The following is a 144,179-nucleotide window of genomic DNA, read 5'->3' as shown; positions in this document are numbered from 1 at the left end:
GTTGCTGGGAGTGTGGGATAGTGGTTGCGGAACCTCGTGGGTGGGGCTTTCTGGGTCTAGTATGACTACAATGATAGATATTGTAATAGGTACTGATGGTATGACAATATCAAGACGACTGAGATTGTAATGAGAGCAGTAGGGCGGGTGGGGGGGTAATGGGGGTTGGTACCTTTATTCTTTGTCTGCAACCATACTATCTGCAACTGTCTTATTGTCTGCATACTATTAATGATATGACTACATGATATGCAGATTGACTACTGTGCTATGATTTATCAAACAAAAAAATATATATATATTTTAAACTGTCATGCAGTCATTGTATCTCCATACTCATACAGTAGACCATAATAAACATTGGAAGACCAGTCTCCCTTTACGTCATCTAAATGAAGCAATCTCTCATCCTCATAAAACTTATTGAGTTTAGATAGTGTAATTCTCTTCTCCGGAGTTACTGAAGCACTCAAACCTGCAATCAATAAAATACTCACAATCACACATACTATTGCTAAACTATTGCATGCATTTTTACATTTGCTATGTTTACCCTCTTCTGGGTTCATGGCTTCTGTAGAACCAGAGACAAAAAAGAAAAAGGAAAAGTTTAAAGCAAAGCAAACAAAATAAAAAAATTAAGCAGTCTTTTAAAAGTCTCTGCACTTATTTGGAACAATTTTTGATCTTCTAGAAAAATCAGCAATTCCCAACTAAACAAAATCTCAAATGAGAATGTCCAACACTAAGACATTTCCTTGGTGGGGGCGAGGGGGGTGGAGGGAGTCCTTGCACTGCTCCACAATGTCTTAAACAGACAACTGGGTAACTGGCTGGCTGTATGCTTACTGGGACTTTTTGACAGGCCTTCTCAAAAAGGTGGGGAACAGGTTCGCTGACCTGGCATTGATGTTGACACGCAGGAGATGGCTAGGAAAAATAAACATGGGACTAGGCTGGATACATGGGTAGCGGAGGTCACACACTGGGCGAGGGCAGAGGAAAGGTCGCTACAGAGAGAGGAAATGAGGGGACTGAGGCGACTACCAATAGCACCCATGTGGGCAGAGGTGGCAGACACATGGGAGACTTTAGATGCTGTCACAGATGTCACCTTTGATGGGGCACCTGACCAACATGGGCTAGTCGCGGATGAGCACTAACCCTCGGTTCACTCCTACCGACATGCGTACCAGGCAGAGACTTCCCCCCTGCACGGCCTCCCTTGCAGTCTCCCCTCCTGACCCTTGACACTGATAGGTGGAAGGGCCTGCAGAGATGCGCACTGTGCGATGATCTGGCAATTGCAACCACGCAGATGTACTAACCATGTTTAGGCAAGTTAATTTGTTACCTGGTTATTTAGTTATTTTTCTTTGTATTTCTTTATTGGCTTATGCTCTAAGGGAGGGCTGTTATACAGGCTCGCAGAGATGCAATCAATGGAAACGGACTCCCTGTCTCACAAACACGCCACTGGGAAACTGTGGCACCTTAGACGCCTACACTGCGATTTAATAAACTGGGATATAAGGTTGCAATAAAAGTTACCTTGAGTTAGTGGTATTATAATGCATAAAACAGCTACTTAAGGACAATACGGTAAATCTGTATAACATGTTATGGCTATGTGAATAATGATATGTATTATTTGAAATGCTAATAAATAAAACTGTTAAAATAAATCTCAAAGTTTTAAAGGTTTGTCTTTAGTAAATCACAGTCTGATGATCACTGATTATCACTTCCAGTGTGTAGTGTCTCTGTTGATCAATTGGCAAGGTTATTTCAAAACTCAGTTCAAATGCGATTTCAAGTTCCAGAATGTTTAATTAAATTCTCACGCTCAAAACCAAAGGCCATAAACTTGTTCTCCCATTCATTTGCAAAAAAGGTAGATCTATTTAGGTGACGAGTATTTGCGGTTCGGCACTCATTTTCTTTTTGTTCTCCTTACAGCATAAATGTCACCTTCACTTTGATTCGATTCTTCAGATGCTGCTGTTATATTTGGGAGCATATCAGTAACTGGGTCAGCTGGGGTGCGGGCCATTGGTCTCCTCTTTTCATACTCTTTTCAGGTGCAATTGGATTCTCGACATTTGCTGTGTTGGCAGGGGTCAGCTGGCTTTGACTAGACTGTCCTGCACCTTTGTTTGCATTTGGGACGCTTGCATTTTCATCATTTTGCACAAGCTCCGCTTCAGCCACTTGTCCAGTCCTCACAGCTTGGCTGACCTGAACCCCTCACTTTCTCAATTCACTCTTAGGGGATCAAACTCTGTGACTTCAAGAGGACATGGAACTTTCCATGTCGGGCTTGCATTTATCCAGTTTGGAAAACAGCAAACTTCACAGCTGTTGTAGTCACAAAGATGATCTGATAAGGTCCTTTCCACCTAGGTTCTAGGCAAGTCTTCCTCACATGTTTCTTGACGAGCACCCATCACCATCCTTCAGGCTGTGACACTGCTCTTGGGTTGTTTGAACTGTTGCTGCTTCACCTGATAAGACAAAGAGCGAACCACATCAGCAAGACCTTTGCAATAATACAGCACTAAGTCATCTGTTATGCTCACAAATGCACTGGCAGACACTGCTAGCAATCTCATTGCACGTCCCATAACGATTTCATGTGGCAACAGTCCTGTCTTCTTGTCAGGGGTGCTACGCATGCTCATCAGGACAAGTGGTAATGCAGCAGGCCATTTCAACATTGTAGAGACACAAACCTTTGCCAATTGAGCTTTCAGTGTTCCATTCATTTGCTCCACCAATCCAGATGCCTCTGGTCTGTAACTGCAGTGCAATTTTTGCTCAATGTTCAGTGCTGCTGCAACAATTTTATGATCTCATTGTTAAAGTGAGATCCTGATTCCAGAGAAGTCGAGAAGCCGAACCTAGGTATCAGCTCCCTGAGCATCAGCTTTGCTACAGTAAGACTATCATTCCTGTGTGTTGGGTATGCTTCTATCCAATGTGAAAACACACACACAATCACCAACACATACTTCAATCCATTGCAGGCAGGCATTTCAATAAAATCAAGTTGCATCCTGTTAAATGGACCTCCCGATCTGCCTAAATGGCTCAAATTAACCACAGTGCGTTTTCCCACATTCATTTGCTGACATGTCACACATCTGTGACACACTGCTTCTGCAACTAACCTAAATATGGGGTTGTACCATGTCAGTTTAAACATGTGAATCATAGCATCTCTGCCTAGATGAACTTGGCCATGGTAATATCTAGCTGAAGATGTCAACAAACAATTTGGCAGCACTACTTTCCCTTCATTTGAAATCCAGATATCATCTTCCTCTCTCTGTACACAACCTGCCCAACTCCAACTTTTGCATTCTTCCTCCCGTCTCCTCTTCCTGCAATCTTTTAACCTCATCTCATCCCAGGTATCAACTACTGACATTAGAAAACTTTGATGTGTCTCACTGGTGCCACTCTTCATTGAAAGTGATGCAATGGAGTGCACAATATCTGGCAATTTGATTAGCATAGGCATTGTCGAACGAGATATAATAATTTGATTTCTGGTGTGCTGCACATTTCACAACTTCAATTTTCTCATGCCACTGTAATGCATTTAATAAATTATGCATTCTTTCACCATTTTGCATTGGTGATTCTGAAGAGGTTATAAAACCTCTCTGGTACCTCAACTGCCCAAAGTTATGTACCACACCAAACCCATATTGGCTATCTGTAAAGATTGTCACTGTGAGCTGCTACACAGCACACTCTTGTAAGAGCAACCAATTCAGCTACTTGGGCAGAAAGGACTTCCTAAAGCTTCAACTAGTCCTACGACAAACTGCATAACCAACTCTCAGTGTTTCTTCATTGTCTCTTAAACAGGAGCCATCGACAAACACAACTTGATCATTCTCCTCTAAAGGAGTATCCTGAATAACAGGTCTGGGTTTGGTGCATAGTTCAGTGACATCAAGGTAGTTATGTTCCACTTCATTTACATCATTTGGATTATCAACATTAACAGGCAACAGAGTAGCGGGGTTCAAAGCTGAACCCCTTTTGATGGACACATTGGGAGAATTGAGAATTAATAACTTATAATGGGTGTTAGACTTTTCATCCTTGGCGTGGTCTCCCTTAACTTTTTGCCTCTGTTCCCCAGGTTGTTGATGTGTGCTGGACTCTGATTTTGCTGTTTTTGTTACTCTGGGCACTTTACCACTGCTAACCAGTGCTAAAGTGCAAGTGCTCCTGTTTAAATTGTATGTAAGTGGTTCATCCATGATTGGCATATTTGAATTACTAGTAAGTCCCTAGTAATGTGCACTAGAGGTGCCAGGGCCTGTAAATCAAATGCTACTAGTGGGCCTGCAGCACTGGTTGTGCCACCCACATAAGTAGCTCTGTAATCATGTCTCAGACCTGCCCCTGCAGTGTCTGGATGTGTATTTTTACACTGTAAATTCGACTTGGCAAGTGTACCCACTTGCCAGGCCTAAACCTTCCCTTTCCTTACATGTAAGGCGCCCCTAAGGTAGGCCCTAGGTAGCCCCAAGGGCAGGGTGCAGTGTATGGATAAGGTAGGACATATAGTAATGTGGTTTATATGTCCTGACAGTGAAATACTGCCAATTTCGTTTTCACTGTTGCAAGGTCTGTCTCTCTCTCATAGGATAATATGGGGGCTACCTTTAAATATGATTAAAGTGTAGATTCCCCTAGAGAAGAGATGGACAGGTGGAGTTTGGGATCCCTGAACTCACAATTTAAAAATGCATCTTTTAGTAAAGTTGATTTTGAGATTGTGCGTTTGAAAATGCCACTTTTAGAAAGTGAGCATTTTCTTGCTTAAACCATTCTGTGACTCTGCCTTGTTTGTGGATTCCCTGTCTGGGTCAGTTGACAGTTGGGTTGTTTTTCACCTCACACCAGACAGTGACACAAAGGGAGCTGGGGTGTGATCTGCATTCCTGATTAGCCATCTCTGCTAGGAGGGAGGGGTGGAGTGGTCACTCTCATCTGAAAGGACTGTGCCTGCCTCTGACAATGCTGTCTCCAGCCCCCTGGTGTGTGTCTGAGGCCTTGCCTGGGCAAGGCAGGATTTCACAAGAAGGTGTGAGTCCCCTTTGAAGGAAGGTGACTTCAAAGACTAAAATGGGTATAAGAAGGGCACCCAAACTTACAAACTTTAGAAACACTTCTGGAATCAAGGGGAACCTCTGCCTGGAGAAGAGCTGATCGCTGAGGAACAAGTGCTGCCCTGCCTGTGACTGTGCTTTGTGGAGCTTTCCTGCAGTGCTGCTTCTGCCAGAGTAAGAGGGCAAAGACTGGACTTTGTGTGCCTTCCATCTTGAAGAAGAAATCTCCAAGGGCTTGATGTAGAGCTTGCCTCCTGTTGTTGAAGTCTCAGGGATAGCAAAGACTTCTTCCTGCCAGCACCTGGAGTCTCTGGAGAGACCCCTACTCTGCTCTGTGGTGCCCTTCCAGTTCCTGGGACCCTGAAAGGAGAGGCTGGCAGCCTAAGGACAAAAATACACGCACCGAGCGCCGTGCGGAGAAAAGATCGACGCAAATCCGATCGCGGCTGAGAAAACGACGCGACGCCGGCTCCGCAGCTGAGAAACGACGCCGCAGGAAACGCGACCGGAGAATCGACGCCCGGAGCAGGAGAAACGACGCGCAGCATCGCTGACGGAGGCTGAGAGATCGCACCCTGCGCCGCGGGTCTTTCGGATCGTCGTGTGGCTGGCTTTTTCAACGCGCACCGCCGTGCCGAGTTGTTTTCGACGCACACAGCCGTGCAGGGTTACTTTCGACGCACACCGCCCGTGCGGGGTTATTTTTGACGCAAACCAGGTACATTTTACACGCTAGCAGCGCTAGTGTGTTGTTACAACTACCTAAAGACTCTTTTTATTTTAAACCTTTAAAAAATCATAACTTGACTTGTGTATGTTGGATTTTTGTCGTTTTGGTCTTGTTTTGTCTAGATAAATATTTCCTATTTTTCTAAACTGGTGTTGTGTCATTTTGTAGTGTTTTCATTAAGTTACTGTGTGTGTTGGTACAAATACTTTACGCCCAGCACTCTGAGGTTAAGCCTACTGCTCTGCCAAGCTACCAAGGGGGTAAGCAGGGGTTAGCTGAGGGTGATTCTCTTTTATCCTAACTAGAGTGAGGGTCCTTGCTTGAACAGGGGGTAACCTGACTGTCAACCAAAGACCCCATTTCTAACATTGGTGACCAGCGGTCGGGATTTGGACTTGTATTTGTACTCGACATACAGTAATTAAGTGTACACTACTGTTTTGATCTCAGACCACTACGTGACCACATACTACTAGTCTTGTGATTTTTGTTTTTTACTTGGACTGTTTTTCTCTGCATTCAGTTTCTTTTTTTTCGCTGATCCCGGGATTGACTTTGCTGAAACTTCATTTGAGAACTTGCTTTTCTGTTTTTGGAACTGTGCATATTTTTTTTAACCTCTCATCATGTCTCAGTCTGGAGATGCCCTAGCTGAAGCTGCTTTTGACTTGGAGAAATTGGAGAGCTACAAGGTGGCTCAGTTGAAGCAGTTTTGTAGTAATGTTGGCTGTCCCATTAAGAGCTCATCCAAGAAGGATGAGCTGCAAAAGGCGCTGAGGGCCTGGGTGACAGCCAAAGCAGCTGAGGGGCACACAGATGAGGAGCCAGAGGGGGAAGAGGAGTTGCAAGTCACTCACACTGATGTAGTGGGTGGGCCTGCTATGTCTCAGGGGAGAATCTCTAGGGCAAGTAGCAGTGTATCCTCCAAGGGTCTGACACCTGAAGAGTTACAGGACAGACAGGCAGAAAGGGAGTACCAATTGGAGCAGAGAAGGCTAGCCCTTGAGGAGAAGAAGATAACAATGGCTCATGAGCTTAGCTTGAAAGAGATAGATCATAGAAACCAGTCCAGTAGGGATGGTGGCAGCAATTCTACAGTGCAGCCTGAGAGAAGGGTACACATCCCAAAAGACCTTGTGAGGGATTATAAGAGGGGGGATGATATCTACTTGTGGTTCAAGGGTTATGAGTCAGCTCTCCACATGAACCTGGTCCCTGAAGCTCATTGGGGGGCAGCCCTGTGGAAGCATTTTGAGGCAGAGGGGAGGGACACACTGACGGCCTTAGGGGATGCTCAGAGTCTCACCTACCCTGCCATGAAGGAGGCCTTACTTACCAGGTATGGTCTCACCCCTGAGCAGTACAAAGAGAAGTTTAGATCCTACAAGAGAAAGGAATCCCAAACATGGTTGGAATGTGTTGATTCTTGTTGCAGGTCACTGGATGGTTGGGTGAAGGGCAGTAAGGTAAACACGTATGAGGGGCTTTACAATTTAATTGCTTGGGAGCACTTGTACAGTTTATGTTTTCCAGAGCTGCGCCAGCACCTCATTGACAGCAAGCTGACTGACCCCAGGAAGCTTGCACAGGAAGCGGACCGCTGGGAGAGCACCAGGGTCCAAAAGAGGTATGGGGGAGACCACGCCAAGGGTGGGCAGGGTCCCTCTCAGAAGAAAGGGGGGGGTAAGGGCAAACAGGATGAGTTCTCTAAAGGGCCCCAAACTGATTCCCAGGGTAAGGATTCCCAACCCCCCAGTGAAAAGAGGCCATGGTTCTCCAAAGGGAAGCCAATGGCAGGTGGTCCCCTACGTAAGTGCTATTCATGTGACCAGGTGGGTCATGTGAGGGGGGACCCCAAATGCCCCAAAAGTACACCGGCACCCACTGGTGCACCGTCCCAGGGTTTGGCCAGTGTAGCGCTTGGGGAGGAGTTGGTTTCAGGTGGGTGGGAACCAGCAGAAATGACCCTTGTCTCACTAGGGGACAGTGAGATGGTCCAGAGAAACCTAGTGCCTGATAACACTAAGAAGTACAGGCAATGGGTGACCATCAATGGACAGAGGGTGGAGGCTCTGAGAGACACAGGAGCCAGTGTGACTACAGTGAGGAGTCACCTGGTGTCTGAAGAGCAGATTGATCCCCGGGTACTTCACCAAGTAGTTGCAGTAGACAACTCTGAGCGCCTCTGCAGAGTGGCGCAGGTTCCCTTTGAATGGGGGGGGGTCTCAGGTTCCTGGAAAGTAGCTGTGAGTCCAACCATGCCTGTTGATTGTTTGCTAGGCAACGACCTGGAGGATTCCCCTTGGAAGGAGGTGGAACACAGGTCTCACTTGGAGATGTTGGGTCTGCCTGGGTGGGTATGCGTATCCACCCGGTCTATGGCAACCAATCAGGGTAGTCAAGAGCCCCTGGAGCCTGAAACAGTGGCCCAGGGGACCGCCAAGAAGAGGAAAGGCAGGAGGCGCGGGAAACCCGCCCCAGAAGTTCCCACGGTCCGGGAGGAGGCAGAGCCTGAGGGTGATGCCCCGGAACCTACAGGGGAACAGGTGGCTGAACTGGGGGAGGTCCCTGAGCTGTCGCAGTGGCAGCAGGAAGGGGGACCCACCAGGGAAGTATTCTGCACAGCGCAGAAGGAATGCCCTACTCTTGAGGGACTGCGGCAGCAGGCTGCAGCCCAGGCGGCTGGCGGGGCGCCAGGTACTCACCTGATTTATTGGGAGGATGGCCTCCTGTATAGTGAGCCTAAGGTTCCTGAGCCGGGGTCAGCTCGTATGCTGGTGGTACCCCAGGGCTTCAGGACCTTCCTACTGGGTTTGGCTCATGATGTGCCTTTGGCAGGACATCTAGGGCAGGACAAGACCTATAAGAGGCTTGTCTCCCACTTTTACTGGCCCTTGATGAACAAGCAGTCAGCTGCTTATTGTAGATCTTGTCAGACTTGTCAGGCAAGTGGCAAGAGTGGGGGGAAATGCAAAGCTCCCCTCCAACCTTTACCGGTAGTCAGTACTCCCTTTGAAAGGGTAGGAATTGACATTGTGGGGCCTCTGGATCCCAAGACAGCCCTGGGCAACAGGTTCATCCTGGTCTTGGTGGACCATGCCACACGGTACCCAGAAGCTATTCCTCTAAGGACGGTCACCGCCCCCGTGGTGGGACGTGCCTTGATGGGGGTTTTTACCCGCATGGGGTTCCCCAAGGAGGTAGTATCTGATAGGGGTACAAACTTCATATCCACTTATATGAAGTCTCTGTGGAAGGTGTGTGGGGTAACCTACAAGTTCACCACCCCTTACCACCCCCAAAGTAATGGTCTGGTTGAGAGATTCAACCGCACCTTGAAAGGCATGATTCAGGGCCTGTCAGAGCCCTTGAGGCGTAAGTGGGACGTCCTCTTGCCATGCCTTCTGTTCGCTTACAGGGAGGTGCCTCAAAAGGGACTTGGCTTTAGCCCCTTTGAGCTCATCTATGGCCACCCTGTGAGGGGACCGCTCAGTCTGGTGAAGGAGGCTTTGGAGAAAGCTCCTAGTAAACCACCCCAGGATGTATTTAGCTACATGCTGGCACTAAGAAACCAGACTGCCCGCTTCAGGCGTCTCGCTCAGGAGAACCTGGAAGCAAGCCAGGAGGACATGAAACGGTGGTACGACCAGAATGCCACTCTGGTTGAGTTTCAGCCTGGACAAAAAGTGTGGGTCATGGCACCAGTAGAGCCTAGGGCTCTCCAAGATAAGTGGACTGGGCCTTTTGAGGTGGTGGAAAGAAAGAGCGAGGTCACCTATCTGGTAGACTTGCAATCCCCCAGGAACCCCTTGAGGGTCCTACATGTCAACCGCCTCAAACCCCACTTTGAGCGAACTGAGCTATCCATGCTCCTAGCGACAGATGACGGGGTGGAGGAAGAGAGTGAGCCTCTTCCTGACCTCCTGTCTGCAGGAGAGAAAGATGGGTCTGTGGAGGGAGTGATCCTCTCCCCCTCCCTGACTGAGGAACAGCAGAGGGACTGTCGCCACGTGCTGGGACAGTTCGCCTCACTGTTTTCCCTGATCCCAGGAGTCACACACCTGTGCACACATGATGTGGACACTGGGGACAGTACACCTGTTAAACATAAGGTTTACAGGGTGACTGACAGGGTGAGGGCTTGCATTAAGGAGGAAGTCTCCAAAATGTTAGCCCTAAGGGTTATTGAGCACTCCAGCAGTCCTTGGGCCAGCCCAGTGGTCTTGGTCCCAAAGGCTACTGCTCCTGGTGCCACTCCAGAACTTAGGTTCTGTGTGGACTACCGGGGTCTCAATGCGGTCAGCAAGACTGACGCACACCCCATCCCCCGAGCTGATGAGCTCATTGATCGGTTAGGAGCTGCCAAGTACCTCAGTACGTTTGATTTAACATCTGGGTACTGGCAGATTGCCTTAACTGAAGGGGCAAAGGAGAGGTCAGCATTCTCTACCCCCGATGGGCACTTCCACTTCAATGTGATGCCCTTTGGGATGAAGAATGCCCCTGCCACCTTTCAGAGGTTGGTCAACCAGGTGTTGGCAGGACTGGATGAGTTCAGTGCCGCCTACCTGGATGACATTGCTGTGTTTAGTTCCACATGGGAGGAACACCTGCAACACCTCTGGAGAGTGTTAGAGGCCCTGCAGAAGGCAGGCCTCACTATTAAGGCGAGCAAGTGCCAAATAGGGCAGGGTTCTGTTGTGTACTTAGGACACCAGGTGGGGAGTGGCCAGGTGGCACCCCTACAGCCTAAGATTGACACGATTCTGGCTTGGGAGCCTCCCAAGACCCAGACTGAAGTGAGAGCCTTTTTAGGTCTCACAGGATACTATAGGAGGTTCGTTAAGGGATATGGTACCATTGTTACCCCCTTAACTGAGTTGACTTCTAAGAAGCAACCCAAGAAAGTGATCTGGACAGAGGCTTGCCAGAACGCTTTTGATGCCCTGAAGGCTGCCATGTGCACAGCACCTGTGCTGAAGGCACCTGACTACTCCACGGAGTTTGTTGTACAGACAGACGCCTCAGAGCATGGTATTGGAGCAGTACTCTCACAGCTGAATGAAGAGGGCCTAGATCAACCCGTAGCCTTCATTAGCAGGAGGTTACTACCCAGGGAACGTAGGTGGAGTGCCATAGAACGTGAAGCGTTTGCTGTGGTCTGGGCACTGAAGAAGCTAAGACCCTACTTGTTTGGGACTCACTTCCGAGTTCAGACCGACCACAGACCCCTCAGATGGTTAATGCAGATGAGGGGTGAGAACCCAAAACTGTTGAGGTGGTCCATTTCCCTACAGGGGATGGACTTTACGGTGGAACATCGACCCGGTACAGAACACGCCAATGCTGATGGTCTGTCCAGGTTCTTCCGCCTTAGTGATGAGAACTCCCATGAGGTTGGGTAGTTGCTCCCCACTTTTAGCTGGGGGGGACACGTGTTAGACTTTTCATCCTTGGCGTGGTCTCCCTTAACTTTTTGCCTCTGTTCCCCAGGTTGTTGATGTGTGCTGGACTCTGATTTTGCTGTTTTTGTTACTCTGGGCACTTTACCACTGCTAACCAGTGCTAAAGTGCAAGTGCTCCTGTTTAAATTGTATGTAAGTGGTTCATCCATGATTGGCATATTTGAATTACTAGTAAGTCCCTAGTAATGTGCACTAGAGGTGCCAGGGCCTGTAAATCAAATGCTACTAGTGGGCCTGCAGCACTGGTTGTGCCACCCACATAAGTAGCTCTGTAATCATGTCTCAGACCTGCCCCTGCAGTGTCTGGATGTGTATTTTTACACTGTAAATTCGACTTGGCAAGTGTACCCACTTGCCAGGCCTAAACCTTCCCTTTCCTTACATGTAAGGCGCCCCTAAGGTAGGCCCTAGGTAGCCCCAAGGGCAGGGTGCAGTGTATGGATAAGGTAGGACATATAGTAATGTGGTTTATATGTCCTGACAGTGAAATACTGCCAATTTCGTTTTCACTGTTGCAAGGTCTGTCTCTCTCTCATAGGATAATATGGGGGCTACCTTTAAATATGATTAAAGTGTAGATTCCCCTAGAGAAGAGATGGACAGGTGGAGTTTGGGATCCCTGAACTCACAATTTAAAAATGCATCTTTTAGTAAAGTTGATTTTGAGATTGTGCGTTTGAAAATGCCACTTTTAGAAAGTGAGCATTTTCTTGCTTAAACCATTCTGTGACTCTGCCTTGTTTGTGGATTCCCTGTCTGGGTCAGTTGACAGTTGGGTTGTTTTTCACCTCACACCAGACAGTGACACAAAGGGAGCTGGGGTGTGATCTGCATTCCTGATTAGCCATCTCTGCTAGGAGGGAGGGGTGGAGTGGTCACTCTCATCTGAAAGGACTGTGCCTGCCTCTGACAATGCTGTCTCCAGCCCCCTGGTGTGTGTCTGAGGCCTTGCCTGGGCAAGGCAGGATTTCACAAGAAGGTGTGAGTCCCCTTTGAAGGAAGGTGACTTCAAAGACTAAAATGGGTATAAGAAGGGCACCCAAACTTACAAACTTTAGAAACACTTCTGGAATCAAGGGGAACCTCTGCCTGGAGAAGAGCTGATCGCTGAGGAACAAGTGCTGCCCTGCCTGTGACTGTGCTTTGTGGAGCTTTCCTGCAGTGCTGCTTCTGCCAGAGTAAGAGGGCAAAGACTGGACTTTGTGTGCCTTCCATCTTGAAGAAGAAATCTCCAAGGGCTTGATGTAGAGCTTGCCTCCTGTTGTTGAAGTCTCAGGGATAGCAAAGACTTCTTCCTGCCAGCACCTGGAGTCTCTGGAGAGACCCCTACTCTGCTCTGTGGTGCCCTTCCAGTTCCTGGGACCCTGAAAGGAGAGGCTGGCAGCCTAAGGACAAAAATACACGCACCGAGCGCCGTGCGGAGAAAAGATCGACGCGAATCCGATCGCGGCTGAGAAAACGACGCGACGCCGGCTCCGCAGCTGAGAAACGACGCCGCAGGAAACGCGACTGGAGAATCGACGCCCGGAGCAGGAGAAACGACGCGCAGCATCGCTGACGGAGGCTGAGAGATCGCACCCTGCGCCGCGGGTCTTTCGGATCGTCGTGTGGCTGGCTTTTTCAACGCGCACCGCCGTGCCGAGTTGTTTTCGACGCACACAGCCGTGCAGGGTTACTTTCGACGCACACCGCCCGTGCGGGGTTATTTTTGACGCAAACCAGGTACATTTTACACGCTAGCAGCGCTAGTGTGTTGTTACAACTACCTAAAGACTCTTTTTATTTTAAACCTTTAAAAAATCATAACTTGACTTGTGTATGTTGGATTTTTGTCGTTTTGGTCTTGTTTTGTCTAGATAAATATTTCCTATTTTTCTAAACTGGTGTTGTGTCATTTTGTAGTGTTTTCATTAAGTTACTGTGTGTGTTGGTACAAATACTTTACGCCCAGCACTCTGAGGTTAAGCCTACTGCTCTGCCAAGCTACCAAGGGGGTAAGCAGGGGTTAGCTGAGGGTGATTCTCTTTTATCCTAACTAGAGTGAGGGTCCTTGCTTGAACAGGGGGTAACCTGACTGTCAACCAAAGACCCCATTTCTAACAATGGGTAAGACGGGCATTAGTCAGGTATTGGGTTTTGGTTTGAGTCAAAAGGACCTCAACTGAATGTCGGACATAGACAGGTAAAGGGGTCTGTGTATTCCTCCATGCAACTGTGTCAAAACAGAAAGAGCATAATCATCATGTTCATGACAAAACAATTAAAATTATTTTGTGTAGTCAGGCATCGCCAGAGCCAGAGCTCTGCACAAACTCTCTCTCAGCTCAGCGAAAGCTTTCATACATTTTTCATCAAACGGAACTGGGACAGCAATGCCTTTGTGTGTTAATTTCTGCAGAGGTATGGAAATTACTGAAAAATGTGGGATCCATTGACAGCAGTAGCTCACAACGCTCAGAAACATTCTAACATCTCTCTGGGTGACTGGGGTAGTTAATCTGCATAATGGTCGCAACTCTCTCCTGAGATACTATTCTTGCACCTTTCTTAATCTGGTGAGTCAAATCCTTTACCTCCTTCTGGCAATACTGTAATTTGGTAGGAGGAACTTTATGTCAGTTTTCACCAAAATGATTCAACAATGATATTGTATATTGTCTACAGGCTTCACATGTATTGGAGGCAACAATCAAATCTTTAATGTATTGTACCAGGGCAGACTGAAATGACACATTTAAGGACTCTAAGTTCTTTTTCAGGATCTGATTAAAAATGGAGGGTGATTCTGAGAATCCCTGTGGAGTACGGCACCACAAATACACGGTTGTCACATTTAAATGAGAAAAGGAATTGTATGTCTTCATGTAAGGGCACTGAAAAGAATGCTTGGGACAAGTCAATAACGGAATACCCTTCTGCGTCACATAGAATCTGAAACAAAAGCGCTGCTGGATTTGGCACCACGGGACAACATGATAGCACAATTTTGTTCACCTATCTCAAATCCTGGACTATGCTGTATTTTCCATTTGGCTTACGCAGTCCTATAATAGGGGAATTACAAGGGCTGCCCATCACTTTTCTTATTTTTTTTTAACTCCCTGCCCAACAAATTTTGTAATTATTGGAGTAATTCCTTCAATTACTTCTGGGGTCATGTTGTACTGATACGTTTTGGGAAAAACTGCGTTTGTTTTCATGGTACCTTGATTGGATCAGTACCTCGTATGAGTCCAATATCTTTTTCTGAGAGATCCCAGACTCCCAATCTTACTTTTTCCTGTAATTCATCAAGCAAGTCTCTGACTGCCATGACAGGAAACAGGAAACAATGAAATGAGGGGGTAGATTTCATCAAATTGGCTGGAGGTTTCATCATCACAATTTGTTTGGATTGCTATCCTTTCCTGAGTACAAGTGATGGAACATTTTATTTTACACAGCAAGTCTCTTCCTAATAAACTCAAAGGACTTGAATCACACAATACAAATTTGGTAAATCCTTAAAGGTTCCTATTTTGACTGGGATGTACTCCGTAATTGGATTTACCAGATGCTGATTTGCTTCTCCTACTACCTCAACTGTCTTTACAGAAAGGGGTACATTAGGGCCTTCTGCAGGTCTGACAGTTGAACAAGTTGTTCCAGTGTTAACCAGAAATGAAACATCATGACCTATAACATTTGCATTCATTATGGTATCACGCTGATCTACCTCCAAAGAAGCAGCCAACACACAATCTTCTTCTTCTGAACTTTCACTCTGATACTGTTCACTCACTTCCTCATCACTGAAATTGATGAGTGGATGTTGTGTGATTAACTAATTTACAATTACATTTCCCCTCTGATTTGCATTCCACTGAGGAACCATTACCTGTTGCTGTGCCATCGGAGCGTGTGGAATCTGCATTTGCTGTGGGACCTGAATTCGCTGTTGGGGAACTTGCATTTGTACTGCTCCAGTAGGAACATTCATGCTTTGGTTCTGGGGTCTTCAAACTCCTTGATTTTGAAATTGACTGTTGTCAACCATCTGCACAACACCACAACCTTGCACCAAATTATTACGTTACTGTATGGATACTCCAATCTCCAGTGTCCGATATTGCCACATGCATGACAACAAATCATTTTCTTCATGGACAGAACATCAGCCACATTGGCATTCTAATTTACTTGAGCACCACGATTTCTACCTCTAAACTGAGGCATCATATTGCCCTGCTGTTGTACTCCCTACATTCCACCTGTACTCATTATCCCTCGTGGACCCTGCATTCCTGCTTCTTTGGCAGATTTAATTTGCATCACCATTGCCTTCTCCTTCTCCTTTAATTTCTTCTGCTTCAATTTTATTTCATCACTACAGTATTCTGCGTACTGCAGGTCTTCATCAATCGGTTTACCCTGCCAACAAATCAAATAATACTGAATCATATTGCTAATTTCAGGCTTCAATCCTTGCACAAATCTAAACACAAAATGTATCATATCTCTCGGCGCAATAATATCAGTACCACTATACTGATTAAATTCATAATAAGCATGAATGGACTCCTTAGATTCCTGGACAGTCCTGTCAATCCTCTGCCAATCAACAACTTTAGGGGAAACTCTAGTTTTCAGGAATTTGATCACCTTATAATAACTTTTTATCACCTCTTCTAACAACACAACCGTCACTGGTTCTCTTGGTGGTTCCTGAGTTGGCCAATCAATACTCTGCTTACACTCAACCCACAAATCTGCTGGAACCAAAATGTCAAATAAAGTGTTTAAATCTTCCCACAGACACTTTACAAGCTCAACATACCTCTCTGTTTGTTGTTACCATTTAACTGGCTTCTCCCTCAACCTTGGGTAAACATTGGTGAACAACAACATGTCACTTCTGCTCTATGGGACATGCACACATTTCCCTCTGGAATTTCTCTCATTGGCATCCTGGACACTATTTGAGGGTGCAGTCAGCTTTTTCTTTTGATCTCTTTTCTTTGTCCATCTGCCTTCCCACTTTTTAAGGCTCCCCGTGTTTGGAGTCTTTAAATCAACTCTCTAATGTGACTTTTCATGTCAGGTGATCTCATGTTTGCAATGTCTCTAGAATCAAATTCTTATCTATAACCTATTTTTAACTGTTTGCGTTTATTCACCTCAATTTTATTATTCTCTATTAAATCAGCTAATTTCCCATACATCTGTCCTGTGCGCTGTGTGACATCCTTGCACATAAGGTGCAACTTGTTTTTGTTATAAGAATCCAATCTATCCAGCACAAGTGTTCCCTCAATCAGTTCATTCAATTCCAATTTCAGTCTAGACAAATTTAGTGCCTTTTCTCCCTCTGTTGTGTTTCCCCAGACTGATATTACACATTGTCTAACCATTCAGTTAGATGTTGTGCTGATAATCCTTGTACACTAATATTATTATGTTGGGGTATGGGCTGTGGAGTAATACATGGTGTTCTCATAACCTGCTCTGGAGCAAACACACATTAACCTGGGGAACACAGAGAATATGTACATCAATCAGTGGACCTACTTTATTATATATCTGGTTAGAACCATAGGAATTTATAAGGGTCATGGCTGGCACAGTCTTTCCATTTCTGCATGGTCACAAAACGAGAATGTACTGATGATACCGGGTTTGGAGTCTGTAGACCACTCCAATTATTACCCAGGGCATACAATGGGACAACTGGAGCTATTGTCATGGGAACTGTCAATGCTTCTGGTCCTGACAAATTCGTTTGACTTGGTGGGAACATCAGTCCTGTACCTTGATCAGTTAATACTGTACCAAAGGTCTGATTTGATTGGTTTGGGGCAACAGTCTGTGTAGTCGATATTGGAGAATACAAAGGCATTATCTGTATCTAATTCACAATCTATGCAGGTGTCTTCACATTAGGCGTAGACTCCAGTTGAGTCATTCCTGAATTCTGAGTTTACTGTGGCTTAACTGGAACTGCGATATCCTGAGCTGTGTTAACAACTGTAACTGCCGGGTAAACTGCTGACACCTGTGCTGCTGTAGTAGCAGGTACACTTGGAGCTACCCGAAGCTGGCTTAGTGCAACTGGAGCTGTGGCTACACTCTGGGCTACATTCTGATTTACTGATTCAATCGCATTATACGGTGGAGAACAACTCTGTAAAAGCAGAGTTATAAATTCATCATCTAAATCACTTTTGGTGGCTGTTGTCTTTCTATGTTCATCTAACTTCTCCTCTAAGTCTTCTATGGGCCTTCTTTTTGGTTTTAGGGCTAACACTTCCATCACACTCCTATGTTATTGCTGGAAATAATTTTGTTCCATATAACATGTCTGCTCTCCAAATGTTCTGCTCCTCAACCCATCTAGCTTTTGCCAATGCCTTTTCTGCCTTTCGCATTCTCCTCTCAAACGTTTGAGTCTCTTTCTGCCTTGAAACAAATTCCTAAATGGCAAGTACTCCAAATTGTGCAGGTCTAGAAAGAGGTTTTGATTCATGCAACACGCTCCTTAAATTTTCTAAAATCTTTCGATTGAAAGTTCTAACAGGGGAAAGCTAAGTTACCTTCCTTCTTGGTGATTTTGCACTACTGTCTTACCCATAGACATGATGAAATTCCTCTCTCTTATATCACCTCAAACTCTGGTGTACCCTCAGGTGGAGTAGGTTCACCCTTTCTAACTGGAATAAAAACATCTCCTCTTAGCACACTCCTTAAAGCTTTGAAAAACTTCATTTTTACACACATTTAATTCACAAACACAAATTCTGTGGATCCAGGAAGTAATTTTCAATCTCACAGTCCTTCTCGCAAGTTGTCCTTAACCTGTAGCAGCACAGTGCCACTGTTGCCATGGTTACCCCCCACTTTTTGCCTTATATTCATGCCAACTTTGATTGAAAGTATGCTGGGATCCTACTAATCTGGCCCTAACACCAGTGCTCTTTCCCAAAACCTGTACCGTTGTTTTCACAATTGGCACACGCATGGCACACAGTTAAGACCCTTGTAAAAGGTACCCCTGGTACAAAAGGCCCTATGGCCAGGGAAAGTCCCCACAGGCTGCAGCATGTATGATGCCACCCTGGGGGACCCCTCACCAAGCACATTCACATTGCTCCTGCAGTGTGCATGTGCTTGGTTGACATGGCATCCCTCTCAGGATGCCATGTCCACAAACCGCTGCCTGTGGCACAGGTAAGTCACCCATCTAGCATGCCTTACAGCCCTATACCATCAGTGAGGGCATAGCTGCATGAGCAATATGCCCCTACAGTGTCTAAGTCCATTCTTATAAGTGCAGTGTAGCCATATTGAGTATATGGTCTGGGAGTTTGTCACTACGAACTTCACAGCTCCCTAATGGTTTCACTGAATACTAGGAGGTTTGGTGTCAAACTTCTCAGCACAATAAACCCACACTGATGCCAGTGTGGGATTTATTGAAAAATGCACCCTGAGGGCATCTTTGAGATGCCCCCTGTATGTTAGCCAAACTGCTAGTGCAGAACTGACCAGTCTGTGCCAGCCTGTCACTTCCAGACGAGTTTCTGACCACATGGGGTGAGAGCCTTTGTGCTCTCTGTGGCCAGAAACAAAGTGTGTCCTGGGTGGAGGTGCTTCAAACCTCCCCCCTGCAGGAACTGTAACACCTGGCGGTGAGCCTCAAAGGATCAAGCCTTGTGTTACAGTGCCCCAGGGTACTCTAGCTAGTGGAGTTGCCTGTCCCCCCGGACAAAGCCCCACTTTTGCAGCAAGTCTGGTGGGAAAATTAGGGAAAACAGGGAGGAATGACCACCACAGCTAGGACCTCCCCTAAGGTGTCCAGAGCTTAGGTGACCCCCTCCCTGAAGAATCCTCCATCTTAGATTGGAGGATAATGATCAATAGGGTTAGGTTTGTGTCCCCCTCCCCAAAGGGAGTGGACACAAGAAGGGTGTAGTCACCCTTCAGGACATTAGCCATTGGCTACTGCCCTCTGACTCCTGTAACGCCCCTAAATCCAGGAGTTAAGTGTTCCCCTGAACCCAAGTCGTCAGATTCCTGGCGACCTGAGAAAAAAGAAGAAAGACTGCTTAGCAGAACCCCCAGCAGAGAAGATGGAAGACGACAACTGACTTGTCCCCAGCCTGCAGAGGAAATCCCAAGGACCCCCCTGTCTGTGAAATCTCCAGACGAACATATCTGACACCTAAAAGACCACTGCCCCCATGCCTTGGAGAACCCGACCTCCAGTGCAGCTACATTCAACAGGCAGCCCTCCTCCCTGTCCAGCCTGTGGTTTGCCCATGTCGACTCCCTGGACCTCGCCTGCAGCATCTGAGTGCCCCTCTGGGTCCCCTCATAGAGATTCATTGGAAACCCAATGCCTTGTTTGAACCCTGCACCTGGCCACCCCAGTGCCGCTGAGGGTGTATGTTTAGTGTCTACTTGTGGTCCCCCCAGTGCTCCTCTAAAACCCCGAGGTCTGCCCTCTGAAGACATGGGTACTTACCTGCCTACAGATCTGATTCTGAGTGCCCCCAGTCTGCATAGGAGTCCATGTTAAATTTGCATCAGCTTTGACCTCTGCACCCGGCTGGTCTCGTGTTTCAATGGTGGGTGTTTGGGGTTAACTTGAACCCCGACCTGTGGACTTCCTAACCCCCTGAGACTGGTACTGTAAGTCAAGTACTGACCTGTAAAACAAAGTAACTTTTCTTCCCCCCACAAACTGTTTCTGAAAGTTGCACTGTGATTGCCAATATTTCAAAAATTATATAACTTATCGATTTCAAACAAAAGTATTATTGATATATGTGTGAAATACGAATCTAGGGAAGTACTTACCTGCAACTTGAATCTTGCGGTTCTATAAATAAATTAAGAAAAGATATGTGTGCTATATAAAAACCATTGGTCTGGAGTTAAGTCATTGACTGTGTGCTTCTTCTATTTTCTGTGTGTGTACAACAAATGCTTTGCACTACCCTTTGATAAGCCTAACTGCTCGACCTCACTACCAGAAGTATTAAAAGAGAGCATTAGTATTATCTACTTTAGCCTCTGTTAAGCCTCTGGGGAACCCCTGAACCAATCCTTGTGCGGCTCTTCTCACTAACCAACCAATCCCAGCATGAACAACACAACTCATGCATACACCCTAAATGCAAATATTGCGAGGACAAAACAAAACCTGTCTGCTCACTATGGGTAGGACTCAAATGCTTTGAAAGCTGCATGGCTACACTTCTGACTCTGGCTTTCGCACAAATGCAAGTAAAATTTGACGAGCAAATCTCACTCCAGTTTACACTGATCGTCCCTCTGCACTCAGGATTCACCCAAAGCCAACCAAGAACTCAAAGTCACTCAAGGAAGGCGTGAGGGCCCAATCAACCAACACCTTACTGCAGACATTAAATAAACCAAGGGGAATATTTATGAAAAGTGGTGCTGCACCTAGTGCAGTGCCACTTTTCTTGTGCCCCCTAATGCCACCATGGTAGCGCTGTATTTATAGTACGGTGCACCACAGCGGTAGTTAGGGTGACTAAAGTCATAATTTTTTTACACTAGTCCGGCGTTTTGCAGGACTAGCGTAAAAAATGATAATGCTAATCCTGCAAAGCACCCAGAGGCCCTTTGTATTCAATGGGAGCCTCTTTTTACGCCTGCACTTAGCAGTCTTTAAAAAATGTTGATAAAAATTGCGCAAAGGAATCTCGTAGATGTCTTTGCACCATTTTTCTGGTCCCCCTAGCCCCAGAAAGCCCCCTTGCATACATTATGCCTGTTGCGGGCATAATGTGATGCAAGGGGTTACAAAGTGGCGCAATGCATGCATTGTGCCACTTTGTAAATATGGCGGTGTTTTTCCGCTTCCAACACCATATTAGCGTTTAAAAAAATGATGCTAATGGGGCATTGGAATGGCGCAAGGGCTCCATAAATCTGTTTCCATACCCTTGTGTGGTACTCCGGAGTCTTAGGCCATGCAGGATCCATAAATAACAACAACCATGTGAGCAATTTTGAGCACAAAGCGCAACAATCACTTTGAGTACGATGACTCCGTAAACATCTCACACATCACACTTCACTGTAATTTAGCAAAAGCATTGCAAGCACATGCCCTATTCAAAACACACACCATACACTTGTAACACAACACTGGAATTTCACTATTAACAGCTCATTATGTGGGCAAAATCTGATTCCCCTCCTCATGAAGTGAAACCGTCACTCAAAACTGTTGGGGTGCGATCCCCTCTTTCCAATTTTGGATTCGCAAACTGCGCCTAGGGTGGGACACAACAGCTTATCCGACCCACACTAGAAGTCAATGGGATCTTTGGGCTCAAAGAAGAGTGGGTAATCAGATGCATTAAATACAAACAAATAACACTAGAAATCTAAACAATTCAAACACCATGACCAATTTGGCCATGGAAACAAAACTCCAAATTGAATCAGGTTTCAAAGCTTTATTACAACCACATAGCCAGAGTAATGCAAATGGTGCACAAGACTTAATTATAAACATACATGAAAACCATAGGCTGACCGAAACGTCTAAAGAAATTTAGCCTACTAAACATCAATACTACTAAACATTCCAATAAAATGACCCAAATTACCAAAACTATTATTTGCGCAACAGAAACATATTTCAAAGCAGTTGATGGTGACATTAGTGAACATCAAAATTCAATTAGTAACAATCAGTTGTCAGGCCGGGCATCCCTGCTCCTATAATGAATTTGCATGCGTGGGAATGAGCTTACACATGCTGCCAAAAGAAAAAGAAGGGAAGGCAAAAAGAATTTGGAAAATCATTTAACTAGGATAACTCACTATAAAAGTACACTGGTGTAAATAATCTAAGCTGAAAAGGAAGCAGGAAATATCGCATTGCAGATTATAAACCTTTCCTCATGAGACAGCAGACAGGAAGGATTCATCAGTCCAGAGCGCTCACAGATATAACGGAGAGTGCAGAACACGAGCTGCACATAGGGCAAGAGAGCAGTTCAGAGTTTATTGGGCATATTAGTACTAAAAAACATAGGTAATGGGACAATTAGAGTGGGTAAACATAAAAGGCAAAAGGGAACAGCTTCCAGGATGGTTGGCAAGGACTGACTCTCTAGGTGTCAAAGGGCATACTCCTCTAAAGTTCAAAAAGCCTCTCCCTAACTAGAAATGTCTATGGAGTTCTGATTGGTCCAGCATGTGGACCCATCTTATGCAAATGAATCAATATCCAATGAAAATTATAGTCGCCCTTTAGGTTTGCAACTATTCTGTATTTTCTCGGGGAAGGTGTGAATTAATCTTGATGAGTTCATACAGTTCTGTTGGAAAATTACAATTTGAATAACATTTGAAACATTGCGATTTCTTTCCATGGGTCACAGGATGATTTCAACAATTCTCATGTAAATTCAATAATGCTTGTTGTGAAACCGTTAGTTAGAACAAATATTGCTACATTCGAAGTCCACAGGACCACAATTACTGTCTCTAATACAATAAGACATTCTCTAACACATAAGCAAACTCGGAAATAATACAGGTCAAACGGAACATGATGAATCAGCACTTCTCACTATTGCTGCGAGAATGAATCTTCAGGCCTAGTCTGGCTAAGAAAGCCTATATACACAATTCAAATTACTAAACACATGCACTAATGCATGCCATTTAATTAACATATACAAAGCAAATACATTTGATTGCGGTCATTTTTAATGCATAATATTACAAAAAATAACTGAGGTGTACACTTATTTCTCTGCACACATATAATTCTAAGTTAATAAATTCATATGCATTGTTGTAAACTGCCTGTAAGGAAATGCCTCCTTGGCATGGTTACCCCCTGACTTCTTGCCTTTTGCTGATGCCAGTTATGATTAAGAGTGTGCTGGGACCCTGCTAACCAGTCCCCAACACCAGTGTTTTTTCCCTAAACTGTACCTTTGTTCCCACAATTGGCACAGCCCTGGCCCCCAGATAAGTCACTTGTAAATGGTACCCCTGGTACCAAGGGACCTGATGCCAGGGAAGGTCTCTAAGGGCTGCAGCATGTCTTATGCCACCCTGGGAATCCCTCACTCAGCAAATGCACACTGCCTCACAGCTTGTGTGTGCTGGTGGGGAGAAAATGACTAAGTCGACATGGCACTCCCCTCAAAGTGCCATGCCAACCTCACACTGCCTGTGGCATAAGTAAGTCACCCCTCTAGAAGGCCTTACAGCCCAAAGGCAGGGTGCATTATACCACAGGTGAGGTCATAGTTGCATGAGCACTATGCCCCTGCAGTGTCTAAGCAAAACCCTAGACATTGTAAGTTCACGGTAGCCATAAAGAGTATATGGTCTTGGAGTTTGTCAAACACGAACTCCACACTTCCATAATGGCTACACTTAAATCTGGGAAGTTTGGTATCAAACTACAATAAATGCACATTGATGCCAGTGTGAAATGTATTGTAAAAAGCACCCAGAGGGCATCTTAAAGATGCCCCCTGAATACCAGTCCGACTCCTAGTGCTAGGCTGACCAGTTTCTGCCAGCCTGCCACAACCAGACGAGTTGCTGGCCACATGGGGAAGAGTGCCTTTGTCACTCTGTGGCCAGGAACAAAGCCTGTACTGGGTGGAGGTGCTTCTCACCTCCCCCTGCAGGAACTGTAACACCTGGTGGTGAGCCTCAAAGGCTCATGCCTTTTGTTACAGCACCCCAGGGCATCCCAGCTAGTGGAGATGCCCGCCCCTCTGGCCACTGCCCCCACTTTTGGTGGCAAGGCTGGTGGAGATAATGAGAAAAACAAGGAGGAGCCACCTACCAGTCAGGATAACCCCTAAGGTGTCCTGAGCTGAGGGGAACCCTGACTTTAGAAATCCTCCATCTTGAGATTGGAGGATTCCCTAATAGGATTAGGGATGTGCCCCCCCCCCCTCAGGGAGGAGGCACAGAGGGTGTAGCCACCCTCCAGGACAGTAGCCATTGGCTACTGCCCTCCTGACCTAAACACACCCCTAAATTCAGTATTTAGGGGCACCCCAGAACCCAGGAAATCAGATCCCTGCAACCTACAACAAGAAGAAGGACTGCTGACCTGAAAGCCCTGCAGAGACGACGGAGACGACAACTGCTTTGGCCCCGGCCCTACCGGCCTGTCTCCTGACTCAAAGAAAACTGCACAGCAACGCATCTGACAGGGACAAGCGACCTCTGAAGCCTCAGAAGACTGCACTGAAATCCGAAGGACCAAGAAGCTCCAGAGAACAGCTGCACTGTTCACCTACAGCAACATTTTTGCAACTTTCTAACAACTTTCAAAGACGTCACTCTTCCCGCTGGAAGCGTGAGACTTCACACTCTGCACCCGACGCCCCCGGCTCGAGCTCCAGAGAACCAACACTACAGGGAGGACTCCCAGGCGACTGCGACCTCGTGAGTAAACTCAGACGACCCCCTGGACACCCACAGCGACGCATGCAGAGAGAAACCAGAGGCTCCCCCTGACCGCGACTGCCTTGAAAAAGGAACCATACGCCTGGACCAAGCACTGCACCCTCAGCCCCCAGGACCAGAAGGAACCGAACTCCAGTGCAGGAGTGACCCTCAGGCGACCCCCTGCCTAGCCCAGCCGGTGGCTGGCCCGAGAAGCCCCCACTAGAGTGACCCCCGGGTCCCTCCATTGACTCCTATACAAAAACTGACACATGCTTTGCACACTGCACCCGGCCGCCCCTGTGCCGCTGAGGGTGTGTTTTGTGTGCCTACTTGTGTCCCCCCCAGTGTTCTACAAAATCCCCCTGGTCTGCCCTCTGAAGACACAGGTACTTACCTGCTGACAGACTGAAACCGGAGCACCCCTGTTCTTCATAGGCACCTGTGTGTTTTGGGCTCCTCCTTGACCTCTGCACCTGACCGGCCCTGTGCTGCTGGTGTGGTAACTGTGGGGTTGCCTTGAACCCCCAACGGTGGGCTGCCTATGCCCAGAAAACTGAACTTGTAAATGCTCTACTTACCTCAGAAACGCAACCAATACTTACCTCCCCCAGGAACGGTTGATTTTTGCTCTGTGTCCACTTTTAAAATAGCTTACTGCCATTTGAACTAAAGCTGTGTTTGTTACTGCTCCAATTCAAAGTTCTTAACTTACCTGTGTGGAGTACCTTGCATTTTATATATTTACTTCAAATCTTGAACTTGTGATCCTAAAAATAAATTAAGAAAATATATTTTTCTATATAAAAACTGGAGTTAAGTCTTTGTGTGTGTGTTCCTCATTTATTGCCTGTGTGTGTACAACAAATGCTTAACACTACCCTCTGATAAGCCTACTGCATGACCACACCACCACAAAATAGAGCATTTGAATTATCTAATTTTGCCACTATCTTACCTCTAAGGGGAACCCTTGGACTCTGTGCACGCTATCTCTTACTTTGAGCTAGTATATACAGAGCCAACTTCCTACAGTGCCCCTATTTGGGATGGTCAACCCCCATTTTTAGCTGTCAGATGCTGTGGTTTTTGACCTGTTAGTGTACTGAGGCCTGCTAACTAGGCCCCAGTACCAATGCTCTTTCCCTTAAAGTATATGTCGAATTGCAAAGGCCAATTTGGCAAGCATCTTCACACCCCTGTAAGTCCCTAGTAGCTGATACCTAGGGTACCCAGGGCAAGGATATTAAAGATGGGTCACCACAGCTGCAGCACTGATTGTGCCACTCTGAGTGACCCAAGTAAAAGAGAAACTGCAGAGCTGCCATGTCAGCCTCCACGAGCAGCTTGAGTGAGACTGTGCCCGCAGCAGGCGCAGGCAGAGTCCCTGTTACTGCCCATAGTAAGGTAGCCTGGTGGAAAGGGGACTCGTGATACTGCCGTGTTATTGGGTGGACCGCCAGGTTGGAGCTGATCATCTCAGGCCTGGCGGGTCCAACCACCCTGACGGTAGGAACTGGTAAGTGGCGGTTTGGCACTGGCCAAACCTCCACATTACACCAAGAAGCCTTGCAGCTACCAAAGATTGTCTGTCGCCTGACTGAAAACTGATGGCCACCCAACGTTCACCAACTCCAGAGCACCCGCCCAGCATAGGGATCGACATCACCAGTGACCCATCTCCTGTGAGTTTGCAACCTGGAGGAAGTGACTTTGACTGGAGCAGCAAAACATCTTTGGCACAACCAACCCGTGACTGATGGCTGGAGGCAACCTCTGCACCCAGAGCAGCTAAACGAGGTGGTGAAGATCAAACTGTCAAATCATGGTCCTGGCCCCCCAAAGACCTCTACACTCGAAGGGCAGAGTGTGTGTCCACCCTAAGTCCAGTTTTGCAACAGAGTGCAAAACGAACCAGCCACTGCGGACGGTTCAGCACCAAGGACTGTCAAATCACCTCTGCAACCGGACTCCCTAGGCAAGGTAGCAAACGTTTGACTGTTGACTTCCTAGTCTAGGTCCCTGCAGAACCTTAAGTTCCCGTGGGTTCACCGGAATTCACCCTACAAGTGCCCGAGTGCACACTACTACTTTTCCCATTGAATTCAATGGACCCCTTTAAACCTACGAAGTACTGTATTTCAAAAAGCCACAACTCTGGTTGTACAGAAGCTGCTAAGTTTGTTTTGGTGTCTAAAGAAAGATTAAAGAGTTATCTGTTTTTCTAAATTGGTGTTGGATTTCTGTTGAGTCGTGTCATTTACTTATTGTCAATGTTAGTAATGTGAAATGCTTTATACATGTTCCTTTAAGTAGCATGACTGCTCTTTGCCACACTACCAGGACTGAGCTCGGGTTTTCCAAGAGAGAATCAGAGGTCCACTACTGGGTATTGTGTTGGTATTCCATGGTAAGACTCCTTAGTCATACCATATAATACCTTCACCTTGCTACATTGGTATTACAGTGGTGTGGATCTTGAAGTCGTGTTTTACTTTACCACTGAGAGAGAAGTATATTTTTGACTACACGAGGAATCCTCAATTGACTTTTACACTCAAAAAGCATCTTTTTTGATTTTTTCTAAAGAGAAAGGGTATATTGGCATTGCTAGGACCCTGTTTTACATCCCTATCCCAATAGGCCATAAAAAGCTGCAAAAGCATTTTCAAATAAGCCAAGGTAGTTAGGTAAAAACGTTTTCAAAAGTTTAAAAAAGTTACCAACTCCTTAGGTAAACCAGTGCACAATTGAGAGGGTCCTGAGCGTCGATCAGCCCATCTTCTCAATCCTCAGGATCAATGATCTAAGGGCAATGTGCAAAGCTAGGGGCATGATCTTTAGTGCCACTGCCAAGAGAGGAGACCTTGTAGAGGTCTTCACCTCTTCTGAAGAGGAAAGAAATAGGGAAGAGGCATCCTCCTCAGAACCAGTCTGTTAGAGAAAAGGATGAAGACTTAGTCCCAGTAAGTGAAGGGGAAGGCGGAGAGGGCCTTGACAGTCTATCCTTCCCCAGACCTCCCTCTTCAGTGGGAAGTGTCATAAGTGACTCCAGGTACCCCCTTTCCCCATTGGTAGAAGAAGTAGGAACCTTGAGGACAGGTTTCAGTAACTCTCCCTGGAGGAGAAGAGACTTGAACTTGAGGAGAGGAGACTAGCTTTTGAAGAGAAGAGGGCTAGATTGGGACTAGAGATGGTGGCATCAAAGGAAGTACTTGTGACTCTATGGTCTCCAAAGAGATTGTCCCAATATGCCGTGCAGGAGATGGCATAGACAAGTGGTTTGCAGCATTTGAGAGATGTTGCAGAATGAGGAAGCAACACAGCAGGGGGGGCTCTCTACTTTGGGAGTTATACTCAGCTAATGGTAGACATAGACTTCTGACCCTACCTGAGGAAGGGGCTGAGTCTTATCCCCATATGAAACAGACCTTTATTGTACAGAGTGAAGTTTAGGGACACCCGAAAAGGCCAAGAACAGACTTGGGTGGATTTTTTAGACTGCTCAGTCAAGGCACTAAAGGGCTGGATAAAGGACAATAAAGTTGACACTTATGAAGGGCTATATAATCTTTTGATGAAAGAGCATATCCTGACTAATTGTTACATAGAGAAATTGTGATAGCAACTGGTAGACTCTGAGTTGTCTTTTCCCAGACAGCTGGGAAAGATAGCTGACAAGTGGGTTAGGTCCAGGGTAACCCAGACCAAATCCCAAGGTGACTCCAAGAAGGGTGCACAAACTTCTCAGCAGAGCAAGGAGAATAGCACTGATGTGGGTAAAAAGACAGATTCCTCACCAGGCCCCCAAAAGAACTCCAAGGAGGGTGGGCCCGAGACACTTTCCAGACCAAAGGAAGGGGGTATCAGGGTAAGAACTGGAATCCCAAAAAGGCTGGGACATGCTTTGACTGTGGTCAGCCAGGGAATAAGAGAGGTGATTCAGTTTGCACCAAGAAGTCCCCCACTGAGGGACAATCCAGGGGCATTGTTAGTATTGGGTTGGGAGAAGCAGTGAACCCTGGAGAGGCCATAGGCCACACTGAAGTGACCTTAGTCTCCCTGGGTAGGGTGGACATTGAACCCTTGCCTGTCCTATCTTCCAACTTGGAAAAGTACAGACAGTTGCCAAGAATCAATGGGACTGAGGTAGGGGCTCTGAGGGATATAGGTGACAGCCAAGCTGGTTTCCCCGGACCAGATGATCCCTGGTGAGAATCACCTTATTACCAATGCTGATAATGAGACTAGATTACATCTAATGGCTCTGGTGAACCTAGATTGGGGAGAAGTAACTGGCCCAAAGAAGGTAGCTGTGTCTACTGCCATCCCTGTAGTGTCTGTTGGGAAATTATTTGGAAACTTCTATATAGGCAGAAGGTCCAGGCAGAAATGCTTGGTCTCCCTGGGTGGGTGTGTGTGACCACAAGGGCAAAGGCTGCATGTCAGGGCAAAGATAAGAAACTGGAGCCTGAAACTATGGCCCAGCGCCTTAAGCGCAAGAGGAAGGGCAAGAGAACTGCTGACTCAGCCTCTACTTCCACACAGGATCAGGGGGAGAACTCACCCCAGAGTGAAGGCCTAATGCCTGAGAAGTAAACTGCAACTGAGGAAGTTTGGCCTGACCTGGCAGAGATACTCAGTGCACGGGGACCCTCCAGGGAAGAGCTTTTTAAGGAGCAAAGAAGTTGCCCTACCCTTGAGAGCATGAGGCAGCAAGCTGCCAAACAAGAACAAGGAGACACCAGTGGTACTCACAGAGTCTATTGGGAGGATGACCTGCTCCTCCCTGAGGCAAGCTGGACATTTGGGACAGTCCAAGATTTGGGACCGGTTAGTGGCCCATTTTTACTGGCCCCAGATGTCTGAGAGATTGAAGTAGTTTTGTCGCTCCTGTGTGACCTGCCAAGACAGTGGCAAGACAGGCACACAACCAAAAGCTCCCTCAAGTTTACTACCTGTGGTTGTGACTCCCATAGAGAGGGTAGGGATTGACATGGTTAGTCCCCTTGACATACCCACTGCATCTGGGAAACAGGCTTATTCTAGTGGTAGTGGATCATGCTACCAGGTACCCAGAGGCAATTCCACTTAGGACTGCCACTGCACCTGCAGTAGCCAAGGCCCTCCTGGGTATCTTCACCAGGGTAGGGTTTCCTAAAGAAGTAGTTTCTGATAGAGGGAAAAAGTTCATGTCTGCATACCTCAAAGCTATGCGGGATGAATGTGGTGTGACGTGACTTATAAGTTCATCGCCCCAGACTATTGGCTTAGTTCAAAGGTTCAACAAAACCATTAAGGGCATGATCGTGGGATTCCCAGAGAAACTCAGAAGGAGGTGGGTTGTCCTCTTGCCATTCCTCCTGTTTGCATACAGGGAGGTTCCTCAGAAGGGGGTTGGGTTCAGCCCCTTTGAACTTCTGTTTGGACACCCTGTAAGCGTTCCTCAGAGCCTTATGAAGGAGGGATGGGAGAAGCTGCCCAAACAGCCAAAGCAAGACACAGTGGACTATGTACTAGGCCTGCGTTCTCTCATGGCAGAGTACATGAAAAAGGCAAACAAGAATCTTCATGCCAGCCAGGAGCTAGTAAAGCACTGGTATGACCAAATGGCAGCAATGGTTGAGTAGCAACCTGGCCACCTGGTGTGGGTATTGGAGCCCGTGGCTCCCAGGGCCCTCCAGAATAAGTTGACTGGGCCCTATCCCATTATGGAAAGAAAGAGGGAGGTCACGTACTTGGTTGACTTAGGCACCCCCAGGAATAGGGGTACTAGCAAATTGGACTGACCCAGAGAACAAAGAAGAGATCTGCATTCCCAACTCCTGAGGGCCACTTTCAGTTTAAAGTGATGCTTTTTGCTTGGTGAATGTACCTGCCACTTTTCAGAGGCTGGTGAATCAGGTTCTCTCAGGCTTGGAAGACTTTAGTGCAGCTTACTCATATCACATAGCTGTCACAGGGGACATACCCCTGTGCTGGCATCTAAAATGCGATGCTTGCCCGAGTAACCAGTGGTCCATTGGATAACACAAGCTGGCATCTGACCACTGCTCAGATGTCCAGTTCGGCAATGGCCCTGCCGAATTCTGTTGTGTTTGGTATCAAACACTGTGCTTTTTAACCCTGAACAGGATACCCATGTTTAGGATTAAAAAGCATATGCCCAGGTGGCACCTGGTCCACCTCACCAGATCACCTAGTCCACCTCAGAGAGATTTTACAGGCCCTGCAGCAGGCAGGCCTGACTATCAAGGCCAGTAAGTGCCAGATAGGGCAGAGCTCAGATGTCTACCTGGGCCACCTGGTAGATGGAGGCCAAGTTAGGCCTCTCCAGGCCAAAGTCCAGACCATTCTGGACTGACAGCCTCCCACAACACAGACCCAGGTCAGAGTCTTCTTAGGCCTGACAAGGTACTATAGGAGGTTTTTAAGAGTTTATAGGCCCATTGTGCCCTCCCTCACTGAGTTAACCTCTAAGAAACAACCAAGGAAAGTAATTTGGGCAGTGTTGTTACAGACCAATGATGAGGGTCAGGATCAGCCAGTATCTTTTATTAGCAGGAGCCTCCTTCCCAGCGAGCAGTGTTGAAGTGCCATTGAGAGGGAAGCCATTGCTGTGGTTTGGTCCTTGAAGAAGCTGAGACCATGCTTGTTTGGGACTCACTTTAAAGTTCAAACCAAGCAGAGGCCTCTCTGGAAGCAGAGGTGGTTAATGCAGATGAGAGGAGAGAACCCCAATTTGTTGAGGTGGTCTATTTCCCTACAGGGGATGGATTTTGTAGTGGAACAAAGACCAGGGACTGACCATACCAATGCAGATGACCTTTCAAGGTTCTTCAACTCAGAAGATGAGGACTACCAGAAGGGAGGTTAATGCTCATCCCCTTTCATTTTGGTGGGGGAGGAGGTCATGTTGTAAAGTGCCTTTTTTTGCATGGTCACCCCCCACCTTTTGCTGTCATTAGATGCTGTGTTTTTTTTTATCTGTTAGTGTACTGAGACCTGCTAACTAGGCCCCAGTACCAATGCTCTTTCCCTTAAAGTAAATGTCGAATTACATAGGTCAAATGGCGAGCACCTCACCACCCCTGTAAGTCCCCAATTAATGGTACACACTGAACCCATGGTGAGGGTGGTAAAGGGGGTACCTGGCTGCAACACCGATTGTGCCACCCTAAGCACCCCAAGTAAAAGAGAAAATGCAGAGCTGCCATGTCAGCCTGCACGAGCAGCCTGCTGCTGAAGTGAGACTCTGCCCAAACTAGGCACAGGTAGAGTTCCTGTTACTGCCCATAGACAGGTCAATCACCCCTTACACAGTACCCCACTAGCCCAGGGAACAGGGTACACTGTTCCATGAGTGAGGGCATATGTGCAGGAGCACACATGCCCCTGTGCTGGCATCTAAAACGTGATGGAGGCCAGAGTAACGGCGGTCCATTGGATAACATGGGCTGGCAACTGACCACTGCTCAGATGTCCAGCTCTGCAATGGCCCCGCCAAATCCTGTAGTGTTTGGTATCAAACACTGTGCTTTTTTAATCCTGAACATGATGCCCATGTTTAGGATGAAAAAGCGGATGCCCAGTTACCCAGCCCTGTACTGTATTGGCGGGCTCTCCCGAGCCACTGCCACCACGGACAAGAGTCTGACCTCCTGCTGGTGGTGCTAGCACCTTGGCAGGACTTATGACAAAAGGCCTGGGCAGAAAGGAGGTCACACCTCCTCCCTCCCGGGCTGGCTAGTAAGATTAGCATCAGAGCAGTGAGCCTCAAAGGCTCCCCCCGCCTTTGATGTGCTGAGAGCTGTCCCTAACCACCACCCCCCGCCCCCCAGTGGCGGACAAAGACCTTTCTGTCCTGCCAAGCCAGGCAGGCAGGAAATAAGCTATGCAGGAGGCTGCACCTCCCTCAAACTAGCCACACCCTGAGGGTGGGATAGGAGGTCTGCACAGCCAAAGAATGGTTCTGCCATCTTAGCAGACCCTTAGAATACTGGATTCTGGATAGATAGTGATGTACTCCCCAGAGGAAGTCGTCATTGCAGGAGCACACTAGCTGCAGGGACAGTAGCCTATTGACCACTGTCCCTCACACCCTTAAACGTCCCTAAAACCAGGATTTAAGGGGCTCACCTGGCACCAGAACTGAGATTTTACCTGGACAAGATGAAAGAAGCACAAAGAGACGTTTGCACCAACAACCGGACCAGGAGCCCTGCCCTAGCGCTGAGAACAGGACGCATAGTGACCTTAGCGGACCCATACTGGAACAGAGTGCCCGAAGTGTGCTGGAGGTGAAAGTGCAGAGAGAGACCCCTGTGCACGCTGATAAGCCAAGGAAGACGCTCCTGACTGGTGACACCAGTCCCCTGCAAATTGCAGGAGTGAAGTACTGAGGATGAAGAACTGTGACCCGACGGGCTCCGAGTGCCTGAGCCAAAAGAAAAGTGGTGGACAGCATCTAAGGGGTGGGAGTGAGGCCCATGCCGAGTTTCAAGCCTATACTTCCCACCAAACGACCTCCAGCTGCCAGAAAGCCCGTGGACCAATTTTGCAGCTACCAAGGTTTGTCTGTTGCCTGTCCGGAAACAGACGGCCACACAATGTTCACCGGCACCAGAGCACCCCACCAGCATAGGTACCGATGTCAACAGCGACCCCCTCCAGTGGGTTTGCAGCCTGAAGGAAGTGACTTCGACTGGAGCAGCAAAGCAGCTTTGGCACGACCAGCCAGGTGATTGACAGCTAAGAGCTACCTCTGCACCCAAAGCCGCCAGACAAGGTTGTGAATATCCAAGCGTTGAATTCTAGTCCTGGCCCCCCAAAGACCTCTACATCTGAAGGATAGAGTGTGTGTTCACCCCCAAGTCCAGTTATGCAATGGAGTGCAAAACACACCAGCCACTGCGGATTGTTCAGCACCAAGGACAGCCAAGTCACCTCTGCAACCAGAGATTCCCTGGGAAAGTTAACAAACGTTTGACTGTTGACTCCTGGTCTAGGTCCCCGCAGAACCTTAAGTTCCTGTGGGTTCACCGGAACTCACCCTACAAGTGCCTGAGTACACACTTATTTTTCCCATTGATTTTAATGAAAGCCCTTTAAACCTACAGAGTACTGTATTTACAAATTGCATAACTCTAGTTGTACAAAGGCTACTAAGTTAATTTTGGTGTCTAAAGTAAGATTAAAGAGTAATCTATTTTTCTAAATTGGTGTTGGATTTCTGTCAAGTCATGTCATTTACTTATCATCCATGTTGGTAATGTTAAATGCTTTACACATGTTCCTCTAAGTAGCCTAACTGCTCTTTGTCACACTACCAGGACTGATCTATGGTTTACCAGGAGTAAATCCGAGATCCACTACTGGGTATTGTGTTGGTATTGCATGGTAAGACTACCTGGCTATACCATATAACACCTTCACCTTGCTACAGTTAAGGTCTCAGAACCACCCACGAAGGCTGAAGGTTACAACCTATGTGTGTATCTGGCCATTTACCCGCTTTAAATTCTTTTCAACTTCAAATATTTAAGGTACATACTTGTGACAGTTCGAACAGTATAAAGGCAACGGAGAGATATGTCGTTGATTATATACGTGGTTTATTCTAAATAATTGATAGTAATAAAGGGTTGTGATAGTGGTGGTTGTTCTTCCCGCACTTGTGAGCTTGTTCGTCTGCTTTGTCCTCTTCCCGGATTGGTGGTGTCTTCTAATTGTTTCTTCTCTTTCAGGTTTCGTGGTGGCTGGTCCTCTCAGGGGAATCCAGGATGGAACCGAAAATAGAAGGACAAAACGCCGGGTAAGTATAGGGTCCTATAATAGGATTTCCCCTCTTTTCCCTAACATGGACTGGGGAAGAAAGGAAAAGAACACAAGGAAGGGTTTGGTGGTCGTGAGGAAGAAAAAATGTGTCCACACAAAACAAACCTAATAGGGGGTAGTAAAGGTGCCACACAGGTGCTGGTTGCTGTGCCCCTTCTTAATTCCCCTGTTCTCCTTTCCCCTCCTCTATATCCCCTCCCCAGTCCCTTTTTTAGTTGTGCCCCTCTTTGGTGACCACAAGGACCGTACCTTGGTTAGCCACGACCCTCCAGGGTCGTGGCTGGCGTTGTAGCAGTCCTCCATCTGCACTCTCCTCTCAGGGTTTCTTTGCGCGGTCTCTCCGGGGTCCCCAGGCTTTCCTCGACCTTCTTTCCAATGCGGTATTACTCTCGGGTGCTCCCGCTCGCTCTCCTCCTCTCCGACGGGCTTCCTTTCTCGGTCCGGCGGGTTTTCTTTTCTACCCTCTTCGTGCCGGGAAACCGTAATGGTTTCCCCGGCAACGCGAGGCTGGCAGCCTCGCTCTCGGCGCGTTTCCCCGGCAACGGGGAGACGCGGCAGTGACGTATCGGCACTGTCTGATACGTCATCAGGAGTGTTTTGTAACGGGAACACCCCGTTACACACCCCCCCCACGAAAGGTCCTGTTCGAGGACCTCAGTAGAGTCCGGGAATCTAGACAAATAATCAGCCGGGGCTTGCAGGGGACCTGGTACGTGACGGACCTGAAAGGAAAATGGTTGGAGTTCAAGGAACCATCTCAAAATCCTCGAATTCGTATCTTTATGCGTAGCTAACCACGTGAGGGGAGCATGGTCCGTAAACAGTATAAAAGGCCGCCCTAACAGGTAATATTGTAAAGTCTCCACGGCCCACTTGATGGCCAGACATTCTTTTTCGATGGTAGGATAGTGTCGTTCTCGGGGAAATAGCTTCCTACTGATATATACTACTGGGTGATCCCTACCGTCCCCATCTGGTTGGGTCAGTACTCCCCCCAACCCCACATCAGAGGCATCCGTATAAAGATGTAAGGGTTTGGAAAAATCTGGACACCGCAGAATGGGATCCCTAGTCAGACAGGACTTTAGGTGTTCAAAGCTAGTCGTCTGTTGCTCCGAAAAAGGGACTAACCTATTAGGATGTGATTTAGACAGAAGATCGGTGAGGGGCGCGGCTAGAGTGGAATAGTCGGGTATGAACCGTCGATAGTAGCCCACCAACCCGAGGAATGAACGCAATTCTTTTTTTGTTGTTGGGTTAGGTGCATTTAGAATGGCGTCTACTTTCTTAGTTTGAGGTTGCAGGTTCCCCTGACTGATTTTGTATCCTAAGTATGATATGTCTGATTGTCCTATGACGCACTTTTTGGGGTTGGCGGTTAAGCCAGCATTTGCAAGAGTGTGGAATATCTGTTGTAAATGTCGTAGATGATCATCCCAAGTTTCACTAAAGATAACAACGTCATCCAGGTAAGCTGCTGTAAATGTTTGAAATGGATTCAACAGCCTATCCATTAACCGTTGGAACGTGGCTGGGGCTCCATGTAGTCCGAACGGTAACACAGTGAACTGATAAAGACCGGACTGCGTGGCAAAAGCCGTTTTCTCCTTATCTTCTGGGGCTAATGGAATCTGCCAATATCCTTTAGTCAAATCTAGTGTGGACATATACCTTGCTTTTCCCAGTTTTTCTAGTACGTCATCCACTCTAGGTATGGGATATGTGTCAAACATGGAATGTTCGTTCAGCTTACGGAAGTCAATACAGAATCGAATAGTACCGTCAGGTTTCGGTACTAGAACAACTGGTGAGCACCAGGGACTAGTGGAAGGTTCTATCACGCCTAGTTTTAACATTTTCTGGATTTCGTTCTCCATAATCTGTCTCCTAGCCTCGGGGATACGGTATGGCCTTAATCTGACAATTTTACCCGATGTAGTCCTTATCTTATGGGTTATCATGGTGGTTTTACCTGATATTTCTGAAAAGAACTTTCTGAAGGGTTTTAGTAGGTTATATACCTGTTCCTTTTCTGAGTTCGTTAGGATTTCGTTTATTACGGGTAGCCCCTCCCCATCATGGTGTTCGGTTGGGTAAAACTCGATATGCCAGTTTTTGCTAGGACCTACCATTTGGCCCATTGCTACGACCGTGTTGGAATTGTTTGGTTCCTCCCATCTTTTTAAGAGATTTATGTGATAAATTTGGGTTTTCTGAGGAGTGGTCGATACTTCAACTAGGTAAGTGACTGGAGACACGGATCGTAACACCTTATAGGGACCCTGCCATTTGGCCACCAATTTTTGTTCGGATGTGGGACGCATAATTAGTACTTGATCTCCAGGTTGTAAAACCCGTAACTTACTTCCTCGGTCATAATACTGTTTTTGGGTTTGTTGAGCGTGTTCCATATTGACTCTGACTGTTTCCCATAAATCGTGGAGTTGAGAACGTAAATTGTGGGTATACTCTAATAAAGGTTTTCCCCCTTCCTCTGCCTCTTCCTCCCAAGTTTCAATGGCCATGTCCAAAAGGGACCTTGGCTGTCTCCCGAACACGAGCTCAAAAGGGCTATGGCCTGTTGAGGCCTGTTCATGGGTTCGTATTGCGTATAATACTAATGATAACTTCTGATCCCAGTCTCTTCCCGTGTCCTCCACTACTTTCTTTAGTAGAGTTTTTATGGTTCGGTTGTACCTTTCCACCAGCCCGTCCGACTGTGGATGGTACACCGAAGTTCGAATTTGTGAAATACCTAATGTCTTACACACCTGCTTCATAAGTGTAGACATAAAAGGGGTTCCCTGGTCGGTGAGTATTTCACGTGGGAATCCAATTCGAGAAAAGACAGTTATCATAGCTTGGGCAACAGTCTTGGTTGTCATGCTTTTTAGAGGTATAGCCTCGGGATATCGAGTGGCATAATCAACCATAACTAAGATATACGTGTGACCTTTAGTCGAGGGTACCACAGGACCGACCAAATCCATTCCTATCCTACTAAAGGGTATATCTATGATGGGTAGGGGCATTAAGGGTGCTTTTTTAGGTTTACCTGGTTCAGTGAGTTGGCACCGGGGACATTGGGAGCAATATTTGCGTATATGGGCAAAAACCCCCGGCCAATAAAACCGTCAAAGAAGGTACTCCTCGGTTTTGTCCCTCCCATAATGACCCCCACCTGGTTGACAATGAGCCAAAGTGAGGACTTGTTCTCTATAATACTCGGGCACTAACAATTGGAGTTTATGGTCCCCCGTACGAGTAGTGGTTACCCTGTATAAAAGATTTTTCTTAATTAAGAAGTAGGGACCCACCTCCTCGGTTTCTTCTGATTTAGCAGACTTCCAGGCGTGGGCAAGAGAAGGGTCCTCTCTCTGTCGTTGGGGAAAACTCATAGGTACCTCATGTGTTTCTGCCACAAGCCCTAGATTATGTCCTGATCCCTCTCTTTCCCGATGATTTGCTTTGTCTGCCCGTTTCTCTCTACGTGACAATTTGTTACGGGTTGTGGGACATTCAATATCGCTGTTAGAAAAAGGAGCTTCCCCCCACCAGTCTTGTGTCCATTTGGGTTTTCTGACGTGATCCAGAAGTTCTGAGAAATGTTCATAATCTGTCCCAATGATACACTCCTCGATCAAATCGGTCATTATCCCCATGGGGAGGACATCCCGATAATTTCTCCACTCTATTATTAGATCATGTAATGGATATTGCTCTTTATCCCCGTGAATACAGCAAATATTCACCCAGCGCTCTCCTTCCTTTCCTGACATGTTTACTATATCGTTTCTTACTACGGATTGACTGCACCCGGAATCAATAAGGGCGCATACCGCTCGTCCATTAATTTGCAGGGTATGTTTATACTTCAGGTTACCTCGGCCTGTACACAGTACCCGTCGTCGAGTTACTCCGATTTCCATTGGCTCACTACTATCTAGTTTTCTTGGACATATACGGGCGATGTGTCCCCATTCCCCACAGTTGTAACATTGAGGTCCAGTCACTGGCGGTTGGTCTATGGGCCGGCGAGGAATGGGTTCGTCTGGGAGGGTTCTGGATGGGTTTCTAAGGTTGGGTATCCCTGGTTTTACGCTGGGTCGGGTTGGTACATTCTTGACATCCACCGAACGATGATAGGCACATGCCAGATCGATTGCCATTTCCGTATTTACTTTAGGATGTTGACGAATCCAATGTTTGGTTGCTGTAGGTAAAGCATCAAGATATTGTTCGAGTACGATTGTTTGGATCACTTCTTCTCTACTATTACCGGAGGGACCCAACCACTTCAAAGCCAAATCCTTTACACGATAGTAAAAAGTTCGGGGGTCTTCATTCGGTCCCCATTTGATTTTCCGGAATTTGACCCTATAATATTCAGTGTCATGTCCCACCCGTTCTAGGATACTTGTCTTTATTTCTTGGTATGGCGTGGTTCCCCCCGGGTTTGCTGCTTGGTATGCTGCTTGTAATATCCCTGTAAGTAAGGGCGCTACATACTGCCCCCATCTGTCCTCAGGCCATTGGGCAGATGAAGCTACCCTCTCGAAATTAGTAAAAAAAGCTTCGGGGTCTTCACCCTCTTGATACTTCTGTAACACAGAACTTGGGACATTGGGGTGAACCTTACTAGCAGCAATAGTTTCAGTTAATTTCTTCATGGCCGTCTCGTGGACTAATTGGTTATTTGCAAGGATGGTGGCCTGGCTCTTCAGAGCGGACTGCAGGGCTTCCCTGTCCTCTTTTGCTTCTCGCTGGTGCGCCTCCCACACCAGTTGCAGGTGTCGCTGTCCTTCGGCCAATTGCTTAATCATATCCTCCAACGAGGGGGTGTCGCTCACGATTGCCACTGTTCAGTTGTCTGGGGAGGCGTCCTAAACAAAAGATCCCACTTCTGACACCACTGTGACAGTTCGAACAGTATAAAGGCAACGGAGAGATAAGTCGTTGATTATATACGTGGTTTATTCTAAATAATTGATAGTAATAAAGGGTTGTGATAGTGGTGGTTGTTCTTCCCGCACTTGTGAGCTTGTTCGTCTGCTTTGTCCTCTTCCCGGATTGGTGGTGTCTTCTAATTGTTTCTTCTCTTTCAGGTTTCGTGGTGGCTGGTCCTCTCAGGGGAATCCAGGATGGAACCGAAAATAGAAGGACAAAACGCTGGGTAAGTATAGGGTCCTATAATAGGATTTCCCCTCTTTTCCCTAACATGGACTGGGGAAGAAAGGAAAAGAACACAAGGAAGGGTTTGGTGGTCGTGAGGAAGTGAGGAAGAAACACCTGAGACACCTGCATTGGCTCCCAGTCAGCAAAAGGATCACCTTCCGTCTTCTCACCCACGCACACAAAGCCCTCCACAACAAGGGACCGGAATACCTCAACAGACGCCTCAGCTTCTACGTCCCCACCCGCCCCCTCCGCTCCGCTGGCCTCGCACTTGCTGCCGTCCCTCGCACCCGCCGCTCCACGGCGGGTGGGAGATCTTTCTCCTTCCTGGCGGCCAAGACCTGGAACTCCCTCCCCACCAGCCTCAGGACCACCCAGGACCACTCCGCTTTCCAGAGACTCCTAAAGACTTGGCTGTTCGAGCAGCGATAACCCCCCCTTTCCCCCCTAGCGCCTTGAGACCCGCACGGGTGAGTAGCGCGCTTTATAAATGTTAATGATTTGATTTTGATTTGAAGAAAAAATGTGTCCACACAAAACAAACCTAATAGGGGGTAGTAAAGGTGCCACACAGGTGCTGGTTGCTGTGCCCCTTTTTAATTCCCCTCTTCTCCTTTCTCCTCCTCTATATCCCCTCCCCAGTCCCTTTTTTAGTTGTGCCCCTCTTTGGTGACCACAAGGACCGTACCTTGGTTAGCCACGACCCTCCAGGGTCGTGGCTGGCGTTGTAGCAGTCCTCCGTCTGCACTCTCCTCTCAGGGTTTCTTTGCGCGGTCTCTCCGGGGTCCCCAGGCTTTCCTCGACCTTCTTTCCAATGCGGTATTACTCTCGGGTGCTCCCGCTCGCTCTCCTCCTCTCCAACGGGCTTCCTTTCTCGGTCCGGCGTGTTTTCTTTTCTACCCTCTTCGTGCTGGGAAACCGTAATGGTTTCCCCGGCAACGCGAGGCTGGCAGCCTCGCTCTCGGCGCGTTTCCCCGGCAGTGACGTATCGGCACTGTCCGATACGTCATCAGGAGTGTTTTGTAACGGGAACACCCCGTTACAATACTGAAAGATGATCTCACTCTTTTTAATGACAAATACATTTTTTTTTCAATTTGTCCGGAAATATCTCATTCTAAGTATATCATACATCAAAGCCTAAGAAACCTCTGTCTTTCTATTTCTCTTTCTTCCAATTTCTCTCTCTCAATGTCTTTCCCTAAATCTTTCTCTCCTTCTGCCAATCTCTCACTTTTTAATCTGTCTCTCCCTCTGTCTTCCATTCCATAATATGATGGAAGAGAGAGAGAGAGAAAAAAATATATATATATATATATATATATATATATAGAGAGAGAGAGAGAGATTGCATTACACTACCAAGATGTTTGTTACAAAGGTTATAGGTAAGTTTTGATAGATGCCAAAAAGTGTTTCATCTGGCCTACTGGTAAAGCTCTCAGACTTATATCAATTTGGTTGAAAGTTCAATCCATTGTGTTACATGGTAGTGTCTCTCTTTATTTACTAGTACTTTGAGTGTTAAACGTTCCTCGTGATGGGACATTTATATCCTTTTGCATTCAAATTCTTTGGGTTCAATGTCTTAGCTATGTCTGGACTTTGCAAAACAAAAAAAATATATATATATTAAATAAATGGGGTTTTCATGGCCTAGTGGTTAAGGGCTCAGTTCCCCATGCTGAAGGTTCCATCCTAGGTGTAAATGTGGTCATTCACCAGCTTTTATTACTTTTTTACTTCAAATATTTAAAGTACACACTGAAAGGTGATCTCACTCTTTTTAATTGACAAATATTTTTTTTGTTTCTATTTTTCCGGAAGATATCTTTGTAGGAAGGTGCCTCTGTATATACTATATCAAAATGAGATATAGGGGGTTATTACAACTTTGGAGGAGGTGTTAAACCGTCCCAAAAGTGATGGTAAAGTGACGGATATACCACCAGCCGTATTACGAGTTCCATAGGACGTAATGGACTCGTAATACGGCTGGTGGTATATCCGTCACTTTACCGTCACTTTTGGGACGGATTAACACCTCCTCCAAAGTTGTAATAACCCCCATAGTGTGCACAGAGTCCAGGGGCTTGACAGAGGCAATAATAGATAATACTAATGCTCTATTTGTGGTAGTGTGGTCAAACAGTTAGGCTTATCAGAGGATAGTCTTAAGCATTTGTTTTTCACACACAAGCAATAGAAGAAACACACACTCAATGACTTAACTCCAGACCAATAGGATTGTATACAGAATAATGTTTTGTTAATTTGTTTCAAGAACCACAAGATTCAGTTTGCAGGTAAGTAAATAAAATGTAAGGTACTTTGCAGTTATAATCAAAACTTTGAATGGAATCAACAATGTATACAGTTTTCTTTAAAATGGCAAAAAGCTATTTTAAAAATGGACACACACCAATTTTAACAGTTCCTGGGGGAAGAAAAGATTGTACAGTTTTACAGGTAAGTATTCAACTTACAGTTCCCATCTCCGGGTTTTAGGTAGCCGTCATTGGGGGTTCAAGTTAACCCCAAACACCCACCACCAGCAACACGAGCTGGTTGGGTGCAGAGGTCAAAGGTGAGCCCAGTTAACGTGGGCTCCTATGGGCATCGGGGCAGAGGGGTCAGGACTCACGCATCCGGAGTGAGGTGGGAGTCCTTGGTTGAAAGTTTCATTTGGACAGAGCTGCTGTCCTTGGGATTTATTGGTCCTTTGGGATGCAGGGCAGTCCTTTGGAGTTGTCCGAGGTCACTGGGCTCGCTGGATGTGTCGCTGTACTTCTTGCAGGTTCTTTGAAGCAGGAGACAGGCCAGTAGGGCTGGGGCCAAAGCAGTTGTTGTCTTCCATCTTCTCTGCTGGGTTTTCAGCTTAGCAGTCCTTCTTCTCTTTGCAGGTCGCCAGGAATCTGGGGAGCTGGGTTCAGGCCATTAAATCTTAGATTTAGGGGTGTGTTAGGGGTCACAGGGCTACACCCTCCTTGTGCTCACTCCCTCTGGGAAGTGGGGGTACATTCCTATCCCTATTGGTCCTTGTCCTCCAAAACAAGATGGAGGATTCTGCAGGTAGGGGGTCTCCTCAGCTCTGGACACCTTAGGGATGGTCCTGGCTGGGGTGGTCACTCCTCCCTGTTTTCCCTAATTTTTCCACCAGACTTGCCGCCAAAAGTGGGGCTTTGTCTGGGGGGCGGGCACCCCCACTAGCTGGAGTGCCCACGGGCACTGTAGCCCAAGGCTTGAGCCTTTGAGGCTTACCGCCAGGTGCTACAGTTCCTGCAGGGGGAGATGTCAAGTACCTCCACCCAGGACAGGCTTAGTTTCGGACTACAGAGAGCACAAAGGCACTCACCCCATGAGGTCAGAAACGCATCTGAAAGTAGCAGGCTGGCACAGACCTGTCAGTCCTACACTAGCAGTTGGGCTAACATACAGAGTAGGTTGAAGGTTCAAACCCTGTTGTTACATGGTAGTGTCTGTTTCATTACTAGTGATTTGACTGTTGAATGTCCCATCACAACAAACATTTATGTGCTTTTGCATTGAAATTCTTTGTGTTGAATGTCATAGTTATGTCTCGACTCTGCAAAAAATGGAGTCTCCTGTTGCCTAGGGCTCAAGGTCTCAGACCCCCATACTGAAGGCTGCAGGTTCCAGCCTAGATGTGTCTTTGGTTATTTACCTGCTTTAATTTCTTTTCAACTTCAAATATTTAAAGTACATACTGAAAGGTGATGTGACTGGCCTGTGCACAAAGACCTCTGTGCAGGGAAAAGGCTGTGTGTAGTAGGCTTTTGTGAAGGACTGGCCTGTCTACAACAACCTCTTTACAAGGTGAAGGCTGTGCGTAGTAGCATTTGGTGAAGGATTGGCACATCCACAAAGTCTTCTGTGCAGGGCAGAGACTGTGCATTGATGGCGTTGAAGAGGGACTACTCAGTACGCAAATACCTATGTGCAGGTAAAAATAAAATGTCAGTTAATATGTAACATTTTAAACTAACATAATCACTAAAATGCACTATTTGTAAATATCTGAAGTAACTAGAACTCATGCTCTAAAGTTACTATAAATTGTGCCCTCGCCTTGTACTGCTTGTATTCCCTCACCTGTTACATACTCATGCTATGTTCAGTGACTATATTGATAACATCCCTAATGACATCTGAAATGAAATCATTGATAATAACAATGTGCACAGTGGGCAGGAGTATTACCCACATAGTTCAAAAGTGTAGCTGTCAAAACACATTTATATAATGACACTCTAAAACAGCAATTTAATAAAACTTGCTTTAAAATTAATTTGAAATAAAACCCTTTAGAAAATAAAGTGTTGGTCTCCAAGCGGATGACTAATATTCAGCCAGTGTAGTTTAATTTAAATGGTCTACATGCTCCGGCAGATGAAATACAGCAAAATGTCAACAAGGGCGATGGAACTGTTAAGGTTTGAAAAGATTAAATACTTTGGTTTTACTGTGGGAAGAAAAAGATGTGCAGATATTTTTCATTAGTTCACAAAAATAAATATAAAAACAGAGATGGGAGTCTGACAAGGATAAGGATAATGTTATTTACCTAGTAGACATCAGTTTGTGGCATGCAGTGCTGTAGATTCACAAGCTCTGCATACTCCTGCCATCTAGTGTTGGGTTCGGAGTGTTACAAGTTGTTTTTCTTCCAAGAAGCATTTTGAGTCACAGAATCAAGTGACTCCTCCTTCTTGGTGATACTGTGCATGGGCATCTAGTCCTTTGTTAACCTATTTTCCCGTAGGTGGGTGAGAGAGAGTATAGAGGAAGTATAGAGAGAGAGATGTCCATGCAAGCATATCTACATATGTACAAATAAAAGGTAACTGTAACAGCCACAGACATCTGGGGAGGAGGGAGGGCACATGTGAATCTACAGCACTACATGCCACAAACAGATGTCTCCTTAGTAAGTAACATTTTCTGTTCTATGGCATCTGTGGCTGTAGATACACATGCTCTGCATAGAATGTAAAAGCAGTCCGTCCATGAAAGCGGTGGCTAGCCTGTGGAAGTTGCAGTTGTTTGAAAAAGTGTTCATAGTACAGCCTACCCTACATTGGCTTGCTGAAGTGCTTGTATATTTACAAAATAAAGCTTTGTGAATGTATGTGCTGTAGACCAGGTATCTACTTTGCAAATGTCAGCTGAAGGAATGTTTCATAAGAAAGCCATGGTGGCTCCTGTTTTTCTAGTAGAATGTGCTCTAGGAGTTGCTGGTAACTGTATTTTTGCTTTAGCATAACAAGTTTGTATGCATTTAAGTATCCATCTGGCTATACTATTTTTAGATATTAGATTACTCTTATGAACAACAGAAAAAGCTACAAAGAGCTGTTTAGTTTTCCTGCAGTGTTAAGTCCTGTCAATGTAGTAAAGTATGGAGGGCTCTTTCTGCAACTGAGTCAGGCTTATGGAAGAAAACCGGTAATTCAATAGTTTGATTGATATGCAACTGAGAAACCACTTTGAGTAGGGACCTTGGGTTTGTACAAAGAACCACGTTGTCTTTGTGTATCTGCAAGAAAGGTTCTTCTAATGTTAAGCCCTGGAGCTCACTAACATGCGTGAGTGATGTAACTGCAACTAAGAATGCCACTTTCCAGGAAAGGAACTGAATAAGGCATGAATTAAGTGCCTCAAAAGGAGGGTCCATGAGCCTGTTGAGCACAATATTAAGACTCCAGGATGGTGATGGTGGTATTCTGGGTGGCATGACTCTTTTAAAGTCTTCCATAAAGGCTTTGATGACTGGAATTTTGAACAGGGAAGTATATTGTTCTGTTTTGTAAATATGCAGCTATGGTTGCAAGATGTAGACGAATGGAAGTGTAAGCTAAGTTTACATTCCACCAGTGAAGCAAATAGCAAACAATGTCCTTGTCAGAAACTTTAATGGCGTTAATCCGACAGTAGCAAACAAAGCGTTTCTATTTTGCATCATAACGTGCACTAGTTGTAGGTCTATGAGTTGTCCATACATTCAGAAGGTAATTAGAGATAACCAAACTCTGACTTCAGGAGCCATATCGCAAGGTTGAGTGACTTGGGGTCTGGGTGTCTGATCTGTCCTTGTTCCTCTGTGAGAAGAATCGACCTGAAGGGGAGCTTCTTGTGGATGACAAGCGAGAAGCCAGAAGTATAGTGAACCATGGCTGTCGTGGCCAGGTGGGAGCTACAAGGATCATGACGAGGGATGTTTGTCTCATCTTCTGAACCGGGAATGGAATGAGAGAGAGAGGTGGAAAAGCATAAGCAAATATCCCTGACCAGTCTATTCATAGAGCATTGTCCTTGAATCCTCTGTGTGGGTACCTGGAAACGAAGTTTGGGCATTTTGCGTTTTCTGCTGCGGTGAAAAGGTCTATTTGAGGAGTTCCCTATTTTCTGAAGTATTTTTGACACACTTGTGGGCGGAGTTCCCATTCGCGGACTTGTTGAAACATTCTGCTGAGCATGTCTGTAAAGTTGCGGTCTGTTCCAGGGAGATACTCTGCCACTAAGTGAATGTGGTGACGAAGAGTCCACTTCCATACTGTCTGAACAAGTTGTGACAGCTGGGATGACTGTGTCCCTTCCCGTTTCTGTAGATAATACCTAGCTGTCATGTTGTCTGTCTGGACTAAGTCAACTTTGTCTGACAGGTGAGGAAGGAAAGCTTTCAGGGCTAGAAATACTGCCTGAATCTCCAGATAATTGATGTGCATGGTTTGGTGACTGAGAACCCAGAGGCCCTGCAGTGTGAGGCCCTGAAGATGTGCGCCCCAACCCGTTAGGGATGCATCCATGGTCAGAGTGAGCTGAGGCACGGGGTCTCGAAAAGGCCACCCTTTCAATAGGTTGGTAGTGTTCCACTATGGCAGAGGTGGCAGTCTAACAACAATTGATCCTGAAGGTGACCCTGTGACTGAGACCACGGACGAGACAGACACTGCTATAGGGGATGCATGTGGAGTCTGGTGTGAGGAACTATGGCAATACAGAATGCCATTATCCCTAAGGGTCATGTGATAGTCTTGACTACGCAGGTGTGAGTTTCCTGAAATTAGGGAAGCATTAGCTGAAAATTGTGAATGCGTGCTGGGTTGTGGTATGCTAACCCCAACTCAGGATTGACAATAGCTCCCAGATACGGTTGAATCTGAAGAGGTTGTAGGTGGGATTTGAGAAAGTTGATTGTGAACCCTAATTTGTGAAGTAGGTGTACTGTGGTTTGAGTGTCAGATTGACACTGCTGTAGTGTGCTGGCTTTGATGACCCTTTTGTCTAGGTTAGGAAATACATACATTTGTTTGCCTTCTGAGATGTGCTGCGACTATAGCTAGGCACTATGTAAATACTCTGGGAGCGGTCATGACTCCAAAAGGCAGGACTTTGAATTAATAATTTTTTCCTGCAACCATAAACCTTAGGTATGTCTGGTGTGCAGGGTGGATGAGAATGTGGAAGTAGGTGTCCTTTAAGTCTAGAGCTGTCATGAAGTTGCCCTGTTGAAGGAGTGGAATTACATTTTGAAGAGAAACCATGTCAAAGTGCTCTGAGAAAATGTAAAGGTTTAACAGTATGAGATTCACAATAGGTCTGAGCATTCTATCCTTTTTGGGGATGAGGCAGCATAGGGAGTATATTCCTGTTCCTTTGTATTGCATTGCGACAGGCTCTAAGACACTCTTGAGGAGCCAGGATCCTTTAGAAGGGTGAGATGTTCGTGAGATAACCTGTGGGAGCCAGGGGGATCATTTGGAGGCGTGGAAGTGAGCTACAGAAAATAACCATGTTGGATAATGGAGAGGACCCATAGGTCCGATGTAATGTGTGTCCGTTGTGTGTGGTAATCCTGAAGTCGTCCCCCTGCTGGTGTAGTGTGGCTTTTGGGGAGTTGTATGTAGTCAGTGTTTAGCTGATGAGGAAGAGCCACGGGTGGTAGTGAGCTTGCCTTGGCCTCCGTTGTTGTTGCCTTTGTAAGTTCCTCTGAAAAAACCTCAAGAGTAAGAGGCTGAGGGCTGCCTTTGTTGAGAGGTAGACGGTTCAGAGGTTGTTGCTTTATTACTGCCTCTAAATCTGGGGTGATGCAAATTACCTCTATGTTTCCGTGCCTAAAGAGCGGCCATGGCCTTTGCGGTGTCAGTAGTCTTTTTTAGCTTCTCAAGTATGGAGTCCACTTAAGGGTCAAAAAGATGCTCCTTTTCAAAGGGCATGTTAAGCACCGCTTAGGGGACTTCTGGCTTGAAGCTGGAGCATCTAAGCCATGTATGCCCCCTTAGCAATATGCTAGTGTTTACTGCATGTTCAGCTGTGTCTGCAGCATCTAATGCACAGTGAATGGAATTATTTGAGATTGTCTGCCCTTCTGAAACAATCTGTTGGCCACGTTTATGGTGGTCACCATGAAGATATTGGAGGAGCTCCTCCATCTCATCCCAGTGATCTCAGTCGTACCTTGAGAGCGGGGCCTGTGAATTGGCAATGCACCAATGATTTGCTGCTTGTGTAGCAAACTCTTTTGCCTACAGCATAGTGCATTTTGCTCTCCCTGTCTGGAAGAGAGAGTCCCCTGTAACCTGGCTATTAGCACGGTTCCTTGCAGTGGTAGCCACTACTGAATCTGGTGGGGCCTGAGATATAGTGGGTCTGAAAGAGAGCAGGTTTATCCTTTTTGTCCACCCTAGGAGTTATAATTCTAGAATGGACTGAATGTATGGGTAGTGGTCAAAGTATCAATTAGAAAATTCTGGTCTATTGGGTCTCTGTGTAACTGAACATTATGACAGGCAGCTGCCCTTGCTATGACCTGCTGGTAACTATCAGTATCTTCTGGAGGGGAAGGTCATGTGGGATGTAAGTCTGGATCCGTACTGATCCTGGGATCGGGGTCGTATGTATCCAATGGGTCTGGAAGTGTACCACCCAAATCTTCCCCTACAAATCAAGGTGATCCCTGGAGGCCCCCTGCAGTAGGAGAGGTAGGAGAACGGGGAAGGGGTGGAGGAGAAGTTTGAATTGAAGGTATTGAGGAAGATGGTTGAGGAAAAGGAAGAGGCAAAGAAATGGTGGCCTTTTCCTTACAGGCCTTTCTTGAAGGTGGTGAAGTGTCTAAGGCCTCATGAAATTATAATTTCCTCTTAAAAGTGACAGGGGAAGAAGTAACAATACACCCTGTCCCTTCCTGAATGTGGAGGCTGCGCTGTTTAGCGTCCATAACTTCTAATATCGGCTTGATTTGAGAAGGTGTAGTGGAGGATTGGCTTGAATCCACATGCTATAAAGTAGTGGTCTCCTGTGTTTGTGGTACTGACGGTAAACCTTCTTTGGTGCCGAAGCTGCAGCAGATGCAGTTTGGCTTGAGGTCCATGAGCTCAACACCAAAGGTTTGGTGGAATTCATTCGGACCGAGGTGGAAGAGGTTGACGCCGAAGTGGATTTCAAGACTGCTTATGGCCTGGTGGCGGTCCAGTGACCTATGTAAGGTTTTTTTTTTTAGAGTCTTGGTATAGACAGATGGAGTCACAGCACTCACTGGCTGCACCAATGTCTCCTTTTGGCTCTCGAGTAGAATGGAGAAGGCCACCTCTTGTTCGGGTTCCACCTGTGCATGCTGTTCCTCAAAGATGCCCAGTGTGTCTTCTGGGGACTTATGCGCCATCTCCAGCCTATGCGCTCTTCGATCTCGAATGGTCACCTTAGATCTGGAGGATCTGCAAGCATTGCAGGTAGCTTCCTGGTGATCAGGAGAGAGGCACAGATTACACACCTGATGATGGTTGGTGTGGGGGAATTTGGAGTGGCATCGAGGGCAGAAATGAAAGTGTCCATTCCAACAGATTGACATTCTCTTCTTCTATGCCACGTGGAGGAAGGCCCAAAACCAGATGAGGCCCACCCTGAAGGGCGTGTGGTCAGAACTGGACCGGACTACTTCGAAAGTACGAACCCAAAATGTGGAAACTCGCAATCAAAGGAACTATATAATTGAATAAAAGATAGACGGAAGTAAAGTTTCGTACCGGAGCAAGTCGAAAATAGAGTTAACAAAATACATGTCCAAAACCAAAGGACTTGATGCCCATGCGTAGTATTACTGAGAAGGAGTGACTAGTTCATGTGACTCAGAAATGCTTCTTCAAAGAAAAATAACTTGTTACACTCCGAACCCAACATTAGATGGCAGGAATATGTGGATCTACAGCCACACATGCCATTGAACAAGATGTTTCAGTACAACTCTGACTCTTTGCTATGGCAGACAGTTCCAGTTCTCCAGCAGGTAGACCTCCTTCAGCAGGCAGGCACTTCTCAACATCCCAGTACTAGACTTCTAGGAACAGGTTACTCAAAAAAAGGGCTATTTTTACAGCGAGATGATCCAATCTTCCTGTGGATTCCTACCAGTAACCTTACTCTCCTGGTTCTGGGGGCAAGCCCAGGAAACAAAAGTTCAAATTAGAGGAGGGGCAGTCCCAAAAGGCCTCTAGCAAACATGCTGGGATTGTTCTTCAGTAAATCAGGAAAACCTTCCTTCTTCGGGCACAAGGAAGAATTCTCCTTGTAATGGTTTAAGCATTGGGTACTAAAGGGTAGATCCAGCTTATAATCAGTGGTGATCTTTAAATCAATTCTAATGAAAGTCTTCATCATTCCATTCCCACCTTTGCAATTATATATATTTCCTGCTCTGGGATGTGCCTTGCGTACCAAATATATTTTCAAAGCCAGGTTCAGGAGTACACTGATCAATCTCTGAGGTACTCTCAGCTTTTGAGCGCCACCAACATGCCTCCCATTTCAGCCACTTCAATAATAAAGGAAGCACTCCTATAACTACCAAATTAATGCAGTGTGTCAGTGTTCAGACAGATGATTCATATCCACCAACAGCTATAAGATTGCAAGGTAAATGAAATCCGACTTCAAACCTAGGAGGCAGTGGACGTGCTCTCTATAGTACTGACTGTCAGAAGTGCATCCACAATTTGGAGACAAAATGGAAGACCTCTTGTCAAAGGATATGTGGCTGCACCTAGTAAGCATGCTGCCGTCAATTAATTGCAAAGGTTAAAACTACATGCCCAAAACAAAACAAAAAAATAATAATGAAAACAGAAAGACGGAATTCTCAAAAAATCTGTATTTCTCTCATTTGTGTCTACCAAATATACACATAAAGCGAGGAGAGGATAGTACAATATTGAAATCAGTACATCCCCTTTGCTTAATCTTAAGTGTTAGTGTTCCTCCCTGCAACAGGTGTTAAAGCTGAAGAGGCAAGTACTGTGCACTTTACAATTGGCCAAAAGCCACAAATGAAAATATCTGTAATGAGTAATTCAGATCTTTTGTTTAAAGTGAGGATGGGAAGCAGAGAGAAATGTGTGACTGTGTGGTAAAGTAAAGTTATTTTCAGTGGCATAACAAAGGCCCCGCATCCCCCGCGGTGCAGGGGGAGGCGGGGGTGAGGTTGAGCTCCAGTGGGCCCCCCTCAGCTGAGTCCAGGGGGACCCCTACAGATACTTTACAGGGACCCCCTTAAGTTTCGTTACGCCACTGCTTCAACTCCTTCAAATATCTGCAAAAATCAACACAGTTCCAAAAAGTGGTTGTCAAGACACATTTATTTAATGGCACCGTCTAAAATAGCAATTTATTAAAACAAGCTTTTTGATTAATTTAAAATAAAATGCCTTAAAGAAGAAAGGGTTCGCCTCTGAGTAGTCCTCTGTGATATTCGGCCCACTGGAGGTTTAATTTCAATGGGCCAAAAGTAGCGGATGAAATAATATAACAAATGTTAACAAGTAGGCTGGAGCTGGTGATTTTTGAAAACATGACATACTTGAGTTTTACAGTGGGAAAGAAAAGATGATCGGATCTTCTTCAGTGGTCCACAAAAGGAACCAGGAAAACTGAGAAAGGAGTCTGACGGGGGAAAAAACAGACTCTTCAGTACATGGAGTGACTGCTATGGCAGACAGTTCCAGTTAAATCCATGGGAGGCCAATTTAATCTCACATCCTGAAGTAAACCTGTTGCTTTTAAGCTGCGTTTTCATTGGCCTCACTCCTTGGAGGCAATGGCTTGCGGTACTTGCACTGGATCCACACCCGGTACATTGTTAGCTGCTTCCCACGATTCACCTGCAGGCGCCGGTCAATCACATTCTGCACCTTTTCCAAACCGGCACCTGTCAAGAGTCTGTCCAGCTCATCTAAAGAATAAAAGAAAACACTGATGGTTAATCAGAATATCACAATTCACATGACTTACAATGTAACATGACTAGCTTACCCTTCTGACAAACAGATACAGGACACTGGTTGACAAAAATCAATTATACAAACCAGTTTTGTTCTAGAGACATTAATATATCATGAGGAAACAGCCGCAACATAGCATGTCAGTTGTTATGCTAACCTCGCTGTGTAGGCATGTGTACCTGGATTTGTAGCACAGAGGAAATCAGTAGGTAAGCCAGAGAAACTGCAATTTATATGGACAAATTGCACAACAGACCTGCAGAATTTTTGAAACCATGGTTTAAGAAAGGGAGAAAAATACTATTTGGCAAAGGTAAGCAGGTAACTTGCACTCTGGATTAAGCCACATCTCAGAAAGGTAATGCACATGAGAAGCAGGATCAACCTTGAATTTCCGTGGGGCTATGTCATAGTATGACATCATCTGCCCGGTGAAGATGGAAATGTGGGCTACATGCTTAGCACAAAATATGCTGTCTCTAAGAACAATGATAAAGGGTGGGCAAATGCTTACAATTTAGAAAAACATGTTGGCACATTATCCCTCTACAAGTTGTGAGGTTATCAGCTTCCTCCAATTTTGGGCAAAAATACCAATCAGGCAGGGCCACACGTGGAAAGGATGTAAACAGATCAAATCCATCTCCCATATTTACCATGGGTTAAAATGATGGCCGAAGACGGGATTCATCAACACAGATCCTGAGACTATCAGTTTGTTGGTGTAGAAAGATTGTAAAGTTCCTTCACACCAGCTTAAAGGGCTTGACAAGAAATGCAGCTCACATAAAATCAGACTTCAGAAGGTACTAGATCATATAAATATCTCCTGACTCAGCATTGCTCAGCAAACTTCATCAGGATTCGCATCACAAATGTGCTTGCAAACGTCTTTTAGATAAAGGGCTATAAGGATTTCAAGTTGAATTCCATTCTTTGTCAGACCTAGATCCATGGTGGTTTTAGCAATGGGTATAAAGGCACACACAAGCTCTGTAACTAAATTGCTCTAAAATGGGCTCCCGGATTCTGCAGTCGATACACGATGAGCGAGGCGCATTTAAAAAGGTCGGGTACCAAAGTCTCTGGATGCAGACTTGTGATGGAAAGAAATAAAAGAAAGACTAGAACAGTAGCCTTGTGGCCTGCTGCGCTCTGATGTGTGTGTTAAAGCATGGAGGGCATTAGACATCATTAACAAAGTTACCACAAAACGTATGTAATGATATAAGTAAACACAGATCTGCAAACACTTACAAGGAGTTACGGATAAATATTTCTATTTCCCTTGACAAATCTTTTTCATAGGTTTTTTTTCTTAATTTTAACAAAGCAAGACACGGTTACTTGCAACCCATAAATGGCAAACGCTCCACCAATGGAAGTTAATAAAGATATTTCATTTTACAAGGATGTACGCTTGCTGTGCTGTAGGTGTGAAGTTGAGTAGCAGCCTCACTTCATTCACATCACTATCTTTACATACTTAATAAGCTAAGTAGCAGGCACGCCCGATAGGTATAGAGCCTCCACTGCCATTGCAGCTGTATGTGGCATCAAACACGCTCCTTCACTGCCTGGTGCTGCTGGAGAACGGGTAAATAGTGCATTGCTAAAAAAGACAGGCACCCGTTTATTTGCTACATGTAAACGAAAGACGCTATTCTTGGAAAAAGTCAATGAGGTGTTTCGTCGCTGCGCATGCCACGTTATAACTCAATCAATTCCAACCAAAGGCTACTGCTCCCACATCTGGTAGCTTTTCAAAGATCCCGCTAAAAAGCATCTTTCTATCTGACCTGAACACAGCACCCTTTTGTGCTGACATCAATCACGCCAAGCCTCACACAGAGCAAGACCACCTCTGTGTTCTGCTTTAACCCAATCCTTGAGCCCAAAGCAAACCAGGCCTTACAACAAAATGGGGTTTATTAACATCCACAGAGTCCAAAAGCACACACTGCACACTCGAAAACTAATCTCTGAAACCAAATGTCATATTGTCGGTAGGACAGAAATATTGTTTGAAACAACTGAATTACGTTCTTATTGGATCAATTTCCCGTTTTACAATTATCCACAAGACTATGAAAGAAGGGATAAGGTAATTCTGTCTCACTCTGCACACAACTACGTAATACCCTGTCCCCATCCTTGGAAAGTATAGGAGTATACTGAATAATGAAGACGAATGTCTCTTTGATTGTAACATTGATCAGTCAAGTTCCTGGATACAACCCCTGAAAATGCACTTAGACAGTTCTGTGCCACACAGGCACTTGACAATGTTCACACAATAAAAAACATGGAAGGACCATTTCTTTGGTCAAACAAAAGCACAGCACAGCTGTCTGGCTTGCAAAAGACCTCTTGGGGACATTCAGAAAGCTTCCCTGGGCATGTATTAGGTCTAATTGCTTACCACTGGCTTTGTGTTTTGTAACTCACAGTTGCTTGCTTTCTGTTTGCTGGTTTTACCTGTTTTAGGCTGGCAAGCTTGAGTTACTCCCTCCTATGAAACATAGGCCCTCATTACGACCCTGGCGGTTGGCGGAGAAGTGGCAGTCCTACCGCCAACAGATTGGCGGTAAAAAGACTGGAATTATGACCATGGCGGTAAGTCATCCGCCACTTCTCCGATCCGACTGCCAGGGCGGAGACGACCGCTGGGCTGGAGACTTGGGTCTCCAGCCCGGCGGCCGTCACAAGACCGCCGGCGGTATCACGACCCGGCTGACCGCCATGAATTTCATGGGGTTGGGAACCGCCATGAAATCCATGGCGGTAAGCACTATCAGTGCCAGGGAATTCCTTCCCTGGCACTGATAGGGGTCTCCCCCACCCACGTGTCCTCCCCCCACACCCCCTGCCCCCCCTGTTATCTCCCAAAGGTGGCAGGACCCCCCTCCCCACCCCTACCCCCAACATCGCAACCCAGACACACACCGTACACGCATGCATACACCACCAACACACATACCCGCACACACATCACCAAACATGCCAATAGCCACACACACAGTCATACACGCACACCCACATACAGGCATACACAAACACATCCATTCAGACATACAGACAGACAGACACGCACACATTTCCAAACACAACACTCCCCGCAGGCATACACACACTCACACACCCCTCTACATACTCACACCTCCATTCACGCACACAACACCCCCCACTTACCTGGTCCGTTGATACTCCGGGAGGGGACGGGATCCATAGGGGCTGCTCCGCCGCCAGCACCCCATCAACAGAACACCGCCACGCCGGATCACGGAACGTGATTCGGTGGGCGGTGTTCTGTTGACATGGCTGTGGAGGTGGAGCAACCTCCACTTCCCCGCCGACCGCCAGTATGGCTGCTGGCAGCTCTCCGTCCGCCTGCACTGACGGTCTTCAGCACGGCGGTCCCTCAGCGGTCTTGCAAAAAGACCGCAGAGATTGTAATGACCACCATAGTCTGTTTACCTGCCTCCTTATTTTCTTCAGAGATGTGCTTGCGTTCTGTAAACAGGCACTTACATTTTGTTCTTGTCACATTTCCTGAGCATTTAAAGACAGAGGTCAAATATCGGGTTCTTCGGAGGGAGCTTCATGTTCACTTTTCTTTCAATTACTTCAAAGTGAGAGGATTTATGTGACAATCTTGCTGGGGTTGTGAAAGAAAAGGCTATTTTCTAGCACACAACAAACTTTAGATGTCTGTAAACTTTAGATGTCTGAAATACCTTTCACAATATATCACAAGTAGGAAAGCACAAAAGAAGCAAATTTTGTTGTAATTCTGAAGTGTGGTGGAAGCAAATATTTTTATATGATCAAAACACATCAATACACTATTTGACTGAGGTTAAATGTCAGGATTTTAAGAGGAGGCTTTGTGTTCACTTTTCTTTCCCTTACTTCAAAGTGAGAGGATTTATGTGACAAACTTGCCGAGGATATGAAAGGAAAGGCTATGTTCTAGCACACTACAAAATGTAGATGTCTGTAAATGAACTGTGCAAATATTTCAGAATATATCAGACTTAGGAAAGCAAAACTGAAGTACATTTTTGTTGTAATTGTGAAGTGTAGTGGAAACAAGTATTTTAATACAATCAAAACAAATCAATATACTAGGTGATGCCATATCCACGCATTATCATTGTGAGCTGTATAGTTTTATCACTAAAACTGTACGTCTGTGCAAATGTAATGGTTACTCCAATTGCAACTGTGTTGTCTCCAATGGCAGTGCGCTACCACATCATGCTCGCTCCACACAACACCACTCAACTCGGACATTCCATACAACTCTATGACACTAGACAACACACCACTACACCCCCCTCCCTTCCCCTCTACTCTACGCCCCTTCACTCTATGACGCAACACTCTACTCCACTCTGTGACACTTCACTCCACTCTAGGCTACACCACTCCACCAGCAGTCCATTCTACGACTCTCAACTCCACTCTGTGCCATTCCACAACACTCTACTTTATGACGCTCTATGCAACTCCTTCGGTGCCTCTCCGCAACACTTGACTCCACTCTATGACACACTACTCAACTCTATACCACTCAACATTATGCCACTTCTAGACACTGTACTCCACTCTATGACCCTACTCCTCGCTATGCCACTCCACAATAATCTTTTCCACTCCACGCCACTCTGTGTCAGTGTACTCCACTCTGACAGTCTAATCCAATTTATGTCCCTCTGCTCTGATACACTTATCCACTTTATGCCACTCCACTGTACACCACTCTACTCTTTATCACTCCATGCTACTCCACTTCCTCCATGGCACTCTCTGCCACTCCACTCTATACAACTCTACTCTACAACAATATACTCCACTCTACTATAATGTACGCAACTCCCTATACACCAAGTCAACTCTACAATACTCTATATCACTCCTCTCTACTCTATTCCCTATATGACTCCCTATGCCACTCCACTCTCCTCTAAGCCATTAACATTTAGCAATGCTGAACAGCAGCCACGCTTGTGTGAAACATTCTAAAATCAAATGGCAAAACTAATAACTCTTGCTTAGGCGAGACCTTCTGGCTTAGACAATGCTTCTTTTAATCTTCTTCAACCTTTCAAACAGGATAGTTTGGTACGTTCCTGCTACTTGCAGTAGAGTAAGCCTATAACCTATCCTAGTCAGGCACTACAAAGATGTAACAGGACAACGTAAGAAGCTGTCAAAACAAATTCTCATAATGTCTCAAATCCTGAAGCCTTTCTGATAAACTCTACCACAGTGGTTCTTAAACTTCTGTGGAACCCCACTTAATCACTACTGCATACTGGGGACCCCAGAGAATCATTATTGGAATCTGGGGACCCCACTGAGTCATTACTGGAAGCCGTGGACCTCCAGCCTAAGCATTTGAGATGGTTTAAACTGCAAAGCAATACACAGATGAAGCATTTTTAAATTCTATGGAGTACACTCATTGTCGATACTATATTCTGTTTGATGCACTTGCACTTCTCCCACGAATCAATCCAAGTATACTACTTTAATTTTTAGCCTCCAATTTCAAATGGCTTCACATGTACAGAACGTTTACATTTTTCAAATGCACATTTTACTTCTTTACTTATATACACTTTATTCATCTATTAATATTATTTCATTTTCTAAGCAGTCACAGACCCCCAGAGTTGGCTTCAGGGACCCCAGGGTATCCCCGGCCCACAGTTTAAGAACCACTGCCCTTCTGCAACACAAAACATCTCTGCATCACTGGACCATTCCCAGGACAGCACAACAAAATGACTCTCATATCTATCGACACATGACTGATGTCTGGCCGAAGTGCATCAAAAACAATGTCAAACTAGAGAGCATAAGAGGCCAATCGGTGGCAAAAAAAAGACTAGACACCATAAAGCAAACAAAGAAACAGAGAGGTGCTTCTTGCAATAAACACATTAATAAGGCCCCATACCAGGAAGATTTTCAAGATATGCCTTCAGCAATCTAAATCAGATGTCCTAAAGAGGATACTATATACAACTCCAAATCAGTGCAAGGACATTGTGGTGCTCCGAGTCTGAGACAACATCATAAACAATTCTGTCTCCAATAGCTCAGACAATGTCAAGCAGTCCCTTCATTATTATTCTACTCCAGCTGCAATCTGCATTTAACACGTACACCTCGACAACGTTATGGGTGTCTAGAATGGCCCTTAAACCAAAGTTGCCTAACAAGCTGTGAAGGCTGTCCTGCGTTGTTCACAAAACAACTGTTACCCTCTCAAGAAGCAGCTACCACGTCTATGAAAAATCAAATTCATGGGCCCCCCGGCGGTGTGATGGGTCGGCACATAAACGTCACTAGCTTCTCCTCCAGCTAACTCATGATATCCTACATAAATGTGTGGAAAAAGCTATTTCAGTTCCAGAGGTCTTAATGAGTGAGGCTTGGGGCCTCATTTATTTCAGTCACAATAAAAGAGAACACTTACTCTGCCCCTCAGTAATGGGCACCACATACCTTGCGTGAAGAAATACACCCTGGTTCCATCCCCTCTCACATAGAAATTCTCAGATAAACAGCGACCTGCCGAAAAGGAGACATGACACGCATTTACTTTCATTTTGAATACATGAACAATTTACTAAACACATCACAATTAATAAAGCCACACATTTAATAAAATATATAAATTGAACATTATTAGACTACAAAACCTCTTTTGGTGAGGAACTTACAGAGAAAAAATATTTCACAGTGTATAATTAGAAACACTTAAGTCCAGGCCTCCTCAGAAGAGCAGGTATGACAAATCTCAGAGCACCCCAAAGCCCCAGGGGAACATGAGCTAAGCCTCTCTACTTCCCGCTCCCTCCCTGTTTATTCTCAAGTTCACATTTATGACTATAGAGTCTGCAGGCCTGAAAAGGCCTGAAAATAGAAATGTGTGATATTATGGTGCAGTTATTCATTAAGCAAACTGTTAAACACTGAAAAAGTCACTAAAACACATGAAACAACTATTAAGCACCAAGAGGGTTTGAATAGCTCACTGCCACAGGTTCACATCTCTCGGTCAAGTCAGCAGTCACAAACAATCATTATCAATACAGCTGCTGTTTCACTATTGTGTGTTAATTAGAGGGGCCTCATCAACTTGCTGTGTGGAAAATAGATTGGCCTCATTATGACTTCGGCGGTCTTGCAAAAAGACCGCCGAAGCCGCGGGTGCCACAATACCGCCAGTGCTGGCGGTATGTGTGGCATCCTATTTTGACATTTCCGCTGGCCCAGGGGAAAAGTCACATCAACATTGAAGTCGGCTCATAATAGAGCCGGCGGCAATGTTGATGTGCAGTGGGTGCAGCAGTGGCCGTCGCGCATTTCACTGCCCAAAATTCGGGCAGTGAAATGCAAGATTGGGCTGTGCCTGGGCCCCCCGACCCCCGAGTCCCCCCTACCGCCAGCCTTTCCATGGCGGTGGTATATATCAGCCAGGCGTGAAAAGCGGGCGTCTCCAACTACTCCACTGCAGGGAAATCTCACGCTTCACTAGAAGCAGTGCTATAGCCGTGAATCTACAGGCCCCGCGTGAGACATCTCACACATACCCCAGCAAGGCGAGAAGCGGGTCATGCGCTAAGTCAGCTCCTATCATTAAGGAGAGTTGCGTATGAACTGTGCCAAAAAGCTTCTTACAGGGCCACAGGACCATGTAAAGTTTGCAAAGTCAGTGTCTGCGACATGGAATTTCGAGTGGTTGGAGGATCTTGTTGGGTCTATTTTACCAGGGCACTGGGTGTGGTGTATAGGCGTTGGATGAATTTGTAATGTATAAGTTTGTTGTTAGGTTATATGAGCTTGGTTTGGTTGCAGCAGTAATGCCAGATTTTGTCAGTTATGGAGCAGCCCAGTTCGGGTCGGCAGTAATGCTACACAAGAGTTGTAGAGTTTGGACACCAAAGGCCCCCCGTCAGAGTCCTGTTATAACTAACGTCAAGGAACTGAACTCCTGAGGAGCCAGTGGGATTTGTGCAAGCAGAGCGCTGTGGACGTGTCACAAAACAAAATGGTCCATGGGGGTTGGGTTGACAAACTGCACATCGTCAGCGTGCAACAGAGCATGGCCATCTGGGAAGAGATCCCTGAACCCAAGTAAAGCATGTTGAGACAACGTACATCGAACCAGCCTTTACCGCATGAGGGGTAACTACTGGTTATCTGCTAGTGACAGTGCAGGGGAACAGAGGAGGTCCCACTTGAGCAGACGAAGGAGCTTCTTCCACACCCAGCACGTAATAAAAAGTATCTGTATGCCAATTGGGTCAAGTGGGATACCCTTCCGAAGGAGAGAGGGGAGTGCTGTGGGTTCTGCCTGGTCACGCTTGGGAATGACATACGGAACTGGGTATTACAAAAATACATGGTGCAGCTGTTAGTAATGGGGTCTCTAGTTGGCAGAGGTATGCACCCTGTCCAAGTAGGGACCACAATCCTAGAGAAGGCAAGTCAATTACATGACGTAAATTAGCCTTGGCACAGAGCAGGCAGGCCTAACTTAGAAGGCAACGTGCAAGGTATTTCTGCAGCACACACACAATATTCACAGGAGGAACACAACACAAAAACAGACTCCACACGGATGTAGAAAAATAAAGCTTGTTTATCTAGTTAATTTGAAATTAGCATGGTACAGATCCAATTCGCAACTGGTTGAATATTTGCTTTGCAGACTCAGAAATAAAGCAAGATTGATAATCAATGATGCGATTAAAGAGGTGGTGCCGGGGATTCCTCAGCATGAGTGCATTGTGATTCCACAGAATATGGTAATGTCCTAGCGGGCAGCGGGCAGCGGACAGGTGATTCAAAGTCACCAGAGAAGCAGGTGGGGACCGCAGGCAAACGGTGCAGCGGCCAGGTTTAGCAAGGCCACTCCCGGGGCATGGAGAATAATGGCGGCGGCGGCTATTGGGGCCGCTCCGGGAGATCGAAGCGGCACGCTACAAAGTTTGGCAGAACCAATCAGGATGGCCAAAGATGCAAGTTGCAGAGTTTGGCAAATCTGCTTGTGGTGGTTTGAACTAGCGAGCGGCACAGGTTAAGCAGGGCCCCTCCGGGTGATGAAAGTTGCAAGTGGCAGAGTTTCGCAAAGCGGCTTGGGGTGATTCGAAGTAGCGCGTGGCAAAGGTTCAGCAGGGCTGCTCCGGGTGATCAAAGTTGCAAGTGGCAGAGTTTGGCAAAGCCACTCAGGGTGATTCGAAGTAGAGAGCAGCAACAGAAAGCACAAGCTGCTCTGAGTTATTTTGGGTTTGGTGAACGAGTCTTGGGCTATCAGACAGAGATCAACAGGCAGCAAGGCAGCGCAGCAAAGCTGGGCCACAGTTCCTGGGAGCAGTCAATCCTGGCAGAGTGGCAATCCTGGCACAAAGCAATCTTTACTTCAGCAGCGTTTCCTTGAACCCAGAAGCGCACTGTTTTTAGTGGGTTGTGGACTCAGTACTTGCACTGAAAAGTGCCTTTGATCTGGGGGTGACTACAAAGAGTTCTTGAGAAGTGTAAAGGGCCCCCTTTCTGGTCAGCCTTGGCCCCACACTAACAGTGGGAGGTAATCGGCCCTCTTGTGAGGGCTCTGGCCACTACTTTTTGAGATGTAAGAGGGAGCCCTTCCCAACCCCCTCCCCAGGAAGACTCATCAGTACACAGATGAATGCAAATGTAGCTGAGTATCCTATGTTGTGGGTGTCCGAAGGGAACGCACAAGGGTAGTTGTCACCTAGCCCAACCAAGATGTATTGGAGATAGGCTGTGGGCACACAGGCCAGCAAGTGCAGAGAAATGCCCACTTTCTAAAAGTTGGCATTTCTAAAATAGTAATCATATATCTGACCTTACCAGTAAAAATGATTTATTATTACCATTCCAATGGTACTAAACGTAAGGCAACTGCTTCTCTCAGATCAGGTTACAGCTTAAAAGTATTATAAATAATTTCCAATGCTTGCCTATGAGAAGGGGTGGGCCTCACAGTAATGAAAAACGACTTTGGGAGATTTTCATTACCAGGACATGAAAACTTAAAAGTATATTTCCTGCCTTTTACTTGCATGACACCCTATAGGCTACCACGGCCTACTATAGAGGTGAGATATGTAAGAAAAGGGGAGTTTAAGGCTTGGCAACAGGCTTTAAATGCCAAGTCGGGATGGCAGTGAGACTGCACAAACAGGCTCTGCAGTGACAGGCATGAGACATGTTTACAGGGTTAATTAAGTGGGTGGCACAATCAGTGCTGCAGGCCCACTAGTAGCATTCAATTTTCAGGCCTGGGGTATATGCTAAACTACTTTACAAGGCTCCTACATGTAATTGTTGCAATTGTGGATACACCAATGTTACCATGTTTTAGGGGAGAAGCACATGCATTTAGCACTGGTTGGAAGTGGTAAAGTGCTCAGAGTCCTAAGGTCGGCAAAAAGATGATCATAAAAATAGGAGGAGAAAGGCAAAAGAGTCTGGGGTAAGAGCAGCCTAAGGATGTCAGGTCTAACAGCAGCCAAATAGTAAAGTTGGAAATGTGGTACCGTGAACCCCCCATGGCTGTAAGGGAGCACCAAAGTGTCCCAGCCAGCCCAGGGTCTACGGCCTGTCCAGGCCAACCGTATGAGGAGACTCCGTAGTGTGGAGAAAAATGCGTTGGTGAGGGGTAGCAGTTTATTTAGAAAAAGATAAAAAAATCGGGGGTACAGTACCATTTTTATGATAGCTATTCAGCCCATGGAAAGTGGGAGCATAACCTACCGTTCAATTTGCTTTGTTCACTTGTCCATAGCTGGGCAGTAATTCAAGCGGATTACCTGCTCTTTTCCCAATCAAGCGAAATGCAGAGGTATCGGACAGGGCTATCACACCACTTCAGGGGGATCATCTTGGTTGCTATTGGTGAGGTGATATCAGTGAGTGGGAAGAGTTCAGTTTTTGTTCCAGTTTATAGTGAGACTGGAGAACCTCCGCGCATCCAACATCCTGGATTACAAGGGCCATGTTTTCAGCTGGATGTCAGACAAATAATAAAATGTCATCTGCATGTAAGGATAGGAGTAACAGGCCTGGTTTAAAAAATTGTTATCCGCGGTGAAGATGTTTTTCCAAAAGAAGTCGGACCACAGGATTCATGGCTATAATAAAAAGAAGTGGGGGAGGGGGAAGAGGGCAACCCTGTCTAGTCCCTTTAGTGATGTCAAAAGTGACTGTAAGAGAGCCATTGCCCATATGCAGGCCCCGGGCTGGGAATACATGACATGACTAGTACGATGAACTTGTGGGGCAGTCGAGGCTTCTGTAACGTCACCCATAAGAAAGGCCACTCTAGAGAGTCAAACACTTTCTTAGCGTCTAGTAGAGCAATTGTCGCTGGCACCATGAGGGACATTCTGTACAGCACCAAGAAGATGGTATGCAGGTCAGAGAGGTAGAACAATGTGGGATGAACCTTGACTGCAACAGTGAAATGATCTGATCTAACAAAAAGGACAGTCGGATCGTCAACACTTTGGTCAATATTTTGCTATTAAAATCAAGCAGTGACAAGGGCTGGAATTAGGGGCAGTTGAATGGGTCCTTCCCAAGTTTCACTAATAATGGGATCACGGCCTCACGCAGCGTTGGGGGTAGGGCCTCTGCGCCTAGAGACTCAGTGTACATCTCTAGTAAGTGCAGAGCTAGTAAATGTTTATAAGACTTGTTGGAAAACCCCGTGAGTCCATCCAGGCTGGGAGCATTGGACCCATCGAGGGAATTGATTGATTGTATGATTTCTTCACTGGAGATCGGCTCGTTGTGAAATTGCTGCTGGGCATCTATTATCCAGACCATGGCTACCTCAGACAGCTACTCTGTCTTGGCTGCGTCGTCACTAGAGGTGGAGGCAGAGTATAGGTGTGTGTAGTACCTAAGTTACTATCTCTCTGGCTCCATCAAACAGCTGCAGCTTAGGGATGTATGCTTTGCCCCTGAGTGGGCATAGCAGTCATGCCAAGGTGCGGCCCTGGTGCTCACCCTCCCCTTATCTTCGAGCTCTAGCATGTTTCCCCAGGAATGCCACCTCTTACTTAGCCAGCTCTATGAATTCGTCCAGTAGAGCAGTCTGCTGCAATGACTGCTGCCCGTGCCGTTGTTGTGTTTCTGCGCTATCGATATTGCGTAGTTTAGTTTCTTCGCTGCCTAGAGCTCAGCACTCCTGAGTGTTTAGTAATGCATATCCCCCTAATGAATGCCTCCCAGAGGGCGGCCTGCGTGGGGACCGTCCCCCCTATTCAACTCGAAGAATTCAACAATCAAAGTACCAAGCTCGGACTGAAACATTTTGTTGAGTAGGGCATTACAGGGGAAATGCCAGAGTAGATTAACGCCCGCCTCCCTCACCCCCATATCACATCACCAACATATGGACAGGGGAGGGAATCAGAAAGAGTGTGTGGGAAGTGGGTCACACTGTTTAGCCATGGTGTGGCAGAGAGTAGCCAGTAGTCTATGCCGGTCCATGTGTTGTGTGGGGCAGAATAAAATGTATAATCAGGAGTCCTGTAGTTCCAAGAGGATGGGACCTCCCTATAAGATAAACGAACATAAACACAACTCCCAGGATGTCTCCCTCCACTCTACACCCACATTGGGCACATGAGTACTCAGTGGGTTCGTCAACCCATAACCAACAAATGAAAAACAAATACCCCAATAGTCTGCAGTGTGGTGTACATCTCTGTGGTGAACAATACTACAGTGCTTGGGACCCAATTATAGATCGTAAGTGAAACAGCAGGATCCAAAAAAGGGATGCTGAATGTAGCTGGGGTGTGGCCTTACTGGGTGGTAATACAACAAAGCGGTACTATACCACAGGTTTAGTGGCCAAGAGTGTACAAAATGTGGGCAATTCAATGCGCTTCATGGCGTTCCTGTCTGCGCTGGACGAGGCATGCAAGTCTGGGGGAGAGTGGGTAGTAGTGGCACAGAAGGAGGGCGATTTCTCTTTGTTGTACTGCTTACAGAAAGCCAGGACATCCACAGGGGTATCAAAAAAGTGGGCCTTGCCATTCACATCCATCCTCAAAAGGGCAGGATAGAGCATGTCTTATGTCAGTCGAGTTTCAGTAGCATGATTTTGGCTTTGGCGTTTTTGCAGCGAGCGAATTGCACATCATTTTGCACCACTATGGTGACATCCGGGAAGAAGGAGAGTTGGGAGCCTTGATGCTGAATTTGACCTTCTTGCGGGCCAGACACAGTGCCCCGATCCCAAAAATTGAGGAGACAGGCGATAATGGGGCGCGGCGGGGCGCCTGGGGAGGGCCACGGTCTTAATGAGCGCGCTCCACCATAAAGGTGGGTGTAAAGTTTTGGTGGCCAAAAAGTTCTGTTAGAAGGCGCTCAACAAAGAGATCCATCTGCCCGGTGTCTGTGGACTCTGCGTCTCCCAAAGTGCACAGGTTGCAGCGGTAGGATCTAGCCTCAAGGTCTCAATGGCCATAAACTTGAGGATTTTCTCTGTTTTCTCTAGACTCTTAGTCACGGTCGCTGACTCGTCCTCTAGAGTTGAAATGCACTCCTCTACACCTTTCAGCCAGACATTTTGGTGGTCCAGACACCCCCCCATGAGGTTTACTCGGTTCATATGGGAGTCAAACAGAGCGTCTATGGAGCAGAACCCTGCAAGGAGTTCCACCACGATGGCTGCCATTATTGGACCTCGGCCTCCCTAGCACACTCGAATAGGAGTTTGTGCTGCCTAGGGTCTCCGCGCACCATAGTCAGTGAAATCCTGGTTGCAAACTGTTCCGGGGACAGAACTCAGTGCCAGAAGTAATCAGCATGGTCCACTGTCAGCACAAGAATGCACAGGTCTGGACGCATGTCCGCAGGGGGGTAGGTATAGCTAAAAGCAAGCGTGATAGTACCTGTGCCCTGCTCTTAAGGACCCCCCACGTCACCAGGACCAGTGTGATGAGAATTGCAAGCCAGGCGCCCTCAGCAGGACCAGAGGGCTGACTCAAGCAGACGGCCTGCAGCGTCCCCTTAATCGGTCTCCAATGTAGCAGGTAGGTCCCACACCCCGCGGTGATGAATAGCACTGGAGATCCGGCGTCACACCCGGGGCCGGATGGTTCAGACAGCCGGCCAGGCGGGGCCAATCTGGGGGGGGGTGTCTGCAAGTGCTAGCTATCACCACGGACCTCGCCAACCGCCTGCACTACAGCTGTATGACTAGATGGCCAGTGTGGAGTTACCCCCTCTGTAAGTCAGCTCATCAGGGCCAGCAGCGCGCAGCCCATCAAGCCACCAGCAAGCACTCCAGAGCACGGATCACCCCCTCAGGGTGAGAAAGGCTGCGGGATGAGTAGGCTCTTACCAGAGCACAGAGGGCACTTGCATGCATCTAGCCATCTGCCGCCTGTATGCATCAGTGCCGCACCAGGCGACCGCAGAGTCATCTCAGATCTGCCAATCCCGGCCCAGCATTGGCATTAAATCTATGGTATCTGGCAGCCGCAGGGCCCAACTGCAGGCATCCGAGGCGTGACTGGGGCAGGAAAGAAGCATTGGTGACGCGGCAGGGCATGGTAGCCCACGGCCTCATGTTCAGCTGCGGCCCGGGTGGCAGCGGGTCTACGAGGCAGGAGCCGGGCCTCCAGACACACGGTTTAGCTCTGCACAGCTGCTGCAGCACACATTCACCAAGCTGCAGCCACCCAACTTCCCCCCCCCAGGTCTGCTCACAGTGCCCTACATATTATGGGCCCATGATGACCATTGATACTAAATATGGCCTGTTTAATTAGGATTCAGGGGTCGACACTGGAGCTTTAGCACCGTGCAGCCATCTTGGTCATCGGCGTGGCCATACCCCTTGAAGTCTGCAAACTTGCTGAAGAAACTGAAGGTCTGCCTGCCAACTATAAGCCTGCCTGCTCAGATGGGGGGAGACTGCCTGGACCTACAGGAGGAGAGACTGTCCAGGAGAAGACATCTGTTTCTGGTGAGCAAAACACCCAGACGCTGCTGACATGCAAAGCTGAAGCTCACCCATGACATGAGGGGTTTTATTCTCGCTCACAGTTGACATGTACAAAAACCAAGACGGAGAGGTAACCATGTGCTGTCTGACACCTCTGCAATGCCCGAAGCCATGGTGCTTTGTGACGTCAAGCCAGTTCAGTGGAGGACCTGGGAAGACTTGTCATTGTCACCAAAGTAGAAGCCTCTTCTCAGCCGGGAAGGCACAACTACCTGCAATGACCACGTATCAGATCTCGGACCGGAGACACCATCTGCCAGGATAGGCACACGTGGGCAGGCCTGCTGTGTTACTCACCTGCTGTGGACAATTTCTGAGTAAAGTCACTGCTCTGGTTCCATGTCAGGGGACTGGCCGCTGAAAGCTCAGAGCAAGAAGAATGCCACCAGCAGTGTGCGAATGCAGTAACAAGGCCTCATGAGTGAAAGACTGAGCTACATCATGAGAACACCATATTCTACAGCAGCAATATTGACTATTTCTAATGCAATTCTATTTAGGGGAGAAACAGCAGATCTTATTATGAATAATCTATAGGAATAGAGACCTAATGAACTGCACATGTGGCTAATATATATCTATGCTTTGGTAGAAATCCCATAGACACAAGAGAAGCTCCTACATTGGAGACTGTGCCACAGTTTGTGTAAATGCTCACGTATGAACTGTGGTGGGAATGACAACCCCGCTGAATTGTGTAGTTCTGCTGTTTTATTCAAGTTTGGTGATGTAATGTCCCCTAAGGCCAGACTCCTTTTTAAGCAGGGCAATACTCAATTTTCTGCCTGCTCATCAGCATGTCTACCTTTGACATAGATGGCGCCTTTCCTCATCTTTCCAAGAACCTGTGAAGTTAACAAGTCATTCAGACAATGACATTGATAAGACACCTAATGATACATCAGTCTAGGACAAGAGTCTTGTTATCTATAATTCAAAAGGCAGCTAGTAAAATAACAAAAACAATGTAGTTTGAATTAACATATGTTTACCATATGGTGACGGGCACGGAGCGAACTCTATTTCTCACTCTGCTGGCAAAGAAAACAAATAACAAAGAAGCATTATGTAGACTTCACTAAATAATATAAATGTACTCTTCTCTTGTAAGCTTTACTTTGTCTACCTATCACCATATGTCACGTCTCTATCAATCTGTCCTCCATCCCCACTCTTGCTAATCCCAAACTCAGTCTACTACTTTCATCTCCAAAATAACCCTGCCTAAGCTCTTCCTCCTCTTCCAGCTCACCCAAACCTCAGTTTACTACCATGATCTCCTAAACAACCCTACTAAATTCTCCCCCATTTATCTCACCTTTGACTCATCCAAAACCCCTCTTGCTACTATGATCTCCTTAACCCTTTCCACAGTCTCTTCCCTCCTCCATCCCTCCTTTACTCATCGCAAGCTTCATCCTATTACTATAAATTCCCAATTAACACTTCTGGATTCTTCCCTCCTGTATCCCTCTATTACTCTAGTCAATCAAACTAACATATCCTCTGCTCAAATTAATAATAATACTAAAACTGTACTAATTTCCCTATACTAATCCACCACTAATTCCTCTTGGGTTCCAGAGTAGTGTGCTACTCGCCAAAAAGCACTTTGACGCCTCGTTAGGGGTAGTAAGTGCTATATAAATACTATTACAATACAATACAACATTTGTTTATACTAATGCCTATAAGACTAGCAAATTGATGTACACAGATTATGTCAGAAATTCCTCCAAAATTCCCCATGTAAGATAAGATAAGAACAGTATAATCAATCTTATCAACTGGCCCCTTAAATAGAGAGGTCCTTCGCCCAAGGTTATCACACAAGATATTGCCAGAAGATCCTGACAGAGAATGCTATATTGCTATAGCGACGCACCATCCAGTCCCATGCTCATAGCTGAAACTGAGCCAAGTTTGAGGGCTGCAATCTTTCTGTTGACAGACATTTTGCTCCCTGCACTGCAGAGCATAATTAAATAGCGCTGATGTTGTAGGTGGCAACATGTCTGTCAACAGGTTGTGAAAGGGAGCAGTGGCATAGCAATAAACAAAACAGCAAAAAATAGCAATCACTGTGGGGCAAATACCAGCGTTGAGAGAGCGTTGAGAGATAGTCTGTGGTTGCAATACAATGAAATTCCTGCAAATCAAGTCTGTGAAGAGAGGATCTGGGCCCAGCAGAAGCTTGATTCCCTTTCGAGGGAACACTCTCTCCCAGCTACTGAGAACTAAAGCTTCTTGCTGTAAACAAGATATATAGTGCGCCAAATCCTATGAAACTCTAGATCAGTGCTTCCCAATCTTTTTAGAACCATTACCTCATTTTTAGAACAAAACAATTTTGCGACGCATCTGGTTTTAATGAACATGAGAAAGGTGATTTTCTAATGTAACTAAAGCATCCTATGGTGGCACTTGGTCATTTACAGGCAGCCATTTTCCATTGAAATGTGTACTAAAATTGCACATACATAGAGGTTTACTGATGAAAACTCTATTGCACACAAATTATAATTTGCATCACCAAGTAAAGCTCCAGATTTGTTTTGTTCCTATTAAAATCTAAGTTTCTATCACATTTCAGGGTTACAAGAAATGTGATTAATTTTTGCTTTCCTAACTGTTCATTTACATATATTTACATTTTGCTGTGTATGACAAAACAACTGCATCCTACAGCCTTTCTGTTCACACTCCCTGTACTCTAGCGAGATTGTCATACAATTTCATAATTTTCTTTTCCTGACAGCAAAGTGAGAGGAGTTTGTAAACACCAATGCCAATATTAAAAAACATAAGCAGTAATTTGTCAGGAGATATAGCCTGACATTTGACCTTTGCCTTTGAAGGGATTCAAATGTGACACGATAAATACAGAATTTAAGTAATCTTTATTTATTGCTTAGACTTTCTCAATTCACCAAAAATCGGCTCATGACACAACAGTGGGTCACAACACAGTTTAGGAATTACTATTCCAGATGCAATTTAAGCTACTCTATGCTCTCAAAGTATTGCTCTTAGAAGTAGGCTTTAAGGGTATTAGGTTGCCAGATGATATTGTCGCAATGGTAGAAATGTTCACTTCATTCTCGCTCTTAGCAGCATGCATTAGTGCTCTTTGAATACTATTCTGTGTGGTTATTTTATATGGGACTTATGAAAAAAAGCACTTCTAAGCATTAAGTGTTTTTTTCTTTGTGCCATACTTGTGTGTGATATAATGAAGAATGAAATTGGGTTTGAATTACCACTGCATCCTTGACCCCTTTTTAAGGGGCAGTTAGTAACCCAGAAAGCACGAACACTACATCAATTACATACTGAGTGGGGTTGTGTGGGGCTGTAATAACCTGTACTTTCTCATTCAAGCGTTGATTCACTTAACTAAGTTCAGGCATCCGTGGGTGGGGAAGCAAAACTTGTGCAGCTAAGCCAAAGTCTTAGTTTAGGCAACACTGCGTCTCCCACACTACCTCCCTGGGAAACATTTGACTGGTCACCCTCGCTACCCTGAGAATCAAGTGTGGGAGGGGTTTACTAGGTCTAGTTAGCAAAGACATAGTAGGAGAGGCCCCAAAACACCTGTGGCAAATGGCCTCAACCACCGCGGCTGGGGCCTAGCAGTCCCCGACTGCCCTGTGCCCCCACCAACAGGGATCATGACATGCTGGAGACAATAGCCATGTGCATCAAGTATGTTAATGAGGCAAGCCTCAGTTTGTTGCAAAAAATAGCAGGCAGTGTAACTGGTGTCATAGTGAGATAACTCAGTAGTATAATTGTGCATCCGATATCTCAGACACCTGCAATTCAAACAGTTCATCGCACCAGAAATGCCTCAGGCATTTGATAGTTCTGTACTTCTAAATTGGGAAAACGAAATATACTCAAAACTAGGGGTTAAACATATTCTCATTGCCTGCATGACGCCTGGCTATTAGTGGCCTTGACATGAATCAGTAGCCATAGCAATTAGATAGAATACGATGATAGCTATTTTGTGGGGCACTTCAGCCATGGCAGCCGTTATCATTTAGTTTACTGAGGTAACGGTGTTGGCCAAGTAAGAGCAGCCCACCATAAACTGGCCAAACAGGCTGGCTACAAAATTCTCCCTACAAGACAAGCTCAAATGGCAGCATTGACAATATTTTTTAAGACATGTTTCTCCAAGGTCGAGGATTTCTGTAGCAGAGGCTCTTGGAAGGGTTTCCCACAATCAACACTCTTGCTGACTGGGAATGCAGTGCACACTCCTAATAAGATGTCCCGCTGCTAAATGTTTAATCATGTTGGCAAGTCTCAGGTCTCAATTCTTCCTAGTTCTTTTCTGGGTGTTATTTCTGTGTTCAAATCCATGCCGCGGTCCATTCCCTGCTCACTGGTTTCGTTCTACAGTGCAGGAGACAGTTTTCACTATGTTCCTAAGTATGATGGGCATGCCTATGGAACGTGTTGCCTACCTTTCATTGGCCTCACGTTTTAAAATATGTTTACTTTTCTTTCTGCTTCACAGCACCCACACCTGCCATGTTCCTCAGTGTGTGCAGACTGGATACTCTTAGATACAGGCCTTATAAGTTTGCTCACTTCACAAGCCTATCTGCATTTTCTAGTGTGAAGAATTTGGGATGCGATTTGGGCAGCACACAGACCCTTTCTCCCTCAGTCTCATTCTTGTTCAGAGAGACATGTTAATGTTCATTCTCCTTGGGCAGCTCTTGTCCCAGCAAGTTTGTTGTTTTGTCTGCAAGAAATAAGCTATATGCCTGCTTGAGCATGCCAGAATACAGAGTATAGCAAGGCCAAAGATCTCCCAGCTGCACTCTTCAAATTAGTTTCCTTAGCATTAAGTAACTCCCAATTGTCACACTGAATAAAAGCCTAAGAAGTCTTTTTCTAGGATAGCTCTATTCATAACAATCGATTTTCTTCTTGAACAGATATCCTCTGATGACATAAGTAAACTCCTTAATAAGTAGAAACCAAGAGCGTAGGTGGCTAGCTGGGCTGGAGGCAGGAGTTGAAATATCCTGGTCTAATGCTTTGTATGAATGAATGAGGAGTTTGAAATTAAATTGCAGCAATTGTGTATCAGCAGTTAGAAGAGATGTCCGAGGTGAGGTGTGATGTGGGTGGGCTGGGGGAAGTCCAGGTAGAGTCTGGCAGCATGGTTCTGGATGGACTGAAGTTGGTGGAGGAGGTGGATGGGGATTCCAGCATACAGTGCGTTGTCATGGCCAAGTCTTCTCTTGATTAAGGCTTGAGTGACAGTGCATCTGGTGCTCTTGGGAATCCATCTGAAGATTTTTTTAAGGATACAGAGGTAACTGCGTTCAGCTCCCAGGTTGCATGTGTGGTAGGAGGGTGATGTGGTAGACAGAGCTCTGATGGCCACCAGCAGAAGTCTTGTGGAGAGCTTTTGTTCCTGAAGATCAGCACTTCTGTCTTATCCGTGTTAAGTTTCAGGTAGCTGATTTTTATCCATTCTGCTAAGTGGATCGTGCATTCAGTGAAGTTGAATCTGGTCATCAAGGATTTGTCTAACATGGAGAGGATGAGCTAGGTGTCATCTGCATGCAAGAGTATTGAGATGTTGTGTGCACTGATGACATCCATGAGTGGTGTCATGTAGATGTTGAACAGGGAGGGGCTCAGGGATGGTCCTCCGGGGACTCTGCAGATCAGATCCTTGGGCTCCGATGTGTAAGGGGGGGAGGGAGAAGTCTGGCTAGCTGAGTGCTTCTTGTAAGGAAAGAGCATATTCATTTGAGGTCTGTGCCTTGGATGCCTGCATTATGTAATCTTTTGTAAAGGATTGTAAATTCCTTGACAATGGCAAATACCTATTTTGCTGAAGTTGGAACAGGCTTCAATCTCATCAGTAAAGGCTCTCTTCTTGGTAGTTCTCAGGAGGTGGAGGTGGTGCCTGAGGGTGGCCTTGTAGTTTGATCTGGCGTTGGCATTGTGGTTGTGTAGGAAATGAGCCTCTTTTTAGCATGGTTACCCCACTTTTTGCCTGTTGTCAGTGTGTTTTGACTGTGTTCACTGTGGTCCTGCTAACCAGGAGCCAAGTGACTATGCCCTCTCTCTTTAAATTTGGTTGCTTGAACAACACACACCCACATTTGGCATACTGGTGCTCCCATTTAAGTCCCTAGTATATGGTACCCAGGTACCTAAGGCATTGGAGTACCAGCAGATCCCCATGGGCTGCAGCATGTCTTATGCCACCCACGTAGAGCCAATGCAAGTGTATCTGCAGGCCTGCCATTGCAGCTTCATGAAAGGGTGCGTGCCAGGGTGCATGCACCCTTTCCACTACAGGTCACTGCACCAGGTCACTGTAAGTCACTCTATGACAGACCCTTCTAGCCCAGGGGGCAGGGTGCAAATACCTGTATGTGAGGGCATCCCTCATACACTAGCAGAGATGCCCCTACAAACTCCAGTTCAATTTTTCTGGACCGGGACGGCATTTTATGCGTGTACTGGACATAGGTCACTACCTTTGTCCAGCTACATAATGGTAACCCTGAACCTGGGCATGTTTGGTATCAAAAATGTCACAATCATACCCCAATACTGTTGCCAGTATTGGAAGTATGATTCCATGCACTCTGGGGGCTCCTTAGAGCATTGCTCCTACCAGCCTTCTGGTGTTTTCCAGGCAGCCCAAGCTGTTGCCACCCCTCAGACAGGTTTATGCCATCCTGCGGCTTGAACAGCTCAAGCCCAGGAAGGCAGAACAAAGGATTTCCTTTTGGGGGGGAGGTAACACTCTCTCCCTTTGGAAATAGGTGTCACATGGCTACGGATGGGGTAGCCTCCCCAAGCCACTGGTATGCTTTGAAGGGCACATTTGGTGCCCTTCATGCATAAACCAGTCTACACCGGTTTAGGGACCCCCAGTCCCTGCTCTGGTGAGAAACTGGACAATGGAGTGACCACTCTCCTGTCCATCCCAGCAGTGGTGCCCAGAGCTCCTCCAGAGGGTCCCTGGGATCTGCCATCTTGAATCCAAGGTGGGCAGAGGCCTCTGGGAGCATATGAGTGGCCAGGTCAGGCAGGTGATGTCAGAGCCCCCTCCTGATAGGTTATAACCTGGATAGGTGACCAAACCCCTTTCAGTGCTATTTAGGGTCTCTCTCTAGGGTGAATTCTCCGATTCGGTTTGCGAGATTCCAGAAGGACTCCTCTGCAACTTCTACTTCGACTTCTAGCCACTGGAACTGCGACTGGACCCTCCAGGAACCAACAATCTGTATCCACGAAGAAGTCTCTGCTTGCAACATTGTTTCCACAGCTCCTTCCAGCTTCTATAACATTTTCCCGGCTGTGCATCCTCTGAGGGCGGCAAATCTTCAGTCTGCACGAGAAAGAAGAAGGAATCTCCCTTGGGGTGAAGGCGTCACTACCCTGCATCTGCTGGCACCAACTGCAAAGATGACCGGCTGCGTGGATCTCCTCTAAACCTCAGCTGCGAGAATCCTGCATCACGGGTGGTGGCCTGGTGTAGTGCTCTTGGTTATCTTAGGAGGAGGTAAGCCCTTCCTTGCCTTCCCACGCAGGACAGTACCCCATGTACTACATGTCTTTCAGCTACCAAGGCTTGTTGGCATCTCCTCCAAGGGACCTTCAGGCTCCGTGTTGCCCCAGCACTCCTTCCTGAGACGCACAACCCTCTGCGTGCGTCTCCTGCGGTGTAGGACCCTTCTCCAGTTTTGCCGCGTGGGCTCCTCTGCGACTCCTCGTTCCTCTTCCAGTTGGTCTCCCATGGGGGCTGCCTTTTCTTCTCTGCCTCGCTGAGGGTCTCCCTAGAATTCCCCCCCATGGGTTGAGTCCTCGTGGACCTTGCTGGTCCCCAGCAGCTCCACTTTTGCTTCACCGCGACTTCTGCCTTTGCCAAGGCTTATTGGTGGCTTTTCCACACCACTGATCGACTGCAATCATCCATCCAGCGTGGGACATCGACTGGCTGCATCCTCCAGGAACACTTCTCCGACTCCAGGGCTGGATTGCTGACCGTCTTCGTCCTACCGTTGACCAACTTCTGCAACCGCAGACGGGTGGGTAGTGGCTCCTGCCCCCACTGGACACTTCGGTGATTTCTGGACTTGGTCCCCTTCTTCCACAGGTCTTCCATTTCAGGAATCCACCGCAGTTTTTTTTTTGCAGTCTTGTCTGGGTGTTGCATTATCTTCTTTTTCATCCTTGTGGGTGGCTTGGGGAAAATCCAGTAACTTACTCCTTTCTTCCTGGTCACTGGGGGGCACTGTGGTACTTACCCTTGGGGTTTCCCAGTCCCTCCAGCTCCCCTCAACACATTCCACTTACCTAGGTGGGGGTCCTACATTTGCATTCCACTTTTTTATTATATTGTTTGGGCTCCCCCTAGGATCTCTATTGCTATTTGCACTGTTTTCAAACACTTTCTATGCCTATTGCTGATTACTGGTGTAGTATCTACAGTGTTACCTCCTATTGGAGGGTTGGCTCTCTAGTACTTTTTGGCAATTGTGTCACTAAATTAAAGTACCTTTATTTTGGTAATGCTGAGTGTTTTCTTTCATGTGTGTAGGTGCTCTGTGACTACAGTGGTACTGCATGAGCATTGCATGTCTCATAGATAAGCCTTGGCTGCTCTTCCACAGCTACCTCTAGAGAGCCTGACTTCTAGACAATATCTACATTTCACTGATAGGAGAACCCTGGACCTGCCATAGGTACCCACCGTACACCAGGCCAGCTTCCTACAGGTTGGTTCTCCAAATCCTTTTGAGCTGTTTGCAGAATCCTTTGGAGTCTCAAATGTTTTTCATGTGTGGTGAAGCACGTTAGGGCCCACACAGAGTCTCCATTTTAGATTGTACATTCTAGCTTAACATCTTTTTCTGATGGTGACTTTTTACATGGTTTTACATTTATGCAATAATAATGTACTGAGAAGGCACCGTACATGCAGCCCATTCCTTGTACGCATTCCTGCCATGCAGTCTGTACACTACGTCCAAGGCCAGGCACACCCTTTGGAGCTGTCTCCAGCAGACAGTCAGGATAAAAAGTTTCAGACAAATCATCACATCAGCTCTACACCTCTGACACAATTCTTACAATGCTGGTTACCATGTTTTGGCTCATCAACCTAATAACCTCACGCTGTGCAGCCATTAAGCAGGTCCTAGGAGGGGGAAGGATCGCAGTGGGAAGGAGGGTGGAGCTAAGGGGCCGATGTGGGGGAAAGATGTGGATTGAAGACATGGGAGAGCAGGTAAGGAGATGGGAGGAGGAAAAGTGTGGTAGGAGGATGGGAAGGGGATGAGTACTGAGGGAAGGTGAAGGATCAAGAAAAGAGGCACATAGAAAAGAGGCACAAAGAAAAAGGGGCACAAAGCAAGGGTGTGAGTGTGAAAAAATGTACAGAGATGGAAACAAGTCATGAAAGAGGCAAAGTAGCGGGAACGAGTGAGAAAAAAAGGGCAAGCAATGGAAACAAGCACTTGCAATGCAATAGGTTGCGCATTTGCTTGAGTTAGAGCTATTGGTGTGGTAAATGAAAAACTGGACTTTTCTTGGCACATAAAGTGGTTGACCCTGCTGCATAATTTAGTCCTCTCTTCCACATAATTCCAGTGGCCCTTCATATAGCTAAGGCACATCCAATCAAGTTGGTGCTATATGAACCTTTTGAAAAAAATATTAAATAAATAAAAAAGAACCCCCCCTCCTCCAGCTTGCAGCCTTTGTGTGCAGACACCACAAAGAAACAGCGGCATACCCAAAACAAAGAAGAGAAAGAAACAACCTACGGCCACGCAGCCTAAGCAGGGAGGCAAAAGAAAAAAGCAGTGTGCCACACTAAGGTATATGGCCGACCATGCAATAATCCATGTAACAGGGTCAGTCTCTAGGGCGGTAACAAAGCGGCCTCAAGGCAGGACAAACGTAATTTACCTACAAAATCAAGGGAGTTTTGAAAGGCAGACCAACGGACAAATGAAAGTGATGGGTGTGAGATAGGCATGGTGCAAGCCCACAGATGTACATTACAACATGTTGAGAGACAGCGCTTGTGTGCTGCCTAGGCTCGACCTAACAAAAAAGAGACAAAGCAATAGGAGCAAGTGAGGAAAAAAAGAGGCAAAGCAAAGTCAAAAGGGGTTGAGAAAGTGGCACAGTATTGTGAACAAGTGTGAGCGAGAGGCAAAGCAAGGTTAAAGAGGAAAGGGGTGTGAGAGAGAGAAGGAAGAAAAGTGCACCCAGGCATGGAAAGCGGTGGCAGTGAGGCCAAGTCTGAAAGGGCCTTAGAATGGTCAGAGGATCAACCCAAGGTAAGTGGGAAGAGGAGGTCTAGGCACTTGCTTAACCAGTTGCAGTGTTTTACCTTAGGGAAAAGGTCACACTAAATTAAACTTGGCTCCTTCACTTTGCCTCATTGTGGTGTCCACCATGGTTTCACTCTGGCACACGCCCGTTTAAACATTTACTTCTGCCCACTATTTTCACTCTTCGAGAACTATGGGCCAGGTGTACAAACCTAGTCAGTGGTTCCAAAGTCTTTGATTTACTAAATCATAGGATTTGTGACAGCTAAATCGCTTGTACAAATGTACTTAACTCCATTTAGCAATTCAGTAACATGTTATCTAATCGCTAAATGGATTTAGGAAATAATAAGGAATTGCTATTTGGAAGGGACATGTTTAGGGTGTCCCTTTGAAACAGCGATTCCTTATGGTAAGACATAGGGGGTCATTCTAAGTTTGGCGGGCGGCACTTGCCGCCCGCCAAACTGGAACCGCCAATTGGCCGCTCCGCGGTCAGAAGACCGCTGGGGCCATTCAGACTTTCCCGCTGGGCCGGCGGGCGCCCGCCAAGGGAGCACCCGCCGGCCCAGCGGGAAAGGGCCTGCAACACTGATGCCGGCTCCGAATGGAGCCGGCGGTGTTGCAGGTGTGCGACGGGTGCAGTAGCACCCGTCGCGCTTTTCACTGTCTGCTATGCAGACAGTGAAAAGCTTAATGGGGCCCTGTTAGGGGGCCCCTGCACTGCCCATGCCAGTGGCATGGGCAGTGCAGGGGCCCCCAGGGGCCCCAGGACACCCATTCCCGCCATCCTGTTCCTGGCGGTGAAAACCGCCAGAAACAGGCTGGCGGGAAGGGGGTCGGAATCCCCATGGCGGCGCTGCTTGCAGCGCCGCCATGGAGGATTGGGCCAACTGGGGTTAATCCGGCGGGAAACCGCCGGACCCGGTTTTCTGACCGCGGCTTTACCGCCGCGGTCAGAATGGCCCAGGAAGCACCGCCAGCTTGTTGGCGGTGCTTTCCGTGGTCCGCGGCCCTGGCGGTTTTTACCGCCAGGGTCGGAATGAGGCCCATAATGTTTGGCGATGCAAAACAGTAATAGTTTACCACCTCCTTTGAGAAGGACGAAAAGTATTTCCAAATAGGAAGGGGTACCGATTGGATCCCTTCCTCTTTGGGAATGTTAAAAAGTATATTTTTAAGAGTAGGCAGTGGTCCCTGGGATCTGATAAAAAATTTAAGTTAAACGGTTATTATAACTTTTTTTGTAATGCATCCTGTTTAAAGGAACCAGGGTTCATTACAAATGCTTTATTTAAAAGCAAACATAGACATTGTGGTCTGCTAACTCTAGCAGACCACTATCACTGTGATGGCTATTATTAATAATGCATCGCAAACTGTGACATCCCTCATTAATACTCTTAGGTAGGTCGATTTGCAACCCACTAGGAATTGTTAATTTAAAAATAAAAGTTTCATAAATTAGGGATGGCAAATAGCGATTCAGAACAAATTTCTATTTGGTAATCGCTATTCTAAACGTTTGTACACCTGGCCCTATATGTTATGCTTCTCTGCCTGGTATTCTGCAGAATGGTTTCGGATTTCTCTGCCATAGATTTATTTGGCAGGATGTTCATCTCACAGGCAAGGGGTAATTGCTGAAGTCTCTAGACGCTCCAAAATAAATAGCAAAGTGATCTCCTACCCAGAGTTTAAAGACAGTCCAAATTTGTGTGTGCCCATATTTGTGTGTGGTACAATGCATTAAGGCCTATGAAGTGGTGACACAAGAAATCCTGGGAGTTAACCAAATGTTGATTTCCTTCCAGAAACCCTTTAACCTGTATCCTCTCCCACAATTGCCAGATGGTGACGGGGGCCATGATTTCCAAAGCTTTCGTGCCTTAGAGGCACAATTGGAAGATCCGCTGAATGCAGCCGACTGGTTGTCCAAATCCACCTTCAAGCATTTTTATTTTGCACGGTGGTGGATGTGGCCTCTTTGGTCGTGAATAATCTTTGTACTAGCATAATTATCACCACCTGCCCTGACACAGAATATCAAATACTCTGTAGCGTGAACAAAAGTTTACAATTCTAATAAAGATATCCAACCCAGCAGAAGCATTTGAAGGGCGGCATGTATTCTGCATAAGAATCCCGCCCAGGAGTATTAAATGGTATGTAAAATGGTTACAACTTTCTGATCTGCAACTGAACAGAGCTGATTTGTTGTGTTGTCATTTGAATGAGGATTGCTAATTTGAATTGGGGAATGGTAGTTGTATTGATGGATTTTTCGGTAGAGTTATCTATTGCTTTTTCTCTTAGGACACAGGTGCGGAACAGAAACAGGAATGAAAAAAATGTGCAAGCGAGGTAGACATGAAGAAAGAGGGAGAGAGAGGGAGACGTTACACTCAGAGTCAAAATGACTATTGGACTCTGGTTGTTGTTGTCTGGACTACCATTTCTCCTGAGGTGTCTTTGGAAATGCAGTGTTTCTTCTGTAATATGGCCGCCGCTGGAGTATAAAGAGGGGGTAGATAATATAATTTTCACCACTGTGTCCTAAATAGGACTTTTATTCATGCAAGCTACAAAACTGAATAGCTTTCCTCAAACCCTCCAAAAAATACCAAAACTCACAATTAGAGACCCTAGGCAGATCACCCAGGATATTGCAGCATTGATTTAAAAATTGTGTGGCATAAAAATAGAATTTTGCAGAACACAATTGCATTTATTGCGGCATTTTTGTGGCAAATACAGTGATCAAAATGTAATTGTTTTTTTATCCGTTTATTCTTTTTGCACACCCATAGGCTGCCTACTAGACTGCTTCACGCGACCCAAGGCTAAAAAAAAGCTGGTACCAGATTAGTAAACCTTGCACTTCCACTTTGCAAAGAACTGTTGACTATGGCCTGGAAATCTCCCACAGCCCTCCTCTCAACCAGTGGAGGTCATGGGTACAAAATGGGCCAGAGCTAAAAGAGTGACACTGCACAGGGTAGAAGCTTGATCCTTAAAGAAAAAAACATGCATGTCAGTAGTATGAGGTACTATTGGCCTCCCTCTCATAGCAGGATAGCTTTTCTGCATAAGCCAATGCTGGCTAAGATTTACCTGGCTATATATGTACAATATGGGGGTTAAGCAGCGGGCAACCAAAGCAATGCTCTTAATTACCCTTCATAATGGACACAGTGTGACTCAAAGGAATGACTAATGAAGGTAAAAGACTGAAACCTGGGCTCCTTGATTTTGCACAGAGGACCCCTCATGCGGTGTACGATTGAAGCTTCCACTGCAGCACTCCCCTACCATGATTATTCACAAACTAGAGGAGACAGTAAGTGCACATCCCAGCCACCACATACGCCATGGAAGACATTTCCAGTGCTAACACAGAGTGACCCAAAATCTTTCAGTTGAAAAGTTGCAATAGCTGAATAGCTGTGAGCTCCAACATCGCTCCTACCAGAGAAAGGCAACACTATTTTTCCCTCAATTTAAAGAAAGACAGGATGTGATGGTAACTATAAATGCAGAGGGCCAAATGCACCAACACTTTGCATTGGCTTGCGTTCCATTTGAGACGCAACTCCTGGCACAATGTGCTGATTTTGGAATTTACTTTCAAGCACAAAATGTTTTGCACTTAAAAGTAGCTTGAAAGTAACACAAAGTAGCGTTTTGCGTCAACAGGGCATACAGTCGGTTGTGCATTGGTACCCTATACAACCACCCACGGTTTTAGAAGAAAATCCTGACCTACTAACATGCGCAAGAGATTTGTGATAAAAATATACGCCTCCTTGAGGCAGGAGTTACATTACAGAAACGTTTTCCTTTGTGAAAACGTTTCTGAATTTGCAGGTATTGTGTACTGTACAGAATACATACAAAATAATAAAAGTGTTAAAAAATGTAAAAGCACAGTATTTTGTACTGGAAGGGTCCCATTCCTATACAAAACCTATGTCTGACATCACACATACTCTTGCACTTTGGTGCAAGGGAATATGATTTAACGTCAGGCAGCTTAGAGTCAACCAACCAGGGAGAGAGAAATATAGTGCTACATCTTATTAGAGGTGATGCTGTTCTGCTCTCTCCGTTTTTACATAATGCAGCACAGCAATTGTTTTTGTTGCACCGTGTTGCCGGTTTTCTTTTTAAATATGGTGAATAAAGTATAGTAATTACACAGCATGGATGAGAATGTTGTTGTAAGGAATATGGGTTTATCATTAACATCAATACCAATGTGAGAAACAATTTTCATTATATGAAAAACTATTACAAACTATTACTGAAGTAGAGTTTAAAAAACATATCTACTTTTTTTGCAACATTTTAGGTTTCTTATATCAGAATGTTTACATACAGAAGATACCAGCAATGGACAAATATTTCAAACCACTGCACTTGTCAACCTATTCAAATAACAAATGAAGTTTCATGATTTCTTTCAATCCTTTCTTCAACAAGAATTAAAGAGAACACAAGAAGGACAATGCGCTGACAGTTTTATGGCAAATTTCCGTAGTCTTTGTTACGGTTTTCAATAGATGTCAAAATTTCTCTGCTTTTGTTGCAGCAGACAGCAGGAAAATTGAAAGCCCCGACTTCACAGTTTACTTTACGTTTTTTTTGCAAAATGCAAAATAATGAAAAGCTGGAGGGGCTGCCTACAAAAGCCCATTGCAGTAGAGGAAGTGATCAACGTTATTACCAGGCTATAACTAAATATGGCACCCAGTGCTTAATTTGTAAATAAAAACGTGTTGGTGCTTAAAGCCCTCCTCTTAAACATGCAGCTGATGCAACTAAATGTGGGAACACGGAATACTGAGGCAGCGTAATCCTGAAGCCATCTCCGGCCTCTTCAATCCATTTAAAGCCCCTCCCTGCCCCTTCACCTCACTCTGCAGCTTTCTGCTTTCTCCCTTGTGACGCTTTTTTGTTTTTCTCTTCCTCTGTCTTTCCCATATGTGACTTTTGCTCGCAGCAAATACTTGGGGCAGAAGAATAAGCGTCGGCCCTCAAAAATAAGAGCCGGTGCTCAGCACTGGAAACAACAAGCACAAATTAAGCACTGATGGCACTACGGCCACACTATTTTATGCTAGACTTTTACGAGACGTACTGTCAAATTATCTCTAGAAAAGACAGCACGCACTACAACAACCTAGTTCAAACAATACAGAAGGATCTCCAGTTGTGGCACACAAATCAATGAAAACGTATAGAGCACATCTATGCCCATAGGAGTCTTGGTGCTGGTAAACTGAGAGGGCATTAGGCTGCAGAAAACAAAAACCTAGTGGAGCTAACGTGAAGTTCACCTGAACTATGTATTTGAAAACAGTCAAGTTTTAAGGGATTTAGTGAAAGATGGGCAAGCTATTATGGGTTTTCAGGTGCATAGGTATCCCATTCCGTAGTTTTGCAGTGGAGAAGATAAAACTTTTTCCTCTCCAGGTTGCTTTTTTGATACCACTAAGTTGAATGAAAGGGTAGGAAGAAGTGTTCTTGTGGACGCATACTGGTGATATTATTATTATTATTATTTTTTAGATATTTAAGGCCGCAGTCATGAAGGGTCTTGTGTGCAGTACACAAGGCCTTAAAGATGACTTGCTTTTTAGGGTCGAGCCTGCGTTGCATGCGCTCGCGCATGCGTATCGCAGCGAGACACTTTAGTTACTAGAAAAGGGCTCGGAGCCCTGTCGACGTCACGTCAGTGTCCTTCATTGGTTCATGGGCTTGCCTAGTAAAATCTGCTTGCTTTCATTAGTCGAAGGCACGCACACGTCATGCCTTTTCCGTTGGCTAGCCCTCCTCGAGCGCAGCGACCAAGTACAGAAAACATGTGAGGCTCGCTGTTTTCTGTCTGATCGCGGACTACTTTTTCTCTATTTTCCACGCGATTTCGCTTGGCAGAAGTCGAGCGCTTTACACATTTAATTTCACTTTTTTGGGTTACCTACATAAAAGCACTTTTGCCGATAGATGAAAAGTCGGGTTAGGAGTTTACAACGCGATCAGCTCTAACATGAGCAAACGCGAGACCCGTTGCATTTCAAATGCTTTTTTCACTGGTAGCCAGTGCAGTTTGAGTAATATGTGAGATAAGTGTTGTACTTTGGGTTTCCTAACAGAAGACGGGCAGCAGCTTTCTGAAGAAATTGCAGTTTGATGAGCAGTCTTTGTTGTATGCTGACATAGATTTGCAACAAAAATATACAAACAGTCACAAAAGTAAATTTTCCATAGGACTAGAGCAACCACTACTTCTTTTTGGAGGTCCAAGGAAAAACTGAATTTTTTAATTTTATTTTTAGTATTCTCAAGATGTCGAAGCATGACGTTGCAGCATGGCTGATGTGGACAAAAAATGTCAGCTTGTCATACAAAATAACTCAAAGTGTTTTTACTTTTTTGGAGGGGGTTGGGGTTGGTTCAGGAGTTGCAAGGCCACCAAGTATGGGAGGACTATCATGGCTAGGCAGACTAGAAGTGGTGAAAAAGTCTGTGCTACCCGGATTCGTGTGCATAGCACAAACACTTTCTCTTCAGCCCCTGCAAAGTATGCTAAAAAAGATTCAAAACCTAAACAGGCAAATTGATATGGCCTGGGAAGAGGGTAAGAAGGTCTAGCGTAGGGCTAGGCATCCCAAATGTGGTTAACTACTACCAGGAAGTTCAAATCTAATATTCAGTAGAATGGAACACAGTAGAGAGGAACAAATACTGATGCTTCATAGACCAGTTTATAGCAGGGCTTCAGATCTGCAAAAATCCCATGGCTTACCAGGAACTACAGGGCCCGGAGGCTTTACTCCTTGGGAAGGAAAAGAGCCACATTGGGTCTGGGGACAATGTTGCATTAAAGAAACGGCTCACAACTCTTCCCTCACCAATAAGGTCCTTGAACAGTAACTAAGATTTGATCTCAGTGATGGTGGAAATAATGTTTACAGACGGGCATGCAGGAGGTTGCAAGGCGATAGAGGATTTCTATGATCATGAGGATTCGAAATCCTTTCAGCAAATCACGATAAACTTAAAAGTTGTAGATGCAGAAATGTTGTTTCAATTTCAAAATACAGCCTGAATAACACGAAAAACTGACTAAAGCTCATGCTAGCAGAGCCTTAATGCCTTCTGAGAAATGGTTAGTCACAAAAAATGGACAAACGCATAATATCTGACATATGAATAGTCCTATCCCACTCTCCTCAGGGTAATAAAAACCCAGGGGAGAAAAGATGGGTGAGAGAATTTGGAAGACCACAAACAAGTAAGGGCCTATGCTACAGAGCCCCAGAAACAGCTACTAGTGTGGCCAGGAGAGAAACCCTGGTGAAGATAGCTACATAATGGTATAATAACCATATCAAGAATCTATGAATGGGACTTTGATTAAGATCAAGACCAAGGGGTGCCGAAGGCAATTTAGGGCACAAGCAACTTTTCATACCTACTTTGGCACTGTCCTAAGCTGCAAAGCTACTGGGAACAACAGCTAGCTGATACGGACTTGCTAATCAATACAGAAATCCACATATATAATAAAGTATTGGGCATAGCAAATAATCAAACATATCCACTGCATTTGCCTAGGGGTGAAACTAATGCCATTATTATAAAGTGCAGCAAAACAAGTGATCATCACACTATGGGCCGTGGAATACACACCAGACCATAGGAACTGGCTAGATCATATATGGGAGCTCTGTGGGCATGGAAAAGATCCCACTGACACTGGAGCAGCACGGACGAAAGGTAATTTTGAGAATATAAGGTGCATATCATCTTTTCTTGCGAATAAATTTAGGAGGCTGTCTGCCTCTAAATATTTAAGAGTTGTGCGAATAGCCACACGGATGCAGGATGGGTCAGACGGGCTGTAGATGGGGATGTACTTCGTCCAAGGAGACTCGAGATATTGAAAACTGCAGGCCTACATTAAGGGACTTTAGTATATGCTGTGGCCCAACGATAATCCAAGTTACAGATATGATTTAAACAGAGGGATCAGCAGGCTGGGGAAAGGGAGTCTGTTTAACCTTAATATTATATGTCGTTTTTGAGATACCCGCCTGACTGTTAACATAGGGTCAAGTATGTGTACACTAAAGCTCGTCAATATAAAAACTTAAGCCATAAATTTCTTAGCCCTGCAATACAGATAGCAGAGAAGAAGGCCTCTTGGATGTTTGCAGTTTAGGATTTCTCTTTTTTCCTTAACTAGCAGAAGTCTCCAAACAAGACCTCATTCTTTTTTACTCTCTCAGCCAATTTCTTTTGGACATCCTACATTGGTTCCATGTCAACGACTACTGGGTCACTCTTATGTTTGAGAGCATCCCTAGATGCTGCAATAGCGTCAAATATTTTGTCCAACTTGTCAGGATGGGAGCACTCATCCCTTGCGTCATTCCTGGTGATACATCCAAAGTTGCAACTGCATGGGAGCTAACTGCTGACGGCTGGAGCCCATGTGTTCAGGTCAAGTCCTGTGTAACTTTAGGCTTGCTAATAAATGGTTATTGTTGCAGGCAGCCCTGGGGATATCGTCTGAACCCCTCAAAAACAGCTGATTTCAGTTGCCTGGCAAGTGGTTTTCAGTCAGGCTTTTCTATCCTTCAGGCTACCCCTGTCTGTTCCACCTACTGTGGTCCCTGGTCACAGCCTCAGTTCAACAGGATCCAGTTGTAATGATCATTTTAGACTGCTCGCTTGTGCCCAGCTCAGAATCGTTTTTTATCACAGCCCTAGTTGAAAATACTGTAGTATACTGTAGTGATGTGGTGGGAAGCAGCTACGACGATACTGCTGGTTGAAGCAATGGTGCCAAAAGGGTCTTCTCCCTCCTTGGGTTTAAGCTCCTTTAGAGCTAGCCGGCAGTGGAGATCTTATTTAGCAACTGCTCCACTTGCCAAGGTCAATAATCATTACTGCAAGTGTCCTCAATCATCCCTTAGTTCTCTCAGGCTTCCTTTCAGCTCTTTTGATCAGTGAAGTTGGCTTGTTTCATTAAATCGCATATGTTTTGAGTTACCTAGATTATCTGTAGGTACGGCACCATCTGACGAAAGTCACACGTCTGAACCCTGTAAAGGTGAATTCCATCTTCCATGCTACTGATTTATTCTGCTTGTTATCAGAAAAGTGATTGTAAGCATTGCATGCTCAATGTTTGTACAGCATTAGTTATCTGCCAGATCAATGCTTACAACTTCACTAAAATAGCATTTGTAGACATTATTACAAATGCAATTGAAGTAGTGTTCATTGTGACCCCACTTGCTCCAGTGGAGTCACAAGGAGATCAGTGGGCAGCCCCAACTGTGTTCATTACATTTAGTCGTAACTGCTGACATATAGCCGGTTTGTGATTGCTCATTGATCCTGAAGACACCTTACTAGTGCTGTCAGTTGTGTGTCAGACTCTTCATGAGCTCCAGAGTCATAGATTTGAGTCCCAAGACAGGACTTTAGTTATGGTTCTTGGGGTCAGATGCTTATGGGTCAGCCCCCTCACAATGTTAGTTGCACAGACAAACTGTACACTGAAAACCTTGCCTTCCAAAGAGGCAGACAAAGAAATGGACAAAAAACACACAACAATCAGTATAATTATTCTTACTGTGTCCGACATTCAAGTTCGACGGCTATTGTGGCACAATATAGTGTTTTTAACTAAGTTACATGCAAAATTGCACAAGTCACAGTAGGTTTAATGTAGAATGTTTAATCTTATGGTGAGTGATGCATCTACTTTTTGGCATGAAGAATAGTGTTGCAATCCTGACTCCAACAATTGAGCACAAATAGGTAAAACTGGCATGCCACTGTTCCTGCAGCATCATATTGAAAAGACACACAAAGCCATATGTAAAAGCTAAATGGATCGAGGTAGAACTGTAATTGGCCATTAAACATGAAACTGTCAAATTAGGCCCTGCAACAATTCAGTACATTCACTTTTATGTGCTTGCTTAAGCTATTTTGAAATTTCACCTGCTGTTTTGGTAAAAGTAAATCATGCAAGCCATCTGTAGATCCTCTGCTTAATACTTCTTGTAGCTCAATTAATTATCCAGGCTGCTCTAGTTAAATATATTTCACCATGCTTGCATTGTAAGAGAAACACACAACCACAGATAGGCTACGAGCTGCAGTCACTGAATTATAAATGTAGGTGGGATTATTTCGCTTTTCACCTTGGGATATGGAACTGGAGGAGTAAAATTTCTCCGACAGTAACAAGACCCACTGTTAATACATGGAAGATGGTAGTAACACAGGCCACTTTTCTCCGAAAAAATATTGGAATTGCTGTATTTAAGACAGCAGAATGTAAGAAAAAAAAGTATGTTGAGTGACTACTCAAGCCCTACTGTAGGAATAATATATGAAAAACATGGACTGGGAAATAACAAGTGACCTAACATATTTTGAGGTATCATGCCAGCTTGTATAAGAGCAATAACTTAGAGGTCGTTTTATATTGATGTGCATAGTCTGTCGCAATGGCAACAGAGTATACACACCGCACAAATGAAGGTCCACCTGCCCGATTTTATTACGGGTAGACCTTTGGTTTGGCTATCGTGGTGATTACCCCATCACCGCCATAGCCAAACCTCTCTGACAGCACGATGGAGTAAGGGCAGTCGGAGAAATCACCACATGCCCTCCCAATTTTGATGGGCATGCATGTAGCCATTTTTTTTTTTTTTTTACTGTGTCACCTCCAAGCAAAACCTGACAGTGAGAGACAGTAAAATGTGAATAATGCTTCCACTTACAATGGGAGATGGATCTTGTTAAAAAGTGGGTCTCAAGTTGGCAGAGGTTTACACTCTTATCCAAGTAGGGACCACAATCCTAGTCAGGGTAAGTCACTACACAACCTAAATTATCCTGTGGTCACCCTCTGGTAGCATGGCACAAAGCAGGCAGGCTTAACTTAGAAGGCAATGTGTAAAGTATTTGTGCAATAACTCATACAGTAACACCACAAAAAATACTCCACACCAGTTTAGGAAAATAGATAATATTTATCTGAATAAAATAAGACTGAAACGACAAAAAAAGTAGATCCTGAGCTATGCAAGTTTAAAGATTTAGGTGAAAATAGTGTATAGAAGTGCAAAGCCCCAACTTTGGTTATCTGGTTGCGCTGGACTGGAACAAAGTCACAAGTTCAGGCTGACCGTGATGGAGCACAGGCCGGCTTCAGGGACCCAGTTGGGCCCACTGAACACAGTACCTTAAGTCCTGGTGCGCGATGTGGCTTTGCAAGACTTTGTGTTGTCTGGCAGCAGTTCCAAGAAGCTGTGAGGCAAGGCTTTGTGGGGCTTGGTGTCGCTTTGCGTTGATTCCAGGGAGCTGTGCGGCAAGGCTTTGCGGTGCTTGGCGTCACTGTGCGTCGGTTCCTATGGGCTGGCAACTGCAAGGCTTTGCAGTGCTCCGAGTTGCCCAGCGTGGAGTCCGGTGAGGGTGGCAGCTGCGCAGCTAGGCTTTGCGGCAGTTTTGCTGAACACCACCAAAGGTAAAGCACCTTAGGCCCACTTCCAAGGCAGGGCAGACTCACAGCTTGTAGAATCCAGGTGCAGATGGTTCAAATCTTAGATGTCCCTTAGACTTGGGAATCGGAGGCAAGCACAATCCAAGCCTTTGGAGTGCACTTGTGGAGAAAGGCAGAGTCCCTTCAAGAGAGTCAGGAGCCAGCAGGCAGCAGGACAACAAGTAGGCCAGCAGTCCTTCCAGCAAAGTAATCCAGATGAGTCCTTTTGTGCAGCCAGGCAGTCCTTCTGACCAAGTCCAGTTGTAGGTCCTGAAGTATCCGATTTGGTGGGATCACAGACCCAGTTTATATATACACACACACACCCAGAAGTGCCTTTGAAGTGTGGGAAACTTCAAAGAGTGGTTTGAAGTGCAAAAATTCTGCTTTCAACCCAGCCCTGTCTGCCCTGCCAGCAGCCTATGGGGGTTATCAGTCCTTTGTGTGAGGGTAGGCAACTGGCCTTTGAAGTGTAAGTGAGAGCCCCTCCATCTTTCCTTCCCAGGGAAACCCAGATGAATTCAGATGCAGCTGAGTGTCCTGTGTTTATGGCTGCCAGGGAAGCTGTGAACCAGCACAGGCCAGATGTGGATTGGAGACAGGCTGTAACGCACAGATGACACTAGGTGCAGAGAAATGCCTACTTTCTAAAAGTAACGTAGAATCCAACTTCACCAGTAAGTAGGATTTCTTACTACCATTCCAACCATACCAAATATGAGAATTCTATTTCCCTCAGATCAGAAACTATCACTTAAAAGCGTAGAAAGGAATCTCTAATGCTGGCCTATAAGAGGAGCAGGCTTCATAGTAGTGAAACGACTTTGGAAGTTTTTAACTACCAGGACATGTAAAACGTATAAGTACATGTCCTGTCTTTTACTTACATAGCACACTGCCCTATAGGTTACCTAGGGCCTACCTTAGGGGTGACTTATATGGAAGAAAAGGGGACGAAGTGGCAGTGAAACTGCACACACGGGCCTAGCAATGGCAGACCTGAGACATGGTTAAGGGCCTACTTAGGTGGGTGTCACAATCAGTGCTGCAGGTCCACTAGTAGCATTTAATTTACAGGCCCTGGGCACATCTATTGCACTTTACTAGGGACTTATAAGTCAATTAAGTATGCCAATTGGGTAGGAGCCAATGTTTCCTATGTTTCCACATGACGGTAGTTCCTGCCAAAGCTTTATAAATGTCCACCAGCTTGGTGGTCATTTGTAAATTTGGCAGGTGGTTCTTCCACCAGGGGGATGAAGTAATTTTCTTTGACCCCTTGGTGGAACAATGGGCCATCCACCATCACATAAATCGGCCACTAAGTATGAGGTATTACATTTAAAGATGATTTTAACTAATTCTAATAAACTTTTGTTAAGTTGCTCCCCAATACCTTTAAGGTAGCCTAAACCGTGTTTAACAATAAATATGCAACAATTATCTTTCACGTAACAAGTGGGTGGCCTCATTCATTCTTTACCTGTCACAAGGTGTTGTAATTATCTGCTGCCTGTATGAAAAGGGGAACTACCCTGTGCCCCTCACTCAGTGGACTGCAGGTAGAAACCCAACATCCCCTAAAGGAAGCAAATTTCATTTTTCCTATCTTGCTACTGATTAGATAGTTGTTTTCGCCTATGCACCACAGAGAAAAACACATTCACTTACATAGCATAGGCAATGGCGTCCGAAAGCACTTCTATGCATTGAGAGACAAGTTAATACAACAGACCTCTAAAAACGTCAAAAGCCACAATATTTAAGTTGAGATACACTAGGTAATGATGTAAAGCAAATAATTTGTAATATTAAGTAAGATGGCACACTCAAGATTGTGTCTCAGAATTTGATTCATTCACTGTAGCAGGGTGAGACAGCACTGGATGAAGTAAATTTCTTCTCTTAGTGGCCCAGTCTCAACCCGGAGATAATGTTTTGGACTTTGTTTTCTGCAGTGGCAAAAAAAATCCAGTAGGGCTCTTTTCCACTGGATGAATACAAGGGATTGGCTTCACATCAACAGTGGAAAGCTTCCTACATCACTGAATCTAGTGTTGTCTGCCTGCTAGTGGCCTTGAATTCACTTGGCTCACATCCCGAGTCTGGGTAGCCATCCTGGGATTCTAGTGCAGCCTAAGAACACTAACCCCCATGTAGCAACTGCTGTGTTGTTGTAATTTAAGCCCTGCTTGAGGGAGCGTCACCACCCGGTCCCAGCTGCTGTGAGCCAGTGTTATGACTGGGTGCAGAATAATCTGACCACATTTGGCAGGTTCTGTGACTTCCCCACTCATTGAAGTGTCTAGCTTCTCATGTCTGAGCAGAGATGTGATTCTGGCATGTGGTACCCCGGATTTCTTTCCATGCATAGACACAGCAGGCCCCAAAACATTTGGGAGTTTAGAGGTGACCAGATGCTCACAAACCATGGGTGCAGCTAACATCTCAGAGAGAACCAAACATCCTACCATCTTAACTGTAGAAACAACATAGTACATATATTTTTCAAGATAGTAGAACATATCTTAGGTTGGAACTAAAATGTGCAATACTAACAAGAAATATATTAGGAGGCTGAAAATGTACTAAGTGGCTGCCAGAAGCAGGCTCCTCTGCAGCTTTCAGTGATTCACTGGATGAGTTTAGAGTAGGCTCATATATTGATGGGAGCAAAAGTGAAACAACTAAATTTACAATTAAAAAAAAAAAATTCCAGCACCTTTTTCTTGGGTGGGACTGCAACCTCTCACTTAGGAGCACAGACCTTGTGCTAGCAGCCAAACGCCTAACAGCTTAAAAATTACATATGACTATTTATTCTCCTATATCACTCTAGCCACCACTTTGTTCTATTTTAAAATCTACCCACATAATTAGATTTGAATGATCTTCCTATGGTAAAAAAAAGGTGCTACTGTCCTGTTTACAGAGTGACAAAGACCAATCAAGTCACAAGGTTTTCATGGTGACATATCGGCTATACAGATGTGGCTGCACCAGAACAAACATAGGGAAAATAGTTGAGTGAAAGTAGGAAAGAAGAAGACATGGAGATGGGAAGAAGAGGTATTTCTGAAAATACCTTCTCTAAATTGCATTGTGGCCGCTGAGAAAGTTAACCTACCTTTCTTAAACCGCAGCTGAGCCATGTCATAGCGCCCATAGTCCCGCAAAAGGATTTGCCCGCCAGGTTTCAGCAGTTGGCTAAGCCTGCGAAGAACACCTAACATCCTGGGAAAAGAGAAGACAGTGAAAATGAGTGTCTGCAGAACCCCTGAACAACAGTTCACCCAATTAGGTTTTATTTTGAAGCGGAAAGTGTAATGCTGCAGTGTGTCCTTGCATTTAAGGTAAGCTAACTTCCCATTTTTTTGGACAGTCATCAAGCATATTTTGGGACTGACGTTATCTAGCTATCCTTTCTAATTTTAGTAGCAAACTAGTCACTCATGTCATTTGAATGACATGTGAGTATACTCTGTAATATGAAGGTATCTTTTGCACGTTATTAACTATGAAACAAATGCTTTGATGAAGTCGTTTTTGGACAAGGTACATTTCAGGTGAGCCTTAAGAATTTAATAGCGCTATTTTATATTGAAAGAAAGAAGAGAAATAATTGAAGACCACCTTAACAATGGTACTTGTTATGAATTCAAATGTAATTCTGGTGCTTGTGTGTAGCTACTTTGTGTACATTTTGCATATATACACACACACACCAGCGAGTTCCTTTATCATACCTGGGGGCTTAGTCTGCCATTAAAATAGTAGTCACTGTTGTCTTTTATTGCGTTCAAAACATTTAAGATATGATGGGGTTGTGCATTTGAAATGTACCACTGTTGCCGAGTGTATTTGGCATTGATATGTGAGAGGGAGTACATTACCTACTGGATACAGAGGTACATTTATACAAAATGAGACAGGCAAATAATAACAATGAGACATGAATATACTAACACTGCTTCATGGAGACACCAACACTGGTCAAGGTATGAAATGACTGCCTATAAGGCAAGGAGATGGCCCCCATCTAATCTGACTCCAGGGCACCACAAAAAGATGCAGATTTGTGCTGCTTTATCAACTCACTACTTGGCAAGGGCAGACCACTGCAGAGGTATACTACTAAGGAAGCTAACCACAGACCATGGGAGAAAAGGATAAAGGAAGACACCAGCATTGTAGTGTAACATCCGTCTCGGGCTTGCAACCCTTTTCTCCCATTCAAGCTGAAACACTCAGTCCAGAAAACTCGCAGGTCTTTCAATCCACAGCAATGGCGAAATCTCCTCCAAACAGGTCAGTAAAACTGCACGGTTTCTAAGGTTGTTCAGGGTCAGTATATCAGTTCCCAGTTTCACAGGGCTGGTACTGTTTTATTTGTAAAATTCCCAGCTCTCTGGGTGAAAATCACTGTGCCATCTGCCTTGGCATTGGGCATGAGGTGTAAGGAAGCTCAGACAGTGTATGAGAGATGAATATTACAATGGCAGGACACATAATTTGGCTAACACAAGGGCAGAAATAGAACCGGGAAAGAAAGGTAGATGCTTAGTAACTGATTTAGAGTGTGGTTACTCATCAGGGCGACAGAGTATTTTACTCTGCTGCCCGATGGAGTAACTGCACTACAGTACACATTTAGAGAAGTCTGCACACCCAGTGGACATCTTTTCCATGGCAAGGAACCGTCATCAACATCACTGAGCCGTATAGCACACTTTCTATTTTTCTTTACTTTAAAAAAGAAAACCCCAAGGTGAAAATAAAAAAGCAACAATCCCCCCCCATCACCCTGGGCTTTTTCTGTCACGGTGTGGAAGTCCTTGAAGAGTTTTTATTTTCACTTCCAGCCATGTTTGGATGGCAGAAATTGAAAATAAAAACTTCCAATTTGTTTCCCCATGCTAAACAAGGTTGGGTAGAGAAAAGGCAAAACCTCACTCCATCGGGCCATCGGAGGTGTATGTCAGTAGCAGAGACAGAGTAGTCTCTGCCACTTGTATACTGAAGGTAAGCCAGACTCTAAATAAGACAGGCTGTCCTTCAGTACAGCAGGGGCTTTGGGGTACTCCACCACACTCTAAATGAGGCCCATAATTAGGGAACAGGACTAGTACAACATATATGGAATCATGTACAGTTGGCATTACCATTATGATTTGGCCACTTTAATACTTCAAAGGGGCAGGAGACATGTAGCAGACAATTCAAATAGTTCACTGATTGCATGTGAGTAACGAGACTCCACTTCCTGAAGATCTGTCTGACTCACCAGGTCTACCAGAAACATAATCCTTCCTTAGAAGATACTGAAAATCAAACCTTGTCACAATTGAATACCTCAGTTTTCTTCTTCTACACCAGAACTGCTGCTGTGGAAACCATTTTTCAAAAAGGACACTCATTCTATACAAGGTTTACCTATACAATATTGAATGTAACAATGTTTGTTGATCTACGATTTATCGGTGTCAGACGAGGGAGTAACACAGCGTCAAGAATGACAGGTGAACATACTTATCTGGCAGGATTGCTGAAAGGACAAAGATCAAGATGATGATATCCACACCCTCTGCAGGCATTGGGAAACTATTCTGTTCGTCTGACACATCGTGGACAAAGGCGAAACAGCGAGAAGGATCATAGTTTTCACTGCCCTGCAGAAGAAAGACAGGGAAAAAACAACAATGCTGAGAATCGAATTGATGAAATAGTGGAGAAAAGAAAGGTGGGCCAAGGCACAGAAAAATAAAGAGCGGAAGGAAAAAATTAAAGAAAATAAACAGAAAGTTTAACAATCTAGGATTCATGCATTGTAAGATAACTTGGACAAAGATATGACTTCTAGAAGAAAAGGGCAATTGTTGCATTAAAACAGAAATAACTCAACTCAACTTTTAAAGTCAAGTAAACAGATATTCTATGTGAACAATCTAAATATGGGAAGAGAAAGAGCCATAATGCAGTTTTCTGTGGGAATAACTCCAATAATGTTTAGTGGATAGTAACTGGATCTCTGTCTCTCCTAAGCACATTTGAGAACTATGGCAATGGGACTTCTATGCCTTACCTTGACCAGGTCTACAGCTGCAGTAGAGAAGTCACAACAGTATACAAAGAGTCCGGGATCACTGTAAGGATCAGATACACAAGTCACAGTTCAACATTTTTTCGGATTAAAAAACTTTTATGTTGCATTTTTTCCTCTTTAAGGTGAGATTTGTAAAAATACACCTAGTATAGCATGGCACATCACATAACAAAACCAGGGACACATCATAATGTAACTAGCCATATGGCATATAACCAATCACATCACATGTAATAAAGGAGGTGAATTACATAAGGACTTATTAATACACCTAACAAACCATGTGAGCATGTGTTATCCTGGACAGATAGGTACCCAAATCCATACACTACCAGTTTCTAAACCAGTATGTATTTAACTCACATCCTGATTTTTCAGACAGTACTGGCTCTTGCTACAGGGAACCTATTTATGATAATAAAGACAGAAGGTCCAATTCACAAGAGCAAATTGTCGTAATTAACCTCCTCCTCTTCCCCAGTCCTTAAAAAGCTGTTTATACGCTTGTGGGTAGGTTTTGCTCTTTTGTCGTCAGGGGCCTTCAATACCAGGACACAGAAAAAGGTTTGGTACAGAAAAAGGAGAGATAAAAATAGAGAGAAAGTGAAGGAAAATAAAAACAAAAGAATGGCAGGTGGAAGAAAGAGGACCATGGGGTAATGAAAAGAAAGAAGTTCATCGGCAAGATAGAAGTGAACAAGTGAGAGAAATAAAGTAGTGAGAGACAGGAACGAATGGAAAGAGAAAGATGTGAATGGGCAAGAGAAGAGAAACAAAAAAGAATGTAGTAAAAGAAGGGAGTGAGAAAAAAAGGTGATAGAGAAGGAAAAGAAGGATTGAAAAGAGAAATAAAAGACAATAGGTGATATACTCATAGATTAAAGAAACGAAAAGAAGCCAGCAGATCCAAGAGCAGTGAAGAGAAAGTCAAGAGAAGAAGATCGATTAAAGAAAAAGCAAAAAGAAAGCTGTGAGAAGCCGAATGGAAAAACAAGAAATGGGTAAAAGACTGAATGAAGGAGCAAGATCAAGAAATATAAGAAAAGACAGATATGATAAGGTGAGGAATGAGAACAAGAAGTGCAAGAGATGAGAAAGAGAAACAAAGGAGAAAAGAAAAAAGGAAAACAAAAAGAAAGAGAAAAAAGGGATGAGAGAAATGAAAAAGAGGAGTAAATAAATGGGGAGAATATTTAAAAAAAATATGGAGAGAAGAGTCAAAGAGACCAGTAATAGGCAAAGGATAAAAAATGCAATTGTAGAAAAGAGACAAAGACACACTAGAAGGATAAATAATGGAGAAATAGGAGAAACAAGAAAGACCAGAATGATGAGAGTGAGGTGAGAAGAAAAAAAAGCAAAGAAGAGAAAGAAGACAAGAGTAATGAGTCACTTTCACCTACACCTTCTGCCCACACATGCACTCCAGCCAGGGGGCCCAGGGTGGCTCTTTCTAACTGATTAGCTCCCTGGTGGACACAGTCCACAAACTTCTCGGTGCAACATTGTGGTGGGAACCCTCAGAAAGAGTCCTCCCTTTTAATTATGTCCATTAGTTCTCTCTCCTCTGCTTATTCAACGGGCAGGTCCTTTCCAGCTTTGTCCACCATTGTGCTTTCAGAGATTCTTTAAAGCTACTTCAGTGCACCAACCAGCACATAAATCAGATTTCCCATCAGGGGATCATGGTCCATAATTTGGGTCTTTCTGGGCACCTAACGTTTGAGGGTTCTGTTAAGCACAAAGCATTTGAGTCAGCATTCTAAAAGCTAGCTACCGATTCAAATGGAAGCTGGCTCAAAGAATAACTGTCTTGCCTCCAATGAGACCGCCCACACCCGATCCTTGAAGGCTACGTATAATGCTGAGGTACTGCAAAAACATAGCATGTATTTCATGTAACACGGAACTATATGAAAGTCAGTTGTGCTGTCTCCTTAGAATAAAAGGTAGTAGTTTCAGGAATGCAGCTACTTCGCACCTTTGGGATATGACTGAAGACCCCACTATTGAAGAAAAAAAGAAGAAAAAAAAACAATATGAAACTTACAGACACACACAATGGGACTACGCTTCCAGGCATATAGATCGGGTCATATTAATCAGAAGGCATGTTCACTCACAGGACACAGAAGGCAGTGAACAGGTGTTCCCCAACATCACCTACTGTCTCATTTTGAGCTCTAATGATAAATGCTGACACCAAAAGATCCAGAAAAATAGTCCAGCAAACCAGCTACATTAGCACTCTGAAAAGACCGCTAGGAAACATGTCAGGCCTCTTTAAAACAACTTAAATATACAAAAGTCCACAGAGTCCCATTACCTATCTTTCCCAAAAGACATTTACAAGACCTCTGCGAGGCACATCTAGATGGCTAATGTGGCAGCAAATCAAAAGATGCCTTTTCTTGCCTGCCCTGGTACATAGTCTATACAGGGTACAGGTAGTGACGTGGCACAACTTGTTTGTCATTTACAAACAGGGATGATGTAGTGATGTGATGCGTATTTGTATGCATGGGTTGAGTGGGCATGCTGTAGGACATTATTGGATGCTGTGGGAATGTGATGATGCATGGAATGTTGGTGACTGAAGGGCCATAGTAGACTCTGTGCTGGTATTTCAACTGAATAAGATCAGGCCTCGAAAAATCATAACAATGTTACTAGACCTGCAGGACCTAACTGTAATGTACTTGACCCGGAAACAGGTCTCAAATTGTGAGATCCTAGGCAAATATTGTATTTTACAAGCACCTTTTTCTTCATTCTCACATGAGTGCACCTTCAAATATGTGAGTTCAGCATTTCTGCTGTAAAACAAAAATCCTCTTTTGTTTGATTAAATACACTAAACATTTGCTCCATGTATAATAAATCTAGCCACATATAGGGTACACCTGATCCATGCATGACTTGCCTCTTAGTTTACTAATAGCTTTGCCGGTGTGTTTCTCAGTTTATGTTTAAACACTCACTTTTAATAAATATATTACTAAAGCATGATGTGGTAGTGCACTGGCACTTACAGACCGTACATTTCCAAGGAATGTCCAAAAACCTTCCCACTAACTTTTAGCTTTACTGATAAAACTATATAGTGTATTAACAATTATATGTGAAGTTTGGGTTTCAGAAAACATTTATCATTTGTACATCACCAAGTAAATCACAAAGCAGTACAAAATGGTTGTTCACAGCTACAGAAATATATTTTAAAATGTTTGTAAAGTTGAGTTAGTTATATAAATGTTGTGTGTTAGGAAAAACCTGCTACCAAAAGCCTTTCATTTCACAAAGCACTAGGAAAAGTATTTGCACTGCAAGAAGACAAACTGACTTTTGACCTCTGTCTCAGAACACAAGGCAAATGTGACAAGAATAAGATTTAAAGGCATCTTAATTGCTAATTCAGTTTTTGACTGAACAGAACACCTGAATAAAACTCGCCATAGTCGAGTATATTTTTCGAGCCCTGAAGATGCAGTCTTGTAGAGATCGCTAGTTGCTCGGAGCCATTCTTGCCTCCACCCAATCCGCATAATGTATAGTGCCAACGTCTTGCGTCCATCACTCGATCAGTATCACATAAGGATAAGAGCTATTAGCAACCAATGTGCTGTAAAGTCTGAACATACCTTTGCTCCCTATGGCTGACTGGGTGACTTGTGTCTGTAGTGGATTATGGTTGGAGAGTTTAAGAAGGTTGCACTATGTGCTTCCAAGGCATGACACAATTGCAGATATTGAAAAAATTGTGGGTGATGCATGTTGTATATCCCCACCAGAAACGAGAATAGTCAGATATTGGTCCCTTCTCAGATGTCTCCCAGCCTGGAGCTGCTATTGAGGTCCCATGCTCTAAAGCCAACTAATTTAACTGTGTGTTCCAACCAGGAGCCCTCCCACAGTGGTGTTTCTACTGTTGGAACTCTGTCCCACTTAATCCATTAGAGTGCGTGATGCCAGCAGTCAGGGTTGTGCCAATAGTTGGGGGATAGGAGATCGAGTGCATATGCACCCTGTATAAATGTGTAAGAAGCTGTGCAGTTCTATGCACTCCAAATGTTCTGCCACCATAAGGTCATCATGGTTAGAGAATAGTCAACATTCACGAGGAGGATCTGTCTTGCCCAATATTATAATTGGATATCTGCTAGTCCCAGGTGATCCTCGTAAGGTGACAAGGTGCACTTCCTATACGCTATTCAAGGATGCTTACCGGCCCATAGAACCCATTGCATTGCTGCACGTAGTTTTTTTTTTTTTTTTTAAAGGACTGCACAGTACATATAGGAAGTTCTGGAGGGTGCAGAGTAGTTGGGGAAGAGAGAGACGGCATTTTAAATAGAGCCCCCATACCTGCCACATTGATCGGCAGCAAGTGGCAGGATTTCATACCTTGATTATTGTGGGTAAGTAAAGGTGTAATGGTCAAATCCCACGCTCGCTGCTTGTCAAGGGTCAATTGCATGCCTCTGTGCTTAAAATGGTCTGAGACCCAACGCAGGTGAATGTCAGTGTGGTCGCTGGACACTGGCAAATAGGTAGTCTTCATCCAGTTCACAGATAAGCCAAAGTGTTCTCTGTAAATCTGTAGCCTGCTTATTAGGAGGAGTAGAGACTGTGGAGGAATTGCTAACATATATAAGAAGACGTCAGCATATAGTGAGGTCATGTTTTCCCTTGAGGATGGTCATAAGAACCCATGCAGTTGTGCATTAGGACAAATCCACTTCACTAGGGGTTCTATTGTTAAAGAGTGAGAGAAGTAGGGTTAGGGGCACCCTTGTCTGATTCTTTCTGCAGTTTGAAAAGGTTCAGGCATCACGCTATTAGCCCTTATGGGTGCCCAAAGTACCTTGTACAGTAGTTCTATATATTGGTGAAAAACTGGGCCAAAGTTTATACCCTTCAGGAGTCAGAACATAGAGGGCCACCTGAAAGTTTATGGAAAACCAAGGCTCACTGCTTCCTGCCATCCAGTCACCTGGTCAGGGCTCTGTTGACTCATCTCAGGCAGTGTGGTGTGCTGGAATTAGGCAGGAAGCCTTTTTGAGCGTAACCAAGCAGATGCCATACATAACAGTCTGTAATTTGTTGGCCAACACATTAGCAACTATCTTGGCCTCCAGACTAATTAAAGATATAGGGAGATATCATCCGTAGTCATCGGGAGGCTTCCCTGGCTTCAGTATCACTGATATAGTCACCCCCCCTCAGATCCTGGTATACTAAGAAGGTGGAGGGTGAGGTGGGATGCGTATCTCAGAAACATCTCTAAGGGGAAGCCATGAAGCCCAGGAGTATTCCTGTATGGTATGCTCACAAGGGCCTTCTTTATTTCTTCCTCGCTTAGTGTTTTTTTCAGACATCAAGGATCCGCAGAGGAGGGGCTACAGATGATTATGTCTTCTATAATTGGTCTTGCGCATCAGGACCACTTTTTGTGTGCAATGCCACACCAACACACACTAATATATATATATATATATATATATGTAAAAAATCTATCTCAATAACTCTTTCCAAGAATCTTATTACTGTTCCAGATGTGACATCTCTTACACAGGCCACTTCAGACCACATTGAAAAGGTACCCATAGCCACAAGCAAATGGTGACTCCTCTCTGTAGAGGCCCCACAATGTCCACTGAAATCTCTTCCCAGGGTCCACAGAGATTTCCATACAAAGCACATAGGTGGAACATATGGCTTGAATGTTTGATTACTGACCTCACATTCCTCATGACCCTAATGACCATTTCCACCTTCCGATCCAGACCAGGCCACCAAAAATCAGCATGAAGTTGCTCCTCTGTCTTCACAACACTGAAGTGCCCTTCAGGTGCTAAATCCATAACCTTGCTTATGAGTCTGGTGGGCACTCCAAGTCTAGTCTCATTGAATAGGACCTAATCCCTCTCAGTTAACTTCTCCTTCACTTGAAAAAAAAAAGATGAAGTTCCAGCTCCAACATCTTCTTGTCTGGTCACCCCTTAACAAGTAATAACTACATTTCTTTAGGAATTCTTTAGGAACCAATTCTGTGCTAACTCAGTCTTCCACTTATCCTCCTGGCTCGCCCCTTTTGTTACTACACAAACATTTTAATCAAAGTACATCTCATCCTTCATAATATCTCCCTCAAAAAGTGGAAGCAGTAGGCGGCAACCTTTGCAGACAAACTGCAACACACTTGGTAGTACCATGAATATATTCAGCATTAGATGTATATTCCTGCAGCTCAACAACTCATCTTCTGATGCACACACATAAAGAGTTGAGATCTTTTATGTAAAAATCTTTCGGAGGTTTATGATCAGATGTAATTATAAATATGCAACCCCACAGAAAGCTTGTATACTTTTTGACAGCCCAAAAAACAACCAATGCCTCTTTCTCTATGTAGGAAAGTGCCACTGCTGGCATGGCTAACCCCCACGTGTTGCCTAGTGTTGATGCCAACTTTGATTGAAAGTGTGCTGGGATCCTGCTAACCAGGTCCCAGCACCAGTGTTCTTTCCCAAAATCTGTACCTTTGTTTTCACAATTGGCACACCCATGGCACACAGTTAAGTCCCTTGTAAAAGGTACCCATGGTACCAAGGGCCCTGTGACCAGGGAAGGTCCCCAAGGGCTGCAGCATGCATTCTGCCACCCTAAGGGACCCCTCACCAAGCACATGTACACTACCTTTGCAGCTTGTGTGTGCTGGTGGGGAGAAAAAGGCAAAGTCGACATGGCACCCCTCTCAGGGTGCCATGCCCACAAACCACTGCCTGTGGCATAGGTAAGACACCCCTGTAGCAGGCCTTACAGCCCTAAAGCAGGGAGCACTATACCACAGGTGAGGGCAGAGCTGCATGAGCAATATGCCCCTACAGTGTCTAAGTACATTCTTAGACATTGTAAGTGTTGTGTAGCCATATTGAGTATACGGTCTGGGAGTTTGTCATTACAAACTCCACAGCTCCATAATGGCTTCACTGAATACTGGGAAGTTTGATATCAAACTTCTCAGCACAATAAACCCCCACTGATGCCAGTGTGGGATTATTTATTGAAAAAAGCACACAGAGGGCATCTTAGAGATGCCCCCTGTATGATAGCCAAACTGCTAGTGTAGGACTGACCGGTCTGTGCCAGCCTGACACTTTCAGACAAGTTTCTGACCACATGGTGTCAGAGCCTTTGTGCTCTTGGTGGTCAGAAACAAAGCCTGTCCTGGGTGGACGTGCTTCACACCTCCCACCTGCAGTAACTGTAACACTTGGCAGTGAGCCTCAAAGACTCAAGCCTCGGATTACAGTGCCCCAGGACACTTGAGCTATTGGAGTTGCCCGCCCCCCCCGGACAAAGCCCCACTTTTGGCGGCAAGTCCGGCGGGAAAATTAAGGAAAGCAGGGAGGAGTGACCACCCCAGCTAGGACCACCCCTAAGATGTCCAGAACTGAGGTGATCCCCTCCCTGCATAATCCTCCATCTTGGTTTGGAGGACAGGGCCCAATAGGGTTTGGTTTGTGCCCCCCTCCCCAAAGGGAGTGGGCATAGGAAGGGTGTAGCCACCCTCAGCGACAGTAGCCATTGGCTACTGCCCTCTAACCCCTGTAATCTTGTATTTAAGGGCTTCCCTGAACCCAGCTCACCAAATTCCTGGCGACCTGACAAGAAAAAGAAGGACTGCATAGATGAAGCCTCCAGCAGAGAAGAAGGAAGACGATAACTGATTTGGCCCCAGCCCTACCAGCCTGTCTCTTGCTTCAAAGAACCTGCAAAAGAACAGCGATGCATCCAGCGGGACCAGTGATCTCTGCCAAGCTCCAGAGAACTGCTCTGCACTCAAAAGGTCCAAGAACTCTTGTGGACAGTTGCCCTGTCCAAAAATAAACAACAACTAAGGACTCCAACCTCACTCCGAATGGGTGAGTCCTAACCACTCTGCACCCGATGCCCACAGCCCATGTCCAGGTGGCCCAACCAGCTAGAGAGGATTCCCCAGGTGATTCTGAGCAAGTGCCCACCCTGGGTTGACCTCTCCACTCCTCCACAACGACGCCTGCAGAGGGAATCCCGAGGACCCCCCTGACCGCAAAAGTTCCGGACAAACATATCCGACTCCTAAAGACACACTGCACACGCAGACCACAGGCCTTGGAGAACGTGACCTCCAGTGAAGCCACGTTCAGCAGGCGGCCCTCCTCCATGTGGTTTGCCCGAGTTGACCCCCTTGACCTCGCCTACAGCCTCTGAGTGACCCCTGGGGACCCCTCATAGCTAATCATTGGAGACCCGACATCTTGTTTGCACCCTGCACCCGGCCTCCCCAGTGCCACTGAGGGTGTATGTGTGGTGCCTACTTGTGGCCCCCCAGTGCTCCTCTAAACCCCACAGGTCTGGTCTCCAAAGACGCAGGTACTTACCTGCCTGCAGATCTGAAACCGAGTGCCCCCAGTCTCCAAAGGTGCCCATGTTCATTTTGCCCACACTTTGACCTTTGCATCCGGCTGGTCCCGTGTTGTTGGTGATGGGTGTTTGGGGTTAACTTGAACCCCAATCTGTGGACTTCATAACCCCCAGAGGCTGGAACTGTAAGTGTTGTACTTACCTGCAAATCGATCTAACTTTTCTTCCCCCAGAAACTGTTTATGAAAATTGCACTGTCAAGTTTTAAAACAGATTATTGCCAATATTTCCAAAACTGTATAACTTAGCAATTTCAAACAAAGTACTGTTGATACATGTGTGAACTTGAATCTTGTGGTTCTAAAAATAACTTAAGAAAATATATTTTTGCTATAGAAGAACCATTGGTCTGGAATTAAGTGATTGAGTGTGTGCTTGTTCTATTGTCTGTGTGTGTGTACAACAAATACTTTGCACTACCCTCGGATAAGCCTAACTGCTCGATCACACTACCACAAAAGAGAGCATTAGTATTATCTACTTTATCCTGTGTTAAGCCCCTGGGAAACCCCCGGACTCTGTGCACACTATATCTCACATTGATATAGTAGATACAGAGCTAGATTCCTACACTCTATGACTGAAAAGTTAAGTTCAGCCACTTTCAACATTCTAGAAGCAGAGGATATACCCCACTTTCACACTCACCTTCCTTTCGCAACAAAACAGCACCTTACAATTCATATCTGTCAACAATTGTCTCTACCCGGGATAAAAGCTTTTAAATCCAGGCGCAATTGCTGATCTCTCATAAGGTGTTTATATTCCTCCTGGCGTATTATATTCCATGGAAAGTCCTCTCCTCTCTTGCACACCTCTCTCAGTGCTAGAGTCTTGTCAGAAAGATTGGGTATGAAATAACTATTAAACTCCACCATGCCAAAATAAGACTATTTCCTCTTTACTTCCCAGACTCAACAGATTACAGATCACTTCCACTGATTTGTTTCTTGGCCTCACCCCATTCTGAGAGATGGTATAACTTAAACATGCTATCTCTTCCATTCCAAACCTGCAGTTGCCCGCCTTCAGAGTCATGCTTACATTTTCTAGTCTTTCCAACAAACTCTGATTGTATTCATCCCCTGTCCTTCCAAATACGAGGACATTGTCTTGGAAGTATTTCACTCTTTCTGAGTCCTCTTATCAAATGTCTTTAGAAAATACATCCTGCCACCAACATGAAAATAAATTTTCCTCCATCTTCCTTGCACACAATTGTGACTCTGTGTTAGGATCAAGAAATCATTTTGGTGAGGCCATTCTAAGATTCCATGGTTGAGGGATAAGTAAACGTTTCATTCCGTAACTCTGTCCTTGAATTCTATAATAGTATGGAAATACCGGAATGTTTTCAAATACGACATACTCAATAAGTCTTATGTCCATTTTCTTGAGGTTCACACTTCCTGCAAACAAATCTTTGTACATATGCAACAATATAATAAACAATCGCAAGTAAGAATCAAACATAAGTCCAAGCTCTCTGTACTCAATCTCAATCTCGAGGGATTTTCCCCATGCTCTTTACTTACCAGGGCAAAAACAACAGATGATGGACGGAATGCAGAGCAAATCAAACATTCACCCCCTGTCACAGATCTAGGTTTAATCCATCAGTTTTTTTGCTTGCCATGCCAGTTTGGACCCAGCCATATGCAAATCAGTCTTGACCCTATTCCCCATGGGAACAGTCCAGTCCGAACTGCCTAGCTGATGAAGGGTGAGACTCTGAAACCGGTCCTAGGATGCTTGTTTCCGGTCCATGGAGGACCTGGCTTGGCATTTCAGGCTTTTCCAACAGGTGTGAGGGAGCCAACAGTTGACAATAGGGGAACAGCAGTGGTAATGGAGTGTAAGGAAGCACTGCTCTATTTAGTAAACATCGTCATGAGAGAAGCAGAGTGCTTTAGTGAAGTTGTGAACATGGATGAGGGACTTCCAAAAAACACAAGGATTCACTGTGGAGAAGGTTACTTTCATCTTGAGGGTGGTAATGAAAATGACATGGAGTTATTATTCATATGTGTATCAAGTTCAGTGTGAGCAGTAGGTATGACGCATAACAGCACTAGTGTTTTATACTATTATGTGATGGTAATGTTGTACTTGTGTCTGTGGATCTTAGTTCAGTACAGTTTGATTCAATATTTGCAAGACTGATTTGAGAAGTCTTTCTAATGTTTTAAGAATTTTTACAAAGTTAGCTTGTCTGTACAGGGATAACAGGGCTCGAAAAATCATAAAAATGTTACTAGACCTGCAGGTTGAGTAACTTGAATAATCTACTCGGCCTAACTAATGTACTTGACCCGTAAATGGGTCTCAAACTGTGATTCTAGGCAAATATTTTAGTTTACAGAGTCACCTTTTTCTTCACTCTCACATAAATTCACCATATAAGAGCACCTTTAAATATGCGAGCTCAGAATCTCTGCTGTACAAAGAAATCTTTTTTGTTTGATTAAATAGACTAAATGCTTGTTCCATGTATAAAAAAATCCAGCACACTTACAGGAGACACATGATCCATGACTTGCCTCTTAGTTTACTAATGCCATTGCCATCAGGGCAGGAGTGCTTCTCATTTGATGCTTAAACACTCACTTTGATGTGGTAGCACAGTGTAATTTATAGACAAAAAACGGCCAAAAGCCTTCCCACTAACTTGCAGCTTCACTGATAAAACTATATAGTGTAATAGTATGTGAAAATTCGGTTTCAGAAAACATAATTATCCTTTGCACAACACCAAGTAAAGTGTTCTGATTTCTTTTCATCCAATGAAATTATTTTTTTCATCACACAGAAGTACAAAAACTGGGCTTTCACAACTACTGAAATATATTTTGAAATGTTTTACACAGTTGACCTTACAAAATCTTGGAACTCTGCAGTCAGAAGGAAAATAAATTGTAAGAAGACAAACTGACTTTTGACCTCTGTCTCTGAACACAGAGCAAATGTCACAAGATGAGAATAAGATTTAAAAGCATCTTTTTTGCTCATTTATTACTCCTTCAACACCTGTTCTTTTCCAGCTCGCCAGAAGGGGCGAGTAAGCCCTAAAAATAGCTCGACCTGATAAAATATATGACTCGCCATAGCGAGTGGATTTTTCAAAGCCTGGATATTTATGCCAACGATTAGGTATGATTTCTAAGGTTATATTTTTGGTTGTTGCAGTGGTTTATCTTTATAGTTTTGGGGCATACACAATTTTGGGATGTGTGCCTGGCATGCTTTTTTGTGCAACACTTATGCATGTTGCTGTATAAGAGTTGCACTTGTGTTGGTTGATGCTGTGTTGTGAACCTGAAGTGGAGATTGGGGAATTCCATCTGTGTTGTGGATTCACATACTTATTGTGAGGATCCTTGTGTGCAAAGACTGGAAATAGGAGTACTTTGTCTCAAGTTGAGAAGCGTTGCGTAAACTGAGGCTCTGGCTGAGCTCTACAAGGTTTGTTTTCACACCCAATGGTGTTAAGAGTGAACTTAGTTTCAATGCAACAGCAGTCAATGTGAAACACAGGCTGTTGCAGCCCCTGCATAAATGAGGTGGTGTCAATGCTTTTGGGTTACTAAAAGGGAGTAGTGGTAATCCAAAAACGATCATTAATGACTGACACACTCAACATCACTAGAAACAGAAAATGTATTTCAACATATTTATTTTAAAATATTTACTCTAAAATGCCGAGATCTAGTGCACATAATATTGGTAACATCACAGAACATAATAAAAACCAGCTTAGCTTTTTAATAAGAGTGAACATAAGAAAAAAATCTAACAAATTTATAGCCTTTACACCCTCTCTGGGATAGCTTTAAGCAGTATGCTAGTGCTAGCAGATGAATAAAAATTACGCCGGATCTGCGTCTGCGACCTGGGTTAGAGGTCAAGTTGTAATCCCTATATGTTGCATCTTATCTAAGATGGAATTTGCATTTACCTTTGGAATGTTTTGACATAATCATATACATAAGTGGATGTACTAATAAGGTGAAAATATTTAAATAAAAACTACATTATTAGGGTTATGGTTGGTATATGACTGAAGAAGGCACCTGTCCCACTGCACTGGGGGTTTTATTGATGTCTGCATCTGAATGACTTGACACTTTCATAGTTCTTGGAAAGATAGGGACATATGTCATCTGTGTCAAAGACATACATGTGGATGATTCTGCATACTTTGAGGAAAATGGCAGGCTCCATTGTCGAAGATGGCAGCTTCTGTGGTCTAAAATACCAGCTTCTATGATCGAAGAAGGCAGCCTCCATTACATAGCATGGATTTGGGGCCAAAGGTAAACAAGCTGACTAGGCTAACTAAAACGGAGATATTAACTAAAATGGAACCTGTCCTCGATGTGTTTAAGAACCTAAAAGTAAAAGAAAGAAGCCTAAAAGCAAGTCATTAAAATAGATCTAATAATATAATTATGGAGAGAAACAGTCATTAGATTTGTGACATTCCTGGAACAATTTGTAAGCTAAGTAGTCACTAGAGTATCATTAAATGCGTTTTGATTGATCTTAACAGATATATTCATTTTACATTTGCAGAATAAAAACACATGCTAGGAATGTGCATTTGATGAGATAGTAATGTTCAATGAGATAGTTCAATAACCCATGTCTTCAAACTGAAATGAAAAATGGGCTTCAGCGTTAGAATACATGACCCTTCCGACAGTGATGTGGTGTTGCTAGCATGTGCTAATGGAGCAGATGAGGTTTGGTGTGCAAGCGGGGAACCTCAGTTGCTAGTGTTTCAAAAGTAGGCAAGAGTAGTTCCATGTCACAAGGGTATGGGCGGGGTGTACCACGAAGTGTATGAAATCGGTGATGAGTAATACCCAGCTGTGTGGCGATGCACGGGAAAGTACCTTGTGGAGTGGAAAAGTGTGAAAGAGTTGTACGCTTTTGCCTGAGGATGCATGAGGAAGTACCCTGTGGTATGCAAAAGTGGGGAAGATTAGTATGCTGTTAAACAAGGGTGGTTGGGGAGTATTCTGTGGTGTGCGTCACTGGGGAAGACTTGTATCTTGTCATGAGAGGAAACATGGGGAAGTGTAGTACCCTGTGTATTGGGGCCTGAAGCCACAAGTACAGTTTCACAGTGCTCTGGCACGAGTTGCAACTGTGTACGAATAGGAGGTTTCAACATGTGCATGGTACTCGTGGCACAGTACATTAGTGTGAGGTGTACTGTGTCTATTTTTTTTTTGTTTCATCTATATGCGCTCTGGGACACGTCATCATTTTCTACAAATGGGAGGATTTAACAGGTACATGGTACTGGCTGAGTACATTGGTGACTGTCATGTGTGTGTATCTGAATGCATGCACTGGAGCCTCAGTGTTTGAATGTTGTATTTTCAGAAGTTGCAGTCTGTGCCTACTTGAGGCAATCATCATGTGTGGGAAATGTTCAATCTGATGTATGGACAGTTTCCAAGGGCATGGTGAAGGCGATCATCTTTATGTGCGTGAGATGTTCTATATGATGTTTGTGAAGATTCCGGAGAACAGGGTGCTGAGTGAAGATTTAGGTGCTTTCTTTGGTCTGGTAAGTAAGTGATCACATTGGTTTGGCCAGCTAATGTGACTAGGTGCGGGGTGTGTTGGAGTGGCGGAATTGTTGTGTGTGTGCTGGAGTGCAGAATCCTTGTGAGCAAGAATGCATTCGTTGTGGAAGGTGGAGAAGGTGTGGGTTTGTCATGTTGTGTTTAGGTTGTTAATGCATTGGTTTGAGATGGGTACCACGTGTAGAGAAAGAGGATGATGAAGAGCCATGGCATGTTTGGTTTGTCCTATGTGTAAGTAAGGTGAAGGGATTATGTAGTGGTGTGATGTGTCTGTGTACGCATGGGCTGAGGTATTCTATAAATTGTTACGGGACGATGCTGTGAGAACGTGATGACGCATGGAACGTTGCTGTCTGTGTGAAATCTGAAAGCGGACTACAGTTGGAGCTAGAATGGAGCTCTAACAGGACCTAGTATGCTGTAGCTGCAACCTTGGGGTGTAACATGGAATAAATAACTTACCCCCTATCTGAATAGTTCATGTAAAGTTTGTGCCCCTCAACATCATCAAGACACTAATTTATTGCAAATGAAGTATAAGCATTGCTTTAAAAAGTAAATCCTCTATATACTAAGCTGCTGCATTTCCAAATGGGAATGCTGCTGTATTTCCTTCTGTAGCTGAAAGTGGAAATGAACCATCAATGGCAACTAGTTCCAAGCGGCTATGTGAACTGCAAAGTTAAAGGAGTTGAATTACAAAATAAGAACACAAATAACTCACTTGTTGGTCTTTAGGATGGGAAAAACTGTATTGCCGACTCCACACCCGACCTAGGGGATAAAATACATGTCAAAATTCCAATGGTTTAGATAAAGCAAACGGGAAGATAAGCATATGTGTTCTACTATCAACACATTTTAATCTGGATTATATGCAAGCTTTTTTGGGAGGTTTTGCTCAAAAAGCTGCACGAAATGTATATTTATTACTAGAATGTGTCAACATCAAATTATTGAATTGTAAGTGTAACATCATATTTAGCTGTTTTTATATTGGTTTATATTTTATGACCTTTGTTTATGTTCTTTTGTTTTTTACTGAAACAGGCATGGGTAAGGCACAAAGACTACATAACATACCACCTGTGGTAGGGGTTGCTCAGTAGTCCTATCAATCTTTAATAACAAAATCACTCAGATCTAGCATAATAAAGCATAATTATGCTACTTAAGTTGTATAATTCATTGGGGTCCAATTGGACCACATGTCAATCACTTTATAGAATCTACATTGCACTCACACGAAAGACAGCCAGCCTTCCATGGCAGGCCACAATCCCCCATTGGGAACAGAAATATCCATCCCAGAATACCCAAATGTACAACAAAGAATCAGAGGCAAACTATAGCGTTCACTGCTATCCTGACCCCTAACTCTTTAGCCATCAAGGAACATCTTAGTTACAGCCTCTTGTACAAAAATATATTTCTTGCCACAGTGATTGGCCTTAAACGTCAATGGATAACATATCATAGTACACATGCTAAAAGAGTGCAGTTCTTTCTTAATGAACCACAGGGCCTAAGATGGCTATCCCTGCCTCCCAGTCCCAGTACTAATGGCCTGATTATGTGTTTGGCAGCCAGGCCATGTGCCTGCTTGCAAACTCTTACATCCTTCTATTAGAAAGTGTGAAGTTAGACACACACACACAAAGTGTTAGCATTTTGACCGTCCCCTATCTAGGTTGGCATATTTTCCTTGGTTATGTTATGGTTGCTGTTATGCCTACATGTGACTTGAGAGGACACATTTTTTGCCATACTTAGTTTGCATTGTTTGTACTTTAGTGCTGCCAAACTTATAAACCTGACATAAAATTGGTGATCAGATACTATAAGAGGCTCTGCAACAGAAATATCAGAGGTAATGCCGGTTTGCGGATGACAAGCCAGTGACACTTGGGGATTGCTCTAGGGTTCCCGAAAGTGGCACAGAGAAGTGGACTTCAGTTTGGTTCGGTTTATCATTCCCAGGCAAGGGCTGTGATAGAGAATAGCTAAACAGTTATTTCTTACTGAGAAAAGGCTGTGCCATCTATCTTAAGAAACTCGATTTATAGGTTTGTTATTTTGTGCTTCAGCTAAATCTGAACATAGTGTTTAGGAGTAGCAATAGGGCGTTAGGAAGCTGGAAACTTGCTAACCATGTTAGGAATGTGCATATTGTTTTTAATGGCCATGTCAACCATTGCTGCATTTATTTTCACATTCTTTTTGGTTACCGTTCATATTTTATGCAGTAGACAAATCACAGGTTTCTTAGAGCTATTTTGAGGATGTTATTCATTTATAAAACAGGGTTTGGAGTTCTGCTGAGTCCCTGAACTCATCTGGAGGGACTAATTGTGACCACAAAACACTACCCACACAGTGCTACTTTGTGGGTCAAAGTCCAACTGGATGTCTAATTCATGTGGTGCACTGAACAAAGTCCTTCTACAGCCGGTTAGAAATCTGCCACCTAAGGCTCTGGAGGGGTGGGATTGGGGTGGCACATCCAGATCGTGACATTCCATCACTCTCCTTCTTTCAGGGATGAGCCACTTGTTACCTTATATGATTCTAGAGCCTTAAGGCATGTATCACACCCCAGGAGCCTGTTGGTCACCGGCTAATCTTTGTCAGGGTCTCCATCTTAGCCACTATCGACTAGTCAGTTTTTGACAAATCCTCTGTTTCGGCGCACAGGCTTTTGTGAAAAAAATATTTATGGACTGTAGCAGAATCCTTTTGCTTATCAAAAGACCTGCATCCAACTCAATCTACAATTCACTGAAAGCACACTCCTTGTGTCTCTCATCAGGAATATGGTCAGGGGTTAAAATGCTTCACTTTAAGGCTCTTCTTAATTATTGTTTCGAAACCTCAGAGCAGTCTTGGCCCCCTTTCAATATATGTATGTATATTATAGTATAGAGCAAACCTATCTGGGGAAGCAACAGAACACCTTTACTTGACAAAAGTCCATGTCAACCTGAGGAGCACAGCAGCCTGTCCCTCAATGAAATTCCCAACACACAGGATTTCAGGGGCTTAGGTCACCCTACTCAACAGTCCAATGTCGAGATCATGGTTGTGAACATTTTTGCAAGGCAGGAGGAGACACCCTGCTCTAGGGCTCCTCCTGTGATCTACCTAGTACCAGGGTTTTGCTGCAGGTATGTGCTAATCATGACCTAGGCACTAGCCAGGGATCCATTCCTTCTGCGCACCCAGGATGTGGCCTAGTGATTAGGATCTGCAGACCAGGCAAGCATTGCCACCTTTGTGTGCCCATTGCATGCAGGCTGGCCAGGCAGAGGTCCAAGTGACTATCTCCTAGGAGGCAAACAACCCCAGCTTCAGACAATGCAGTCAATGGTCTTTCCTTGCATCATTTTGCAGCTCCCAGCACCTTCAACTCCATGCTGGGCAGAAAGGCAGCTAAGAAGGGAGCCAGCACCTTGAGCACCAGAAGGAAGACAAGATTTCAGCCATCGACCAGCTTTGCACATTAATGATTTTTTAAATTAAAAAAAAGCAACAAAAATAGTAATACTGCTCTTGAAGCTTTAGATACACAATGTATAGCCATGGATGAAATGAGCCTTCTTGTACCTTAAATTACATATGGATTGATCAACCAATAAAGGTTTTGAAAAAGTAAAGCAAATCCAAATGTAAGAGCCATCAAAATACTTCAAAAAGCATCATAAATGTAAAGGTAATACTAAATAAGTAGTATTGTTAATATACTGAAATAATGAAACAATCTTTAGATCTCACGCCAGGTTGAAGCCAATTCCACACTTTTAGTCCTGCACTTCAGAATGCAATATTACATTCCTCCTCAAGCAACAGCACTTAGAAGCCCGTGCAGGGCAGTGAATATAGGACTGCTGAAATGCTAAGCAACACTGCAAATATCACTGCCCCATGTCTTGCAATTCTTTAAAGGCCATCGCTGTTGGCTAGGTTTAACCCAATTAGACTCCGTGGAGTGTTACAATAAAAAGGCTTAGACTTGAGGTAGCAGGCAAAACTAAAAACAGAGGTTGTCACAGAAGAAATATTATGCAAAGCACCACATTCAGAAGTATACAAAAAGTGACAGATGGAATGCTTGAATTAATCTCAGCTACTGGTATTTACTCTGGCTGCATCCCAGTCCATAATTATTTTGCACACCATGCCAACTCAGTGTGGACTCATATAAAAACCAGTCTTAAGCCTACTCCTATGGGAACAGTGCTCACTGTGCCACTGGAAGCAAGCTACACTTGACTCAAGAGTCCCAATCAACGTGAATCCGATCTTGGGTTGCTTGTGTTCCGATTCAGGGAGGTCCAGGCCTGGCAGTTCAGGCTGGAACACTCCTACTGAAGCCCGGGCATGACTGATTGACTGGACCGGGATGTAGTCGCCAGGCAGTGGTTGTAAAGTTAGCTCAGAAGAGTCAGTGAGAAGAAACACAACAAGGCTGACCAATTGGTAGATGCCCACTCAGCTCCAGTGAGATGCCTCAGCTGAGCCTCGGATGGGAAGATCTATGAAAGGAAAAGAGTCAGAAAATATGGTACTGAATTTTGTTCCCTCCCTCTGCCGAAAGACTGGGTTCCAGCATGGCAGCCCTTTGAGACTACTCATTCCAGTAACAGAATAAGAACTTTTCCTTGTGATGTAATTATCAGCGATTATTAGAAACATTACAAATACTTGGAGGAGCACATATTGGCAATAAGTGGTTCAGTTAAGTTGTTTGGTAGTTACTAACGGGTGAAGCTCAAATACGAGTTCTAAAGGGAGTTACACGCCATGGCTGTCTACATGGGACGATATCTTTAGTTTGTTTCAGACCCCTATAAGACAGCTGACCTGTGGTCCTCTTATAACTTTTTGGGCTTCTGTCCTTCCATAATTAACCCCCTGCCCCTCTTCGACATCCGTTTTACTCTTAACAATGAACATTTTCGGTTTAGAACCCCCTTTCCAAGTCTGAAGTCTCAAATAACTTTGTCATGTCTCATGAATACAGACACCTCACTGAAGGAGCTGGGGGGGCATGGGCTCTGAGAGCCTGGAACCAAAAACTTCTCAGCAGGGTGGCCTAAAGTGGAGGACTACATACTTTAAACAGTAGGCTTATAAATCCCTGGTTGATGTATTATACACTATAACTGTACACAGAAAGTCCCCTGGATGTTTACAGTCTTATGCATTTCATGAAAATCAAACAAATTTAAAAGTATTTTAGTGAAAGAGAATACTGCGGATGCACATCTGGTTCAAGAGGAGTGAGCAAACTCCAAAGTTTGCATCTGCTTAAACACTCCCTCACATCTAGTAATAACCCTGCATGCTTTAAAATAGCTGTATTCCAACCTCTGTCCAACGGTTACCACGAGTCTCAAATGGCATTCTCAAAAATTCTTCAATGTATTGCTGTCAGTCAAAGACCTACTCACTCCTCTCTAATCAAGATTCTAGACTCTATACTCAACAAAAACAACTCTCACTTAAAGTCCAAATTACATCAAATCGGCCCATCATAAACATCTCTCTTCAACCCCCATACTCAGTGACCCATCTAATGCTTTTAAAGTTGTTAAGAATTCTAAATTACTTCATATTGCTACACATTAGGTGTTACCTATTCCCCACTTAGAGGGTTGTTGTCTGACCTCTCTGACCACTTTCTCTAGATCATAGGATTCTAGACTTTCAACACCCACACCCCTACCTCTGGGAGTCCTCAAATGATCACTCCAGGGTCCTCTCCTTTTTTCTCCCTTTACACTATCCCTCTTTGCAATACTATCTCCTAATCTGGCTTCTCCTACCACCTATCTGCAAATAACACTTACAAATATTTTCCATTTCCAACTGTCATGTCACTTCAAGAACTTACATCTGTATTTCTTACTGTTATTTACCACTTGATGACTTTACAGTACCACATACTTAATGCCTTAAAAACTGCCAGTTATTTTCTTTCATTGTTCACACCTACACACTTCCCTGGCTCCTATCAGTCCCTATCAGACTTGCTTACTTTTGCCTCCACAAGGTTTTTCTCAAGGTTGTGTTGTAATGAGTCGTAGATCAGTGTGTAATCAGCAAAAGCAAACCTTTAGTTGATCCCACTCTATGGTCTAACACATGCCTTGGACTGAAAGCAGGTAGACTCACTCGTATAAGCAAATAAGCAATTGAATGCTTTAATTAATCTCATCCACTAGAAATAACCATGGGCTGCATTTGTATTGCGTCTTGCTCACTGTCCTGCTACAGACAGTGTGCAGCTTTTTGTAAATGTACTCTAGTTCTGCTCTATTAAAAACAGTCCAGCACAGTCCAGCTCGAACAGCCGGGCAATGTTCCCTTTGAACAGAAACATAAGCAACCCAACTCTGGTTGCGGCCTTGTTGGGCTTCATCAGTAGTGATTAGCCCTGTGGTACTAAGTGACGGGCCTCTGTTGCACAAAGGGCATTTACGTGGGAGAAACAGACACCTCAGGGACCTTAAAATTAGCAAAATTAAAGGTGACAGCAAATTGGCAAGCACTGAGACAAGGCAGTGGAATTGTGGCTATGGAAACCCCAAATAGGGTAGACTGCAATGAGTTTTTTAGGAGTAGGATTACTAGAGAGAAAAAACACAGGAGTGTATTTTTCAATAAGCATGGGAAATAGTTTAGTGACAACTGAGCAGGATTCAAGAACTCTGGTTGTGCTACAAAACGATTGCCTATGAATTTACAAACTGGGTTTCCTAAGAAGCAAAAGGTCAACATTTATTATGTGATGCAAGATGGAATACAGTGTCTGATGCTACAGGATACTTGTTAGAGTTTTCTACAGAGTTTAAGGGTGGAAACTGAAGGACTCAGACATGTAATGTTTTTTTTACTTTAGGTGGGAAAAGCAAAAAAGTATTTTATCTCAGCCACTGGTAATTACTCTGGGCTGGATTCCAATCTATCATGTTTCACCCACTGCATCACAACAAAGCGGTAGGCTAGTTATAGCTATTCCTATAGGACCTGACAAGGGACTTAAATTGACTGGTGCCAGACAAGCACATCATATACACTAAACGAAATCAGGACCCATGCAACACCCTTAAACCATGTAGGTTTTTCTATTTCTTGGTCAAAGCACATGATTAGTGTTGGGAGTCTAGTGATGTGGGTCCCGTTAGGAATCGCATGGTTTTGTTCATTTGACACAAAAGCCCTTTCAAGCATGTACCTGGACCTGGACCTGGAGTAAATGTAGCTGGTAATCTATATACAAAAAGAATAAAGTTGAAACTTTCAGATCTTCAATAGGCTTTTGTGTCATGTTAGACTCCGACTGTGAAACATGCCTTGGCCAAAACAGAGCACAGAGGGACATAGCAAATAGGACAAGAGGTTACTGGGGTGCTGAAGGTTTTCAGATGCCTAACTTGCTCCAAAGGTCAAATAATTTCACTGAGTTAATGGTCTACACTCAGTGTGATCAGAATCATGCACAATAATACTCTAGAACATTGTTAACATTCTTTAACGCCAAGTGTGGCATTACTATGCCAATAATTAACTTAAATAGAAACGAAACTACTTCAAAAAATGAATGCTCTTGAAAGTGGTTTTACAGAAAACCTCTAACAAGAAAATACAACTTTCATACAGTGAAAAATCAGACTACAGATATTGTTTGGTTGTTCTTAAACATCCATCCATGTGAATTTGCTAAATAACTTTCAACTAATGACCAATCCCTTAGAAGAAATAGGTGGTCATGGAAGAGGCAACAACCTACAATACAAGGAGACGACGGGTGACGGGATCACAGAGAGCATGCACATTTTTGGCCCGCACATATATATTCCATAGCTCTCTTCTGGGAGCCTGACTGAAACTCTTCTCTCAAAAGACAACAACTATATACAACAGACAATAACAAATTTGTTTTAGGCACTAACTTAGTTTAATTTTGGTTAGTAGAGAACTAAAAAGCACTAATGTTAAAAAACAGTTTGGGGGCTTTATGAAACAAGTGCATGGTTTCATCACAGTTATCAGTGACCAGTAGTCTGGCACAACCATAGAATGACAACAGCCATATAATTCATGACAGCACTGCCAGTCTCTATTAGTGCCGGAGGTAGAGTGCACTGGCAGCACAACATTAGACATTGCACTATGTGCACAATAAAGAAGAGGTGGCTATGCTTCCAGGTTCGTACATCCTACGTATACATACAATTGCTAGGGGAAAATTATGTCTTATTGTTGTAAATAATGTTAATTGGGTGCCCTACTGGTATTACACCCAACCACCAAGGGCGTAGCTGCACCGACTGGAGATCCAATCAGAACTGAAAGGTTTATTCTGAATTACCAAGACACACCAAAATAGTCCCCAAAGTCCATATTGTATTAGAGTATAACAATAAAAGTTCTGAACATGTCTTGTGATTAGTTAGGATTTATTCTTTCCAAGGCATGATGAATCCAAAAACAACAGCCAACACATTTTACGTCATCAAGACTTTCTCAAGTCTGCAAGAATTGATATGCAAAAGAAAGTTCATTGAGATAGAATGACGATAACAGAGAATCAAAAATGTTGTTCAGGTTCCACAACACCAAATGTTAGTTTTCAACTTGTGTTCTTCACTTGCAAGAGATGGAGCAAGTTACCCCCTAAACAATGGTAGTTTTTTAATTAAGAGGAAATAATCGCACACCTCTTATTGATGGTGCTTGATGGTGGGGTTATGCAAGATTTTAACAATATTGTGTGCATGCGAAACATGATCGCAGTGTCCAAAATTGTCAGCCCGAAACACCCGTATATCACCGAACAGTGAAAGGAAGTGATGTTAATCCAAGGAGTCAACCACAGTCCGAGTGGTGAGAGTATGACCATCCTAGTGTGATGCTGGGTGAAGTCAAGTCAGAAAGAAAATATAAAAAAGACATACCATGTATTAGTAAAAACAAAGCCCAAACGTAATGCGCAATTTGTACTGTCTTAGAGTATTCTTAAAAAAGGGGAGGAAAAAAGGGGTAAACCAAGAACTTTCTTTTGCATATCAATTCTTGCAGCCTTGAGAAAGTCTTGATGACGAAACACGTGTTGGCTGTTGTTTTTGGATTCATCGTGCCTTGGAAATAATAAATCCTAAATAATCACAAGACGTGTTCAGAAATTTTATTGCTATACTCTAATATGGTACGGACTTTCTGGACTATTTTGGTGTGCCTTGGTAATTCAGAATAATACCACTATGTGCACAGTGCAGGTTATGGAATTTAACAAAAGGGAACCTCCAAAAAGCCTGCTCACAGTCCAATTATAAAGCAAGTGACAGATTCATACAGCTCACAAGGAAAGTCCCATCAACTGCTCGGACAGATGATGAAGCTTAAGATAGTTACCTGCTATCACATGAAATAGGCTCCAACAAAGTACATTATCTCCAAGAAATTCTCTATTTTCAGTAGTATCCCAATAACAGAGATATCTTGACATAGTCACTAAGTGAAATTTTCACACAAGAGCCCTACACAACCCATCAGTGGTAGGTTTGTAACACTTGCATTAACAGGGGTTTTAGAAGGGGAATATTCGATGCTTTCAATGTATAAATCATAAATGGCAAGTTTAAAAAAAGAAATCAACTCATATATCAATTTCACATTATAAAATGTCTGTTTAAAACAAAATCGTGAGAAGTTACCTCCAGGATACGGTACGAAGCAGAGGAGCCAGGGAAATCCTCATCACTAAGTTTAAGGTCTTCAATAGCAGGTGTTCCTGTCGACTCAAAAGTGGCCTCCAATTTCTGGGTTGAGGTATTGCATGTAAAGTTCTGTGCTGAAGATGCTGTGGTACCCAGAGCTTCCCCTTTACAGCAGAGTCTCTGTCCAGTGCACCCAATTCCAGTCCCCTTTGAGGACAGATTGTCAAGTGTAGATTTCTCTGTTTTACCCCGGCTCTGGTTTGGTGCAAGTTCAGGAAATTCTGTGAAAAGCCAATGCCTGTCTTTGAAAAATCGGTTTTCATGGATGGAATAAAATTTGTCCCAGAATCCGTGAGCACCAACTTCATATTCATCTGTGAAGGATACGAAAAATGTTACATATCAGTATCTAATGTAGAAAAATAATACTTAAAAGAGGCAATAGGATATTAAGAGATTTTTCATCAGAAACAACAGCTCTCTACTGAAGCAAGTCTAGCCCCTCTTTTCTTGATGACAAAGAACTCAGAGGGCTGTAATGATACTCCTTTCCTACAGCCTATTCTGAGGCCAACAGGCTCATGCAGAATACTGAGATTTTTAAGTTGCCAAAATCACCAGGGTGAGATATTGTTACTACATGACTGTGGTTTTACCATATGCAGTTGTGCACCCAATCCGTAATCTGCAAAGTCACACTGGGTATCACTGCACAGTTTCGATTTTACCACATTAAAATCACACGTTTCCTTTACATCTTGTCTCCTTTACAACTAGTTATTCCGACACAAACTCCTCAAAGTTATAGCCGGAGCGATTTGCACAGGGAAATACAATGGGTCAGAGAGGAGGTTTTGTCAAACTCTGAATCTAAAATGGAGTACAAACTTTTTTTCACCTAATTTCTGATTCCATTTTTGCGTGGGAGTCACTGAAGCCGGAAACAGCAGAACTGGGCTTGCAATGCTGTTACCAGCATGAAGTTACTAAACTGGTTAATGCATTTTGAACCACTTAGGAGCTTTATATGTGAAATTCATGCTAAGCAACACTATTACCATGAGCTCCAACCAGTACAACTGAAGGCTGATGCTTTGTTCAGCCGAGCAGGTAGATTTTGCCTACTGAAGTATCTGCAGATAGGTGCCTGAGCAAAAGTACTGATCAGTGGTGACCACTCATCTCATCTGTCCATCATTGGCTGCCATGAACCATGTTCTGTATGGAGCTCTTGCCTGTTCGCTAACCCAATCACCATCTGAGTACTTACAGCCCTGATACGACTTTGATAGACATGGCCTGATGAGGACTGCCAACAGACCCGGAGTGATATTTAGTAAGGTTTTCTAGACTTTGCTGCCCTACAATAACATGGACTTCCATGTTAACAGTGTGACACTGAAAAAGCTACATTCTTTTTTTAACCGCTTTCCTTTCATAGACTTTATGTGAATGGTTTGTGTTAGTAGCTTTATAGATTTAATGTGAATTGTCTTTTAGCTAATTTATGGTCGTTTTTATGAACATGGTTTGGTCCAATAATTTGCATTATTTTACATATTTAGCTTCTACCTCTGTAAATAGCCATAGTTCCAAATATTTGACTGGGTCTGCTTGCTTTGGGCCATCTCTCCACAGCTGGCGATCACGCTCACAAATGACAGGTGACTTTGCAGTGTCATGCCTGCACATTTAATCAGGTCAGCTTTTCATGATAGAAGTTTCGACTTGTACAATGGCTCTGCTTAAGTCTGCAGGTACTAGTCACATTGCAGTGCTTCCTAGCCCATCGTGGCAGCTGACCTCCAAGGCAGCTGCTTTTGGGAAAAGAAGAAAGTGCCCACAATCGCCCTGATTTCTCATACATTCTCTCAAATAACATAGCTACTGCTCATGAGCATCCTGTGTAGCATTTCTGAGTAATTATGCTTCTTTCCAGTAGCACTCTATGGATTGCTTGATAGGGAGACTAAAGGAAGTACACCAATCAAAGGGTACATATAAGATATACAAGGAAGAAGCAAACAGAACATTATGTCTTTGCAACATTTCCTTAGGAAGATAGCTCACGTTAGGGCAAGGCAGTGAATTAAGTCAGTGATTATTTAGCCCTAAACTATGACAGATCAAAGTATTTTACTCCTTTGGGGTTATAGGAGAAGGTGCCGATAAATTAGCATTCAGCAAGCACTCCCTGTATAAACTTCCAAATAGTTAATCTGACCAATGGAGAGTTGTGCGCCCCAACAGTTCTAGTCCCAGGTAATTTTTCTTACAAAATGATTTGCAATTTTGAGGTGTATCTCCTCCTTTTTATATATCTGACTGTGCTAGGGTAAGTCCCTGACTTCGGGAATATCATTTACAAACTTTTACTTCATACTTTGGGTAAAAAATGTTATCAAACATTTATTAAACCACTCATCAGAGTGGGCAAAATTAGAGAAGTTACTTCTGTAAAATCAACCAGGTTTTGGAAAGAGTTCATCAACCCCTGATCACGGTGCTACCCTTCAGGAGCTTGACAATACTCACTTGCAAAAACAGGGCACTGGACTCAAATACTGTTTTTTGTATTGTAAAACAGCTTTTGAAGCACACTAAAGGTGATGGGAGGAATGCTTGCAATTTGTCTAACCACTGGCAGTCACGCAGGGATACATCCTAATCCATCTTTTGCTCACCATGCCACCTCAGTTTGGACCCAGCCACAAGCAAATCAGCCTTGACCCTGCTCCACATGGGAACGGTCCAGTCCGAACTACCAAGCCAGGTCCTCCCTGAAAGGGAACACAAGCAACCTAGGACCGGTTTGCCCTAGTTATGGACTCATGCCAGGTACAGCTTGGTTCCAGTGAGCATGAGACCCATGTCTGGGCATACCCATGTCACTTAGGGCAGCACATAAAACACAGAAGGGATGATGGGAGGAATGCTTGCAATTTGCCTAACCACTGGCAATTGCTCGGGGAAGCATCTGACCCATTTTTCTTTTGCTCACCATGCCACCTCAGTTTGGACCCATCCATATGCAAATCAGCCTTGAACCTGGTTGATCAGGCTACCCTAAAAATAAAAGATGGGAGTTTTGGGAGAAATCGGCCTAGCCTTGTTACTCCTAATCATCCAAAGTAATTCAAAACTCAGAGTACAAGGTCAGACATAATGTAGATAGAACAGTTTCACCTAAGAGTGTAATCAATAAGAAACTGTGCTGAGGTGTGCAGGGGTTCCTATCTAATATGGGCTCCACTGAGTGACCTTCCTGGATGGCTATGGAAAAGGCCATTCTTTCCATCAGGGGTTGCCATCTGCAAAAATATCTATCAGGGAATGACGCAGACATCTATGAGACTGGCACATAAATTGGATGAATGCAATATTAAATTATATCATGGAAACTTACACCAAAATTAAAAGTAGGTGATTTGCTAAGAAACTAAAGAAAACATTTTTTTAAACATTTTGGATGGATGGGTTTTTACTAACAAGGGATTCCTTCTTTTATCATCTGTGAGGAACTGTCTCAGAGCATATAACAGGGGTTCCCTAAAAGAAGATAATACTTGATTTACTAGATCAAAGGTATTCAAGGAGGTCTTCTGCAAGTGTGGATTGTTCTTTGGATCCTCTCATTGAGGCATCTAATGGTGAAATGGTTGAAACTGCAATGGTGAGAGCTCCTTTGCAAGCAAATGATTCACCCAAAATTTCAGAGATACCAAAATATCTCTGCTTATGCAGAACACAGAGTCAGAGTCTTGGCACTTCCTGTTATTCTTGAAGTACAGACCGCTGAATAAAAAACCGAAATACTATTTTTGGGCAATGTTGGGGTACAGCTGGAAGAAACCAGAAGCAGTATACTCAAAGGCCTTATTCTTTGGAGAGGAAGATGACCTTGGCAACAACAAAGTGTGTTTTCCAGACAAAGACTTAGTGTTTTTGGCTAAAGTTATTGAATTAGCTTTTGCATGAAACTAGAAATTATGCATGCCATGAACCCCAGTAAGAAACCAAAATGGCACCCATCACAGATTGGGAGGCTCCTGGCAAGAATCTAAACTATCTGTTTAATTCTCAAATATAGCTGAAATGTAGGACGAGTGCTGTTACAACTTGTTTGCCCTGTTTGAAACGGCAAGAGCTAACCCACTCTGCAGTAAGAATGCCCAGGGATCATTAGTGCACGTAATGGGAGACTGCTAGGATTATACAATTATTTGAGGCAGGGCAAATATACTTTAACCAAGAATGTGCCCACTTTCTTTTAAGAGTGCATTTAACTGTGAATGTATTTTAAATATTTAAACAAATGGTTTACCAATTAATAACACTGTGCAAATTTTGATGGCTAAATTAATTATATTTAAGAATTATTACTTGAATGGCAATGTTGCGCGAATGTGGATTTACCTTTAAAAAATGTAAGACAAGAAGAATTTGGCAAAACAGGAAGTTGGTTTAATTAAACACAGCGGCCAGGAAAGGAGTAAAGAGTTGGGGTCTGATGACTGTCTCAAGGTACATTGGTTCTGAGCGTCATTATATACATTTCTCGAAGTGTCACAAAACAATTCTACGCATTCTTTCAAGCAAGGAAGCTGGGCCTAGTCACAGAGTCATAAATCTGACCTATTTATAAAGTGCGCAGGTGGGTCTCGTCCTTGAGTGGGCATAATGTTGGCCAGTCGATAACATATCCAGATGTCCAGCATGAGGAGTGCGTGATCACTGCGTCTTGTGTGTGTGCTGTGTTCCGATTGGTTGAGTGTTCCTGACTTCATGTGGAATCTAACTTTTATGGTGTTTTGGGAATGTGCACCCCTCTGGCCAAATGTGTTATATCGGGGTCCAATGGCCTAGGAACATTGTGGTGTTGCAGGCTATCTAATTGAATGATCAGGGTTTTTCCTGTTTGTGCATTTGTCTAGGGGCTACATGTCACCCCACCTGAGATCTGCCAATCAGTTGCTTCAGGCCTAGGTTGCAGTGCTTGCTAGACCACGTATTTCTGACTCATGGTTGATGAGGAGGTCACATCGGGTGGAATTAACAACAGTGATGCGAGTTCGTTGTCATGCGTACATATATCATGGCACACATTGACATCGTTTTTATCAATATTAACAGCAACGTGAAGGCAATCAGTGGAGCAGGGGGAAGACAACAGTTTTCACACTTTATTACCTATCATTTACTGCAAAAGTTATAAACAGATGTAAAGCCAGAACCAACATCATACAAAAAAAATATTTCCTCCAGAGTCTATTTGCGCCTGTGAAAAGTGGAAAACGAAGAATGGGGAAACATGAAGACTTTATAATCATGAGCGACTCATATTTCTAGCAGTTTGGAAACATTTTGCTTAAAAAAAAAAAAAACTTCAAAGTAACATGACATTTTTTTTACTCATCAGACTGTCCGTCTTCCATCTGCTGAGTGCAACAGTATCAACCTACTTTGCTTCTCAGGTGGCAGCAACTGCTCACTGTTCTCCTGCACTTTCTTCTGTGCGGCTGCTTCTTGCTCCTTAGACCATTTGACATTATCCCTGACAAAAAAAAAAAGAATTGGGAGGTCAAAATGAAACAAATTAAACACAAAAATATATAAAAGGATGTAAAGTCGTACATCAATGTTGATAATAAACTATTAGCTGGGATGACTGTATATTTTCAGTTGGCACTATGTGTGAAATCCACATCCTTGTGGTGGACAGGTCATTAGCAGTGTGATCCCAATTATCTGCTATAGCTGGGCAAATACTCTGTTTTGCTTCTGCAAATCCTAAATATCAACTGTAATCTTTCTCAAGCTGATTAGGTCTAATATGGAGTCGTAACCTGTTCTCTTTAAGATGTAGGTTAGAGCTCTGTCAACAACTAGGTCACTGCAGTGAAGGGCATTATTTAAGAGGACAAGTCTCCATTTTGCAAGTTCTAATTGAAAGCCTTGGGTGACAATGCTGTACACAGCCTAGTGAGTGTGAAATAACTGTGGGCCAAGCCTAGAACTTAGAGCAGTGGTTCCCAACCTTTTCACTTCTGTGGACCCCCATTTTATCAATACTGGAGCCCGGGGACCCCCACTGAATCATTATTGGAACCGGGGGACCCCCACTGAGTCAATACTGATAGCTGGGACCTAATATTATTACATTTTTTTAAGCTGCCGCGGACCCCCTGACGAGGCTTCGCGGACCCCCAGGGGTCCCCGGCCCACAGGTTGGGAACCACTGACTTAGAGATGTTAGGTGAACCATGAAGGCAGGCACAGGGTATCAGCATGCACAGTAAATTAATGTGAGTGACTATGAGATTCGATAGATGTGCTGCTCTAGAATGCTTTCAGAGTCAAATTAACTGTTGGGGTGCCATCAAAGAGGAAGCAGCTGCGTAGTGCAGTATTTAGAACCCAGAGTTAGATGTATGCCTGTCAGCTTTTCAGGGTTGCAAATTGCGATTTTTAGTGACTCGCAAATTGCGAGTCGCAAAAGTTGCAGTATAAAAGTGTCTCAGACACTGTTTGCAATTCACAAATGGGTCACAAGGGACCTGCCTCACTAATATTCATGAGGCAGGTTGCAATTTGCGACCCATTTGGGAATGGCCGGAACTCACAGGATGGTGGCCTGCTGGGGTCAGCAGACCACCATGTTTGTGACTGCTTTTTTTTTTTTTTTTTTAAGAATTATGCAGTTTATCTTTCCTAAATGCAAAAGTTTCCTTTTCATTTTTTCAGAGCAGGCAGCAGTCCGTGGGACCACTGCCTGCTCTGAAAAAATGTTGGTGCCCCATTCACAAAGGGGAAGGGGGGGGTCCCTGTGGGAATGGGACACTGCGATTGTTTTAAAACCGCATTCCAGGTCACAAAACATTTGTACATCCCCATGCGACTCGCTATTAGGAAGGGAAGCCCTTGGCATGCCCCTTCCTAATAGCGAGTTGCAAACCCTATTTTGCAAGTTGATAACAGGTTACCGACTTGCAAAATAGGGTTAATACATGCCACAACCCTTTTGTAACGGTCGCAAACAGGCCGAATCTCCATTTGCAAAAGCTAAAAATGGTCGTACATCTGGCCCCTGGTGTACAGCATGGTCTAGCAGAGAAGATAGCCTGTGAGAACAACCCAGAAATCTTAGTGGCACCCTTCCCCTACAGCTGGTACTTAGGCACATGTCCCGAAGGCTTGAACATGTGTATGTACCTTATTTGGGTGCATGCGTGCATGGTATTGATCCAAAACATTTCCAGAAAGTCTGAATGGGCCTCATGCTTCTGAAAACGATCTCTAAATGTAATCTTGTAGGAGCACAATCTGCACTCAGTCCTGTAGCCTTACGGAGTCTGGTACGTAGCACTGGCATCTGTGCTCACTGGTTGGGGAAGTGACAATTCCTGAACTATGTGGAGGAGCTATCTAGAGTGCTGATATGAAGGGCATTGGCCAGGGCATACAACAAGATTCCATAATCCACACTCATTTAAAGGTAAGCAAATGTTTATGCCAGCACATATTTACATCTATTTTGGTCTTACCAATGGGAACAGGAAACTATGCTCTGCCATTACCTTATTATCACACTGTCCACCAAGGTGCCGAGGGTTTAAGAGCAACCCTTTTTATTAGTGTCTACGATATTTCTTACAGATTGCTAAACAAACTGGTCTAGTTAAAAACGTCAGTCATGCACAGGAAATAGAAATGTGTGACAGAAGAGAACATACGAAAACATGGTTCCATTGGACTACCTGGAATGTCTTCAGGTTTTCCACAGTACATATCCATTATGGTGACTGCCGCTAACCTCAAACCAAAGCATAGCCAAACTTTTTCAATGTTATGGGGTGATTTAGTAAAGCATAACAATGCCTATGATGGAAGGTGGAGAGGAATTAAACATTTTAAAAAGGCAGACACTCTTCTCATTTCCTACAAAGGGATCACAATTATATGAATTATATTGTTTCATAATCTCAAGTGCCTGCTAGAGGCCCCACAAGAGTACAAATGGAACAGATCTGACTATAAATGAAATAACAATTAATATATGAGATGGATGCAAAAAGGTTGGCTCCAATCAAATATATGGGGTCAGTAATGTAACAAAAATGACCAACAGTTGAGGGGTAAGCAATATATCAGCAGATGGAATGTCAGTAAGATATCAAAATGTGAAGATCTGCTGAATGCACTTAGAAGTGGTGTAGAAAAAGAACAAGCAACAGAGTATTATGTGCAATGCACATAAAATAAGTGAAGTGACAACACACCATGTGTCAGCAGAGTGGCTATAGAGAGAAAGGTATTTGTACTTCAGAAATAGGAACATTATTCAATAATGTGCATTCAGCCTTACATACAACAGAACAAACAATCAGTTTGCACAACTGTTATGCATACCTGTATAAATGAGATGTCAGATGAGCATGGACATCATTTAGGGGTTGCAGAGGTGACTGCTGGCTTGCCCTTTGTGACCAGTGCCAAGAACTTAATGGCAGCTTGCTCTGATACCAGTTTTATATTGCATTAATAGTAAATAATATTCTATCACAGGTCTTGAAAAATGTACTTGCCCACTCACTATTTCGAGGCAGATTTATTGGCAGAGAACAGGCGTTCTGTTCATTCAGAAGGTGAATGACCAATGAAGATGCCTTTAAATCCTGTGTTTTTCTTGTCACATTTGCTATGCTTCAAAGACTAAGCTCAAGTGTCATCTTATGCCATCTTACAAACTGCTGCTCATTTTATCCAGGAAAGTGGTGGTTACTTTCCTTTCTCTGACTGCAACGTTAGTGGATTTGGTGAACTGTGAAATGTCTGACAATCTCCCTGTGGTACAGGGAATGTGAAACGAAAGGCTGTAGGATGTTAGTTTGTTCACATACACATTTAAATAAGCTTTTAAATGAACTGTACAAATATTTCAAAATATTTTTGCAGTAGGAAAGAATATTGTTTGCAATTCTGACGTGGAATGAAACAAAGATTTCAATAGGATCAGAACACTTTACTTGGGGATATGCAAATTATACATTTTAGAAATCTGATATCCACGCATCACCGTTTGTATGCCACTGGAAATGGTTGTGACTATTTCCATGGTAAGTGTGCTGACTGTAAATGACAGTGAGGTACCTCATCATGCTTTAGTAACATATTTATTAAAAGTGAGCTGTCTTAAACATAAACTGAAACACATTCTTTCCCCTGCCCTGATGACAATGTTATTAGCAATCAAAGAGGCAAGCCTGGGTCATATGTATTCTATACGTGGGCTAGATTCTTATACCTGGAGCAGACGTTAGTCTATTAAATCAAACAAAAGGGTTTTTCTGCAGGAGACATATTCAGCTCACATATTTGAAGGTGCTCTGATATGTGGTATCACATTTACAAGATTACACAATTTAAGACTAGATTATGGGTGAAGCGCATTACAATTTGGTCGAATAGATTATTCAAGTCATTAGACCTTCAAGTCTGGTAACCTTTTATGATTTTGAGAGAGCTGTATTATTTACTATTAGTGTACTAAAAAGAGCAGCAGGCTGGGGAGGCGAAGTTGGACCAGTAAGGGGCCCGCAAAGACAACAAAGGACGGCAGGAGTGGACAGGAGGCCTGGCAGCAGTAAGCCCGTGAAATAACACGCTTGGCTCTGGCCAGTGTGATTTAAAGTGGAATCATTGCTGAACTCCCAACGAATGACAGCATTGGGAAGCCGATCTGTCACATCCCAGCCCCTTCGAACTGCATGGAGCTAGAGAGGACTACAAAGCACAAGGAGTGGCGTGAGGAAGGTCAGGCCTCGTTGGTTAACCCCTGGCCCAGGAGCGGTCAGAAGCAAAGTCTGGGGGCTTCGCGCCTACATTGCTGAAGGCGATGCTGGCATTGGGTATTAAACAGGCCGCCAATGGAGTGAGCACACAAAGGAGCTACACCACTCAAAATTCAAGCCCGTTCAGCTCAGCAGAATTTTGGGGAACTAGTGTATGGTTCCAAAGGATTTGGTGAACTACAGTCGATAACCAAACCCACTTTCCTACCGGGAGCCCGAAGTACAGTTAACAGCATTCACAGCAGGCCCGTAAGAGCTATGGCTTGCGACCAAGAGGGACACAGTGAGAGAGTCAGATTGCGCCAGAAACCCACCCGCTTCAGGGAAGATACAGTGGGCAGCATGGAGGAGGCACAACCACTACCTACGGCTCTACAGAAGCAACCAGAAACAAGGAAGTCTGCAACAGGCCCAGAACAAGTGCCAGCTGAGGTGGACCTGGATGAGGACTTGCAGGAGTTATTGCAAAGAGTAAGGGAGTTGGTGGCAATTAGGGGCCATGACTGGGTGAGAAAGCAGGGGAGGTTGAGAACAGCCATCCAACAAAGAAGCTGAGAAATACCAAGGAACCACAGTTGGGGGCAACTAAGGAGACATCCAGGAGCATCTGTGAGCCAAAGGCCCGCAACAATGGACTTAGGGGGCAGGCAGCTCCTGGGACAGCTCAGACAAGCAGGCTGGAGAACAACAAACAACCAAAAAGCGAAGCGAGTGGAGGTACGGTCAACAAGGGCAGTCACCTGAGGAGCCACCGTGCCAGGTCCAGGAGGCATCCAGCCAGGACGGCGGCCCCACAGGATGACCTGAGTAGGGACAGCAGTCTCAATGAGAGCATGGAGGAAGACGGAGGAAGACACAGGAGACCAGCGAACGGCTCCTGCATCTTGCACAGCCGCATTAGAAGAGTCTGGTGCTGGAGAGAACAAGGATCTGCCAGCTATGAACAGTGAGCCTCAACCACAAGGTGATGTGGGGGGTTGGGCATGCCAAAAAAGCAGCACGTAGAGGCATAGGGTTCGTTTGGAAACAGGAGGCACCACAAACTATGGCACGCATGTGGGCGTCCCTAATTCCACAAAGCAGGGTACTGTACAATCTCGGGACACTACTGAGCAGTCTCAAGCTCGGCAGCCAAGGTCCCTTAGTAACTGGCTATGGCAGGAGGTACAGGGAGTGTTAGGGCTAATGGCCATGAGGTCGCAGACATCATTTCAACCACCGTTCATGGGCATGCCATAGTGGCCTTGGCAAGGGACAGGGAGCACACCGCCCCCTTGTTACTCACAGTGTGGTTGGCCTGTGACTGGCTCATGACAGGGCCAGGGGCCCAAAGAAGTGCCTGGAGGGCAATCGCGAGGTGAAGTGAGCACTGGAGTGCATGGGAAGATGCAGAGCAGGCCAGCGTGCATATTGGAAGACCTACTAGTGGCAAGAGAGCTCAGGAGGTCTCATCCAGCCAAAATCAGGGGGCCAGAAAATGGGTAAAGTAATGGGTGTAGCAACTGAGCTTTCATGGGAAAAACAAGTGAGCCAGTCAAGCCTGGCAATATGCCAGGGAATCAGGCTGGTGATTCGGACCTGACTAAGGCCTGGGCAGGGGGAGCAACAAACACGGGTCAGCAAACTGGAAGCCTGCTAGCGAGTACATTAGGCCTTTTCTGGGGACCATCCTGTTATAGGAGAGAAACAGGGTTAGCCAGTCTCATCTCCCAAGCAGTCAAGGAAAGGATACGACGGAAGGAGTTGATCAACGTATTCTCCCTTTTGGAATAACGCCAGGAACGTCTAGATTTGATAACAAAATAAGAAAGAAGAGGACAAAAAACAGATAGGTGTAAGTCTATGGTGGAACGGTCTATTGAAAACTGGCTGCAAACTTTTAGGACTTTGGCTTGCATCTTTGTTAAAAAATTCTCACAAAGCACGGCTGCACTGTTTCTCTATGAAAAGAAAGTACACAAAGTGCAGCAAAAGTACACGAAAAGCAGCAGGAGTACCAGGGTGGCACATGGCTGCAGTATGATGAAGGTTTTAGGGAAAAGACGCATATTATTGCCTGTGATACAGTGGGACCATCAGGATGTAGTAGGTTTCACCAATCACATGGTAGCAGCCAGCAAAGGGGTGAGTGTGCATGAGCACTTTTTTCGCGCATCAGGGGGTCAAAGAAAAATATGAAGGGCAACCACAGAACGGTAACAGTAAGATGTACACTGGGGCAAGGTTTGGGAGGAACAGCACAACAACATGCTGGAAATATGACATGGATGACTGTAATTGGGGACAGTTGTGCAAGTTTAGGCACAAATGCAGTAACTATGGGAGGTTGAAACCAACATGAACTGCAAAAAGGCCAAGGGAGCAGTTGATAAAAGAGACAATGCCAAGAAACAGCAAGTTGGCAAGGGCAGCTCCGGCAGAAGGGGAATCCGGGTCTGCCGCAACGCTTCCATTTGGGTGAAGGAGTTAACGCAGTTGCTCAACAAGTATCACAATCAATAGGGTGGGCAGCTGTTAGCCCAAGGGTTTTCTGCAAGCTTCATCATTTCTTACCAGGGCCCCCAATTTAGTTGTCATAATCACAACCTTAAATCTGTATGGGAGAATGCAGAGGTGGCAAGACAGAAAGTGTCAAGGGAGGTTCGGCTGGGTAGGGTAGCAGGTGGTTCCCTGGTCCACCCCTGGAATATTTTATGGTTTTCCCTTTGGGTGTGGTCCCCAAAAAAGGGGGGACGCAATTCTGTCTCATCCCTCACTTGTCATACCCCCTGGGGGACTCAGTCAATGAATGACTGCATCAACACAAATGTTCAGTATCTTACACCGCACTGGATGATGCTATTGATATGCTGAGAACAGGTGGGGGGCCTTGTTGGCCAAAGTGGATATTGAATCAGCATTACGCCTGCTACCGGAACACCCCAACAGCTACCATCTACTGAGTTTTCAGCTCGACAATGCATTCTATTACAAGTGCCTGCTCAGAGGTCACACTATCTCCTGCGCCTATTTTGAAATCTGTAGTAGTTTCTTGGGACAAGACACCCGGCAGGGGGGGGGGGGGGGGTGCCAACATTGCTTAGAATATTTCCTATCATGTACGTCACAATGTGGTGCTCTACTGAATCACTTCATTGAACTGGCAGGGGTCCCCATGGCTCACAACAAAAGAGAAGGCCCCGCCACCTGCCTGACCTTCTTGGGTATTTAGTTAGATAGGGTGGAAGGCATCTGTAGGTTGCCACCCACCAAGGTGGAAGATCTGAAGCGGACACCTGAGACACTACTCACAAAACAGAAAGCTACGCTGGGGCAAGTCCAGCAGTTGCTAGGCAAGCTTAACTTTGCCAGAAGAGTAATCTGAGTGGGCAGGTGTTTTAACAGGAGTTTTAGCTAACAAGGGCCTCAAAAACAAAAAAGCACCATAGGATCAGGGTTCCGCAATGGGTAAGGAAAGACTTGGGGCAGTGGGTCACCTTACTAGTTAACTTCTAATCCACCTGCATACGGTGGGAACTGTGGGCCACAGCAAGTCGACTTAACTGTTCACAGACACTGCCAGAGGTGGAAGGGGTGAAGAGGAGGGGGAAGCTTTTCAGGGCCATTTGGGGTACAGCCTGGTCAACAGCCCAATGGCCTGGCTCTTGGAAGGAAAAGCAAATCACAAAAAAACAGCTGTTGGAGCAGTTCCCCATCATTATAGGGTTATCTGTCCAGGAGGAGATGTTCGCAAACAGGCAAATTACACTATGGTCCAACAACCATGCAGTAGTACAAATGCTGAGTCTGGGGACCTCGCACTGCCTGACAGGGGTGTACTTACTGCATCACTTGGTCAGTTGCCAGTTGAGAGTACACATAGCTATTAAACACATTTCGGGCAGTGGTAACTCAGTTGTGGATGCTCTTTCTTGTTTTCAGTGGAGAGATTCAGAGAGCTGGCTCCGCAAGTAGGCCAGAACATGACACCCGTCCCTGCATGGCTGTGAAGTCTGGTAGACCTGACCTAACTTTATTGGTGGACTGTGCATTAGCCCCCAAAAATACACTGCAACATCATAAGTGCTGGGTGAAAATTCCAAGGAGTAACCAATGCGCTGTGGCAGGACAATGTATCAAACGTGGATGTTGAAAGATTTATCTACTGGGCCTTCACAAGTGGGAAAAGCAAGCCATGGACACAAGCCCCTCTTAGCGCTGTAACCAACTTTTTGAAGTTGGCCACAAGAACAGACCCTTAAGCTCCTTTTACTGTTGGGCTGCAATGAAAGGGTTGGGGCAAATGCAACTGAGGCATAAAGATCACAGGCAGCCCATTGATTTAGACAAACAGACTGCTGCTTCGAGAGCTACCAACCTTGAGGTCAAGCGAGTGAGGTGGAGTTTTTCCGTGCTGCATTTGCTTTCTTTGGGGCCTACAGGGTTAGCGGGCTTGTGGTTCCTTCCAGGTATGCGCCAGAGAATACTTGCGTTCATCGCAAAGACAGCTACCTAGGCAAAGGCAATATGGTCATAATGCTTTGGTGGTCAAAGACAGACCAGGAACAGAGGGGGTACATCAATGTGCCTATACTGCCTGGAGGAAGGCATCTGTAACCTGGTGTGCTTGACACAGGCATACATTCAGCAGAGACCCCCTAAGGGGTACCCTTCACTTGTACACCAGGATGGCTCGTGCCTCAGCCGGGGTCAATTCACAGCAGTTCTCAAGACGGCACTAAGCTGAGTGGGCCTGCCTTCCAGGGAACTCGGGTCACACTCCTTCCGCAAGGGTGCCGCTACGAATGCAGCAGCACGTGGGCTAGGCGAAGAGCGCATAAAAAGTATCAGCGTCTGGGGCTTTTAAGGGATACAGCAGACCCGTTGTACCCTGAGCAATGTTTCTTTTGCAACAGGGCGCCCTAGTGGGATCCTGGGCCACTCCTACATCGCGAGACTCTAGCAGTGGCCATCAGCACAGAAGGATTACAGCTGGATCTGGCTACGGAACATGTTGGTGAAATGGCTGGGAAAATCTAAAATGAGGTGGGCCCAACTGCTATCGGCTATCCAGAATGCGTTAAAGTGGGTGGAGAGACCAGACGCGGTTCTAGTCCACCTAAGAGGCAATGATGAATTAGCTTGCCTTGGAAGGAAGGGGCCGTTGGAGTCAATGATGGAGAACCACATGGCAGTTGCCAAACTGGTTCACCCAGCAGAACTCACGTGGTCTGAAGTCACAGCCCACTTCGGGTGGAGGGCGCTAACAGACCATAAGGCACTAGAGAAGAATAGGAAGAATCTGAACATTTCAATGGCAAAAGAATGCAAAGCCAAGTGATCTCAAAACCCCGGGCAACTGTGTGGCACACAAGGGTCCATATGGCCTGGGTTGGGATGGACATAGTAGGGGCGTTGGAACAACTAGGTTTTTCTTAGACAGACAAAACATAGTACAGGAAAGGGGGAGCTGCCAGCAGTCGGGGAGATGGCACACAGAATACAGCTAATAATAGCACAACAGACCATGAGCTTCTTGAACGGTGTCCTTGGGATGCCTCGCGGCAGGGGCACTGGGACTAAGCAAGTGGCTAGCAAAGAGTCAGCACCAGATGGACACAAGACTTGCAGCCCAGGCAAGGCCTGAGGGCTGCCTACACAGAAATGTGGTAGCAAGGGAAGCCGAGAAGCCACAAATGCTTGACATCTAGAATGGGGCGTCTAAGCAGGGGTGTGCATAAAATGTTATCAGGGCTAGGATCTAAAGGACCTAGGGTGAAATCAAGTGGGCAGAGGACAGAATACTAAAGATTTATGACAGACACATGTTGAAATGTTACATGATGTATGGAACATACAAATGACTGTTAACTTGTGATGAAATATGATCTTGATGTTTTGTTGATGTTTATAAACTGTGGCCTTTTAAACACCAGCTGCAGGAAGCTGACTCTTTGTATACTATGTCAAAATGAGACATAGGCCCTGATTCTAAGCATGGCGGGCGGCGGTAGCCGCCCGCCAAGCGGGAACCGCCAGAAGACTGTACCGCGGTCAAAAGACCGCGGCGGTCATTCTGGGTTTCCCACTGGGCTGGCGGGCGACCGCCGAAAGTCCGCCCGCCAGCCCAGCGGGAAACACCCTTCCCACGAGGAAGCCGGCTCAGAATGGAGCCGGCGGAGTGGGAAGGTGCGACGGGTGCAGTTGCACCAGTCGCGAATTTCAGTGTCTGCAAAGCAGACACTGAAATTCTTTGTGGGGCCCTCTTACGGGGGCCCCTGCAGTGCCCATGCCATTGGCATGGGCACTGCAGGGGCCCCCAGGGGCCCCACGACACCCCATACCGCCATCCTGTTCCTGGCGGGAGAACCGCCAGGAACAGGATGGCGGTATGGGGTGTCAGAATCCCCATGGCGGCGCAGCAAGCTGCGCCGCCATGGCGGATTCCCATGGGCAGCGGAAAGTCGGCGGTACACCGCCGGCTTCCCGCCTCTGGCCGCGGCTGTACCGCCGCGGTCAGAATGCCCGGCGGAGCACCGCCAGCCTGTTGGCAGTGCTACCGCCAACCTCCGCCATGGCGGTATTTACCGCCAGGGTCAGAATGACCCCCATAGTGTGCAAATAGTCCAAGGGTTCCCCGGAGACTTAACAGAGGGTAAAGTAGATAATACTAATGCTCTCTTTTGTGGTAGTGTGGTTGAGCCGTTAGGCTTATCAGAGGGTAGTGCAAAGCATTTGTTGTACACACACACATGCAATAGAAGCACACACTCAATGACAACTCCAGACCAACGGTTTTATGTAGAAAAATATATTTTTCTTAGTTTACTTCTAGAACCACAAGATTCAAGGTGCAGGCGAGTACTTCAATAGATTCCTATTTCACACATATATCAACAGTACTTTGTTTGAAATCAATGAGTTATACAGTTTATGAAATATTGGCAATTATCTGTTTTAAAAAAGTTGACACTGCAATTTTCAGAAACAGTTCTGGGGGGGGGGGGGGGGGGAGAGATTAAAGTTAACCCCAAACACCCACGACCAGCAACACGGGGCCGGCCGGGTGCAGAGGTCAAAGTTGAGGCAAACTTAACATGGGATCCTATGGAGACTGGGAGCACTCGGTTTCAGATCTGCTGGCAGGTAAGTAAACGCGTCCTCGGAGGGCAGACCTGGGGGGTTTAGAGGAGCACCGAGGGGGCCACAAGTAGGCACCAAACATACACCCTCAGCAAGACAGGGGCAGCCGGGTGCAAACAGAGCATTGGGCTCCCAATGCTTTCCTAGGAGAGGACCCCAGGGGTCATTCAGATGCTGCAGGTGAAGTCCAGGGGGTCGATTGGAGCAAATCACAGACTGGACAGGGAGGAGGGCCGCATGCTGAACATAGCTGCACTGGAGGTCGGGTTCTCCAAGGCCTGGGGGCTGAGGGTGCAGTGTGTTTTTAGTCGTTGGATATCATCGTCTGGAGCTTTCGCAGTCAGTCGGGTCCTCCTGATTCCCTCTGCAGGCTTCATCATGGAGGGGTGGAGAGGTCAACCCAGGGTAGGCACTTGCTCAGAATCGCCTGGGGATCCTCTCTAGTTGGTTGGGCCACCTGGACACAGTCTGTGGGTGTCGAGTGCAGAGTGGTCAGGACTCATGCATTCTGAGTGAGGCTGGAGTCCTTGGTTGTTGTTTCTTCTTGGACAGGGCCGCTGTCCACGGGAGTTCTTGGTCCTTTTGGGTGCAGGGCAGTCCTCTGGAGATTGGCAGAGGTCGCTGGTCCCACTGGATGCGTCGCTGGTCTTGGGCAGGTTCTTTGAAGCAGGAGACAGACCTGTAGGACTGGGGCCAAGTCTTCCTTTTTCTCTGCTGGGGATTCAGCTTAGCAGTCCTTCTTTCTTGCCAGGTCGCCAGGAATCTGGTGGGCTGGGTTCCGGGAGGCCCTTAAATCCTAGATTTAGGGGCGTTTCAGGGGTCAGAGGGCAGTAGCCAATGGCTACTGTCCCTGAGGGTGGCTACACCCTTCTTGTGCCCACTCCCTTTGGGGAGAGGGGCACAAACCTAACCCACTTGGTCCCTGTCCTCTAAACCAAGATGGAGGGTTCTGCAGGAAGGGAGGTCACTTCAGCTCTAGACACCTTAGGGGTGATCCTAGCTTGAGGGGTGGAGGGGGTCACTCCTCCCTGTTTCCCTAATTTTCCCACGGGTCTTGCTGCCAAAAGTAGGGCTTTGTCCGGGGGCAGCTCCACTAGCTGGAGTGCCCTGGGGCACTGTAACCCGAGGCTTGAGCCTGTGAGGCTCACTTCCAGGTGTTGCAGTTCCTGCAGGGGGGAGGTGTGAAGCACCTCCACCCAGGACAGGCTTTATTTCTGGCCACAGAGAGCACAAAGGCTCTCACCCCTTGTGGTCAGAAACATGTCTGAACGTGGCAGGCTGGCACAGACCGGTCAGTCCAGCACTATAGTTTGGCTAACATACAGTGGGCATCTGTAAGATGCCCTCTGGGTGCATTTGTCAATAAATCCCACACTGGTATCAGTGAGGGTTTATTGTGCTGAAAAAGTTTGATACCAAACATCCCAGTAGTCAGTGAAGCCATTATGGAGCTGTGAAGTTTGTATTGACAAACTCCCAGACCATATACTTAATATGGCTACACTGCACTTACAATGTAAGAATAGACTTAGACACTGTAGGGGCATATTGCTCATGCCCTCACCTGTGGTTTAGTTCACCCTGCCATAGAGCTGTAAGGCCTGCTAGGGGGGTGACTTACCAATGCCACAGGCAGTGGGTATGGCACCCTGAGAGGAGTGCCATGTCGACTTGTGTGCATGGGCCTGGTGAGGGATCCCCCAGGGTGGCATAATACATGTGCAGCCCTTGGGGACCTCCCCTGGCCACAGGGCCCTTGGTACCATGGGTACCTTTTACAAGGGACGTATCTGAGTGCCATGGGTGTGCCTATAGTGGAAACAAATGTACAGATTTGGGGAAAGAACACTGGTGCTGGGGCCTGGTTAGAAGGACCCCAGCACAATTTAAATCAAAGTTGGCATCAATATCAGGCAAAACGTGAAGGGTAATCATGCCAACAGTGGCACTTTCCTACACCAGCAGGTTGTGCCCCTCCTTACAACTCAGGGTATGGTCGGGGAAGAGGTGCCAGTAGACGGCCAGAAGGGCACTGGATGGTCACTCTCCCAACTGGGAGGGGTTAAAGGAGCACCATGATTTGAAAGAGACCTTGATTGCCAGCTAAGGCAAGTGAAAAATGTTTCTTAAAAGGTAGGTTTTGTGCATGCTTGTGTGAGGGGTCACAATGTAATCTTATCACTTCATGCCATTTGAGTAAACCAGTGGGTCTTATTTCACCAAGATGCATACAAAACATTACAATTGTAGACCCCTGCTGAAGTTGCAACTGTGCGCGTCCCTTTGCGAAAAAACGATTCAACAAAAATGTCAGAGGTGTCATACAAAAAGTGACAATTGTAGAACCCTATATTTGTCCGGATCTCAGGTTTCTCAAAGTGGGAAAACGTTTCTTCTCTTGCATACACTTACTTTACTCACATGAGCGTGAACTTCAAGGTGGCAGTTTGATGACATAACATAGTGCCCATCTGGATACTATCTGTGCAGAATCAATCAGAGCCGCCACTCGAGTAGCTTTCCTATTCAGACTGGCTGTCAGACAAGTATATTGTACATGGTCTACATTTCTGCATTGAAGCTGCATATGGAAAACTGACCTACTAGGCTTGCCTTCTGCTACTCTCCCAACAGAGCTGGCCTTCCTCCAATGCCATTAGGGCGAGGCAAGTCTCCAGCAACACAGTAGGATTCATTTACATATCTATTCCCTACCTGTTAAGTAATTCTTATCATGTAACAGCTCTAGAATTTTTAACTAAATATGTGCTAAATCTTCTTCCTCGTTTAACTACTTTACACCACAGAGGCACTTTGTAGAACTAAATGAGACTCGCTCGGTCAGTCATCTTAGAACCTAACAGGCAGATGCTGGTGTGAGTTTCACCAGTATAAACTACTTAACTTTGGCAGGCAATCCTTAATAGAACCAGGCTCTACAAAAGGGTACACTACAAGCCCTAGAATACAAAATGAGGATTGGAAGAAAGTAAGATACATGATATGGAAACCACTTGGCACTAATGAAAGTACCTGGTGCTCTAAGAGTCTCCAAATACTTCCATTATTCTACCAATAATTTAATACACTATCCGCTGGTTGTCATGCTAACTTCATGAGCACAGGAAACAAGAAAATAATGCCACACTTAGGGTGTAATAAGCCGGGCCCACTGTTAAGGGCACAGCCACCAAATGAAAAAGCACAGTGTAGTTGGAAAGTGAAATTTGGTTCTGCCAACATTCTTTTTACTGTCATGCATAATGTGAACAAGGAACAGCAAAATTCACAACAGAAGTATGGTTGGCTGCAGAACAGCCGCAGATAGGTTAGGATATATCTCTGGAATTTATAAATGGCCTTACCTTTGCTATGAACTATAAGCAGTGCTGAAACTGACTGGTCAGGAAGAGGCGTAACTTTTACCACAGGCAGAAGATGACCAGAGGTCTTGGATTTTCCTTGATAGTTTTAATTTTTCAAAGTTTGACCCAGAGTCCTGAAACTATCCTCAAACTGAAACATGTATTCCAGTTATTAAAATAAGGTCAGGCGTGGGTTCACAGTACAGCTAATATATAGTGTACTTTCAAAGTTCCATGACCACCTCTTGTTATATCAAGTCAGGGACAGACGGAGCAGAGATGTTGGGTCGGGGTGTAGAAGGAGAGCCATCTATTGAGGTATTCTGGTCTGGTGTTGTGCAGTGCTTTGTGAGTGTGGGTGAGGAGTTTGAATGTGATTCTCTTGTTGACTGGGAGCCAGTGCAGGTTTCTCGGGTGGTCTGTGATGTGGCAGGGAATGTCCAGGATGAGGCGTGCGGAGGCGTTCTGAATGTGTTGCAGCTTCTTCTGGAGTTTGGCGATGGTTCCTGCGTAGATGCATTGCCATAGTCCAGTCTGCTGCTTACAAGGGCTTGTGTGACTGTTGTTCTGGTTACGGTGGGTATCCATTTGTAGATCTTTCGGAGCATGCAGAGGGTGTTGACTTGCTGGGTCATGGATAATGAGGAGTCCAAGATGAATCCTGCGTTGCGCGCATGGTCGGTGGGAGTTGGAGCGGCTCCGAGAGCGGCAGGTTACCAGGAGTCATCCCATGCGGAGGGGGTGGAGCCAAAAATTAGGACTTCCGTTGTGTCAGAATTGAGTTTGAGGCAGCTGCTCTCCATCCATTCGGCGATCTCTCCACCACCTCCGCCCTTTCCTTTGCTGGCACATACTGATGCTTATCCTCTTGTGGTTTTATAATTTGCTCTCTCATGCTTCCAGTTCAGATTCTGACCTTTAAAAATGCAAGACTAACTCGCAGAATAAAAAAAATACAGACTGAACAAGCTACTTTTGAGGCAATCTGAGGTCTATGTACTGTTTTCATTAGTCCATTTTTTTAAAGGGAAAATAGGCCACAACCTCTATATCACTGACCTTCTTTGCCTTTCTTAAATATAGAAATCTCCAAGGTCTTTGGGATGTACCAAATATACCCTTCTACATCCCTGCTCAGTGGTAACATTTCAGGGCTCGAAAAATCGACGCGACCACTCGCTATGGCGAGTCATATTTGATCAGGTTGAGCTATTTTTAGGACTTACTCACCTCTTCTGGCGAGTTGACAAAGAACAGGTGTTCTGTTCAGTCAGAAAGTGGAGGGGCAATGAAAGATGCCCTAAATCTGTTTCTTGTAAGACACATTTGCACTGTGTTCACAGACAGAGGTCAAAAGTCAGTATGTCTTACAAATAATTCCCCTATTGACTGCAGAGTTCCAGGATTTTGTAAGATAAACTGTCTGACCTGCTGTTTAGAGTGTGAAATACAAGGGTACAGGGTGTCAGGTTTTTCCTAACACACAGCACTTAAATGCCTAAGTCAACTGTAAAAACATTTCAAAATATATATCAGTAGTTGTGAAAGGCCATTTTTTGTATTTCTGTGAGAGGAAAAAATATTTTAACAGAATGTAAACAAATCAGAATATTTTACGTGTTGATGGGCAAAGGATGGTTTCTAAAATCCAATTTTTCACAGATTGTTAATATACTATATACTTTTATCAGTAAAGCTGCAAGTTAGTGGAAAGGTTTTTGGACATTTGTTGGAAATTTACTGTGTGTAGATGACAGTATGCTACCACAACATAGTTTAATAATATATTTTTTAAGAGTGAGTGTTTAACAAACTGAGAAACACTCCTGCCCTGATGGCAGTACTATTAGTAAACTAAAAGCAAATCATGGGTCCCCTATATATATGGGCTAGATTCTTGTGATACATGCAGCAAACTAACAAACTAAGGTCTTTTTGGTACTACAGAAATGCTAAGCTCATATATTTGAAGGTGTAATCATATGTGAAAATGAAGAAAAAGGCGACTCTGTAAATTATTTGCCTGGTATCACACAATGACACCTGTTTATAGGTCAAGTACATTACAGTTAGTTCGATTAAATTATTCAAGTTACTCGACCTGCAGGTCTAATAACATTTTTATGATTTTTTGAGGCCTGCATTTGGGCCTACTTCTATGCTGGTTCCTTGTCCTGGTTTTAAGGTCTGTCTTGACAGTGCAGCTGTCACCAGACCGTATGTGATCATCAGATAAGGAGCTTTAAGAAGCATTATTAAGAAAGGGGTTTGGCTCCTTGAGGTTTGTTTGTCTCCCTCTGGCTCAGGCGGCACTGCTGGGAGGAGGACTTATTTCTGGTCGTGACACAGATGAGTTCAGCAGCAGAGCACTCACTGAAAATGAGTAAAGTGGGGGTGACTGGCTCCGTTTAAATCACAAAATCTTAAGATCTCAGCTCCGGTGCAACAACTGAAGGCACTCAGAGTTTCTTACAGTGCCTCTCAATGAATCACAAAGTAGTTTTCACTACATTCTCATCTAACCCTTGGCTTCTCTTCAGAGTACACATAATGATTGTCAAACATACCGGTTTCAATTACAATTTTATGTGAGGGATTGTGGAGGTGGTGCACAGCTGAAACAATACTGACAGCATAAAAATAATAAGAGTGTATTTACGGTGAGGAGAGAGAGAGTGTGTGTGTGTGTGTGTGTGTGTGTGTGAGAGAGAGAGAGAGTGCAGGATCAAGGTACAACACAAGGAAGTACAGACAGGCAGAGTGGTGAAGATGTGTGAGATAATTAAGATGGGGGTTTAAGAAAAAATCTTGTAAATAAAAGAACGTAAGAGGCTTACAGACTACGAATCTGCAGAGGAAAATTATGTGAAGGTGAGACCAAGAGTGAGTCGTCTGATAAGCATTGGCAACGCGAAACCAATTGATCTGTCTCGTTTTAGGCGTATGCTTAATGGTATGTGATATGTCCGTATCAAGTAAATGAAAACTCACAGAGAAACACTCAACTACTGGCCATTGCTTTGATTTGCTCACAAGAAAGTATCACTCATTGACAGTACAATGTCACTCATAGGCAGACTTAAACCATAGAAATATCACACAGAAGCGAATTGACAACTTGGCAGCTACGAGCTGAAATGCACTTGTCACCCGTCAGCGGGCAAAAGGAACACCGACATGAACCATACACAACTCACAGACATTCATACTACATCCGACAAGCAGATGTGTATTTTGCAGCTGTCAAAAAAAATTGCTACATTTGAGAGCCCCAAAGCAGCAGAAATGGTCGCTACCTGTATTAAACCTGCTTGTAAAGTAGTTATAAAGCATGTATCTACTAGCTAATCTACTAGCATGGTGGCCATATTGGAATGGGAACATTTACAAAGTGGTTGTGGATGACAAAACCCTTGCACACCAGCGTCCCCAGTCCGCCCTTCAAGTGCTACTCCATCTCACCAGGCGTTGTGCTGGAACACTCGGCTAGGATCGGTCAAGTGACGATTTCCAAATTGCGGTCTCTTGCCAGTAGAAGAGACTGAATCAACTCCAGAAGAACAGAAGGGCGCCGCCATGACGGTTCCTTGAGACCGGAACCGGAAATGAGCGACGCACCACAAGGTTCTATGCATCCAGGGACCCTGGTTTATCTTCCCGGAGAACCAAACGTTCTTGGTATCTTTATCGCCATACGTTTCTTCCTTCTCGCTGTCTAGCCTGTCAATATCTAAAATGGGAGCTGGTACTACCTCGCACACCTTCTACAAACTACAAACTAGAGTGCGCTTGTCCGGAAATGCGTCACTTGCTGTCAAATTGAAAGCAAAAGATGGAAACACCCACTGGTTTCGAGTGAAAAGAAAAACTGGCTTGGTAACACCCTCTTGTGGTTAGCACGAAGCCGGGGAAAATATAGTGTTGTAATGTGAGCTGTGACATTCCCCAAATCCACTGAGAGTAAAATGTCTTTTTAAATCAGTTACGGTGTTTCATTGTTGTAAATCAAAAAACGTAATAATAAGTTCCCCTAGTTGCGTCCATCATCCACTCACAAGTATAACTTGAGGCTGCCATTTAGCGCTTTTGCTTTTTACCCGATAAATTGTATAATCTAGTTATAAAAAAAAAAAAAAAAAACTTTTGAAGGACAAAGAACACCCACGTGTACTGGCGGGATAGGGAAACGAAATGGCCACAATCCCAAGTAAATAGTAGGTTTAATCCAGGTCCACGATATACATGCCAACATTTCAGAATACGAAATTTCCTAGCTATCGTGAAGGAAAGTTTCAATTCTATTAAGGACACGGAGGCGAGGATTATGCAAATCTTTCTTCACTCTTTATTCAACAGCAAGTTCAAAGTTAAACAAAACATGAACAGAAAAACTACAAGTTCCATGAGCCCGCCGCCATGGTAACGAGTATCCAATGAGGTGCCCTCCTTCACGTCAGTATAAATGGCCCGAGACACGTCACACTTCCTCGACTTCACTGCGGAAGGAATCCTGGTAGAGTCAATTGGTCGTAGTTTCGGAACCTAAAAAATAGGTGTAATTAGATGCAAGTCCGATAGAACACAGGAAACCTACCAAAGGCAACAAAGTTATGAACTCCAAAACACATATAAATGAAAAATATATCTGAATCAAGTGTTTTCCTGAAAAATTAAAATATGAGCAGAATAACCAATAAACAAAGGCATAAACGCAAGTATACCACCTTGCTACGCAGATAGATGTAATCGGGAGGGAACATATCCGCGAAATGTATGTGGGTGGGATAATCCTCGCCTCCGTGTCCTTAATAGAATTGAAACTTTCCTTCACGATAGCTAGGAAATTTCGTATTCTATCACAGGACCGGAGGCGAGGATTATGCAAGT

The 144,179-nt window shown here is 44.9% G+C and overlaps 1 protein-coding gene across 1 annotated transcript; it reads right to left on the bottom strand.

The window, feature by feature from the left end:
- Positions 1 to 51,418: 51,418 nt before the first annotated feature.
- METTL2A (methyltransferase 2A, tRNA N3-cytidine) lies at positions 51,419 to 143,087 on the bottom strand. The gene is made up of 9 exons (XM_069237984.1): positions 142,755 to 143,087; positions 124,417 to 124,508; positions 118,952 to 119,328; positions 109,957 to 110,006; positions 95,146 to 95,206; positions 94,593 to 94,732; positions 92,191 to 92,297; positions 58,598 to 58,663; positions 51,419 to 52,029 (listed from the first exon to the last, which is right to left on the bottom strand). The coding sequence occupies exons 1-9, from the start codon at positions 142,925 to 142,927 to the stop codon at positions 51,857 to 51,859; spliced, it is 1,239 nt and encodes a 412-aa protein (XP_069094085.1). The 5' UTR covers positions 142,928 to 143,087; the 3' UTR covers positions 51,419 to 51,856.
- Between the last annotated feature and the right edge of the window lie 1,092 nt (positions 143,088 to 144,179).

This window comes from Pleurodeles waltl, chromosome 6 (assembly GCF_031143425.1).
Source record: "Pleurodeles waltl isolate 20211129_DDA chromosome 6, aPleWal1.hap1.20221129, whole genome shotgun sequence".
In the NCBI taxonomy this organism is placed as follows: domain Eukaryota; kingdom Metazoa; phylum Chordata; class Amphibia; order Caudata; family Salamandridae; genus Pleurodeles; species Pleurodeles waltl.
This window is presented reverse-complemented; position numbering and strand designations above follow the sequence as displayed.

Excerpts from the sequence above, each read along its gene's own strand:
- METTL2A (XM_069237984.1), bottom strand. The coding sequence starts at position 142,927 with ATGCATAGAACCTTGTGGTGCGTCGCTCATTTCCGGTTCCGGTCTCAA. Across the intron at positions 94,733-95,145 it reads CAGCTGTAGACCTGGTCAAG|GGCAGTGAAAACTATGATCC; the intron begins GTAAGGCATAGA and ends TTTCTTCTGCAG. Across the intron at positions 92,298-94,592 it reads TCAGCAATCCTGCCAGATAA|GATGTTAGGTGTTCTTCGCA; the intron begins GTATGTTCACCT and ends CTCTTTTCCCAG.